The following is a 144,179-nucleotide window of genomic DNA, read 5'->3' as shown; positions in this document are numbered from 1 at the left end:
TAGGCAACCTTCCAGAAAAAGAATTCAGAATAATGATAGCGAAGATGATCCAGGGTCTCGGAAGAAGAATGGAGGCAAAGATCGAGAAGATGCAAGAAATGTTTAACAAAGACCTAGAAGAATTAAAGAACAAACAAACAGAGATGAACAATACAATAACCAAAATGAAAAATATACTAGAAGGAATCAATAGCAGAATAACTGAGGCAGAAGAACGGATAAGTGACCTGGAAGACAGACTGGTGGAATTCACTGCTGTGGAACAGAATAAAGAAAAAAAGAATGAAAAGAAATGAACACAGTCTAAGAGACCTCTGGGACAACATTAAACGCAACAACATTCGCATTATAGGGGTCCAGAAGGAGAAGAGAGAGAGAAAGGACCGGAGAAAATATCTGAAGAGATTAGAGTAAATAACTTCCCTAATATGGGAAAGGAAATAGCCACCCAAGTCCAGGAAGCACAGAGAGTCCCATACAGGATAAACCCAAGGAGAAATATGCCGAGACACATAGTAATCAAATTGGTAAAAATTAAAGAGAAAGAAAAATTATTGAAAGCAGCAAGGGAAAAATGACAAATAACATACAAGGGAACTCCTATAAGGTTAACTACTGATTTCTCAGCAGAAACTCTACGAGCCATAAGGGAGTGGCATGGCATATTTAAAGTGATGAAAGGGAAGAAACTACAACCAAGACTACTCCACCCAGCAAGGATCTCATTCAGATTCGATGGAGAAATCAAAAGCTTTACAGACAAGCAAAAGTTAAGAGAATTCAGAACCACCAAACCAGCTCTACAACAAATGCTAAAGGAGCTTCTCTAAGTGGGAAACACAAGAGAAGAAAAGGACCTATAAAAACAAACCCAAGGGCTTCCCTGGTGGCACAGTGGTTGAGAGTCTGCCTGCCGGTGCAGGGGACACGGGTTCGAGCCCTGGTCTGGGAGGATCCCACATGCCACGGAGCAACTGGGCCCGTGAGTCACAGCTGCTGAGCCTGCGCATCTGGAGCTTGTGCTCCGCAGCAAGAGAGGCCGCGATGGTGAGAGGCCCGCGCACCGTGATGAAGAGTGGCCCCTGCTCGCCGCAGCTGGAGAGGGCCCTCGCACAGAAACGAAGACCCAACGCAGCCATAAATAAATAAATAAAATAAAATAAAATTAAAAAAAAAAAAACAAACCCAAAACAATTAAGAAAATGGTAATAGGAACATACATATCGATAATTACCTTAAACGTGAATGGATTAAATATTCCAACCAAAAGACACAAGCTCACTGAATGGATACAAAAACAAGACCCATATATATGCTGTCTACAAGAGACCCACTTCAGCCCTAGGGACACATACAGACTGAAAGTGAAGGGATGGAAAAAGATATTCCATGCAAATGGAAATCAAAAGAAAGCTGGAGTAGCAATACTCATATGAGATAAAATAGACTTTAAAATAAAGAATGTTACAAGAGACAAGGAAGGACACTACATAATGATCAAGGGATCAATCCAAGAAAAAGATAAAACAATTATAAATATATATGCACCCAACATAGGAGCACCTCAATACATAAGGCAACTGCTAACAGCTATAAAAGAGGAAATCGAAAGTAAAACAATAATAGTGGGGGACTTTAACACCTCACTGACACCAATGGACAGATCATCCAAACAGAAAATTAATAAGGAAACACAAGCTTTAAATGACACAATAGACCAGATAGATTTAATTGATATTTATAGGACATTCCATCCAAAAACAGCAGATTACACTTTCTTCTCAAGTGCACACGGAACATTCTCCAGGATAGATCACATCTTGAGTCACAAATCAAGCCTCAGTAAATTTAAGAAAATTGAAATCATATCAAGCATCTTTTACGACCACAATGCTATGAGATTAGAAATCAATTACAGGGAAAAAAACGTAAAAAACATAAACACATGGAGGCTAAACAATATGTTACTAAATAACCAAGAGATCACTGAAGAAATCAAAGAGAAAATCAAAAAATACCTGGAAACAAATGACAATGAAAACATGACGATCCAAAACCTTTGGGATACAACAAAAGTAGTTCTAAGAGGGAAGTTTATAGCAATACAATCCTACCTCAAGAAAGAACAAACATCAAATAAACAATCTAACCTTACACCTAAAAGAACTAGAGAAAGAAGAATAAACAAAACCCAAAGTTAGTAGAAGGAAAGAAATCATAAAGATCAGAGCAGAAATAAATGAAATAGAAACAAAGAAAGCAATATCAAAGATCAATAAAACTAAAAGTTGGTTCTTTGAGAATAAACAAAATTGATAAACCATTAGCCAGACTCATCAAGAAAAAGAGGGAGAGGACTCAAATCATTAAAATTAGAAATGAAAAAGGAGAAGTTACAACAGACAGTGCAGAAATACAAAGCATCCTAAGAGACTACTACAAGCAACTCAATGCCAATAAAATGGACAACCTGGAAGAAATGGACAAACTCTTAGAAAGGTATAACCTTCCAAGACTGAACCAGGAAGAAATAGAAAATATGAACAGACCAATCACAAATAATGAAATTGAAACTGTGATTAAAAATCTTCCAACAAACAAAAGTCCAGGACCAGATGGCTTCACAGGTGAATTCTATCAAACATTTAGAGAAGCGCTAACACCCATCCTTCTCAAACTCTTCCAAAAATTTGCAGAGGAGGGAAGGAACACTCCCAGACTCATTCTATGATGTCACCATCACCCTGATACCAAAACCAGACAAAGATACCACAAAAAAAGAAAATTACAGACCAATATCACTGATGAATATAGATGCAAAAACCCTTAACAAAATACTAGCAAACAGGATCCAACAACACATTAAAAGGATCATACACATGATCAAGTGGGATTTATCCCAGGGATGCAAGGATTCTTCAATATACGCAAATCAATCAATGTGATACACCATATTAACCAATTGAGGAATAAAAACCATATTATCATCTCAATAGATGCAGAAAAAGCTCTTGACAAAATTCAACACCCATTTATGATAAAAACTCTCCAGAAAGGGGGCATAGGGGGAACCTACCTCAACATAATAAAGGCCATATATGACAAACCCACAGCAAACATCATTCTCAATGGTGAAAAACTGAAACCATTTCCTCTAAGATCAGGAACAAGACAAGGATGTCCACTCTCACCACTATTATTCAACATAGTTTTGGAAGTTCTAGCCATGGCAATCAGAGAAGAAAAAAAAATAAAAGGAATACAAATTGGAAAAGAAGAAGTAAAACTGTCACTGTTTGCAGATGACATGATACTATACATAAAGAATCCTAAAGGTGCCACCAGAAAACTACTAGAGCTAATAAATGAATTTGGTAATGTTGTAGGATACAAAATTAATGCACAGAAATCTCTTGCATTCCCATACACTAATGATGAAAAATCTGAAAGAGAAATTAAGGAAATACTCCCATATACCACTGCAAAAAAAAGAATCAAATACCTAGGAATAAACCTACCTAAGGAGACAAAAGACCTGTATGCAGAAAACTATAAGATAGTGATGAAAGAAATTAAAGATGATAAAAACAGATGGAGAGATATACCATGTTCTTAGATTGGAAGAATCAGTACTGTGAAAATGACTATACTACCCAAAGCAATCTACAGATTCAATGCAATCCCTATCAAATTACCAATGGCATTTTTTACAGAACTAGAACAAAAGAATCTTAAAATCTGTATGGAGACACAAAAGATTCCAAATAGCCAATGTTATTTTGAACAAAAAAAAAAGGAGCTGGAGGAACCAGACTCCCTGACTTTAGACTATACTACAAAGCTACAGTCATCAAGACAATATAGTACTGGCACAAAAACAGAAATATTGATCAACGGAACAGGATAGAAAGCCCAGAGATAAACCCACGCACCTATGCTCAACTAATCTATGACAAAGTAGGCAAGGATATACAATGGAGAAAAGACAGTCTCTTCAATAAGTGGTGCTGGGAAAACTGGACAGCTACATGTAAAAGAATGAAATTAGAACACTCCCTAACACCATACACAAAAATAAACTCAAAATGGATCCAAGACCTAAATGTAAGACCGGACACTATAAAACTCTTAGAGGAAAACATAGGAAGAACACTCTTTGACATAAATCACAGCAAGTTCGTTTTTGATCCACCTCCTAGAGTAATGGAAATAAAAACAAAAATAAATAAATGGGACCTAATGAAACTTAAAAGTTTTTGCACAGCAAAGGAAACTACAAACAAGATGAAAAGACAACCCTCAGAATGGGAGAAAATATTTGCAAACGAATCAACGGACAAAGGATTAATCTCCAAAATATATAAGCAGGTCATGCAGCTCAATATTAAAAAAACAAACAACCCAATCTAAAAATGGGCAGAAGACCTAAGCAGACATTTCTCCAAAGAAGATATACAGATGGCCAAGAAGCACATGAAAAGCTGCTCAACATCCCTAATTATTAGAGAAATTCAAATCAAAACAACAATGAGGTATCACCTCACACCAGTTAGAATGGGCATCATCAGAAAATCTACAAACAACAAATGCTGGAGAGGGTGTGGAGAAAAGGGAACCCTCTTGCACTGTCGGTGGGAATGTAAATTGATACAGCCACTGTGGAGAACAGTATGGAGGGTCCTTAAAAAACTAAAAATAGAATTACCATATGACCCAGCAATCCCACTACTGGGCATATACCCAGAGAAAACCATCATTCAAAAAGACACATGCACCCCAGTGTTCATTGCAGCACTATTTACAATATCCAGGACATGGAAGCAACCTAAATGCCCATCGACAGATGAATGGATAAAGAAGATGTGGTACATACATACAATGGAATATTATTCAACCATAAAAAGGAACGAAATTGGATCATTTGTAGAGACACGGATCGATCTAGAGACTGTCATACAGAGTGAAGCAAGTCAGAAAGAGAAAAACAAATATCGTATATTAACGCATATATGTGGAACCTAGAAAAGTGGTACAGATGAACCGGTTTGCAGGGCAGAAATTGAGACACAGATGTAGAGAACAAACGTATGGACACCAAGGGGGGAAAACCACAGTGGGGGTGGGGATGGTGGTGTGCTGAATTGGGCGATTGGGATTGACATGTATACACTGATGTGTATAAAATGGATAACTAATAAGAACCTGCTGTATACAAAAATAAATAAAATAAAATTCAAAATAAAATAAAATATCAGAAAAGACAAATTCCAGTTTGAGGTGAAGCTAATGAGAAGAGTTAAGAATGAGAGAGGACAAAACTTTGTACAGCCACATTTGGAGCTTGTACTGGAGGAAGGATGGGCTCTACTGTTTAGCATGTGTTTAACAATTAAGAGATAGTGGAATTCTTATTTTGCTGGTATATTCCTCTTAAAGATGGTTCTTTAAACTAAAAGTAATAAAACAAAGAATGTCTAAAGGTGAACGGAAGGCCCAAGTAGAACGAGGATCTCCAATTCCTAAGCCCAGATGAAGCAACACAAGATGTAGAAAGAGCTTGCCTTGCAGTTGTAATTATGGAGTCCTTATCAAATTCCAAAGGTTGATCCCACATGGTATCTTTAAACATAAAGTACATTGTCAGTGTAAACTTAGCTGCTCATTTTCTTGAGGTAAACAGACATCCCTGGATGAATTGGTTATGGAGTAGATTGATACCTATTCACTTTATATCCATATGACCCTACTGGTTGTTTAATGCTGTGTGTATTCTGACTGGGTGGTGTCCCCACTGACTGCCTAGTGCCCCTGCCTTAAGGGTTAATAAATTTTTTGAATATACCCTTGCTCATGGGTAAATATTAAATACATACTGTATAGATGAAAACTAAACCTAGTACTTAACTCTCTAGAAATAATTATGGCAACTGATTATAGGATAGACCACAGTTTGTCACATTATGGCTAGCTATCTGTGTCTGATAATATCTGAGCAGAAGGGATATAAGCATAACATAATTGATCTTACTGAGAAAGACCAATAAGGAATAAGACTTGGGAAACAGATCCTGGATCTTATACTTGGCTCTGTAGCATTGGATAGAAATGGGGAAAACCTCTTAGGTGGTTTGGAAGATTAAACATGAATGTGTATAAAAGTACTTAGAACAATGCTTAGCATATAGTACATAAACAAAAAGTTTTAACTATTATAAAAGCCTTGGAACTCAGAAATGAGACCCCCTTACCCACAATTACCAAATGGAGTTTAGAAGATGCCAAAGGCTTTTTGCCTTATAATCAAAAAGGATAAAAGTACTGGGAATAAAAAATACTCATATTTTTATTCTCTACAGGTCCCACAGGCAAATAAATGTATCTCAGAGGAAAAAAGTTAATAACTAGTAGCATCTTAGCTCTTAGGACTCTATTCCAATATACCCACCAGGAGATGATCTTCCCAGTAACTGACTAGGTATAGGGTGGTTTTTACAATGTGTTAGCATTTTACGAATTTGAAATTGACTCTAGGATTCTGCATGCTCTATATTTATTAAGATATTGTTTTCAAACAGGCTTTTGTAATATACCCTAGCTATGTTTGTAAGTGTTTGTCATACCCCAAGACCACCAGCATTAGGTATTTTAAATATTTTGCTAATAAAAAGGGGCATCTTAGTTTTGTGTTGATTTGCATTTATAATGCTTTAAACAAATGAGACATCTTTGCTAAATATTTTAGCTTGATGCCTGTGTTTCTTAGAAACATAGCTTGAGGGGATTTGGGCAACTATATCAAAAGTTATAGTAAAAATTGCTTACATAATTATAGGTAAATGATCATTAAATGTTTAGGGTTTTAAAAAATATAGCACAGCTTTAAAAAAGGTATAATAAATTCTTTAGAGATTAGATGATTAGATGAAATGATTCAAAGAATATATAAATTAAGAAAGTCTATTTTAAATATGGAAACGTCTTCTTAAAAATACTCAATGCGGGGACTTCCCTGGTGGTGCAGTGGTTAAGAATCCGCCTACCAATGCAGGGGACACAGGCTTGAGCCCTGGTCCGGGAAGAGCCTACATGTCATGGAGCAACTAAGCCCGTGGGCCACAACTACTGAGCCTATGCTCTAGAGCCCATGAGCCACAACTACTGAGCCCATGTGCCACAACTACCGAAGCCGGTGCGCCTAGAGCACACGTGCCACAACAAGCCAAGCCACCGCAATGAGAAGCCCGTACTCTGCAACGAAGAGTAGCCCCCGCTTGCCACAACTAGAGAAAGCCATGCTCAGCAACAAAGACCCAACGCAACAAAAATAATTAATTAATTAAATAATTAATTAATTAAAATAAAATACTCAATGCAGACCGAGGTAGGGATTGGGTGAATTGGGACATCATGATGAGGAAGGCCCAGTTTAACCATAATAGGTTTAAAAGAAAAAATACGGCTAAGGTAGTCCCAAAACAATGAATAAAATTTTAAACATATTACTGGGAATAGAATGTTTAATGAAGTACTTGTATAAGACAGGGATATTTTCCAAGAGAAGAAATACTTATTTCCCTAATTTGAAATGATGTCAAACTTTATCATCCAATAGATACAATATTACCTAAGTCAGTCTTAGTAACACTGAACTTGTATAATTGACAGGACATTCTAGTGATTTCAGCTAAGGCAGATAGAAGATGCATTAGAAAGAGAAGGCTTTTCTCTTTAGAAAGTGGTCTCCACATTGCCTCTAATCTACATTAAATTAGATAAAAAGGACCCCATTATTCAAAGAGGGTATGTAGGACAGAATCTGGGTGGCCATGGCAAAGACACATCTGAAACAGAAAGTATTACATTAATAAAGCTGGAAATGTACTTTTACATACGTCTGGTTTGTATTTAATATCTGGTAGGTTGGGGATTAGTGGTCTGAACTCTAAACGGCTGATAAGGAGTGAAGTACAATTTATAAACTACAAGGTTCCAAGATCAAGAGCAAAGGAAGAGCAACCCCCAAGCCACCCCATTACTCAGAATTTAAAAGTAAACCTCTGAAGGGACATTTAGCAGTCTTTACAGAGAAAAATTCTGAAATTGAAGAGATGATAAAAAGCTGCCCTTGCTAGCCACATCTTATTCCTCAACAGAAAGGGATGTAATAAAGGGCATTATCACAGAGACCTGCTAGAAATGAAATCCAGAGAAAAGCAAGCCTCCAAGGGTAAAGTCTATCACAAAAGAAAGAAATACACATATTTTAAAAAATCATGGCATAAAAGAGACCATAAAATGTTTACTGGGAACTTTGCTTTGGGCTAAATTTGAGGGATTTTGAATGCACTAACACAACAGCTGAATACCAATGAAAGGTGTACATATGTGAGAAAGAGAGTATGGTGTTAGGAGAACCTAAAGTTAAAGAAAACAAGCAGGATTTTTAGGATGACATATGTTTATAGCTCCAAGTAAGTGGAATGAACTTGGACCCTAGTTTTCTTTTCTAGGCAAATCAGGTTAGAGCCCTAGGGAGTGTATACCCAAGGGCCAGTCTCACCTGGGAGAAGTCTGAGAAAGACTGGAGTTTTTTCCTGAGTAGGCAATTTGGTCTTCCCAGGGCTTAAAATAAGTCAAGAAGTAACTGGGCACTTTGGTAGCCCCTGAGCTGCTGCTGGGGAAATCTTTGCATGTCTGGAGTTGGAAGTCAGTCACAGAGATTCATTCAAAGCCTCAAAGAGGATGCTGTAATGTAACAGTTTAGAACAGTTTCCCCTCCTAGGCAAGTGTCTGGGAATTTCTAGTTGATCGGCCAGTTTCAGGAGGTAAGATACCTATAATTTCCTTACTATACAATGTACACCTGGTTACTGACCACAGCCGGGAGGGGCCGCCCAGGATCCCCAGTTATTGATCAAAATATTCATACAGCTTTGGTCTTGTCTAAGTGTCTGGAGGAAAACTAAATCCAGGAATCGGTACCTTCCCCAGCACAGACCACTGATAGAGCATGCTGGGGGGGCCGCACACTGAAACTGAGCAGAGCCTTCCCCCAAGGACTCTTATTTAAGAACCACCAAACTTTTAGGAGACTCAGTATTATGATAGTATATCATAATATCCCACTAACGCTATGATTAGGAAATTACTTGTCATTTATATCTATATTCTGAAATAATAATAATCAATATTTATTGAACATGTTCTACGTACCAGGCATGTTGTTAAGCACTTTAATACATTTCATTTCTTCACAGCAAACCTCGCAGGTCCTGTCTACCTCATTTTACCAATTAGGAAACTAAGGCTCAGAGAAAAATACACAATTGCTTAATGGTGGAGCTGGTATTCACACCAAGGATTATTTGACCCCAGAGACTATGATCCTGACCACTACAACTTATTACATCTTTTAATTAAAACATGCTTATATGCTTATAAATGTGGGAGATGACACCAGTTTACTGTTTTAACAGAAATGATTTCCTCTAAGTTTTGGGGAAATGTGGAAACTCTAGTTTTCTTTGTCAGGTTACAAATAACGCAGAAAACTTAAATTATCTTTTAGTATTTTTTTCTATTGTCCCAAGTCCCAAATAACATAAACCTAATGAGAATTAAATCTTAATTTGTTGAATCCTTTCTTAGGCATTAAAAATGAGATTTACTTAATGACTCTCCCTTGAGACAGTGTAAATTTCTACCCGACTTCAGCTCCTTATTTTAGAATTCAAAAGTCACTTGATTCTGCTGGAAAACCACAGTCCTTTTTTTTCCCCCCACATGGGGAAAAATGTATTCTTGGGGCACCTAACAAGCCTCTGTAGTGTAACTAGATGAACAATTAGAAGTAAGAATACACCCTCAGACATAAATTTCCCAGAATACTTTTCAAAACAAACATTTCTCATTCTTCCTTCACAATCTTATCAGAACACTATGACTTCCATCCTTTGCATTTTATCATTTTTGGTGACTTATTTGAAATATTTCAGCATGATCCCTCAAGACAACCTTTTAGTAAGCATGTATTTTGCATGTATGGACTGTAGATATTTGCACTAAATCAATTTACATAACCAGTCACAATTTTTTTCCTAACAGAAAAATAAGGCATTAAGTAAAACCATATACTTTTTTATTCATTCATGCCCTATTTTAAGTTTTAGATATAAGCAGCTTAGAAAAGATTTCTTACCTTACTTAGAAATTTGTGCCTTCCAGCCAAACGCTAAGCAGTCCATAAGAATACAGGTTGAATTCAGGTGTCAGAGGTTGTGATGATGAATGCAATCTGAGTCAGAAAGTAAAGTCTAAGGCATATTTGATTACTTACCTCTAATAGATCACGGAAACTAATGATGTTACACAGGACTCCTGACCCCACCCAGGTCAGGGTCAGTACAGATGTTTAAGGTCCATAAATCAGAATGCCTAGTTACAGATAATATAATGGAGTAGCTAGTGCACTCCGGTTTCCATTCTCTGTGCGCCAGCCTTCATCATCAGCGTCATTCAGGCAGCTCCCTTGGGTGGGACTGCTCTCTGACCTCCAGGTCCAGAGCAAGCCTATCTAATTTGCTACAGAGTCATAAAGATAATTCTGCTGCTGATTGCAGTGGATGCTGACGGTTCCATGAAAAAGAGCCATAATCATACACAGAGTCATAGCTTATCTGCACCCACAATTCTCATTGCAATTCTGGTTGCTAGAATACCCAAGATTAACAAACTCAGCTTCAGAGGATAGCTTTCTTTGTAAAGACTTCCCTGGACTCCATGGGGGAGAGCTTAGCAGTGCCTCTGCTTTATTCTATCACATCACATCACATATCATTATTATAATTATTGGGTGTTTCCTTCTCCCTCTCTTTCACACACACACACACTCACATGTGTGGTAGACACTAGGGACCATGCTTTACTCACCCCTGTATCCCAACAACTAGCATTGTGCCTACTACATAGTAGCGCATAGTAGGTGGTCAGTATTTGCTTGTTACTTCATGAGGACATTGGACTCTTCAACAGGACTTCAACAGGACTCTTTTGTCTGGATCAAAAGGAATACAAACATATAACTGATTCACTCTGTTGTACAGCAGAAACTAACACAACATTGTAAAGCAATTATGCTCCAGGAAAAAAAAAAAAAGGGTCCTTGATCCTATGGCCCTGCCTATCTTTCTAGCCTTCGTGCATTACTGCCCATATCCGCTTTAGCCTCCTGCCAATGGAGACACTTGGAGGAGAAGGCAGGTACATTGAGGAGAACTCCTTCCCTCTCTTTCTTGCCCTCCTTCTTCTACTCAGTACTCATTAGTGGTGAGCCTTTTACTACCCCCCTGGAAGCTGAATTGGAGGTCACTGCTCCCCTCCCAGGATCCCCAAAGTCACCCATGCCACCTTTTATCACTATTTAATAAGATCCATTATAAAATAAGACCAAACTGGGACTGCCTTTAAAGATGCAGCCAATCCCAGCTTTCACCTCTGAATCCCCAGGGCCACATAGTTCCCAGTACATCACAGCCACTCTAATATTAGTTTAAGGAAATAGCTAAGATCCTAAAGCCCACACATGGGGAGAACAGACTTTCACAGGATCTCAAAATAGAAGAACTAGATATTCTTTGAACATTTTTGAAGTTTTAAGATGAAATACCATATAGATATTTATTATGCAGAGACCGTTCAAGCTGAAGTAAAAATAGAATTAAGGTTTTTAAGAATATCAGTAGATGAGAGATGAGGTTTGCTCTGAGGTCGATGTCACAGATAAAGTTACCTCAACATTTATACCATGACTGAAGACTAGATTAACAGCTTTAGGTTATGTACCTTTCCCTTGGGATGTATTTGTCACCACCTCTCCAGGACAGGGTACCTGAAAGGAAGTAGGACGAGCCATTAGGAACCTAGATTAGGGAAGCCCATAGGGCCTCTGCTTGAAGAGATTCAGCTGTTAGGCTTTGAGATCTGTTAGCCATTCAAGTATGCACCAGTTTAGGCTCTCCTCTGCCTACTTCCTCCATAGTGCCTTCCAGTTGCTGGGAGGAGAAACGGCACACGGGGCATGGTTAACACTGATTGTATCTATCGTGCACCTACACTAAGGCTCAGAAGAGAATTTAAAGTAACACTGGCATTTAACACTTATTACATTTGCAAAAGTTCTGAAGAAGTAAAAGTGTAACTGTCATGTAACTTGAGGATGGGAGAGTAGCTACTGGCTGAATCCTCAGAGATCAAATAGGACTGAAATTAATAATCCAGCTAGAGTCTTTTAATTGTCAAAGCACTGCAGAATAAAGTGAATTTGAGCTCTAAAGCTGAGGGGTAGACATACATGACTAAAATGTAGATGATCTTAAATTGGTCTGAGAGGCAGACTAAGCATTATGTATTAGGCATTTGCTAAATCAATTCAATCAATATTTATTTCTAACAAGAAACAATCTCCTAATACTAGCTAGTAGAAAATTTGATCTGTTAAATTCACACACTTATTTTCCTAGATACTAAATGTGATGTTTGTCATCATTTGTGCGTGTCTCCCTGTCCTGGTCCTTGGTTGCTACACAACTGTCACATCATATGCAGGGGCTTCTCGTGTCCTTCTAGATTCTTTCTGTGACCTCCCCTTTGTTCTCTGTTTTCCCTGTATTTTTACATGTCTCATGTCTAGAACAGCCTCAACTATTTTCAGTTTTATAGTGCATTATCATTTAAATTGCTTCCATGTGCTTTTACAAATCCTTAACCCTGGGAAAGGGGCAGGGTAGGTTACCCCCTGACTCTTTAAGGATGAGGAAACAGGTGTTAAGAGTGAACAAGTAATGCACCTAGTGAATAAATGTCAACGATGGGCATCACATTCCCCTCTCGCATCCCATCAGCCCACCTTTTGGCTCTGACCACTGTTGAATCAAACACTAGCTGTGCATAGGTGTTCTTGACGGTGCCTCATCTCAGCTATTCTGCGTGTCTGTCTTGCTTGTCCCAGGGATTCTCTGCTTCCTAGAGAGAATCCCAAAGGAGAAAAAATTAACACCCTCCAGTGTTAATTTTAGCCTGTAGGGGCCAAGTTGCTCCTTTCTTCAGTGTCTCTGGTTGACAATTCTGAAGGGTCATCTACATGGTTCCTTAAAACATCCCCACCAAGACTAAGCCCCAGTTGCCCACAGGAATAGCCAACTCAAGAACACACCCTTGGGTTAGCTCTCCCTCCTTCCTTCTTTCACTCTTCTCAGTGCCCCCCTGTTATTTGGGTCCCTTTCCCAAATCAACTACTTGCATGAAAGACTTATCTCAGGCTCTGCTTCTTGGAGGAACCCACGTTACAAGAGGCTATAAACACATTCTTTCAATTTCTGGTTCATTCTTCTTATCACCTATTAATCACCAGACTTAAAACTCAATACTCATTTTTTTTCCACTTACAATCACAAACAGCTATAAGATTTAATATATGAATATCAGGTATAACTTCTATAAGCTCTATAGAGCCTTGAACACATTAGGTGCTTAATAATGGAAAATTGTGGTTACTTTTAAGGTAGTGATTATTTAAGAAGAATGATGTATATGTAAATATGAAGAGAAATACATAAACTGCCCTTCTGCAGATGATTTAAAAGAGCTGGAAGTAGCTATCTGTACCCAATGACATTTCTAGGATCAGTTTATAGAGTTCCATGTCTATAAACCTTCCTGGCTGTTTTCTTTTCATTCTATGTTTTCTAATAAAAAGTAAAAATTTTAGGACTCCTGGTGGTGCAGTGGTTATGAATCCACATGCCAATGCAAGGGACACGGGTTCGAGCCCTGGTCCGGGAAGATCCCACATGCCGTCTAGAGCCTGCGTGCCACAACTACTGAAGCCCGTGTGCCTAGAGCTTGTGAGCCACAACAAGAGAAGCCACTGCAATGAGAAGCCCACGCACCGCAACGAACAGTAGCCCGCACTTGCTGTAGATAGAGAAAGTCCGCACACAGCAGTGAAAACCCAACGCATCCAAAAATAAATAAATAAATAAATAAATTTTAAAAAGTAAAATTTTTATTCTTATGGTTTCTTATTTTATATATATTGATGGCTTATTTAAACAGTCTCACAGAATGGAGAAAATACAATGATGTCCTTATAGCTTTGAGGTTTATAATAGCAATAATATCAACATTTACCCATTGTAATTATATATACATATATGTATTAATGGGGATTTGCTTTCATTAATTTTATAAAGATGGAACGTGGTCATTCATATTTGTTTGTTTCTGGTACAAAAAATTAATGAAATCTCTTGGATGAAGTACCGTATTGCTATCAGCTTTACATACCAGCATAGGATTAAGAAAAACCAACTGCCGAAATGTGAAACTATTTTTGATTTGGAAAGGACAAATCTAAGTATAAATAGTAATACAAAAGGAACAGTTCGATGCAGCTTATGCAGACTATCAGATCAGTTAGCCACAGTGCTTCTGATTTAAGAGCCAACAAAGCTCATTTTATAATATTTGACAGATACCAGAAATCAAGCAGCCTGTATGTAAACATTACTGTGATTGTTTGTCACTAAAGATTGAGATGCAGTGTGTTACATTATAAATTTGAAAAAAAGAAATGAAGACCCGCTTCTGGATCTTAGATATACTGGCTGAAACATTCATCAGTGTGGAAAAACTGACTGAATTTTTTCCAGGGTTTTCCTAAAGAACACATAGAGTCTCTATAGAGTGGCCAAGGAATCTATTTCTCTCAAAGCCTGAAATAGAGAAACCTATAAAAAGGTATCAGTTACTAGTCTATGAACACCAGAATTATCCATATGATTAATAATACTACAACTTTTTAAAAGCGTTTAAAGTGTAGTTTGTTTGAACATAAAAATAATAATAGGTCATGTCAGTGGAAAAAATAAAGTGAAATCTGTTTCCATGATTGCTTTTAACGTCTGAGAAAAAAAATGTATACCTGATTAAAAAAAATTCTTCTTGAAGTTCTATATAATTTACTCCTTAGTCAGAAAGTAAAATATTTGTTTCAATAAGCCCATCCTTGACTTCATATTCCACTAGAAAATAGGTTCTCATAGGTACATTACCATGGCTTTCCCTATTCTTCAATTTTATTATCAAAATTAGATTCATATTTACATGGCTATCTTGGTAAAAACAAAGCTTTGAAAGTACTCTGATCAATTTTGCTTAAAATCTTACATGTTGACTTGGCAACAATCACTAGCAGTATATAGAAAAGAGCCAGAAGTTCATAGGAGAACAATGACTGAGGAATAATAGATACTATAAACAGCCACTAACGGTGGTCACCTTTTAACAGTGCAGATGGCCAACAAGATTCAACAGGATCCACAGCAGAAAAATCTCTTTGAAGCCCATCGTAAGACTAAGGCATCAACTACTGGCAGACGGGATGGACTTTATTGGGTATGCATTATGAAGTCTTCACTCTGTAGGAAATTATATACTTGCTCTTGAAACGGGGCAATTATGCGAAATGTTAATGAATACTTTCAGACAAAAGAAGTGTCAAAATAGCAAAGTAGGATTGGATTTTATGAGGAGGTTAATTTCTAAAGTCAGCAGATAAAACGAAACACTCACAAAGTCAAAAATACCTCTGAAAATCCTTACAAAAACCCCTTAACTGCGAAAGAAACAGACAGAAGCATCCCGAGTTCAACAGAGAGATTTTGTCTTTTAGATTTTTATTTTTTAAGCATGGAAACAGACTACTATTTCTTTAGTTCAGATTACTATTTTCAATCGAGGACCCAATGTAGCTAACATGCATTTCAGGTCTATGTGGTACCAAAAATATCTGTAACAAGCGATATATTCCTAATCACTATGAAATAGTTGCACTTAAAACTATGCAGTATGACTTTTGGAAAGTCACAGAACACTGTGTGGTGTCAAATACCTTTAAGATTTGGTGATGTAGATTCATTTATATATGAAAGCAACAGAACTTGAGGTCACTCCCCACTCTCAGGTATGGGACTATGAAATAGAGTCCTTTCTATATGGAAGAAAGTAGTCAGTAAGTATTGATCCACAATAAAGAAAATCAGAAAACCCCAGGGCAAAATGCTACCTTTGACCTGTCACCACTAAGACTCTAGGTCAGCACCCACTTCAATCACCTAAGTCTGAATTCATAGTTTGGATTTTTGACTCAGCCTCAGAATTGATGGCCCTTTGACACAGGACTGTATCAAAAGTTTGTGTCAGTTTTTTAGTATAACTTTAGCAACAGAAAGACCTGAATTTGAACCTCAGAACCACTTTTGTTTTTTTGTTTTTCCCTTTTTGAGATAATTATAGATTAATGTAAAGTTGTAAGAAATAATACAAAGAGATCCTATGTACCCTTTACCCAGTTTCCCTGAAAGGTGGCGTCTTGCAAAACTGTAGTATAGTATCATAATTAATGTATTAGTTTGCTAGGGCTGCCATAACAAAGTACCACAGGTTGGGTGGCTTAAACCACATTAATTTATTTCTTCATAGTTCTGGAGTCTAGAAGTTTGAGAACAAGTTGTCAGCAGGATTGCTTCCTTCTGAGGCCTCTTGGCCTCAGAAGCTAAAGTTCAGGTGAGCTGAACACCTCAAGGTGATGTCAGGGTTGGTTTCTCAGCATGTAGATGGCCATCTCCTCCCTGTGTCCTTATGTCTTCCCTCTGTATATGTCTGTGTCCAGATTTCCGCTTCTTATAAGGAAAACAGTCATATTGGATTAGGGCCCACCCTAATGACCTCATTTTAACTTAAGTACCTCTTTAAAGACCCAATCTCCAAATATGATTACATTCTGAGGTACTGGGGATTAGGATTTCAATATATGAACTTTGCTGGGGGAGATAAAATTCAGTCTGTAACAACTAGGGTATTAATATTCATACAGTCAAGATACAGAACATGTCCATCACCACCTCATATTGAACTTTTAAGCCACATTTACCTCCCTCCTCTCACCCTGCTTAACCCCTGGCATTTATTAATCTGTTCTCCATCTCTTTAATTTTGTCATTTTGAGAATGTCTTATAAATGGTATCAGAGAGTATATTACCTTTTGGGATTGGCTTTTTAAACTCAGCATAATTCTCTGGAGATTCATCCAGGTTGTTGCGTGTATCAGTAATTCATCCTTTTTCATTACTAAGTAATATTCTATAGTGTGGGTACTCTAGTTTAACCACTCACTAGTTGAAGGACATCAGGGCTGACTTCAGTTTTTGGCTGTTATGAATAAATCTGCCATAAGTATCTATGAACAGGTTTCTGAGTGAACATAGTTGTTCATTTTGGGGGGATAAATACCCAGGAGTGCAATTGCTGGGATATTTTGTTTTTTAAGAAACTGCCTGTTTCCCAGAATAGCTGTACCATTTATATTCCCTCCAGCAGTATGAGTGATTCATTAGCAATATGAGTGATCCAATTTCTCTAAATCTTCACCAGCATTTGGTGTCACTATATTTTTAACCAGCATTTGGTGCTATCACTATTTAGCTATTCTGATAGGTAGGTAGTGACAGCTCATTGTGGTTTTAATTTGCATTTCCCTGACGTCTAACAATGTTGAATATCTTTTCATGTGCTTATTTATTTATATACTCAAGTGAAATGTTTGTTCATGTTTTTTCCCATTTTCTAATGATTTGTCCTTTTACTGTTAAGTTTTAAGCATACTTTATATATTCTAGATACTAGTCCATTGTCAGATACATGGTTTACAAATATTTTCTCTCTATCTGTAACTTGTCTTTTCATCCTCTTAACAGAGACTTTTTTTTTTTTTTTTGCAAGGGCTTTCTCTAGTTGTGGCAAGTGGGGGCCACTCTTCATCACGGTGCGCGGGCCTCTCACTATCGCGGCCTCTCTTGTTGCGGAGCACAGGCTCCAGACGCGCAGGCTCAGTAGTTGTGGCTCACGGGCCTAGTTGCTCCGCGGCATGTGGGATCTTCCCAGACCAGGGCTCGAACACGTGTCCCCTGCATTGGCAGGCAGATTCTCAACCACTGCGCCACCAGGGAAGCCCTTAACAGAGACTTTTGCAGAGCAAATGTTTTTAATTTATGAGACTCTAGATCTTACTTTTACATTGCATTTTAATTGGCTTTTTCTGCTACAGCTTCAGTGGGGAAAGGCAGGGATGCCACTTCATTACTACGGAGTGGAGATGGAAGTCCAGGCTCCCACACAGTCTCCATTGGCACTCTGGGCGGGGGTGGGCAAAGTTCTCCTTACTGCCTAGAAAGGATGAAAGTCCCAGCTTCCTATTCAGCCTTCTCTGCCACCATCCCTGAGAGAGGGCGGGGCACTTCCTTACAGCCTCCAGAAGGTGCAAGTCTTGGCTTTCCACCACCATTTTTCTGTGATGTTTGGTATGACTAGAGAGGTTACTGTCTAAAAGTTTTCTGTCTTGCTAGGTTTTCCCTTTCTGGTCTGTTTTGTAGAGAGATCAGGCTTTTATTTGGGCCCTTGTCTCTGTGCCTGTTGGCATTTCCGGTTGCCAGTCTCTTCAGCGCTAAGTCTAGGATACAAGAGGCTGAGAGAAAACTCAGGGAATTCTCCAAACTGTAGCTCCTTGGGTCCTGGGTTTCCTAGCCTGTTGTCCTTCCTCTTTCTACCTTTCAGAGCCTTATATTTATTCTGCATGCAGTGTTCAGTGTTTTTATTGTACTGATACTTAGCGGGAGAAAAAGAGACAAGTACTTCCACTTGGTCTTCCTGGAAGCAGAAGTCCTTTACTGTCTCTTTGGCTATTTGACCCTTACACTGCAGTTACCTCATCTGTGAGACCTGGGAAACATCCACCTCACAGGGTGGTACAGAAGATTAAACAAGAGCATTTGTAAGGTGCTTGACTCACTGTAGACACTGAAATATTGAATTGCTCCTCTTTGAAATGAAACTATGCTATCAGTCTGCTGATCTTTCAAGTGCATTTTACAAGACTTCCTCTGAATCTTCTAGTTCCAGAGAGACTCAGTATCTGCCAGACGCTTATATCCTCTCATTACCAATAAGACTATTCCTGACTTTCCCCCTAGGAGTTGGCAATTTTGCTCTGTACAGGAGTGTGATTTCCTTAACAAAGCCCCTTGTTCATAGAAGACACTCAAACGTCTACTCAAGTGAAAGCTCCTCCTGTATTATTGTGATTTTTAAGAGTGCCTTTGGGCCAGTTCTCTCGCAACAGGGCCTTTTCCCCAGTAACAGAATGGGGATGACACCGGATATCTACCTCATAGGAACAGAGTGGTTAGACAAGGCAACCCTCTCTTCTGCATGATATCCTCAACTTTTACAAAAAAAAAAAAGGCACACTACTGCAATAATGCAATAAAATCCTGCCATTATCACCAGTCTTGCCCTGTCTTTATTCCCAGTTGCCCCATTGTTCCACAGCAGGGTGAAGTAAAATTATAGTGAGGTCAGCAAAACAGAAGTGGAGACAGTTGCCAGCAGAGTCAAGGACTATCGTGTAAGGAAGTTACATACAGCCACCACAAGGGAAAACTCAGGCCTGTATTCTAGCAGTCACAAACCAGGCTTTCCTTCATTATAGAACAGCAATATAAGAACATAGCTAGTATAATATATAGATATAGAGTCTTATTTCTCCCATATTAAATTCTTGGATGATAGCTATGCATAATCAAATTTAAACTATAACATTCCAAAAGCATATAATTTATTGGGTGAAGAACACTAATTTTTAAATAATTTTAGAATTCTAAAACAATGGAGTACACAATGAGAGTTTCTTTAAGTTATTAAATAGTTATTTAGAGCTGGAGACAATAACCCTGAGGTTAATTGGTTCAGCTTCCAGGTTCTAACAAGTCAAAGTAATCTGAAGGTGAAGATTCTCTAATGTGTTTTGAGAAACCTCAGATACGTCGATTTGGTTGCCACCCCAGTGGTCTGTATAAAATATTTACATTTCCTTAAAAAACAGTAAATGAATCCATCTAACTTTTACATACCCATTTTTCAAAATTTTTCTGGAAGATGTAAACTTGCCAGGATTTCCTACCCCACTCTGGAAGAGTGTTGAAGGATAAAATTCCTTAAGAGGAGCCTATTTTATATGAAGATCAGATGTCTTCCTCTGTGGAAATGTATTTTCTCCCTGCATGTTATACAAGGAACTCCCATCCCCAGAAACATAGATTTACCATCTCCATATGAGTCAGATATGCCCTCATATTTTTTCTCTTATTCATCTGTAGAGGCCAAGTTTACCCAGACTTGGATTGTATTTCTTCAGTTACCAGTGGATGTGAAGAAGTTTCAAATCACATGGAACCTATTTACTTATCTATATGATTTTTAAAAAGGCTTGAGGACAGGTATCATATTTATTCACTTTGTCACCATAGCAACTAAGGTCCTCATTGCCTGGAAACTAATAAGCATTTATTAAACAAAGGGGTATGAAAGGAGAAGAAAAACAAAAGGAGTTAACTGAAGCATTTATTTTAAAAGTTACAGTGTGATGAGTGCTCAAGTTGAGTGTTCTAGGGGGAAAAGACACTTAAAGATTTTATAGGCTGTATTAAGGAAGGTCAAATTTCATTGTATAAGTTATTGAAAGGTATGAGAAAACTGAGGTTGTGTTAATCACAGGACAAAATGCAGTGACATCAAAATTGGGGCCATGGTTTAGCAGCCAATGATGGGACAATTTGGTTTAGTAAGAGGTGAAGAGGAACAGTTGAGGTTAAGGTCTTTCAGGGGTCAGTGAAAAATTTTTAGTCCTTCAGTGTCTTTCACAGGAAAAATAATATAAATGGGAACCTTGGGAATGCATATTTCTACGATCCAATGGATTGAATGCTGCCCTACCATAAGAGCATTCAAAATATCCTGTGGGGATGGAAAGGAGATGAAGAGAGAAGATCAGTAGAACGAAACATGAAGGCCCTAGAAGTAGCATAGATTATGGATAAACCAGAAAGGGATAAAAGTTTTGCTAGCATCAAGATTGTATTAGATAACAAAGGAAAGCAGCAAGTTGGCTTTAAAAAAGAAAACATTTTGGAGACAAATAGGTTTTTCTTCCTGGACTACAGTTAAACTTTTTCCCTTCTCATCAACAGGGAGCTTTTCTCCCAGGAGTATTTTTGGGTAAGTTAGATTTTTAATGAAAGTTGGTTTTATTTAAATTATCCGGTTACTAAAATATACAATCTTTCTTTTGAATAAGGAACATTTGGGGAAAAATTGGGATTAAATAAAATGCATAATAGATAAAGAGCTATCATTATTTATAGTTTGAGAAGTATGGTGGATTAAATATTTTAAACAACACTTCCCAACTGAATCTAAGAGAATAAATATAACTATTTTAAAAATCTTCTATAAAATGTCAATAGACAAGATTAAGGAATATGAAAAAAATCCCTCAAATTATTTAAAACCAGGAATGCTGGATAAATAGGCACCAAATCAGTTTCTTGACCTGTCAGTTTCTGCAGAACCCTAGAGATTCTCAAGCAGCTTCTTTGTGAGCTAATATGCGGAAAAACTAAATCCTATGGCCCATCTAGTTAGGGAATCTAATAGAATATCCCCACATAAAATTTTGATTCCTTCAGAATATAAGGGAAAAAAAGAACATTGCCCCAAAAAGATCACATCAAGAAAACATGCCTTTTCAAACTTGGTGCTAGGGGAAGGGAAAAGAAAATAAATGTTTCCCAGAGAACACATAAACATAAACTAGTCTCAAGTTTACTGCCTACATTCAAGTTACCTGTGGAAATCCCAAGCACAGAATTTAATTTGCAGTTGTCCTGGATTAGTTGAACCTCCAGGATACTAAGAAAAGAAAAAATCAATCCTCTTTAGGAACCTAACAATAACCCAGGACTCTAAGAATTACCACAGATAAAACTCCAAGAAAACTGAGCACCTCCATACACATACCAAAAGACAAATCACAAAATAATAATGACAACATATTATGAGTAAGAACTGGCAGAAATAGACCCATAAACATTTCAAGTATCAGAATTACCAATAAGAATAAAAAGTATATATGTTTAAAGAAATGAGATCTTTGAGACTGAGCTAGGAACAAGAGATTTTAAAGAACAAAAACGAAGAGATTTAAAACACAACCAAATAGAATATGTAGAAAAGAAGAATACAGTGCATAAAATATAAAATTCAGAGTATGAATTAAAAAGCTGACTAATTTTATATTTGCTCTGTGTACACTGGAGGTATAATTTGAAAAAGAAATCCAAAATGCATCTTAGAAGATTGATATATAAATATAAGAGAGATGGCAAGAAACATGGAGAATCAAATGAAAAGTCTAACCCATGTCTAATTGGAGTTCCAGAAGGACATGAGAGCCTGAGGAAGAGATGGTGGCTGATAATTTTTTATAATTATTAAAAAGCCAAGATTTCCTAGAAGTCTGAAGCAATAAAAAATAAAACCATACATTGACACATCATAAATATTAAAGAAAGATAGACTGTAAAAGCAGTCAGAGAGAAGTGAAAGATAGTCTATAAAATAAAGGCAATTAGAATGATGGTTGAACAATTAAAAGAGTATCATGGAAGGTAGAAGACAGAGAAATGATATATGTAAGATAAGATAACATCATTCTATACCTAAAGACATTCTGAAGAAAAAGACATTAAATTATTCTGGTTTTTTACAACCACAATAAATTCACTAAGTAAATTCTAATGAATGCGATTCAAAGAGAAGGGAAATGATCTCAGATAAAGGGTCTGAAATGTAAAAAGTAATGTCTAACCTCTAACCCATATCTAATCTGCCAGCATAGAAGTAAAAAAGCACATTGCTCAGATCTCCCTTTAAGGGAGGAAACTATAACAAGGAGTGCAAGCCACTGACAACCTCCAGCTGTAGCATCTTCAGAATCTATTGTTGTATTTGAGCCAAAGACAATCCTCCCCAAAGAGCTCCCAGCCAATGACTTAGAAAAACAGTGATACTGGAATGTGATCATTTCTGGCCAATGCAAGCATCTTGTGATATGCTGTCTTTACTCTAGAGCTCTTTGTCAGGCTCATCAAGTCAGAAAGAGAAAAACAAATATCATATTTTGATGCATACATGTGGAATCTAAAAAAATGGTATAGATGATCTTATTTGCAAAACAGAAATAGAGACAGACGTAGAGAACAAATGTATGGATACCAAGGGGGAAGCGGGGGGTGGGATGAATTGGGAGATGGGGATTGACATATATACACTATTGATACTATGCATAAAATAGATAACTAATGAGAACCTACTGTAAAGCACAGGGAACTCTACTCAGTGCTCTGCGGTGACCTAAATGGGAAGGAAACCCAAAGAAGAGGGGATATACATATACGTATAGCTGATTCACTTTGCTGTACAATAGAAACTAACACAACATTGTAAAGCAACTATACGCCAATAAAAATTTTTTTAAAAAAGACTCTCAAAGCTACATCTCAGTCTCATGCTCTTCCTAACTAATCTGTCCTTCCTTCACTGCCTTATTTCATAAATGTCAGACTTTCATCATAGTCAGAAGGTTTTCCCTATTCCTGCTTACTTTCCTCTTTATGTGTCCAGGCATTACCAGCAAAACAACAAACAAACAAATAAACAAACAAAAACTTATGCATTTCTCTGTCTTGGTGACTGCTTCCTAAAAGATACAACCTAACACAACTGGTATCTTGAGTGGTCCAAGAGAGTAGGTGGTAAATGGGGTCTGGGGGCTGATTCAGTCACTAGCTGGGTGGCAAGAAGGACTCCATCTTGAGTGGTATGTTAGGCAAGGCTACTCCCTGGCACAACATGGAGGCCCAATTGCCAAAAACTGTCACTGGTTAGGACAAGAAAAACATCCCAATGGAGGGATAATCTTGCCAGTGGGACTATTCAGGCATTTAAAAGATAATAAGAGTAACAATACATATAAGGAAAGTAGAATTGGCTGATTATTGCTAAATTGTTTTTTTTCAGATATACATATATACATACATATATATATATACACATACATATATATACACACATATATATATATATATTCTTTTTCAGATTCTTTTCCATGAAATGTTATTACAAGATGTTGAGTATAGTTCCCTGTGCTATACAGTAGGTCCTTGTTGTTAACCTATTTTATATATGGTAGTGTGTATATGTTAATCCCAAACTCCTAATTTATGTCTCCCCCCAACCCCTGCAACCATAAGTTTGTTTTCGATATCTGTGAGTCTATTTCTGTTTTGTAAATAAGTCCATTTGTATCATATTTCTAGATTCCACATGTGATATATGATATTTGTCTTTCTCTCTCTACTTACTTCACTTAATATGATAATCTCTAGGTGTATTCATGTTGCTGCAAATGGCATTATCTCATTCTTTTTATGGCTGAGTAATATTCCATTATATGCATATATATATATATATATATATATACCACATCTTTATCCATTCATCCGTCAATGGACATTCAGGTAGAACAAAATACTGCCATTTGCAGCAACATAGGTGCAACCTACCTATGAAATAAACCTATCTATGAAACAGAAACAGAATCATGGACATAGAGAACAGACTGGTGGTTGCCAAGGGGGAGGGAGTTGGGGGAGGGAGTTGGGGGAGGGATGTAGTGGGAGTTTAGAGTTAGCAGATGTAAGCTTTTATGTATAGAATGGATAAACAACAAGGTCATACTGTATAGCACAGAGAACTATATTCAATATCCTATGATAAACCATAATGGAAAAGAATATTTAAAAAAGAATGTATATATGTATAACTGAATCAATTTGCTGTACAGCAGAAATTAACATAACATAAATCAACTATACTTCAATAAAAATATTAAAACTAATAAATAAATAAATAGTGCTGCTATGAACATTGGGGTACATGTATCTTTTCGATTTAGAGTTCTCTCCAGATATATGCTCAGGTGTGGGATTGCTGGATCATATGGTAACTCTATTTTTAGTTTTTTAAGGAGCCTCCATACTGTTCTTCATAGTGGCTACACAAATTTACATTCTCACCAACAGTGTAGGAGGGTTCCTTTTTCTCCACACCCTCTGTAGTATTTGTTATTTGTAGGTTTTTTAATGATGGCCATTCTGACTAGTGTGAGGTGATACTTCATTGTAGTTTTGGTTTGTATTTCTCTAATAATTAGTGATGTTGAGCATCTTTACATGTGTCCTTTGGCCATCTATATATCTTCTTTGGAGAAATTTCTATTTAAGTCTTCTGCCCATGTTTTTATTGGGTTGTTTGTTTTTTTGATATTAAGCTGTATGAGCTATTTGTATATTTTGGAAATTAATCCCTGTTGGTAGCATCATTTGCAAATATTTTCTCCCAGTCTGTAAACTTTTTGTTTACGGACTGGGAGAAAACAAAACAAAACAAATCCATTTTGTTTATGGATTTCTTTGCTGTGCAAAAGCTAGGCCACAAAGAAAGCCTTGGTCAATTTAAGAAAACTGAAATCATATTAAGCATCTTTTCCAATCACAGCACTATGAGGCTAGAAATCAACTACAAGAAAAAAAATGCAAAAAACACAAACATCTGGAGGCTAAACTATATGCTACTAAACAACTAATGGATCACTGAAGAAATCAAAGAGGAAATCAAAAATATCTAGAGACAAATGAAAATGAAAACACAATGATCCAAAACCTATGGGATGCAGCAAAATCAGTTCTAAGAGAGAAGTTTATAGCAATACAAGTTTACCTCAGGAAACAAGAAAAATCTCAAATAAACAACCTAATCTTATGCCTAAAGCAACTAGAGAAAGAAGAACAAACAAAACCCATAGTAGAAGAAAAGAAATCATAAAGATCAGAGCAGAAATAAATGAAATAGAGACTAAACAAACAAATAAACAAAAAAAAACAGGAAATATCAATGAAACTAAAAGCTGGTTCTTTGAAAAGATAACCAAAATTGATAAACTTTTATCCAGACTCATCAAAAAAAAAAAGGAGAGCGCTAAGTTTTGTTGATGAACGACAGAGGGGAAACAAGACACTGTAGGGCAGCTAAAAAGATCAAAACTAAGTATGGGAACCAGAGGGGCCTGTTTAGTAACTTACAAAGAGGCTCTTATATTCTTCAGAAGGAGAACAGGTACAAATGAGGAACAAACTCCAAATCTGCTAGGTAAGGTTGGGAAAATTCAAAGACTAATGAAAGCTCATCCAAAACAGAGGCTACTATGCCAAAAACAAGGCCATGTTTGGGGAAACATGGCAGGAGGGTGTCTGGATGAGTGTCCCTGAGGACTGTGGCTCTGTGGATACCCTGAACCAGAGCCTAGAAAGGTGGCCCAACACTCCCTATTAAAGACTAATATTGACCTCATATAGGAAGACACTTTGAAGGGCTCTTCCTCATAAGGCATCACGTGTCCACCCTAAGAAATGCCCGCATTTTGTTTCCTAGCTTTAAGGCTGATAACTAGGGTTAAATCTCAGCATAAGCCAGCTGGGGTTTAGATCCTAAAGGAATTGCAAAACTTAGTCGGCCTGTACTTACAGGAACAAAATCCATTGTAAAGTATTTTGAGGGTGTTTGAGCAAGGGCACCAGACTGAATAATTGAGAGTTTATTGACTTGGGGGCATGTATGGTTATTATATGGCAAGGACCCTGGGGTTGGAGTGAACATGCTGCTAGAGTGGCTCTTAGAAACCCAGTGCTGGTCCACACCGTGCAGAGTAAAAATACCTGAGTTGCTGAGACAGACAGTAGAGAAGGGGTTCAGGAGAGTGGGCTTGCTGGAATGGATATATTATACGAGGCCAGAAAGAATACCAACCACAGGATTATGTTCCACACAAGGGCCTAGAAAATGTACCATTCAACAAGGTTGCTAGGAATGTGCTAGAGAGTATGATGCCAGCATCTCTAAAAGGGTCAGTGTTTGCTTTCTTCTTCAGGCCAGGGCTAAGAGTAGGAAAGGTGGTCTTAGGGTTGGCTTATTCATAGCAATGGGGTTAGTGGGAAATAATAGGGGAGAGGGGGTGGTGCTTAAATACCATAAGCCAGGGGCCCCAAATTACCTTAACAACCAGCAAGTTTAGAAGGGCAGCTAAAGGGCTTAGCTCACATGGAGTTGTAGTATTTCCAGAGACAAAACAGACCAGCAGTTAGTGAGGATGCTGCTAGTTCATACAAACAAAAGAAGGTAAGGTTGGAAGAGCAGGAAGCTGAATGTGGTCATCTCATTTAAAAGTCACACTATTTTGTGTAGTTCCTGGACTTGATCTGTTCTAAGACCTGGAACTCATTGACTAAAGAGGTGGCTGAGTCCTCATGATGAAGGACTTTTCAAATCCATAGCACAGGGAGATCAGCTTGATGTTTTCTGATGACCTAGAGGGGTGGGATAGGGAGGGTGGGAGGGAGATGCAAGAGGGAGGGGATATGGGGATATATGTATACATATAGCTGATTCACTTTGTTGTACAGCAGAAACTAACACAACATTGTAAAGCAATTATACTCCAATAAAGATATAAAAGAAAAGAAAAAAGAAAAACATGGTAGGTATGTACTGTAATGATTCCTGTAGTTCTTTTCTGATGAGAATTATGGCCATTTACTTGAAAACAGGGAAAAGGGGAATACCCAGACAATTCAAGGACTTTGGGACATAGGGTCTTCACTGACACTGATACCCACAGAACAGAATTAAGGCTCCCCTGTTAGAGGGGGGCATGCAGAGACCAGGTAATAAATGGATTCCACTGCCTTAGAGTACATCTATTTGGTTTGTAGAGCTACACATCAACAGTCTCCTAGCCTTCAAACATATAGTTAGGATTGACATATTTGTCAGTTGACATAACCCTCACAATGGGTCCTTGTCCTATTGGTAGGAGCTATCAGAATCAGGAGGGTCAAGTGGAAGTCTCTGAAATACTCTCACACCAGATACAAGAGTAAGGATAAAACAACATCACATTCCAAAAAAGATACAAGAGTGGTGGTCCCTATTATATTTCCATTTAATTTGTCACTCCGATCCTACAGAAATTGAGTGCACCTTGGAGAATGTCTATAGTCCACTGCAAGCTCACCAACTAGTAGCCCCTGTCACAGCCACTGTGCTGAATGTGGTATCATTGCTAGAGCAGATTAGTAAGGCCTCAGGTACATGGTATGCAACCAGAGGTTTAACAAATTTTTTTTCTGATCCAATCAGGAATGAGAATCAGAACACTTGCATTCATGTGAAACAGACAAAATTCCTTTACAATTTTGCCTAAAAGACAGTTTAAAATGTCCTTACTTAATAAGGCTCTCTGTCTTAATACAGTCCAAGAGACCTGGACTGTCAACTAGGATTCATCTCATCAGTTACAGCCACAAGATCAACTGCAATGGTAAAGTTATGGTTACTCCCTCCAAGTCCCCACTCGGGAGTAGAGGTCCATGGGAACCCCGGAGAAGCTGCTTCCTGAACTTGGGTTCACTGGATCTGCGTAGTGCAAGTATGGATTAGGACGACAATGTAATGTTCCATTAGGACCTCCTATAAAGAGAGAACCTGCCACAAGGAGTACAGCTAGCTGACAACTTCCAACGGCTGTGCTTCTGAGATCTGCCATAGCATTCAAATTGAGAACACAATCTCCCCAGGCAGGTTGTGCTCAGTCAGTCTGGTCTAAGGTCCTGGCCATTTTTCCTAACACGGGACTTCCTTAAAGGGCAATCTTTGCTCTAGAGGTCCCTATTGGGTTAACCAAATGACTTTCTCTGAGATGTATCTAGTGTGAGGTGTTTTGTTCTTAATTCTCCTTCTTTCTCTTCCTTCACAGGTATCACACCTGCATCACAGTCTAAAGACTGTACCTGATTACTCCTCTGTCCCTCTTACTTTTATACTTCACAAGCTCATTTCTTCCAATGAAGCTCTTGCACTTCTAACTTCTTCTTTTTTATTTATTTATTTTATTTTTATTTTTGTCTGTGTTTCGTCTTCGTTGTTGCACGTGGGCTTTCTCTAGTTGCGGCAAGTGGGGGCTACTCTTCACTGCAATGCACGGGCTTCTCATTGCGGTGGCTTCTGTTGTTGCGGAGCATGGGCTCTAGGTGCGCAGGCTTCAGTAGTTGTGGCACGTGGTCTCAGTAGTTGTGGTTTGTGGGCTCTAGAGCACAGGCTCAGTAGTTGTGGCACACAGGCTTAGTTGCTCCGTGGCATGTGGGATCTTCCCGGACCAGGGCTCGAATCCATGTCCCCTGCATTTGCAGGCCGATTCTTAACCACTGCACCACCAGGGAAGCCCCTAACTTCTTCTTGACATCTGTTCTCCCAGAAGTTCTGAACTAACACAGTCATCTATAAATCTGATGATATCACATGCAGCACAGTCCCTATTGCTAACTGAAAACATCTAGCATTTTCTGTTGATGCTGAACTAATTATGAAATATTGTTATTTTCTTCCCTTCATATTCTTATCTACTGATTAGCATTCTTAATCCAGCAACATGATTAACCTTACCTAATGAAAGACAACTTTGTGGTTATTTTTCTATACTTTGAAAAGTGTCTATCCTAGAACAGATCTTCTGGACATGCCCATACCAGATTCAGACTTTTTTGTTATTGATAGGTTTTATCTTAAAAGTGAAAGGTAATAATACCAGAATGGATATGCAATTACTACTCTAGACTCTCTTGTAGAACCCAATCCCTTAACAGAAGCCAAATCAGCTCAAATGCTTGAACTTGTGGTCATACAAAGGACATGTTAAATTGCCAGTAAATGATATACACACACACACACACACATACACATCACTGATTTGATTTTGGAATAGTTCATTAGTAGTTCAGTAGTTCATGAATTTGAAATGTTATAGAAACACAAAGATTCTCTACCCAAGAAAGTTGTTATCATCAAGATAGAGGCCTACAGTAAAAGAGATAGCCATAGCAGACCACCATTCTTAATAGATTGCATTGACTAAAGTTCTAATACAAATACACCCTCTTACAGAATAGAAAGGAAAAAAATTATGCAGAAGTTCAAGGAGTCCACAATAGAAGCATAATATTAGACCCCCAAATCAGGGCAAAAATGGAAATCATGAAGTTTTAAAATTCATGAAAGTAAGATCTATGAAATCGAGGAAGGATACCTGGTGTCACCAGATAACTTCCAAAGAACCTTGCTAAAATCCTCCATGATACAATTAATTATAATTGAGACAAATTGCTTCTGACATTAAATATTAATGGGAAACTTTTCTAGGATAAGAGAGGATATGCCCAGTTTATGCCTCAATCTGTAATTTACATAATGCTGAAAAAAACTGTAAAGTTAATACAGACGGAAACTATGAATGACAGGATTGGTTGAGCATCTCCAAATAAATTTTCTAAAATTGTTTACTCCATAGGTGAATATGTAGTAGTAATAGAACATTTATTTTCTGTATGGTTGAAGACACAGCAATTGCAGTGAGCAGAATTGAAAAAGAGAGACTGTAAGACTTCATGATTTCTACCTAGGTCAACCTAACATTTATCCCTATCCATTGATAGGGAAAGACATTTTGGTGGAGAGCAATTTTTCATGGTTTATGAAAGGCTTTGTCCTTAATTCAGAAACTTTACTGTCCTTATTAATCCCCAATTCGCTGTAAAAGTAGAAATATTCTTAACATAATTAGAAAGTTACAACTATTAGAGACCTTAAAATGACATTCAACTGTAAGTCAACTGCTGATTCAAGATCCTCAGAGGAAGCAGACAACTGAATGAAGTAGCTATTTCTGCCCCCAAATCATCTGAATAAGATATCCAGAACCATTAATTGCCATACTATCCACTGCCCAAGGATTGGGCAAACAAAGGATAACTGGATAGACTGAGGACTTACCAGGACAGAACTGTCCCCATTAGCACCTACTATAGACCTCTTAACAGAGTTCCTGCCTATCCCATGGACGGAGACCAGGCCAAGACAATAACCCGCCTCTGAGAAATGGCTGGCTCAAGTCTTTCTGAAGACTCCCAGGTCATTCCAGGAATATAGTCTTGCTGGACATTAGACCAAGAGATAAAACGCAATACAATTTTAAGTCTCCTTGTGTCCAATATTTAAGGTACTACAAAGTTAGTCTAGAACTGGGCAAGGGGACTTGGGCTGCCTTGGAATTAAAGACAGCAAAAGCCATCAAGAAGTTGATGCAAACACACATTCTCGACAGCCATACACCAGCCTTGGGGTTCCTTCCTGTTTTGGCCCTGGGGATTCCATGATGCCTGACCTGGTTTATACTACCATGTACCAGCCTGACTCAGACCCTATACAACTCTGCCCTGGCACATGCCTGCCAGGTACCATGCAAAACGCCTGCCATGTACCATGCAAAACCTCAGTAAGACCTTCAAAAGGAGAGATGTAAAGACCAAAGGCACATGCACTAGATTTTCTCAAGATCATAAGAGGTCTTTTCCCAGGATTATTGTGCAAGAGCTGTGGTTAAAAGAGTTTAACTGCTCCAAAGGTGGGCATGATACCTGCAATTCCTTAGGCCAAAACATACAGAGCATTAAAAGAGCTAAATAACCCTTTCTAGATATCAGCTCAAGATTTGAGGACTTTTTTGTTTGTCCTACAGATCTTCCCATCAGGAATCACAAAGAATGAGTGTAGGGGCCATTTTTAAATTTCTTTTTATAATTGAACTTTTGGTATGCTTTTAAAACCTAAATGTCTCCAATATTCAGTATTTTCCCATTTTTTTCTTATAGCCTAGATAGTGCCAAACTTTTTTCTAATCAAGTAAACTTTGATAGTATCTGTAAGTTTGGTGTTGTCAGAACTGGTTTGAAAAGTACCCAGTTTTCAAAGTCTACAAAATTTCTCAAATAAACTGTTTAAAAATTACATCTTACATCTTTTGCACATTCAAGACCTCCTTTAGTCTGTGAATACAGCTTTTGTACTCCTTTCCCTCTATGTCTATCCAAACCTCTGATAAGAGATAAAGTTATTTATCTTGGAATCCCCAATTATTTTTAACCACATTGTACAAATTCACTGGTGGTTGTTCAAACATCTTCGTAAACCAGGTATAGATTAGAAAGTCAAATTGTTAAGGACATAATTGAAAATCCATCTCTATAACCAATTTCATCTTAGCTCTGTAGCCCTACCTATGCTTAGCAGTAGAAAAGGTGGTCCAATTCAATAATTATTTCCAGCTAAGTTCAAAATCATTTAATTGCATTCCTATTTAAAGATCCTTCTTCAGGCTTCTTCCTCATCCTTGTTCAGAAATTATGTCCATGCAGCTGTGGGGAGAAAGGGCATATCCACATCTTTCTATGCATAACTGCTGGTGCCTAGGGATTTGGTGTTTTAGCACAGTCATTGACCAATAATGACTCCATTATATGACATGAGTTTTTCCTGCAGATGTCCCCTAACCTCCCTTGTAGCATCCCAGTATCCATGGTCCTACAGATATTTGGACAAATTCCTCTATACCAGGGACTGGCAAACGACAGCCCTTAGGCCAAATATAGTCTGCAGGCATGATTTTGTATGATCCAAGAACTAAGAATGGTTTTTACATTTTTAAAGAGTTATAGCAGAAGAAAGAGGAAGAGGAGAAGTAGAAGAAGGAAAAGGAGGTGGAGGTGGAAAAGGAGGAGGCATTAGGAGAGAAGGAGGGGAAAAAGAATATGTGACAGAGATCACATATGGCCTGCAAAGCCTAAAATACTTACTATCTGGCTCTTTAGAGAAAGTTTTCAACCCTTTCTCTACATACAGATTTCATGAGTTGGCCTACATTTCTCTTTGATGCAGTCACTTTCTTCCATCTGCCCATCTTCCAGAGTTGATACTCTGGTACCCAATAATCAGGTGTTAACCACCTGGGTTCATTGGGAGTTTGAGTCTTCTTGATGTCAAGCTCAGTGGTGTGATTAATTCAGGGTCATATTGACCCTCTCTAGCCTATCAAGACTTCTTTACCCTCTTCATCCACCTCTTATGCCCTGGCAGTTCTGCATGGGTCTGAGATCTGTTGCTCAACAAACTCTAAATATGAAGCTGGTGTCAGCTCTCTCAAGTCTTATGGAAGAGTCTGTTGCCCACCCCCCCAGAGTAGAGGAGCATCGTTCATTTCTCTATCTCCCCCACATCAGTACTTCAATACAGTAGTGTCTAAAATTACTCAGAAATCCCTTGAAAGGACAAACCCACAAAGCTGGAGACTGAGTATCCTCAACACAATTCCTCAAAAATTTCTGATTATGCAAGCATATTTTGACAAAAGACAGGTAATACAAAGTTACCCATTTATTCTTTGTACCTGTGTGAAAGAATCAGGCAAGAAGGCAAATCATATGAGAAATATCCTCAGGCTTGCTACAATTGTAACAAGGGGGAAAAGAGATATTCAATATATTAGTTTTAGATACTGATGATTTATATATTTATATTTATTTAGTGTTACTTGAACATTATATTTGGTAACTGACTTAGAAATACTAGAACTTAAGAGACAATGAACCAATTAATTGTCCCCTCCTTCTAATTCAGTAACAAGGGAAAGATAGTCCAGGAAGCAGCAGAACCTCACAGTTACCTGCTACATTAGTCACCCATCTTAGAAGAATACAAGTAAGTATTTAGAAAAGCAGGTATCACCTAACAAAAATATCAAATTTTTTGGCATTGGCCTAGGGGCTAGGTAGCAAGAAAATAAACTTTGGAGGCTGAAAGAATAACAATCCATGTTATACAGTGGTGAAACATTTGGTTAAGTTGTCACCTGTGACACTTGGAAAGTATGTAATGTATTTGCTTGATAAACTTGCATTTCTGAGGGAAAAGCTTGGAAGAGAGAATTTTAATTACCATTGGTTATATTTGTCAACAAACAAGAAATAGATTAACTCATTTAACTTGGGGAAAGAGTTGGCTGGTTTACAAGAAAGAATGAAAGGGAACAGAGAGGATCCAGGAAGTCTAGGACTTGCAGGGTTGGGAAAGGTAATACTTCTCAACCCCAACTGGTAAAAGATAAAAATGAGAAGACTTTTGATCCAAAAAAAAAGGCTTATTAAAATTTAGCCTCACAGCAAGAACCAAATCAAAGGCATGGCTAAAACTGAAAACTTCTGAATGGTTTCTGTTATCAGAAAGCATAGATCTAGTTAAGGTTATGGCATCTACTATGTCATTTAAAGAGGACAAAATGACTCAGTGAAAACAGACAAAGGCTATGATTCTCCCACCAAATCCTCATAGGTTCAAGCTGTGCACTTAATTGAACTTAGCCCAGTCTTGAAAATTATTGTGGACGTCTACTGGCACATGCTGATGAATGAAATCAAACAGATGAGAACCCAGTTAAATATGTAGTTTTAGTCCAAAGAAACCACAAGACTAGACCAAAATTTGATGATTATTTGAAACTTAAAATGATTCTTGGCCCTAAGGCACAAGCTGAGAAAGTTTCTTAATCTCTAAGGCAGATATATTCTCCAACCCTCTCCTGAACTATAACCACAGAAGATAATGGAGAACGGAGAAACTTCCCAAGGCCTAAGCCAAGGACCTTGGAAAACAGTGAACTTGGAAGTCCTTCCCACAAAGCAAAATTGAGTCCTAATTAGAAATATCTGGGACTTCCCTGGTGGTCCAGTGGTAAAGAATACGCCTTCTAAAGCAGGGGACATGGGTTCGATCCCTGGTCAGGGAACTAAGATCCCACATGAGGGGCAGCTAAGCCCGGGCGCCACAACTACTGAGCTCACGCGTCTCAACTAGAGAACCTGAATGCTGCAAACTACAGAGCCCATGAGCTCTGGAGCTCACGCGCCCTGGAGCCCACGCACCACAACTAAAGAAGAGAAAACCCACCACAACTAGGGAGAAGCCCATGCGCCGCCATGGAATATCCCGCATGCCTCAACGAAGATCCCGTGTGCCACAACTAAGACCCGACGCAGCCAAAATAAATAAATAATAAATCTTAAAAGAAAAAAAAAAAGAAATATCCTCCACCCACAGCATAAAGGATCCTGACAACACATTCCCGGGGTGATCTTAAAATTGCCATTGACTTCCCATTCTTTCCCAATCTGAACAGGATTATTTGTTTCAGTTATCATTCCTTTATTCCACCAACGTATACTGGGTGTGTGAGAAACTAATAACTTGTCATCTTAATTCACAGGTTTCCAGATAATGAAGGACCACACCTGGACCTGATGTAAAGAATTCTATTTATTACTTAGAGATGCTGGGCTTTGAGTCTGATGCACTGACTGGAAGTGACTTTTGGATTGTATCTCTCAAGAAAGGTGGAATGGGTTTTGGCAGCAGGAAAGAAAGTGGTAACCTGCATATCTGATGGCCAGAAAGGCAGATAATAGTGATTTTTGCTGACTATTTGCATCTTGCTTATTTCTCATAAAATGGCAGGATTGTACTTCCTGGACCTCTTGGAAATGGGTAAGGCCGCATGACCAACTCCTGGCCAAGCATTTATTTGCTGGTGCTAAATGCTTCAGAGTTCCCTCTTTCCCTCTGTCTTAGCAACCAGCAATGCTGAGGTGGTGGCTGATCTGACAGTCCCTGAGTTACTGTGAAAAGCGGAGCCCCTCTGCTGATCCACAGTTGACGTATTTATTTCTCTCTCAGGCATGCTGCCTGTTTAAACCATAAAGATATGGAAAATGTTTGATACTGAAACATGATCTAATCTATCTTGACTGGTAAAAGAACCAATCACCACAATTTTCTTCTCAGTACACTTTCACCAAAAAATATGAGATTATGGGTTCCTAATTTAAGTAAAGGAACTTAAATTTGTTTTTCCAAAGAAGTTTGCAGGATGTGAAATTGATAAGAAATTAATATCTAGAGTGTACAATAAAGAGACAGGAACACCAAAGAAAAAAAGTTGTGCAAAGTATATACCCACAAGCTATTTACAGAAAATTCAAACGCTAGCAACTGTATAACAAGGTGCTCAAACTCATTAGTAGTCAAAGAATGTAAATTAAGAAAAGATATTATTTACACCTATTAGCCTGGAAATAGAAAGTTGGAAAATTGTCAAGTATTGGCAAGAACGTGAGAATATGGGGATCCTCAAGAATGGATGATGGGAAAGTGACTAGTGAAGTCTTTCCAGAGGACAATTGGTTACAACATAGTCAAATTAAAAATCATTAAAACTAGTTCTGGGTGTAAAAGGTACGAAACAGTGTAAGATAGATTGAGATGAACGATTTCTATAAATTAATATATGTATGCAGAACAGTACACATTTTATAAGAACACATTCAAAAATATAGACAGTAAATCGATTAGAATGTTTACCAATGACAGCAGAGGGCTTTGGGAATAAAGAATGAGGATGAAGGGAAATAATAAAAGCTTTAATGATAATGAGGCACAACCTGATTACCACCACTATCCGCACTAGAGATCTCCCCCTAAATAAGTAACTTTGTTACTTACCTCATCCCAACCAAAAGTGTGTTATGTAAAAGGAGCAAATAATTTTTTCAGTAGTTGTCATATGGCCAGTGATTGTAAGCCATAGAAAGATACCCTTGAGTAAGTAAATGCCAATGACCATAGTTGAATCATTTTATAACCTTTAGACTAGTATACTGATACAATGTTTAACAATTAGTTCAGCAGCAGGTAGTAGGGGCTGGATTTGTAGGGTTTTCTGATTTTGAGATGTAAATATTGCCATCACAGTTGATTTCAAACTCTCAAGGATTTAATAAACAGATGGCAAAACTCCTGAAAATTTAACAATTGGTCCTCACAAGCTGGTAGGAGCATGTTCTAAGCACTACCTTTGAGACTCCAGAATTAAAGCACAAGACCCACTGATTTAAATGTAGATCTTGCCAAGAATGGCACATAAAATAAACACTTAGAGGTTTTCTGTCCATAAACTTGTAGAAAGCAACACATTTCACCCACATTCAATCTTTAATATGAGCTAATGGGAACTTCTTCCATTTTTCAATTTGAAGTGTTTAATTATTGTATAATCACAGGCCACAATATTTAATGGGGTCTAGCCACAGCTAGACCTGAATCAAAAAGCCTTAAGCTTGGGTGGTGTATTTTGTTCCTACCTACAGGGAACAAAGTACAACAGTGGTATGTTCTTACCACTTGGACAAAAGACCTTAGCTCAGGTTAGGGGTACAGAGTGTCTGGACCTACCATCTCACAAAGGCTTTCTATGCCTCCCAAAACATTGATCTGTCACCTACCAAGCCTGCTTTCCCATTCAACAGCATGAGTATGCCAATCTGTTCCATTTCCAACATCCAGTTTTCTTCTTGTTCCTCTTGTTTGGCAGACTCTGTTCTTCAACCAAGGTAGGAAAAGTTACACAGTTTCTTAGAATCCCAGTCTCCTCTACGATAACGTGAGAATTAATTGAGAACAGTGCAGCCTCCTCAGAGTTTTATGTAGATTAGATTTGAAGTGTCAGTACAGCTCTTGGCACATGGTACACACTGGCATGTCACTTTCCTTTTCGTCTTTCTTCCCATGCCCTCACCCAGTTTTGTGGACTAAAAAAACAACAAAAAATGAGCAACATTAGTTTCTGACCTAGCTTTCTTCTTCGCTAATACCCTGTTTCCTCCTCAAGGACATTTTTTGCACGCACCTTTGCGAAATCTGACATTTATCATTTGAACTCTGTTCTGAAATTCCCATTTCATCAAATACATGATGGCCTCTCCAGTCACCACGAAATTGTTACAGAATCTACTTATCCAGATTTCACTCTCTAGGCTCAAGCAGCTGAAACTTACAATATTCCTCATGAAAGGTTAGGAATCGTAGATTTAGTTGAGGTTCTCAACAAGGGAGGTACTGTAGGCTAGGGTACATCTTGGAAATGTGGGAGCATTTTTGCTTTTCTGACGACTGGGGACAGAGACACGGAGGCTCAGGCATTTAGTGGTTAGGGGCAAAGAATGTTAGATATTCTAAACAGAAAGGACAATCCCACACATGGAGTATCTTCCTGAACACAGTTTTAATATCCCAGAGTGCCAAACCCACTATAAGTAAAAACTAATGATACTTCAGTAGATGAGATACTAAAAAGATTTTTCATATATTTATGCAAAAAGTCAACATAATTTAAGAGAAGGATGTTATAGAGAGAAAAGCTTAAATAGGATAGAGACTATTTTAAAACTATTGAACAGTTTACTATCTCTCTACTTTCTATCTACTCAATGTTATACAGCATTTTAAAATGCATATTAGTTAAAAAGGGTTTCAGTGTAAAAATGTAATTATTGCAAAAATGACAAGGCAGATTGCAAATATATGATAGCTTTGGGACTCCTTTTGCAACTTCATGCCAAATATTATTAAACTAGCAGAACACTACATTTCATTATAAAAATAGTTTTTAAATTTCACATTCTTATCATCTTACATTTTTTTTTGTAGTACAGGGACAAACACTTATATTGGGAAACTAGCATTGGAATTATTTTGGGTTTGCCTGTTTTCAGCTCTTACTACAATATTGTCCCTTATGGCTCATCACATAATTTCTCTACAGCCTTTATTTTTTATTGGAGTAGAATTGCTTTACAATGTTGTGTTAGTTTCTGCTGTACAATGAAGTGAATCAGCTATGTGTATACCTATATCCCCTCCCTCTTGGACCTTCCTCCCACCTCCCCCCCCGTCTCACCCATCTAGGTCATCACAGAGCACCAAGCTGAGCTCCCTGTGCTATACAGCAGGTTCCCTAATCTAATATGATATCTAGTATCTAATATGATAGATACTAGCTATCTATTTTACACATGGTAGTGTATTTATATCAAACCTAATCTCCCAATTCGTCCCACCCTCTCCTTCCCTCCCTGTGTCCACATGTCCGTTCTCTATGTCTACATCTCTATTCTTGCCCTGCAAATAGGTTCATCTGTACCATTTTTCTAGATTCCACATATATGTGTTAATATACGATATTTGTTTTTCTCTTTCTGGTATACTTCGTTCCTTTTTATGGCTGAGTAATATTCCATAGTATATATGTACCACACCCTCTTTATCCATTCATCTGTCGTTGGACATTTATGTTGTTTCCATGTCCTGGCTATTGTAAATAGTGCTGCAATGAACATTGGTGTACATGTAGCCTCTTATTTATAGTTTCTTTCCAATCTATCCTATAGTCCCTATTGCTTATGGAAGAATATAGCCTCCCAGGCTGTTTTAGCTGAGACTGAACATATGTTCCAACATGTAATGGGATTTCAAAATGGCAGGAGACATGATACTTTGTCACTAACACTCTATGTCACAATATATGAAATTTTAAAACCATACTTGTAGTACTAAGTTCATTTGCAAGAATCATATCTCACCATTGCTTTCACTTTGTCTGTAATTTTTAAAAATTAAAAAAAAACAGTCTGTAATTTATCTTGGCATATTAGTCCTACTTCAACTGGGGTTGTTCCTCCTCATTACATATAAATAAGTTCTCTTTCAATTATGCACAAGAGTAATACTAGATTTTATTCTAGTGTCCACTCATACCAATGCTTCAATTTCCCTGTGTGTCTTGTATGGAGTGACTTCTGATCTTCTCACTTATTCAGGAAGAAAGTACTAATACCTGACTACTTCATTGTCTTTTAATATATTTATGACTGAACATTTACATGCTTGAATATCTAATTTTTAATTTTTAAAATTTCTCCTGTATTTAACAATCAATTATATTGATTTTTTAAAACTATGCAGTTAGGTTATATTACTGATTCATTTCATTTTGGCATAGAAAAGAAGGCATTACAAACATTTGTTGTAAGGGTGCACTGGGTCTGATAGGGCTGAGAATCATGGATTCCAGGGAATGTTTACAAACATGGGCTCTCCGGGGTCTTGAAGAAAATTCCTTAGCAGTGAGGCCAATCCTTATTCTGTGAGGAGGAGGCAAAGTCTATGGTTATCAGTGCCTTTGAAGAGTATCATTTCCTTTAATTAATTCTTCTGCATTCATTAAAAAAAATGAAATAATACCATTTGCAGCAACATGAATGGACCTGGAGATTATCATACTAAGTAAGGTAAATCAGACAGAGAAAGACAAATATCATATGATATCACTTATATGCAGAAGCTTTAAAAAATGATACAAACGAACTTATTTACAAAGCAGAAACAGACTCACAGATTTAGAAATGAATTTATGGTTACCGGGGGGAAGGGTGGGGGGGGAGGGATAGATTGGGAGTTTGGAATTGACATGTACACACTGCTATATTTAAAACAGATAACCCACAAGGACCTAATATATAGCACAGGGAACTCTGCTCAATACTCTGTAATAACCTAAATGGGAAAAGAATTTGAAAAAGAATAGATACATGTATACGTATAACTGAATCACTCTGCTGCACACCTGAAACTAACACAACATTGTTAATCAACTATACTCCAATTTAAAGAGAAAAAAAAAGACATAGAAAAGAAATTCTTCTGCATTGCAAAATAATCTGTTTCCAGTATATATTTAAGAATAAAAATGTAATTTATACTACCCATCTATTATAATGGATAATTTTTTTTTAAACTGAGAATCCTAATTTCTGGTGCGGATGCAGAGCAACAAGAACACTCATTCATTGCTGATGGGAATGCAAAAAGGTACAATCACTTTAGAAGACAGTTTAAAAGCTTATTACAAAGCTAAACATAGACTTACCATACAATCCAGCAAGTATACTTCTAGATATTTACTCAACTAATATGAAAATGTATGTTCACACAAAAATCTGCACATGAATGTTTATTGCAAATTTATTCACAATCACAGAAAACTAAAAACAACCAAGATATTCCTAAATAAGTGAATGGATAAACAAGCTGTGGTACAAATGGAATATTAGTCAGCTATAAAAAAAGAAGCAAGCTATCAACCCAGGAAAGAACATGGATTAATTTTAAATGCATAATACAAAGTGAGAGAAGCCAGTCTGAAAAGGCAGTATACTGTACAATTATGTGACATTCTGGAAAAGTATAACTGTAGAGACTGTAAAAAGATCAGTGTTTTCCAAGAAGGAGGGATAAGAGGGAGGTTGAATAGGTGAAGCACAGGGGATATTTTTAAGGCATACATTCTGTATGATAACATAATTGTGGATACATTAAATTATGCATTTGTCAAAACTCACAGAATTTCATAGCACAAAGAGTAAACCTTAATACATGCAAATTTAAAAAAATCATTCAGAAGGTCAGGGGATTCTAGGATGGAATGCAAACTGTGACAAAACAATCTAATTGTACTACAAATGTATGAAACAACTTTACTGAAAAGGTGGAAAGCGGGGGAAAGGTGTTGAGCAAAGTAACTCTGGAAATGAGTGGAGTCTCTGACACTAAAGCAAAAGAAACTGTACATAAGCACTGTACCCTCATTGATAAAGTTGTTCCCACTGGGGTACAGATTAACAATTCTGACACCACTATACATGTATATTGGAGCTGAGCAATAGATGGCAGATGACAGGAGTCAGTTTTCTCACTGTTGGGAATTTACAGATAAGCAAGGGAAGGAAGCTAGAATGATCCATATAGTAATAGATTAGAGTTTGAGACATCAATACAAAGTCAAGTTTAGCTTAATTATAGATATAGATGGTTACATATAAAAATATTTCTAGATATGTACATGCAAGTTTTAGTGTATGAGTTCGCATAACACATATTTCTTTGATCTGTAGGCTAGAATAGTTGATTCTAGGACTGAGGCAGAAAATCAGCCTAACTTAAGAATAAAAGGTAAAACTGTGAAACTTTTAGAAAGAAAAAAATAAGAGAAAATCTTTAGTAACCAGAGCTGGGCAAAAGTTCTGAGATTTGACACTAAAAGTATGATCCATAATCATACTTATAAACTTGACATCATCAAAAATTTAAACTTTTACTTTGTGAAAGACCCTGTTAGGAGAATGAAAAGGAAAACTATAGATTGAGAGAAAATATTTGTAAGCCACATATCTGGTAAAGAACTAGTATCTAAAGTATATGAAGCACTTCCAAAACTCAATAGTAAAAAAACAAAGAATCCAAAAGAAAATAGACAAAAGGCATGAGGAGACATTGTACCTAAGAAGATATTTAGATAGCAAATAAGCACATGAAAAGATGTTCAGCATCACTAGACATTAGGGAAATGCAAATTAAAACTACAGTGAGATAATCAGTACACATCTATCACAAAAAATTTTAATTAAAAAATTAAATAAAAATGATAAAAATTTTTAAATGATAATTAAAATGTTTTAAAAATAATGACAACCCCAAACACCAGTGAGGATGTGGAGAAACTGAATCACTCATACATTGCTGAGGGGAATGCAAAACGGCACAGCCAGTCCAGAAAACATCATGGCAATTTCTTTAAAAACTAAACATGCAACTACCATACAACTCAACAACTGCACCCCTGAGCATTTATCCCAGAGAAATGAAAACTTATGTTCACACAAAAACCTGTAATATTCATAGCAGTTTCATTTGTAATAGTCAAAAATCGGAAACAACACAGCTATCCTTCAATGGGCGAATGGTTAAACAAACTGTGGTACATCTATACCATAGAAAACTACTCAGCAAAAAAAAAAAAAAAAAAGTATCAACTATACATAGTTGTTGAACCAGACAACAATGAGGATGAATCTCCAGAGAATTATGCTGAGTTTAAAAAACCAGTTCCAAAAGGCTACATATTGTTTGATTCTATTTATGTAACATTCTTTAAATGACAACTTATGTAAACAAAGAACAGTTTTGCAGATGCTAGTGGTTAAGTGAGGTGCGAGGGAGGTGGATATGGCTACAAAAGTTCAACATGAGAGATCCCTGTGGTGATGTATCTTGACTATGTCAATGTCAATATCCTGATGCTATTGCACATAGTTTTGCAAGATGATACCATTGGAGTATACTAGGTAAAGGGGACAAAGGATCTCTCTGGATTATTTCTTATGACTGCATGTGAATCTACAATTATCTTAAAATTAAAAGTTTAATTCAATTAAAAAATCTAATTGAGAATCAGGGCAATGGAGAAGATTTACTGTATATCCAAATAATTCTGTTAGAGGCTGCTATAATATCCAAGTACTCTGGAAGGAGTATGGTAATGTTAATTTTGTAGTGGAAAGACTATGGGCTTTGTCATTAGAGACCTTGGATGAGATATAGCTTACCACATATCAGCTGTGTGACCTTGGACAGTCTGACCTTCAGTGTCCTAATCTATAAAACACTAGATTCCTTTTGAGGATTAAGCAAGGTAGTGTCTAAATTAGATACATAAAACACTGTATACTTAAAACCCTTGGCACTGTGTCTAACCACACAGTAAGTACTCAAACGTTAGCTATCATGAAGGAGAAAGAATCAGAACAATTGTTTAGCAAGCAACTGTTTCCCTGTCCCTGTATTAAACTTGACAAGGGATTATTAGATTATAAAACAACATATAAAAGAGACATAGAACCCCAACTAAGCAAACATATGTTAACAGAAGTGTATATGTGATTTTTTAAAAATTGTCTAATAAATTTTCCTTATTTTTAAAGAGGGTATGATTACAGAGACTGGAAAAATTAAAAAAGAAACACAGATAATGCAATCATCATTACGGAATAACATGACTAACCTTATTTTTATATGCATATATTTTTAGAACACTGATATTATGCTACTTATATACAATTTGCAAATCTACTTTTTGATTGCATGTGTATTTTTCCATGTCATCAAATATCTTAAAACATCTTTTTCAATGTTGCCTAAATTAGAGCCTATATATACAATGGAATATTAACTATGTACCAATGGGCATGTTAGTTGATTCCAATTTTTTTCTACTGTAAAAACTAGCAGAAAAATTCTAGTTACATAAAACTTTGTCTAAGTTGACTATGGATAAAGGAATGTTTCCTATAGAGGGGATATTAAGAAAAAGAATATACAGGTACCACCCCCCTTTTTGAAAGTTTGCTTTACACCACTTCATTTTTATAAATTACCTACATTAGTACCTGTTTTCGCTAATGGAAGGAAATCCAAAGAGGATTTTGTGTTTTACCAAAAAAAAAGGCGAAAAGCAAAAATTACATTCAGCATTTGCTTTGCAGTGGGCTGTTATAAAGGCAGTGTGTGACCTAAGCAGTGAGAGTGGCCCCGCCAAACTCCTTCCCCAGGAACTACACTCACCACCTCAGCATCAAGCTGCCATAGCTTTGAACTGTTTCTGTGAGCATCTGTGCTTTATCTTGATTTACTTTGTGCATCCGTTAGCAAAATGTGTCCTAAGATAATTGCTTCTTTGCTTTCCACCATTTCGGCTTACAAAAAGCTTAATAGGAATGCTCTACTTTAAGGTAGTGGGGGAAATTTGTACTCTAAAATTCTTGATTTGCGTGACAAATCCTTCTGAAAGGAATGAAGCAGGGTTTTTAAGAAGATGCTTTTTTGGAAGTATTTGTTCCACTTGAATTAGTTTCACTCTGATCAACGTATATTACGCTTTTTAAAGCAGAAGTAATAGAAACTTTGGAAGAAAGTGAAAACACCTCAGAATCTATTACAATCAAAGAAAAGAATGTAAAGTACATTGTGAAAAGTATGCCAGATATTGGGGAGGTTTATTTCAAAGCAGTTAGAGCATTCAAATGCCAGACAGTCTATTATTGTGAAAGACAGTTCAGGCCTGAAAAGGAGGCTCAAACTAAACTCTGGAATCATTTAGGAAGTGACAGAGGAAAGAAAAAAGGGAAACATATACATAAATTCAACAACCCAAATTATAGTTTCAGGGAACAGGCATATAATCAAAACACAAGAAAGGACTGCATCAGGAAGTTGAAATTAAGTTTTCAAAAGAAAAAGCAATAAAGACAGGATAGACCCCACCACTTGAAGAATAGGATTAAAAAATCATCCAGTGAAAAGAGGCAGAACTGCTTAATTTTGGTTGTGTTTCTTCTTTATAAAGGAGAAAAAATCTTTATTGTACGGTAGAACAATATTGATAGAAAGTTGAAGCCCAAGATGGATAGAGCAAAGTGATAACTGAGGGAGGAAACTTCACATCGCAAAATGTCACAGGGTAGTGTAGTTAATCCAACAAGCAGTATTTCATGAAAAGGAAGGGAGCTCTGCATTTTTATCCATAGCAACATGATGCAAGATAGAAGCAGTAACGTTACTTTCCCGAGAGGATGATATAGCTACTAGCTGCATTTCAGATTCAACTGTAGAGATTTTAAACATGTAGATGTACAGGCGCCTTTCAAATGCAGTAAATCAAAACATCCTTATTGGTTGGGGATGGGCATCTGCATAGCAGCAGCATAACTGCTGCTCAGTGAACTAGTTTTTAGCAGATTAGGGTCGCCAACCCTATATATTTAAGAAGACTCTCAACAAATGTTACTTTTATAATCTAAAATGTTAATCCTTAATTACCTTCACTTTATAGCCAGAAACTGCCAATGACAAACTGGTATTATAAAATACATGTCTTATTGATGTATATTGAAAGATTATCTTAAGACTCAGATAAATTCAATTAATTTCTCAGACTAAAAGAATCTCCTCTCTAGTTTTGTAGCCTTAATTAACATCAAACATAGGTGCCCTACTTCCCCTCTCTCCAAGACGCTTAGAATTGATCTCTAATCAGGATATAACTACCCAAACAGATCTTTCTGGATTCATGGTATTTTTCATTATTATTTTAAGCTTTCAACCCTGTAGTTTATGCTAAAACAAATTAAAAGAACTACCCCCCCCATTTCTACATACATATTCTCTCTTTGATCAGAAGCGAGACAGAGAGACCATGGAGAAAGCAGTCCACTTTTTTCTATGCTAGTCTGACTACAAAAACAAAGGGAATATAAGAAAGATAAAGGTGTAATCCTACCAATCTTCGAGAAAGACAGGCCCAAGTCCAAAAATTAGATTCAGTACAACTCAAGGTAAACCTATTGCTTTATCAAATCCATAATGAAAAGCATAGACTGGTAGGAAAACTGTTTTTCTAATTTCAATGGATGTTCGTTTTCTCTTTAAAATTGTGTAGATTTCTTAAGTTACCAGGCTATGCAAATTGTCACAGGCAAAATCAAATTTATAAATAAATGATATCTATTGCTACACAAGACTAAAATAAGAATTTTATATTTAGCGATAGGTCAAAGCTAAGTTTCCAATAAGGATTTCATTAGTGATAGAGCTTTGTATTGAGTTTTGCTAGTCCCTAAGCCAATTTATTTTAAATGGCAGATTTTCTTATCTTCCCAACTCATTTTAGTTTGGAAAAACTGCCTTCACTCTGATACCTCTGAGTTCTCCAAACAATATCACAAATTAGATAGCTCTTCATGTATAAATCACATAGAGATTAAAACAAACTCAGGGGTAATTTGACACTCAGCCATAATATGTATTTTGGTTGGTCTCATTTATTTCCCTCTTGCTTCTTCTGTTACTTTGCATTTTAACCACTGTGCAGAGACAGACTAAATACTTTAATCCATTTTATTATCTAACATTTATCATTTACTTTTTGATAATATTTTTAAAGGGAGATATAAGATATATGTCCTTCAGGACAAAGTCCTGTCATTCTTCCCAGTTTTCTTACTGTGGTAAACATTGCACTTGAATACACTGAGAAGGTCCTTAAGGAGTCATTAGTTACCTATTAAGGCCATTTAATTACCTTTGGATGAGAACTCTGTTCCCTAATTCCCAGTTTAGAAAGGCCATTTCAGGAAGCAAGTTAGGATTTTATTATTTTGGAATTAAATATCAGACTATAGTTGAAATGTTTATCAACCGCCTCAGAAAAAGGAAGAATCTTGAAATAGCTCCCTGTAGTTTGTTTATTTGGATAATTCCTGGTTTTCATCAACCTGGATTTAATTCAGATGAGAGAGAAAAGAAAACTCTTAACTCTGACTACTCTGAGATCATCATGTTGTAAGAAAGCCAAGCCACATGGAGAGGCCATGTGTAGGAACTCTTGTTGGATGTCCTAATCCTCACACCATCCCAGCCGAGGTGCCTGTCATGAGTGAATTAGCCTTCGGAGGAATCCAGTCCTCAACCATGGAGTCGCCCTAGCCTTCCAGTCTTCCTAGCTGAGGCCTCAAACATTACAGAGCAAAGACAAGACATGCTTGTTATGCTCTGTTTGAGTTCCTGGACCAATCTACTATCAAAAGAAAATTTAGAGAGCATTACTTGATATAAATATTTTATTGAGCAAGAGACAAACCTTTTGCAGCAGGGAGACTTCAAAACCAAAAGTAACACAAAGCTCAGGTCTCAGCAGTTACACCTCAATTTACAAAGAATGAATGAAAGAGTTCAGTTGACCCTTGAACCACCCTCGGATTAGGAACACCAACCTCCAGCACAGTTCAGCATCCTTGGATTCAACCAACTGCAGATCATGTAGTACTATAGGATTTACTATTGAAAAAATACGCATATAAGTGGACCCAAACAGTTCAAACCCATGTTATTCAAGGGTCAACTGTAGATTGTTTTCTATTGTGACTGGTTACTAGAAACTTACATTCCTTTTAGGGTAATAGCACTGTATAAGTTTACTAATTTGTAGCTTATTGGCTAGGAAGCTGTAAGGTCACACTGACATGAAGAAAGCTTAAGTTTTGTTTAAGGTCAGAGTCAGCATTTCAAGGAAATCAGCACAGCTTATTTTGGTTATGTGACTATGAGTGTTTGATCTAGGGGTATATTCAAACTATGGCCTCCATTTTGGTTTTTCTTTAACACTACAAATAGAATGGTGTCTTGAGCTGCAAAATTTTGGTGTATGTTGTTATGCAAAAATAGTAACTAGAACACTGATTAAGCTGTGGGGGTCATGAGAATGAGCAGAATTGACCAGAGGCTCCAACAGCTGTGCTCTGAAGAACCACTACATGTTTGGACAGAGGCAACACACCCAAGGGCTGCTTCCAGGCAATGACTGAGTTCTGTAGGAGACATGGGCCTCCTCAGATGGGTGATTTTGACTGGACTTCTTTGACGGCCTTGTTGAGCCTTCCTTAGACTGTAATGGCATGCTTCCACTCAACCTTCCTTCCATCTCTTCCTCATTCACATTCAGACTTGCCCACGGTGTGACTGGTCTTCCAGTCTTTTCCATCTCCCTCATCATTTTTTCTCAGACAGGCATTTTCTCTAATAAAACCCTTTTACATTTAACCCAGTCTTGGTGTATGATTTCAGAGGACCCAGACAAACACCAGTAGTACCAGAAGTGGTCCGAAAAAACACACAGTAAGATGGGGGTTTGGTACTGGCTTACCCACCACCAGGCAGACAGAGGACACCATCCTCCTTGGTAGGTGGATCATACACTTTCTGGCAAAAGATAGTGGCTAAATTGCTAGATTTCAGTGACCTCTCGTCAGCGCATTCTTGATGGCCTTGGTGAATGCTCTCTGGAAAATATTCCAGTGGAGGTGAATGCTGCAAGAGGTAGGGATGATACTGGCATTTGAAAAAAATTGGGGGGAACAATGCTTACAAAGATAGAGGGGTTGGCTGGTTACTGCTAAGTTGCATTGACACTCTACAGAAGGAAAATGAGAGATGAGGGCTGTAAATATCACTCAGAAACTAAATAGAAGAGCCAGAAAGCCTTGGTGGTAGCTTACTAAGAGGCCTGTCTCTTGCTAGGAGGGTAGACACAGTTGAGCAGCAGGCTGAAGACTTGATTATTAAAGTTCCAGAGCTCCAGAAACATCTTAATTCTCAGCCAAGGCAGGTCAGTTGTGTGAAGGTCAGGGCCCTGGTAGGGAAAACCCAGAACCCTGAAACTGGATAGGGACATCTGAGTGGATGTCCTGAGGATGTTGATTCTGCAACCTTCCAGACCCTCTGGGACTGCAGAGGTAGCATAACCCTCCCCAGTAAAAACAAGCCCAGCATGGCAAAAATTTCACCCTGACAAGGCAGTAGGTGATATACACACGAGATACCCCTACTATCTCTCCTGGCTGCCAGGCCAATAAACAGGGTTAAATCTCAGCTTAACCCAGCTGAAGATGGGCTGGGCCTTATAAGGAAGGAAAGAGACTATACACCTAAAGAATTATATGAATGACCTGGGATATACTAGCAGGAGCCAGGAAATTATTGCTGGAAGTGGATTTTGCAATGCTTGATCAATGGGGACAGAATGTACATCTGAATAAGCCAGAATTCATGGACTTAGAGACACTTTATCAAGACCCAGGATTTAACATCCTAGCAAGGACCCCAGAGAGTAGGTAAACTAGCAGCTGGGGTAGCTCCTAAAAGCCCGGCTAATTCTCAAAGAGGTTACCCTAACAGAAGGCAAGTGAAGGAATTAAGTAGCTGAGGAAAGAGGGCATGTGGTATGGATATGTAAGGCCAAAAGACCCACCAGAAGATTGAGTTCTGTAGGAGGGCGCAAAGAGTACACCATTTACCAACACCATCAGGAATGCACTGGTGAGAGGGGCACCAGCACCACTATGAAATTCTGTGATGGCTTTCCTCTGCAAGCCAGGGACGTTGATACTAGAGGCAGTTGCATAGCTAGGCTGGTTACCATCCATGGGATGAAGGGGCTTTAAGTAATAGAGGCCAGATGGCAGCACTTGTCTGTCAGGAGCCAGGAGGCTGTAATTACCATAATGACTGGCAAGGCCAGAGGGCAGCCAAGGCTGCTTGACCTGCAGGGAGTTGTAAAAATGGTTAACAGAGCATGGTGTCTCTAGAGGCAAAACATATGGGCAGCTAACAAGGGTGTTGCTTAATATTACAACCAAATAAAGAACAGAGGAGCAGGATGCTTGAAGTGACTGACCAACAAAGTCACAGTCGCTTACTCAGTTCCCAGACCAGATGTTCACATCTGTAACCCTCTGACTAAAGAAGGGGCTGGGGGGTCCAGGAGGAAGGACTCTGTTACACCATGGCAAGCATGTACCATGACAACAGAGTGACTGTACATGTGATTCAAGTTGATACAACTGGTGGGTAGAGTAATCTCCACATTGTCTCTGGCCTCTGGAGTGAGAGCTGTCATAGTGGGGACAGTCATATGGAAACCTCTGAAACTGCCTCCCAAAATAATAAAAAAAAACATTATCATATCCCATGGAAGAGTGTGGTAAAGATGAGTACCAGCATTAAATAAATATCGGAAGGATGCAGGAATGGTGGATTCTATCATATCTCAATTTAATTTGATAATCTGGCCCCTCCAAAAAGCCAGATAGCTCTTGGAGAATGACTGTAGACTGTCACAACGTCAACCAAGATGTAGCCTAGATTGTAGCTATCGTACCAGGCATGGTATGCTTGATAGAGCAAATTAATATGGCATCAGGTACACATACACAGCCATTAATCTAGTGAATGTATTCTAATCAATCCCAGTCAGGAAAGAGAACCAGAAAGTTTGCATTCACGTGGATGGACAACAATATTCGTTTAAAATTTTCCCTCAGGGCTATGTTAACTCTCCTGTCCTTTGTCATAGTCCAAAGAGATCTAGACCTTCAGGACATGCCACAGAACATCACACCTATCCATTATATCCATGATATAATACTGATTGAGCAGGAACAAGAGGTGGTTGGTAGGCTGGAGGCTGTGGTAAAATGCATGCACTCTAGAGGGTGAGAGTTCAAAGATTCAGGTGCCAGTCCCTTCAGTGAAGTTTTAAGAATCCAGTGATCACAGGTATGCTGGGACATGCTCCAAAGTAGAAGACAAATCACTGTATCTTGCATTCCCTACACAAAGAAGGAAGCAATACACGTGGAAGGTCTCTTCAGCTCCTGGAGGAAACCTAGGAATATTCACCCTGCCCATATGCAGGGTGATACAAAAGGCTGCCAGCTTTGACTGAGGTCCTTGGACTGCATGGCAGTGAGGAGTGAACACTTCCATACACAGTTTCTTCCCTTTATTCTTCACTTGGGTCTCTCTTGCGCCAAGATCTGACTGTTGACCCAGCCTTTGCCAGCTCCCTTCCCATTTTCCATCCCAGGTATATAGCTTAATAAATGAGATTGCATGTCTAATCACATTTTGGCCTCTGATTCTTGGAAGACTCAAACTAACACAAGTGCTTTAGAGAAAAGTCACCTAAAGAATAAGAAATCATTGCCATCTTTAAAAAGAGGCTCTAGAGGAAAGAAAAGGGAGGAACCAAATTTACTGAGTGAGGAGAGGATGGTCACATGGGGTAAGAAACAATGAGAGTATGTGTAGCCGTTCTCATCATTCCACCATCTCAGTCTCAACTGAAAAGAAACCAGAACCATCATCTGGTGTGAGGAAGAGTTAATCAGAGCATGACTTTGGTGGTGTTGACTACAAGGCCAGACAAAGGCAGAAGAGATATAGGATCCAATCGGCCATTGTTAAAACATCATTAAGATTGGTGGCTCAGTCAGACAAGAAGACTGTTAAATAGATATTTCAACCATGTGGCTAAGGATTAGTGAAGGAAGTTAGTTACTACCCTGTAGAGAGCTGCAATCTCAAATCAGAGGGAAGTAATTTAACTAACTTTAATTTAGTAATTTAAGGGTCGAACTGGAACCTATTTGAAATAAACCTAGTATGAAAACTATGGGCTTAATATTTTCCTTATTGTGGTGACTTTAAAAAGGCTCAAAATATGTCTCAGTTTAGGAAGAACCATCCTGGCCATATGCAGCCACTGGGTCTTGAGTTCTAGTCAGATCTCAAGTCTGTAGGGGATCAGACTATGACACACCAAAATATGCCACTTCAGCATAAGGATTATTTTGAGCTGAAGACAGTTGAGAAATAGCAGATGCCAAAAAAAAAAAATGCACTCTGCCCTCCCCCACATTTGCCTAAAACAAACTTAGACTCATAAATCACTGGAGACTCTTACCAGCCCAGAGACGGCGCTAAGAGGAATCTACATAACATGCTTTACAAAACAACCCTTATCTTCCATTGGTTCCCCCATATATTTACCTTGGAAGCTTAAAACCCTTGTCCTTTGTCTTGTCTCTTCTCTACACATTTACCGTTCTTTGTTAAAGTGCTACATAAGCCCAAGTTCTAACCACCCGTATGAGTTACTCACCACTGAGTTTCTCTCCTGCATGTGAGCTCACTGCACATGTTAATAAACTGTTTATTTTTCTCTCGTTAATCTGTCTTTTCAGTCTAATTCACAGGGCCTCAGCCAAAGAATCTAGAAGGGCAGAGGAAAAAGTTTTCAACTTTAGCTTATTGGACACTTTATCTTAGTCATGATTTATTAACCTGATAACTGCAACTCATTTGAGATAATAAAACAATTCCCTTAGTAGAGGCAGATACCCTAGGAAATTAGTAAAATTTATGTTTCAAGGAGCATTGTCTCTTGTATTACCCCTTCTAAGACCCTGAGGCTCATTTTGAATTCAAAATTTTATATTTCTTTATATTAGGAAGGATCCCCACCCCCGAATTGCATAAGCTTCAAGCCCCACAAAGCTGGGATATGCCCCTAGAGGCTTCTACAGCAGGCTAAAAAATGTGGACATTGTCCCAAATGGAGGATCATGTACGGATGTCAGGCAGGGCAGTGATGTGTCCATATTTGCATTTTAGAAAGATTACTCTGGGAACAATGTAGACAAAGTGTGAAAGAGGACCAGGTCTGCCGGGAAAAGAGAAGGAAGCTGTCATTGTATTTCAAGCAAGAATAAAGACCTTTTTCTTTTTATTTTGTGAAAGGACTTCTTGTTCCTTTTGAAAGAGCAAGATCCTCTGGGGCATTTCTAATTTTATATATAAAAGCTCTGGCTTCCCATTTCAGAAGTATTATTCTTCCTCCAGGAAGCTGAGGAGGTTCAAACCTTTTGCAGTACAACAATCTTTCCTTGCCTTCAGAAAGTAAAATACGGAGTTTCCATACTCAACAGTGTTAACTTACTAGCATAAGTAAGTAACATAACAGCAACAGTTTGTTTTAAAATTACCTGTCAGGGGGGCTTCCCTGGTGGCGCAGTGGTTGAGAATCCGCCTGCCAATGCAGGGGACACGGGTTCGAGCCCTGGTCTGGGAAGATCCCACACGCCGCGGAGCAACTGGGCCCGTGAGCCACAATCACTGAGCCTGCGCGTCTGGAGCCTGTGCTTCGCAACAAGAGAGGCCGCAACAGTGAGAGGCCTGCGCACCGCGATGGCCCCCGCTTGCCGCAGCTACAGAAAGCCCTCGCACAGAAACGAAGACCCAACACAGCCAAAAATAAATAAATAAATAAAAATTAAAAAAATAATAAAATAAAATTACCTGTCAGTTTAAAAATTGAAAATATAACAGATTTTTAGAGACCTTTTTAACCCAATAAGAGATTCAAATAGAGTATATGCTATATCCCTGGATGATAAACTTAATATTACTTAATATTAATATTAAAAAAAATATCCTAAGAGTACATATTTTAACATTAAATAAATTTTAGAGTTCATCTGGAAGAAGAATATATCATAGTCAAGAAGACTGAGAGAGGTCTGGGAGGATCCCACATGCCGTGGAGCGACTAGGCCAGTGAGCCACAATTGCTGGAGCCTGTGCTCTGCAACAAGAGAGACCGCGATAGTGAGAGGCCTGCGCACCGCGATGAAGAGTGGCCCCCACTTGCCGCAACTAGAGAAAGCCCTCGCACAGAAACGAAGACCCAACACAGCCATAAATAAATAAATAAATAAAAATTTAAAAAAAAAGAGCCTCCTGAATCATAAAGGAAAATTTCAGGTGAAACAAATTTATCATTATTAAAAAAAAAAAAAGAAGACTGAGAGAATTAGAGGTGGGTTGTTCTACCTGAGAGAAAATCTTATTTTAAAGCCACAAAAAAAAAAAACAGTTTTTCTTCACAGGCATGAGAATAAGCAAGGAGAAGTCTGTTCAAAGTTTGAAGTCTGAAAATGGACCAAGTATAAATCTTTCACATTAATAGGGTAAGAATGGGCTGGTAGATGGCTAGCCATTTTTTTCACAGCTCTCTGGGAAACCAGCAACTCCTGCTCCATGTGGGAGCTGTGGGGAAGGTCTCCCCTTCCTCCTGAGGGCTTAGACAATCACACAGTCTATGTACCATCACAATTGTCTACTCTTTCCCAGAAGCTTACTGTGACAAATCCATACTCTGCCTTGGGGTACTGCAGAGAAGGAAGAAAAGTTTTATACAGAGTTTATGAGTATTCCTCTGAACTCGGTATCTACAATTTTTCGAAATGTATACTGGGCATGCAGATCAAGCACAAAGACATACTGAAAATAAGTTGTTAGAAAGTCAAAAACATTTTTAGTTTATGCTCTTGATTCAGGGCTACATTGGGGTGAGTTCTTTGGAATGCACTTAAACACTTTCCAATTTGAATTCTTAGTGAATGGGACATAGGTGCATGTTCTTCTCCAGATTCTGGAAATACCTGACTCTAAATGGCAGACCCCTTGCTAAAGTTCCTAGGTAAAGAGAGTCAGCTCATACATCCCTGCACCCTTAAGCAAAAGGCTAAAGGGCATTGTCCCCCATACTAGACACAAAGGAGAGGACCTTTGTTCTGAAGTTTGGCTCTCCAGGCAAGAGATCTACCTGAATCATATGAATTCGCCTACCAATTTCCCCTAAAACTTCGCAGCCCTTCAGAGCATAGGAGAAAAATGGGACTCCAGAGAGAGAAAGTATCACAGGCCATGGGGGTACAGAGGAGGCACAACCAACTGTCCTGTGGAGGAGTACGAGAAAAGAAGAGCCTTCTTCCAAAATACACTCTACTCTTCTATATCCTAGATTGCACTTGCCAATTTACACATGTATGCCACGTTAGAGTATGAGCTATTTGAGCACAGAAAGCAGGCTCGTAAGTCTTTGTATCACCATGCCCAAGCATAGTGCCTAGCGCATTATATGTACTCAAATATTTGCTGTGAAAAAAAATTGAGAAAATACTCTGTGGCTGTCAAAAGCAAAATACTGATCTCTGGATCTATTAGTTTGGGCTTTCACCTTCACACCTTCAGAAAGAAAGAAAAAAATTCTCTCGTCAAAATCTCACTAGATGCAAAGGCAGAATGGATTACTTGTTCTATTCATGAAGCAAAATATGTAGGTATGGAGTAGGAAATCATCTCCACTAAATAGCTAGGAATAAAAATAAGGTGTTTGGATTTAATGTTTGATTACCATGTAATGGTTTGAGCAATGGGTTCCAAAACCTCAAGACAAGGTGCCAAAAACCATTTGAAAAACAGGCCATCAGAAAGCCTGGTGTACTGTGTATTGCAATGCAAAGTGTGGCATCTAGCAGATTTTGCTTTTATTAGGTTCTAGGGACCCCCATTAAGAAAGATTTTGTGACATTTATTATTTACTCTCCGCCTTGAATTTAATTTTTCCTTGAGGGAAAAAATGCTGTCCCGTAGATAAACTGAATCTTCTCAATCTAGACCTTAAAGAGTAAACCTATTTCTATTTAACCTTTAAAACTCTGAAAAATCCGATCAATCCTTCTTGTTAGTACCCAATATGTGTCAAATTAAGTGTTACTAACATATATGATGGAATAGAACTCTTTATCAAGAAACTAGAATGAGTGTTTCAATATTTGCAGTTACCTATTTTGCCATCTGACAGTATATACTACAGCTGATCAATCTTTAGCAGACTTTAAAAAAAAAAGCTTAAGACCATCTTCACTACTTCAGAACCACATAAGAAATTCAGAAGTGTTGCATTTTAATGTCAACTATTGTAGTAAAAGTTGCCAGTGCCTGCCCAGATCCCTTTCACCAGGCTGATATATGCATTCCCCAGTTGCTATGAATATTGCAGGCTCAGTGTTCACAGCTGCATCCTTTTCCAGAAAATTACCCTTGACAATAGAGGCCACCTCACCCAGAGGTGTCTGGGACAGCCCACAGCCAATGACCCAGGGAGACAAGGGTATAAAGACCAGCCATCTTGCCACACAGTGGGGCATCTTATGGTGCCATTCATGCCCCAGAGAACATATCATGGTGCCCATTACTACGTTCTGTTGAATCTCCTTCCGACTATGTATCATTTTCTCACCATTCTAATTGCTTCTCATCCCAGTTCAGGAGCATCTCTCACCTGACTATTTGAATTGCCTTCTGAATCAATGTCCATCTTCCCATAGTCCCCTCTCTACAATATTGCCAGAACACTCTAAGATGCAAATTTAATCATCTTCCACTTCCTCTCCCATGACACACGTGCCTCTACTTGAAATCCTTCAATAACCATCCCCATCACCTACACAGAGGCAGTAAATGGAACTCAGTTCACCCATGCACTTTGTTTCTCCTCCAAGAAAATGAGACCATGGAGCAAGGAAAAGCCTTGATATACATATAATACAATGCAACTTGATGGCATTTATCTACCTTGAGAGCCAAAGTTAGCTGAAACAGTTAACTATAATCTTGGAGGCGTTAGAAGACTTCGATTTAGTAGAGAAGAACTAAAAGACAAAGTAAATCCAGGGGAATGGGTTACAAAACCACTCACTTCCCTTTCTAAGTTAGGGAGTTTATTACAGCAAGTTAGGACTGAGTGTGTCCTAATGGTGTTTTGGGCAATAATCTCCTGGACCTCTGGCCCAGGAATCTCTTGGTACATTGGATGGGAAATTTCACAGGTTAAGGTTGGGATGATGATTAGTTCCTAAGTGGGTAAGTAATGATGAAAGTCAAACCTACAGTAGTATAATTATGTTAAAGAATAATGTGTGCCTATTTGATACTTAAGTATCTAACGTTTGAAAGTTTAGCCTGTTAGAGAAACAGACTGACTTGTGATTCCGATTTATAATACACAGTTGAGTAACTGATTTAAACTTTTGGTTTTACATTAAAATCTACCTTTACAACCAGTACTGGAATATTTCATAGAACTTATTTCCCTCCTCTCTCACTTTTTACTTTTAGAGTCAGGAGATTTTATAGTATCTGGAATAGTTTGTCAGATAATATTAAAACAATATAATAAGCTTATGAACAGTTTAAAACCTCTATAGGAATTTAAGTTGTAAATCTCCACATTAAACTCCACTGTAACAAATTTACTATATTTACAAATTGAATAAGATTTGAATGTCAAAATAAAAGAATAAGGCTTCTCATTTTGAACTTCAATGCATTAATAAATCAAATACATTTAACAACTAAAGTAGCCCCTGAAATAGTATTTTCTGGGTTAGAAAGGTCACCCTCAAAGTCATTAGGATCTCACAGTGACATACAAATCCAAGTTCAGATCCTTGCAAAATCATAAAACCTAGCAAAATTGAGCTGAATTCCTGCATGACAAAAATGTCCCCTCCTTGAGATGGTTCATGAGTTTTCTAGGTCACCACAGTCCCTCCCCATACCACATACACGCATCGCTCAGTCACTCATTTACCTTTACATTCCTGGTTTTTACATAGGCATTAGCTATTTCAACCCATGTCTCTAGAGCAGTGGTTCTCAACCAGAGGGGATATTGTCACCCAGGGGCCAGCTGGCAATGTCTAAAGACATTTTTGGCTGTTACAAGTATGGGTGGGTGCTACTGGCATCTAGTGCGTAGAGGCCAGGGATGCCGTTAAAATCCTACAATGCACAGCATAGCCCCCAACAACAAAGAATTATCCAGCCTAAAATGTCAATAGTGCTAAGGCCAAGAAATCCTGACCTAGAAGAATGCATCTAAAACCCTCCAACATGGCACAGAGGCCTTACAGTGATCTATCATCTTTGTGTATCCTGGAAACTAATCCATTGACATTAAATAGGTCACAAGTATCTCCTTTCTTCATGGTTTATAGAGTCCTCATTTGTATTTAATTTCTTAAATTTTGATGAGTTTCTCTTTTCTTTAAAATTTGTTCTTTATTTCCTTCAAGAAATCCTTCCTTACACTGAGATTAAAGATACTCTATTTTGCTTCCTTCTAACCATCCTACAAGTATTTCACATTTATGTATTCAATCCATATGGAATTTATGTGCTGGAATTCAGAGATGTAATTTTGTTTCCATATGGATAACCCATAGCATCAACAGCATTTATTGAAAGTTCATCTTTCTCCACTAGTTGGTAATACCAACTTTGTCATATACTGAGTTTCCATGTAAACTCTCACCTGTTTCCAGGCGATTTTCTATTTATTCCTGTGATGCCATTATTTTAAGTTATACTTTTATTAGGGAACTTACTATCTGATATGATTCCTTTCTCTCGCTTCTTTAGATTTACTCTTACATGAATTTCAATGTAGGCCCTCTTGGAATTTTACTTGAAATTGTACTGAGTTTATGGATTAGGTAAGGATAACTGACTTTTCTCATTGAGGAATATTGTATCCCTATTTGGATTTTCCATGACTTTAACAATTTCTCTGTAATCATAATGATAGACTTATTCCTGGGTGCTATATATGGTTTGTTTTTTAGGTTTTTGGTTTTTACATAATTTTTCTTTAGTTTGGATCTTATATATGGCAAACTTGCTGAACTGTCTTAACAGCTTGTCTGTAGATTCTCTTGGATTTTTCACTTAATCATATTACCTGGAACAGTTTTTTCTTCTGCAATACTTACTAATTTTTTGTCTCATTGTACTGGCTCTGATCTCTAGCACAGTTTTGAAGAGTGGATGTCTTCACTTTGTTCTTGACTTTAAAAGGCTTTGCCTCTAATGCTTCACATTTAAACATTTTTTTCTTTCTAGATTTGTGGCCAATACTTTCTATCAGGTTAAGGAAATTTTATTCAGTTAGTGGTTTTCTAAGTTTTTAACATCCCAAATGGGTGGTACTAGACCATTTATAACACAAAGCAGCTTTGTTCTTTAAGTCTGCTGAGTCTTCCTGGAGGACTTCTTATATTAGGAGATGCAGCTGGAAAGCCTTCCTCCATCTTTGAACCTGCCTCCTTTTCACCCCTAGCCTTGCTCAGCATCTTTCAGGGAAATCTATTTAGCTTAAATCACTTTTGATTGGGATGCTCTTTAGTTTTCAGAGATTAACCCATTCACAGAAATATCTTAAGGGCCTTAAAAACTACCTCCTATCATTTCACAGATAGCTTGCAAGAGATAAAAGAGTTAGAAGCCTGGCTATCAATTGTGGTCAACACATTTGATGTTGGGATCAATCTTTAAGGGATAAATCTTTAAGATTCTTGGAAGTATACACATGCCTCAACATTCCATTCTCTTCAAGCTCTTATTTAACTCCTTAGTCAACCAGTGAGCAAGTCCTGCCAAAATACTAACACAACTGTACCCCAAAACTCCTGGGTGGCTGAGGAAGCTGGAAGAGGATTTGAGTGTGTACTCTTACACACGTGAAGGAAACTACTTCCATCAGGCAAAAGACCTCTTGAAGTGTTAAACTGTTAGGGGTAAACAAAAATTCAGCAAAAATAATCCCTAGGTCTTATAAAAATAAAATGACATTTCAGTGTTCTTTCCCATCTTTTTTTTCTGTGAGAAAATATGCAGTGTTGAACAGTTGGTTTTTCCTTTGTTTCTTTCATTTTTTTCTGTGCCAGTTACTGGGGGACAGTTTATATTTTAATTTCATCTTTTCTTCTTCACACAATTAAAGGGGAAAATAATTATTCATACTGGTTTCAAGCCAGGCTGCGTCAGTATTGTACCTGGGAAGAAAATGGGTAGGTTCTGGGAAAGGTGTTTTCTCCCCCCAATCAAAATACATATGTTGTTGGAGGATTTCTCATCAGCCAAAAAACAATGTTTGACTATTTCATTCTGAGTGTTATATATAACTTTCTGAAAATGTCAGAATATCGTATGTAGGCAGCCTGCTTTCAAGTGAACATCTCCTTGGTTTATAATCAATTTACCTGTAAAGGCTGACACGAGTCATCTAAAAAGCCACAGGTTACTTGTTGATTAATCAAGGACCTCAAAGCATATAACTGAGCTTATACTTTTTTTTTTCCAATCCTAAAAAGCTATGCATCTATCTTGTTCTCTGAAAGTTATACAGACATACCACAGTACCCTTTACCCACAGGTATGGTGGTTGCTGTTGGTATGTATGGGGGAGAAACACTGTTCTAAGGAGGCAAAAAAACCCAACAATTCGGCAGTGGTGCAGAATCAAATCCAAATTTCCCACTTGTTTTCATTAAAAGCAGCTGTTAATGACCTGCAGTAGGCAAACGATGACATTTATCTAAAAAAATTTTCAGTGGTCTTCCCCTTTGGGTTATTTTCTACATAAATTAGTCATTTTACATATTCTTTTTCTTTGGTAAATAGAAAAAGGTATTTGCCTTTCTGGTTTTTCACTTTGATCCTTTACTGGTATCAAAAGCAAGTTAGGTCTAGACTGATATTAAAATGAGAAGTGTTCTTCTGCCCATTTTTCTAACAAAAAGATACTACAAATAAATTTTAAACTTCAGTTCTGTCAAAAAATGGGCCTCTTCTATGTTCTCTAGTAGCAGATACAGGAGATCAGAGATCAAAAATCACATAAATACAAACATACATTCAACCTCTTGCCATACGTTTTCTTCTCCCAGGAAACCTCCAGCATCCACCACTTACCTCATTTTTTTATGTAGCTGGTAGGAAATCTGCTTGAATCACAAACTCTTTTTGACAACTGTAAAGCTGTGGTCAATTATGCCCTTTCTTGTATTTTCCAGGTCAACAGCTGTGCAGTACAGTAGTTAACACTCTGTCTTTAGCCACATTTAAGAGTTATAGCGCAGGGAAATTCCTTTCAAGATTATCTTCTTTATTTTGTTGATTTTTAACAAGGAACCCCCAAACTTTATACTACGTGTAATGGGCTTGAAACAGATTAAGCAGCAGGATGTGAGTTTAGAGTTATTTCTGAGGTAGAACAAATCCTTCCTCATGCCTCCTTTCTGCTTATCCTCAGCCTTTCTTCTTCCCCACCCCCTCCCAACCAACAACTTTTCCCAGCCCTGGAGTAACAGCGGAGAATTATAATACTTCAAATCTTACAATATATTGTTAAACACAGCATTCCCGAATGAGAGAAAGATTGATGAAAATTCTCGTTGGAAAACTTCTGAGGTAAGGGGAAACCTATGACATCGACTATCTTTACAACTGTGAAAAACTTTCAGTTTTGAAAAGAAAAGTAAAAAAGATACCAGCAGGCTAGCGTAGCCTTCAGTACTGCACGTCTCCCTTTACTCTTTTTAACTGCTACCAGCTGACTCACACTCCGACTCAGGGGCCCTTGGCAACCAACGGCCCAAGCACCCTAAAGCCTTCTAAGCACCACCAAGAGAGCACAGCGGAAACGCCCGCGGACCCTCCTCGGTGTTTAAATTGCAGCGGGACGAGGCGCGGCCTAACGTGAGTAGGAGAACGCCACGCCCCCACGGGGCGGGGCTGTCTCCCAGCCACCGCCTCCCTAGAGGCGGGGAAGGGGCGGGGGGGGCACCGTGACGTCATCCAGGGAGCCCGCCCTGGTTGGAGGGAATTTAGAAGAGACTAGGTGGGAAGGAGGCGGAGTCTAGTTTCCCTGGTGATGGGTTGCCCGGCGGTCGCCTGGTAACCGGCCGCGGAGGTCCTGGCTGCGCTAGCGCAGGCCGCGGAGGTCTGTGGGCCGGAGCTGACGCTGGGCTCTTTCTGTCTGTTCCGCGATGGCAGCGGCAGTGGTCACGCCGTCGGGTTTGGAGGATGGGGTGTCTCGGTCCCGCGGCGACGGGGCAGGGGAGGTGGTCGTGGAACGGGGCCCCGGCGCGGCCTACCACATGTTCGTGGTGATGGAGGACCTGGTGGAGAAGCTGAAGTTGCTCCGCTATGAGGAGGATCTCCTCCGGAAAAACAACCTGAAGCCCCCGTCCAGGTGGGTGCCCTCGTCCCCCGAGCGCCTGGATACCGGCTGGGCTCTGGGGAGATGCCTTCCTCCGGCCTTCGGGGGAACGCCAAGCGCGAGTTAGCGAGCACTTGCCTCCGTCTTCCTACGCAGGAAAGGGCACTTCACCCCAAACTTGGCGACGGAGGGCCGGACTACTCACGGAGCTTAGACTTCGTATTTTTGTAGGGAGAGTAAAGTTTTGGAACTACAGATAGGATTGGAAGACAGCTTGCCTAGAGCACACACGCAGCTCCATAAAACACAATTTTTTTTTTCTGATTATAAACGTAATAAAACAACCTCATAGAAAACTCAGAAAACACAAGAAAATGTGTAAAAATAGTACTGCAATCACTCAATCTCATCCCGAAAGATGAATGCCATTAGCAATTTAGATCTATCTCTAGTTTTTGTTTTCCTCTTTGAGAGCCTGTCCCTACAACTTGTAACTGTGGGTACCTAGACCTTGCTGAGCACTTTATATGCAGTTAGTAAACTTGTTCACTAGTTGCTATGGTTTAAAAGACTTCTGCCTTTGCAGTAGCAGTATTCTCGGAAACTGAGAAGTGAAAAAGACAAATGAAATGACAATTATTGGAATTGTCTCTCTCTCATAGAACCCAAAGGCCTGCCCTGTTCTGGCGGGGAATAAGTCCATCATATCCTGAAGCCACTGGCATTAGTCACTGAGGATAGTGGACAGCCAGCACTTTCTCTTCCAGTCAGTGTAGCTTAGTGATAGCCTCATAAATAAGTTTTATAGCTTTCCTTCACATTAGTACTTACTTAATTTTTTGTGTTTATTTTAGATCAAGACTTTGTAGTACTTTCTCTTAAAGGCTACCGCTAGTCTCAAATAATTTCCCTTGACAGTTTGGATCTCATTTCTTGCTCTCTTCCAATAACTCACATTAGAAGATATGTAGGCTTCATGTAAACTGCCCATATTGCTAAGCCAGTCCATAATAGGAGAAAAGTTAGAGGAAGAATCATTGTTGCTTGATTCATGATAGAAATTGTAGGATTGGAAGTTATTACTTAAATGAATAGGATAATATAAACAACCAACAACTTCTATGTTAATAAAAATGTGTTTTTTTTCTCCAAGTATATTTTTCAAACTAAAAGAAAGGCCTTAAGGTTCTATTGATATAATCTCTATACTATTTCCTCAGGAGTTCAGCAGGGTACTTTGAGTCATGGATTTGCATGGAAATATCCTAGTTTAATGGTTCTCAAAGTGCAGTCAACAGACCAGCAGAATCAGTATCACCTGGGAACTTATTAGAAGTGCAGGCCCTTTCCCTGGTCTAGTGTATCAGAAATCCTAGGAGTGGGGCCCAGAAGTCTGTGTTTTAACAAGCCTTCCAGGTGATTCTGATGCCTGCTAAAGTTTGAGAACCACTGTCCTAGGTCTACAGTATTTATCAGTATCCATTCCTCTGTCTTGGAGTTGTTATCAGCTGATACGGAAAAGATGAGTCGTTAGTAGTGTGTGAACATATATTGATACCTACCTGGAAGGACTTCATGGCCTTTTTTTCTTCCCGGCTTTCTGTTATCTTTCAGAACATTTACACTTACCCTGCAGGAAAAAGTTTTGGAAACAGGAAGGAGTAGACTGCTGATTCTTATGAAAAATAGTTATAATATCTGTAAATCCAAATGTAAACACAATAGTGATAGCTACACATAAAAGCAAAATAAGATCTTTGATCAAACTGACAAATGCTGTTGCTAGCAGGTTTTATTCCTGATATGTTTAGGCACAAATCATGTTGACCCTCATAGGGCTATTTTTAGTAGGCTAGGGGATTTAACCTAAAGCCAACAAATGTTTGTTAGACTGGGGATGTGATACAAACGCAGTGGTTCTTACTCCTGGCTGCACCTTAGAACCACCTAGGAAACTTTTGAAACATGCCCATACTGGGGCTTCACTCCCAGAAGTTCTGATTTAATCTGAGAGGGAAGAAGCAATGTGTAGTAAGGTAGCAATAGTTTGACAAGCTCCTCAAGTGATTCAATATGCAGCCAAGATGAGAACAACTGTTTAACCTAGAGGATAGGTTAGAAACAGTAAGCAAAGATAACAGTGACATTGTAAAAAATGTAAAAATGCATAGTGAATAATCATTAAGGTCTTTTTTTAAACTCTGAGCATCTCTTAATTCCAAATGACCATTTTCTGGAAGTACTCTCTTATTAATTATTCCTGACACATAAATGATTTTGGCCAAAGTTCTACATGCTCGGTTTTTTAACATGACCTGCACTTTCTGGATGTAAAGTCTTTGATCTAATATTTTGTGTCCAGTAGTAATTGCCCTTATCCTGTTGATTAAAAACTTTAATGTGAGTGTTGTGGATTACTAGAAACTTCAAAGAGTGAATTATCAATGTGTTTTGTTGTTAAAGCCATTTGGAAAAAAAATCCTTTGGCAATTTTGGATTTAGCTCCTTTAGCTACTATGGACTTGTTTGAAATATTTCATATTCTACCCTCCCCCCTTCTTTTGAAACAGACACTATTTTGCACTGCCTACCAATCCTGGGGAACAGTTCTACATGTTTTGCACTCTTGCTGCTTGGTTGATTAATAAAGCAGGACACCCCTTTGAGCAGCCTCAAGAATATGATGACCCTAATGCAACAATCTCTAACATATTATCTGAACTTCGATCATTCGTAAGTGTAAACAACTCTCTTCTTTCTGCATGTTCTCAAGTTAGGACATTTTTAATATTGGTAATACAGCCACATAAATGCTAGCCTTTTAGAAGAATTCTCTTTGAACAACTATATATACACACATGCATATATATGTGTATATATGTATATATATAATTATATCTAGATTTATTTTTCAGGTAAAATCGTCTCAGAATGGTTGATATTATAACATTAATGCCACTTCTAAACATGTTTAGTGTACACACATTATAGCCCAAAGTAATAATATTTTTCTTAATCTTGATATGTCTCTGAGATAAATTTATGGATACTTAGTTCTCCTTCTAAAAAATGACTAAAAACTAGGAAGCTGAAACACTGTATTTTGAAAGGGAACTTTGATTTAATAGACCATGATAGCAGTTGTACTTTTCTGACTTTTCCTGGGGACAAGCAGTAAGAATTTTTGGCACACCTGTTATTGATTTTTGACAAGTGAATCACTTCATCGTTCGCATGGTTGTTTAATGATATGATACCAACCTAGTGGTTATACTGAATTTTCACCCTAACAAGATCAATGATTTATTCTGCTGTCATGAGGTTATTGCCTTTTAATTTGATACTTTTGACAGTAAAACATCTTCATTTTCCTTTAGTATTTCTGTACCAATGGATTAAAAAAAAAGACTAAAAAGATGGATTTTTAAGAAGCAATGTAATTAGTTATTTTAAATCATATTTGAAGAATAGAGAAGTGATACATTTATTCAGCAGTACTTTGCTTAAAATATTTTGACATTTGCAATATAAATAACAAGTTATACCCAGTTTATCTTTTGTATTTCAGGGGAGAACTGCAGATTTTCCTCCTTCAAAATTAAAATCGGGTTATGGAGCGCATGTATGCTATGTTCTTGACTGTTTAGCTGAAGAAGCATTAAAATATATTGGTTTCACTTGGAAAAGGTAAAAATTACCCAACCTGGCAACAGTAATTTTATGTGTGTAGCTTTTTCTTCTAAGGGTTCAGAGCTATTTAATTGAACTGATAGGAAGTATTTCTTCTTGACTGTTCTAAACTGAAAATGCCACACTTAATTAGAAAAGTTAGTATAGACAAAATTGGAATATCTGGTATCTTCAAAACCAGTTCTGATATTGTGCCCCTTCCCGGTTCAGATATGTAATTATTAAAGATTTAACTGTAACTGTATATCCTGGTCAATTTAGGAAATTTTTTAAAAGTTTCTTTGCATATATTTATTTATACAACCAAAGATAGTATATATATGGGGGTAAATGATAGCTACAGATTTAAGGAAAAAAATGGAAATTAATATAGTATTTTAAGTGGGATTTTCTCCTTTGTTTATAGTGACTGGGCAAGAATAATACTGAAGAAGCCACCTGACACTCTGTTAGACATTGTTCATTGCTTCTTTCTCTGACCTGTGATTTGTTTATATTTCTATTGTTGTATCTATACCATGGTATTAAAGTCATTTGTTTACAGGTCTGACTTTCTTGCTAGAAATTATGAAATCTTTGTATGTACTCTGTGGCAGTTAACATAGCATTTTATGTATCATAGATACTCAATAAATGTTGACCACATGGATAAGGGAATAAAATATTAAGAAACTGTCAATTTATATAGGTTATAATTAGAAAATATATAAATTTGGTCCTTTGGAGATTGGGATTATTGATAGGTTAGAGACTGTGGAAGGCATTATTCAGGTAAAAACATGAGCAAGCAGTGATTTTGGATTAGAACTAACTTCTTGGAAAGGTGTATATATTGTTTGTATATTTTAATGTATATTCAGTTACATTCTCTCAGGAAAGTTATCTACTCTCTATTAATGAATATTTTTAAAAACTTACTTGACTTAGGTTATCATCAGGTTGAACCATATGAAATTACCGATATTCATCTATTTTTGAACTAAAAAAAGTGGTAATTTCATATGCTCCAACCCCAACAGTACTACTTAGTGCAGTGTGAAGAATGAGTACATAATCTACATTACTTCTTCATTAGATTCCATGAAAAGTTATGAGATATCCTGCATTTGGCATTTTAAAAAAATTATTAAGTCTATTGCCTAATGAATTCTAAATTCACCAGAAATTATTGGTATCTTAACCACTATTTAATTTGGTACTTCCTTTGTTTCTTAGCATATCTTATTCTTGACCACACATTGTGATTTGGATAATTTATAGGGACCGTATATACATGGGGGGGAAGCAGGGGGAAACATTGAAAACAGGGATTAGAGAATATATGTGATATGTAAGTGATGTAGAAGTTATGTGTTTATAGATGCTTATTTTATATATCTAAATATGCTAAAACAAACCCTAGAAAACGTAGAAATCCTAGGAAAACATTGCCTTTAAGATATTATCTAGTTCTAATTAGTTAAAAAAAAAAAAAAAAAAAGAAATTATTCTTTAAGAAGATTGATTTGGTTTGTAGTACTTTACTTCCTTCGTATTAAATGTCGATTTTTGTATTTTGTTAACCTATCTGAGGTATGGATTTTTAAAATAACTTTCCAGAAATAAATGCAAATACTTTTTTTGTAAAGATTTATTTATTTTTTTTATTTCATTTATTTTTGCTTCATTGGGTCTTAGTTGCGGCACACGGGATCTTCATTGAGGCATGCAGGATCTTTCTTTGTGGCACGCGGGCTTCTCTCTAGTTGTGGTGTGCGGGTTTTTTCTCTTCACTAGTTGTGGCACACAGGTTCCAGGGTGCGTGGGCTCTGTAGTTGTGGCACACAGGGTCCAGAGCGCGTGAGCTCTGTAGTTTGTGGCCCACGGGCTCTAGTTGAGGCACGTGAGCTCAGCAGTTGTGGCACACGGGCTTAGTTGCCCTGCGGCATTTGGGATCTTAGTTCCCTGACCAGGGATCGAACCCTCATCCCCTGCATTGGAAGGCGGATTCTTTACCACTGGGCCACCAGGGAAGTCCCCAAATACTTTTTTGAGTATTTTCAGTATGGGAAATGTGTGTCATTAATCTTGATGGAGAAATGAGTGTTCAATACTTAGTGTTAGGACCACTGATTAGATTTTGGAAATAAGAACAAAGCTAAAGTCCTTCTTATTACCTCTATGAAAATAAATTTCAGGACTTTCCTGGTGGCGAAGTGGTTAAGAATCTGCCTGCCAGTGCAGGGGACACAGGTTTGAGCCCTGGTCGGGGAAGATCCCACATGCCATGGAACAACTAAGCCCATGTGCCACAACTACTGAGCCTGCACTCTGCAGCCCGCAAGCCACAACTACTGAAGCCCACACGCCTAGAGCCTGTGCTCTGAAACAAGAGAAGCCACTGCAATGAGAAGTCTGCGCACTGCAACAAAGAGTAGCCCCCGCTCACCACAACTAGAGAAAGTCCGCGCGCAACTGCGCGCAACAATGAAGACCCAATGCAGCCAAAAATAAATAAATAAATACATTTAAAAAATTTTAAAAATAAATTTCAGATTGATCAAAGATGTAAATGTGAAAAATGAAACTATAGGAGTGCTGAAAGACCAAAGGGGTGTGGGACGTGTCATGTGATGCAAAAGCCTTATGTATATGATGTTAAAGCTAGGACCCATGCAAGAAAATGTTGCTAAGTCTATGTAATAAGAATTGTTAACAGTCCTGAATAGCTAAAAGTATAAGAAATAAATAGGAAAAATATTCTTAACACAGTTAGGCAAAGCATTAATTTTCTTAATATACATACATAAGGACAGAGGGCATAAATATGCATTTCACTGAAAAACACACATAACCAATTGAAACATGAAGAGGTATTCAACCGCTCTCATGTGAAAGAAATGCAGTTAAAACAAGAGTGAGGTTTTTTCACTTAGATGATTGGCAAAGATTAAAGTTTATTTACCATATTGGCAGATGTTTACCATATTGGCGAGTGTATGGAAACAGAGTCCCTGTTGTTGGGAGTGTAAATTAGGGTAACGTTTTGGAAGCTGGTTTTAGCAATACCGAGCAAAACAATAAAATGTACAAAGTTGTCGACCCAGCCCTTATACTTGTACAAATTTATTTTAAATGATATACATAAACGATAAATGTATAAGGATGATCTTTTCAATATTGTCTAGTAAAGAAACTAGAAACAACGTCAATTTTCAGCCAGAGATTGCTAGTCATATGACTTATGGTTCAGTGGAATACAGTGCAGGTGTGTTGGGGGCAGCGGGGGGAAGTTGTACACTTGACCTTTGAACGATGCAGAGCTTAAGGCTGTGGAAAATCCGTGTATAACTTGTAGTAGGCCTTCCTTATAAGCCGTCGCTCCAAATCCATAGTTCTGCATCTGCAGATTCAATCTACCAGAAAACGTGGAGCAGTGTAGTATTTACTATTGAAAAAAATCTCTGTGTAAATAGACCCACGCAATTCAAACCCATGTTGTTCAAGAGTCAACTGTATATGTACTTAAGTGTGGTATATTAGTAAGTAAAGAAAGTAGGTTGGCTAACAGTATGCGTGGTATCATCCCATTTATGTACTTGATTCTTCAAATTTGGAGGTAAACATTTTTGCTTCTTTATGTAGAAGGTTTCAGGAAGGATACGTGAAACATTTAACAGTGATTCTGGAAAAGGGGGCAGGTGAAAAAGGACCAGAACTGGTGTAGCGGGGGGATCCTTAATATTCACATTATGCCTTTTTGCTCTGCTGAAATGTTTTGTTTTTTACTCTCATCTCATGTTAAGCTTTATTATTTTAGACCAACATACCCAGTGGAAGAATTAGAAGAAGAAACTGTTGCAGAAGATGATGCAGAATTAACATTAAATAAAGTGGATGAAGAATTTGTGGTATGTGTGTTGCTGAACTTTTTGTTCATTTTCACCGTTGGATTCATTTCCCTTAATTCTCCTAGACTTCCATTTTCTGGAATATATTTTATTTCATTGTTTCTAGAGAAGAAAAGCTTTTGAATAGAGTGCCAAGTATCAGTTGTTTCGACCTTTAGTTAAGTTAATGCTCATGTTCTGTAATGATTGAGGTCTGAATTTTAGCAGAGGTTCTTCAAATGTAGACAGGAAGTAGTAGACCACTAGTTATATGGGTTAACATTTTATTAGCAACCATTCATGATCTTAAATAGGCCATAAATAATAAAGAATTTAGAAGAGAGCAACAGAATTTAGGATTAATACATTCCACTTCATAAGAACACCATTCATTTCTCAGGAACTCCTTTATGCTTCTAAAATTAGGATGATTACCACCCTGCAGGAACTTAAAAAATACTTATACATACCAACATTATTTAAATTGTTTGGCAGCCTCTGGGCCTATCCGCATTCTTAACATTCTATCCATAGTGTGAAATTAAATGTCCACGTCTCTACAACAGACTAGACTAGGAAAATGGTGGAGAAAAAGAGCTTTTCCTCAGAACCAGATATGGATTGACCCTGATGTTTTAGGAAGTGTACATATGATTTGAAATTAAAATGGCAGGGAAAAAAACTTTGTACTGTATTTTACTGTCATAAACCAATTAAATTTTTCAGGTGATTTTTTTGAATCCACAGAAAGTATATTCTGTATTTCAGCTTAAAGTAATTTATTAAGGTACTATATGCTGCAAAGATATTAATCACTGCATTATTTTATAGTGAATGATGAAAATAACCATTAAATAAATTAGACTATATCAGATAGTAGAATATCATATAGCCATTAAAAATTGTTTACAAAGAAATGTTAGTAACATGAGGATGACAACTTATACTATATGCATAAACTCAACTATATAAAATATGCAGAAAAAGAAAAATAATATTAATATATTAACATTAGTTATATATGGGTAGAGGGATTATGGATGATTATTTTCTCTTCTATGCATCTTTATATCTTCAAAATTTTTAACATGTGTTTTATTAGCAGTAGAAATATTTTAAACCATATGTATTAGAAAGATGACTGCTATTTATAGAAGGAAAAAGACCACTATAAAACTAATCAATTTAAAAGATATCTTCCTTAATGTGATAAATTTTTAAAGTCATTCATGTGTTTATTGAGCATCTGTTATGTAGCAGGCACTGGGCAAGAACCTGATGGTGCTGGATGTACAAAAACTCTGAGGCAGGAAGGAGCTTAGCATGACCAAGGAACTGAGAGAAAACCACAGTGGCCGGATCTCCTAAGTGAGGGGGGAGAGTGGCTTAAGATTAACTGGGAAGATAGACCAGGTCCAGATCATTTTGGGCATTTTAAGTTTAGACTTCATACTTTGTGTAATAGATCTTTCCATTCAGGCTCAGAAAATTTTAAGTCCTCACATAGTCCCAGTTGTTCGTCTCACTTATTTTACTCGGTTTTCTTCCTCATCTTGTCTTCTTGGTTACTGTTTATTAGTTATTAGTTAATAGCTTATCTACAGATACCTGGTCCTAGTGCATCAATATTTAGCTTCAAAGACCTATAACTCAAAACTGCTAGTCAGGGGGAAAAAGGGAAGAAAACCTACTAATCAGAAGGAAAACTCTATGAGGGCAGAAACCAATTTTGCACATTTTTTGTATCTCCAGTTTATTATGCAGTGCCTGGTGCATAGTAGGTGTTCATTAAATATTTGACCAAAAATCACCTGTCAGCATATTGCTTGTAACTTTTAGAAATTATAGCTTTTCTTTTTTTTTCTGAGAACGATTTAAAGTTCAAAGCAGCATTATTGTTTGTGTAAATTAGAGAAACAAACTAGAAAGCAGCCTCTTCACACATTTCTTGCCAACTGTGACGTAGAGACCTTCTACTGTCATAAGATCAAGCTGAAGGCCTTCCTCAGAGGGTTGCCTCTGAGGCTGTCATGTCTCTTGAATTTTTTTCTTTCCTTTCTTCCTTATTGTCATTATATTATCCTAAGGAACCCTCTCTTACCTCTCCCATTCCTCTTGCTAAGGAGAGCTGGATCAGTGCCAAAAAGCCTTTGGCTGGTGGGATATTACTTCATTTTTTTGCCAGTTTGTGGGGTAGCTCAAGGATGGTAAAGATCATTTCTGACAGAGTAAAGTTAGTCTATAGTCAACAAGAAACTTGAAACCTTCAGTTTTAGACTGGCCAAATAAAGATAGGACACATTGGAAAGAAAGAAAGAGAGAGAGAGAGGGAAGGAGGGAGAGAGAGAGGCAGAGAAGAAGGGAGGGAGGATTGGGATCACGACCCAGAATATTTTTTTTTTTTTTAAGCATCTTTATTGAAGTATAATTGCTTTACAATGGTGTGTTAGTTTCTGCTTTATAACAAAGTGAATCAATTATACATATACATATGTTCCCATATCTCTTCCCTCTTGCATCTCCCTCCCTCCCACCCTCCCCATCCCACCCCTCTAGGTGCTCACAAAGCACCGAGCTGATCTCCCTGTGCTATGCGGCTGCTTCCCACTAGCTATCTATTGTACATCTGGTAGTGTATATATGTCCATGACACTCTCTCACCCTGTCACATCTCACCCTTCCTCCTCCCCATATCCTCAAGTCCATTCTCTAGTAGGTCTGTGTCTTTATTCCCGTCTTGCCACTAGGTTCTTCATGGCCTTTTTTTTTTTTTTCCTTAGATTCCACATACATGCATTAGCATACTGTATTTGTTTTTCTCTTTCTGACTTACTTCACTCTGTATGACAGTCTCTAGATCCATCCACGTCTCAACAAATGACTCAATTTCGTTCCTTTTTATGGCTGAGTAATATTCCATTGTATATATGTACCACAACTTCTTTATCCATTCGTCTGTTGATGGGCATTTAGGTTGCTTCCATGACCTGGCTATTGTAAATAGTGCTGCAATGAACATTCGGGTGCATGTGTCTTTTTGAATTACGGTTTTCTCTGGGTATATGCCCAGTAGTGGGATTGCTGGGTCATATGGTAATTCTATTTTTAGTTTTTTAAGGAACCTCCATATTGTTCTCCATAGTGGCTGTATCAATTTACATTCCCACCAACAGTGCAAGAGGGTTCCCTTTTCTCCACACCCTCTCCAGCCTTTGTTGTTTGTAGATTTTCTGATGATGCCCATTCTAACTGGTGTGAGGTGATACCTCATTGTAGTTTTGATTTGCATTTCTCTAATAATTAGTGATGTTGAGCATCTTTTCATGTGCTTCGTGGCCATCTGTATGTCTTCTTTGGAGAAATGTCTATTTAGGTCTTCTGCCCATTTTTGGATTGGGGTGTTTGTTTCTTTAATATTGAGCTGAATGAGCTGTTTATATATTTTGGAGATTAATCCTTTGTCCGTTGATTCGTTTGCAAATATTTTCTCCCATTCTGAGGGTTGTCTTTTCGTCTTGTTTATGGTTTCCTTTGCTGTGCAAAAGCTTTGAAGTTTCATTAGGTCCCATTTGTTTATTTTTGTTTTTATTTCCATTACTCTAGGAGGTGGATCAAAAAAGATCTTGCTGTGATTTATGTCAAAGAGTGTTCTTCCTATGTTTTCCTCTAAGAGTTTTATAGTGTCCAGTCTGACATTTAGGTCTCTAATCCATTTTGAGTTTATTTTTGTGTATGGTGTTAGGGAGTATTCTAATTTCATTCTTTTACATGTAGCTGTCCAGTTTTCCCAGCACCACTTATTGAAGAGACTGTCTTTTCTCCATCGTATATCTTTGCCTCCTTTGTCATAGATTAGTTGACCATAGGTGCATGAGTTTATCTCTGGGCTTTCTATCTTGTTCCATTGATCTATGTTTCTGTTTTTGTGCCAGTACCATATTGTCTTGATTACTGTAGCTTTGTAGTATAGTCTGAAGTCAGGGAGTCTGATTCCTCCAGCTCCGTTTTTTTCCCTCAAGACTGCTTTGGCTATTCGGGGTCTTTTGTGTCTCCATACAAATTTTAAGATGATTTGTTCTAGCTCCGTAAAAAATGCCATTGGTAATTTGATAGGGATTGCATTGAATCTGTAGATTGCTTTGGGTAGTATAGTCATTTTCACAATGTTGATTCTTCCAATCCAAGAACATGGTATATCTCTCCATCTGTTGGTATCATCTTTAATTTCTTTCATCAGTGTCTTATAGTTTTCTGCATACAGGTCTTTTGTCTCCCTAGGTAGGTTTATTCCTAGGTATTTTATTCTTTTTGTTGCAATGGTAAATGGGAGTGTTTCCATAATTTCTCTTTCAGATTTTTCATCATTAGTGTATAGGAATGCAAGAGATTTCTGTGCATTAATTTTGTATCCTGCAACTTTACCATATTCATTAATTAGCTCTAGCAGTTTTCTGGTGGCAGTTTTAGGATTCTCTATGTATAGTATCATGTCATCTGCAAACAGTGACAGTTTTACTTCTTCTTTTCCAATTTGTATTTCTTTTATTTCTTTTTCTTCTCTGATTGCCGTGGCTAGGACTTCCAGAACTATGTTGAATAATAGTGGTGAGAGTGGACATCCTTGTCTCGTTCCTGATCTTAGAGGAAATGCTTTCAGTTTTTCACCGTTGAGAATGATGTTTGCTGTGGGTTTGTCATATATGGCCTTTATTATGTTGAGATAGGTTCCCTCTATGCCCACTTTCTGGAGAGTTTTTATCATAAATGGGTGTTGAATTTTGTCAAAAGCTTTTTCTGCATCTATTGAGATGATCATATGGTTTTTATTCTTCAATTTGTTAATATGGTGTATCACATTGATTGATTTGCGTATATTGAAGAATCCTTGCATCCCTGGGATAAATCCCACTTGATCGTGGTGTATGATCCTTTTAATGTGTTGTTGGATTCTGTTTGCTAGTATTTTGTTGAGGATTTTTGCATCTATATTCATCAGTGATATTGGTCTGTAATTTTCTTTCTTGTAGTGTCTTTGTCTGGTTTTGGTATCAGGGTGATGGTGGCCTCATAGAATGAGTTTGGGAGTGTTCCTTCCTCTGCAATTTTTTGGAAGAGTTTGAGAAGGATAGGTGTTAGCTCTTCTCTAAATGTTTGATAGAATTCACCTGTGAAGCCATCTGGTCCTGGACTTTTGTTTGTTGGAAGATTTTTAATCACAGTTTCAATTTCATTACTTGTGATTGGTCTGTTCGTATTTTCTGCTTCTTCCTGGTTCAGTCTTGGAAGGTTATACCTTTCTAAGAATTTGTCCATTTCTTCCAGGTTGTCCATTTTATTGGCATAAAGTTGCTTGTAGTAGTCTCTTAGGATGCTTTGTATTTCTGCGGTGTCTGTTGTAACTTCTCCTTTTTCATTTCTGATTTTATTGATTTGAGTCCTCTCCCTCTTTTTCTTGATGAGTCTGGCTAATGGCTTATCAATTTTGTTTATCTTCTCAAAGAACCAGCTTTTAGTTTTATTGATCTTTGCTATTGTTTTCTTTGTTTCTATTTCATTTATTTCTGCTCTGATCTTTATGATTTCTTTCCTTCTGCTAACTTTGGGTTTTGTTTGTTCTTCTTTCTCTAGTTTCTTTAGGTGTAATGTTAGATTGTTTACTTGAGATTTTTCTTGTTTCTTTAGGTAGGCTTGTATAGCTATAAACTTCCCTCTTAGAACTGCTTTTGCAGCATCCCATAGGTTTTGGGTTGTCGTGTTTTCATTGTCATTTGTCTCTAGGTATTTTTTGATTTCCTCTTTGATTTCTTCAGTAATCTCTTGGTTATTTAGTAACGTATTGTTTAGCCTCCATGTGTTTGTGTTTTTTATGCTTTTTCCCCTGTAATTCATTTCTAATCTCATAGCGTTGTGGTCAGAAAAGATGCTTGATATGATTTCAATTTTCTTAAATTTACTGAGGCTTGATTTGTGACCCAAGATGTGATCTATCCTGGAGAATGTTCCGTGCGCACTTGAGAAGAACGTGTAATCTGCTGTTTTTGGATGGAATGTCCTATAAATATCAATTAAATCTATCTGGTCTATTGTGTCATTTAAAGCTTCTGTTTCCTTATTTATTTTCATTTTGGATGATCTGTCCATTGGTGTAAGTGAGGTGTTAAAGTCCCCCACTATTATTGTGTTACTATCAATTTCCTCTTTTATAGCTGTTAGCAATTGCCTTATGTACTGAGGTGCTCCTATGTTGGGTGCATATATATTTATAATTGTTATATCTTCTTCTTGGATTGATCCCTTAATCATTATGTAGTGTCCTTCCTTGTCTCTTGTAACATTCTTTATTTTAAAGTCTATTTTATCTGATATGAGTATAGCTACTCCAGCTTTCTTTTGATTTCCATTTGCATGGAATATCTTTTTCCATCCCCTCACTTTCAGTCTGTATGTGTCCCTAGGTCTAAAGTGGATCTCTTGTAGACAGCATATATATGGGTCTTGTTTTTGTATCCATTCAGCAAGCCTGTGTCTTTTGGCTGGAGCATTTAATCCATTCACGTTTAAGGTAATTATCGATATGTATGTTCCTATGACCATTTTCTTAATTGTTTTGGGTTTGTTTTTGTAGGTCCTTTTCTTCTCTTGTGTTTCCCACTTAGAGAAGTTCCTTTAACATTTGTTGTAGAGCTGGTTTGGTGGTGCTGAATTGTCTTAGCTTTTGCTTGTCTGTAAAGCTTTTGATTTCTCCATCAAATCTAAATGAGATCCTTGCCGGGTAGAGTAATCTTGGTTGTAGGTTCTTCCCTTTCATCACTTGAAGTATATCATGCCACTCCCTTCTGGCTTGTAGAGTTTCTGCTGAGAAATCAGCTGTTAACCTTATGGGAGTTCCCTTGTATGTTATTTGTCGTTTTTCCCTTGCTGCTTTCAATAATTTTTCTTTGTCTTTAATTTTTGCCACTTTGATTACTATGTGTCTCGGCGTGCTTCTCCTTGGGTTTATCCTGTATGGGACTCTCTGCGCTTCCTGGACTTGGGTGGCTATTTCCTTTCCCATGTTAGGGAAGTTTTCGGCTATAATCTCTTCAAATATTTTCTCTGGTCCTTTCTCTCTCTCTTCTCCTTCTGGGACCCCTATAATGCGAATGTTGTTGCGTTTAATGTTGTCCCAGAGGTCTCTTAGGCTGCCTTCATTTCTTTTCATTCTTTTTTCTTTAGTCTGTTCCGCAGCAGTGAATTCCACCATTCTGCCTTCCAGGTCACTTATCCGTTCTTCTGCCTCAGTTATTCTACTATTGATTCCTTCTAGTGTAGTTTTCATTTCAGTTATTGTATTGGTCATCTCTGTTTGTTTGTTCTTTAATTCTTCTAGGTCTTTGTTAATCATTTCTTGCATCTTCTCAATCTTTGCCTCCATTCTTATTCCAAGGTCCTGGATCATCTTCACTATCATTATTCTGAATTCTTTTTCTGGAAGGTTGCCTATCTCCACTTCATTTAGTTGTTTTTCTGGGGTTTTTTCTTGTTCCTTCATCTGGTATATAGCCCTCTGCCTTTTCATCTTGTCTATCTTTCTGTAAATGTGGTTTCTGTTCCACAGGCTGCAGGACTGTAGTTTTTCTTGCTTCTGCTGTCTGCCCTCTGGTGGTTGAGGCTATCTAAGAGGCTTGATGGGAGGCTCTGGAGGTGGGTAGAGCTGACTGTTGCTGTGGCGGTCGGAGCTCTGTAAAACTTTAATCCACTTGACTGTTGCTGGGTGGGGCTGGGTTCCCTCCCTGTTGGTTGTTTTGCCTGAGGCAACCCAACACTGGAGCCTACCTGGGCTCTTTGGTGGGGCTAATGGCAGACTCTGGGAGGGCTCACGCCAAGGAGTACTTCCCAGAACCTCCGCTGCCAGTGTCCTTGTCCCCACGGTGAAACAGAGCCAGCCCCCGCCTCTGCAGGATACCCCCCAACACCAGCAGTTATGTCTGGTTCAGTCTCCCCCAGGGTCACTGCTCCTTCCCCTGGGTCCCGATGCACACACTATTTTGTGTACGCCCTCCAAGAGTGGGGTCTCTGTTTCCCCCAGTCCTGTCGAAGTCCTGCAATCAATTCCCACTAGGCTTCAAAGTCTGATTCTCTATGAATTCCTCCTCCCGTTGCCGGACCCCCAGGTTGGGAAGCCTGACGTGGGGCTCAGAACGTTCACTCCAGTGGGTGGACTTCTGTGGTATAAGTGCTCGCCAGTCTGTGAGTCACCCACCCAGCAGTTATGGGATTTGATTTTACTCTGATTGCGCCCCTCCTACCATCTCACTGTGGCTTCTCCTCTGTCCTTGGACGTGGGGTATCCTCCTTGGTGAAGTCCAGTGTCTTCCTGTCGATGATTGTCCAGCAGCCAGTTGTGATTCTGGTGCTCTCGCAAGAGGGAGTGAGAGCACGTCCTTCTACTCCGCCATCTCCTGTTTCTTGAGGTAGGCTTGTATTGCTGTAAACTTCCCTCTTAGCACTGCTTTAGCTGCGTCCCATAGGTTTTGGGTTGTCGTGTCTCCATTGTCATTTGTTTCTAGGTATTTTTTGATTTCCCCTTTGATTTCTTCAGTGATCACTTCGTTATTAAGTAGTGTATTGTGTAGCCTCCATGTGTTTGTATTTTTTACAGATCTTTTCCTGTAATTGATATCTAGTCTCATAGCGTTGTGGTCGGAAAAGATACTTGATACGATTTCAATTTTCCTAAATTTACCAAGGCTTGATTTGTGACCCAAGATATGATCTATCCTGGAGAATGTTCCATGAGCACTTGAGAAGAATGTGTATTCTGTTGTTTTTGGGTGGAATGTCCTATAAATATCAATTAAGTCCATCTTGTTTAATGTATCATTTAAAGCTTGTGTTTCCTTATTTATTTTCATTTTGGATGATCTGTCCATTGGTGAAAGTGGGGTGTTAAAGTCCCCTACTATGATTGTGTTGCTGTCAACTTCCCCTTTTATGGCTGTTAGTATTTGCCTTATGTATTGAGGTGCTCCTATGTTGGGTGCATAAATATTTACAATTGTTATACCTTCCTCTTGGATCGATCCCTTGATCATTATATAGTGTCCTTCTTTGTCTCTTGTAATAGTCTTTATTTTAAAGTCTATTTTGTCTGATATGATAATTGCTACTCCAGCTTTCTTTGGATTTCCATTTGCATGGAATATCTTTTTCCATCCCCTCACTTTCAGTCTGGATGTGTCCCTAGGTCTGAAGTGGGTCTCTTGTAGACAGCGTATATATGGGTCTTGTTTTTGTATCCATTCAGCCAGTCTGTGTCTTTTGGTGGGAGCATTTAATCCATTTACATTTAAGGTAATTATCGATATGTATGTTCCTATTCCCATTTTCTTAAATGTTTTGGGTTTGTTATTGTAGGTGTTTTCCTTCTCTTGTGTTTCTTGCCTAGAGAAGTTCCTTTAGCATTTGTTGTAAAGCTGGTTTGGTGGTGCTGAACTCTCTCAGCTTTTGCTTGTCTGTAAAGGTTTTAATTTCTCCATCAAATCTGAATGAGATCCTTGCTGGGTAGGTTAATCTTGGTTGTAGGTTTTTCTCCTTCATCACTTTAAGTATATCCTGCCACTCCCTTCTGGCTTGCAGAGTTTCTGCTGAAAGATCAGCTGTTAACCTGATGGGGATTCCCTTGTGTGTTATTTGTTGTTTTTCCCTTGCTGCTTTTAATATGTTTTCTTTATATTTAATTTTTGACAGTTTGATTAATATGTGTCTTGGCGTGTTTCTCCTTGGATTTATCCTGTATGGGACTCTCTGTGCTTCCAGGACTTGATCAACTATTTCCTTTCCCATATTAGGGAAGTTTTCAACTATAATCTCTTCAAATATTTTCTCAGTCCCTTTCTTTTTCTCTTCTTCTTCTGGGACCCCTATAATTCGAATGTTGGTGTGTTTAATGTTGTCCCAGAGGTCTCTGAGACTGTCCTCAGTTCTTTTCATTCTTTTTTCTTTATCCTGTTCTGCAGTAGTTATTTCCACCATTTTATCTTCCAGGTCACTTATCCGTTCTTCTGCCTCAATTATTCTGCTATTGATCCCATCTAGAGTATTTTTAATTTCATTTATTGTGTTTTTCATCGTTGCTTGGTTCCTCTTTAGTTCTTCTACGTCCTTGTTAAATGTTTCTTGCATTTTGTCTATTCTATTTCCAAGATTTTGGATCATCCTTACTATCATTATTCTGTATTCTTTTTCAGGTAGACTACCTATTTCCTCTTCATTTGTTAGGTCTGGTGTGTTTTGACCCTGCTCCTTCATCTGCTGTGTGTTTTTCTGTCATCTCATTTTGCTTATCTTACTGTGTTTGGGGTCTCCTTTTAACAGGCTGCAGGTTCGTAGTTCCCGTTGTTTTTGGTATCTGTCTCCAGTGGCTAAGGTTGGTTCAGTGGGTTGTGTAGGCTTCCTGGTGGAGGGAACTAGTGCCTGTGTTCTGGTGGATGAGGCTGGATCTTGTCTTTCTGGTGGGCACGTCCACATCTGGTGGTGTATTTTGGGGTGTCTGTGGCCTTATTATTTTAGGCAGCCTCTCTGCTAATGGATGGGGCTGTGTTCCTGTTTTGCTAGTTGTTTGGCATAGGGTGTCCAGCACTGTAGCTTGCTGGTCGTTGAGTGAAGCTGGGTCTTGATGTTGAGATGGAGATCTCTGAGAGATTTTCGCCGTTTGGTATTACGTGGAGCTGGGAGGTCTCTTGTGGACTAGTGTCCTGAAGTTGGCTCTCCCACCTCAGAGGCACAGCCCTGATGCCTGGCTGGAGCACCAAGAGCCTTTCATCCACACGGCTTTTGGGAGGTCTGACGTTTTCTGCCAGCGTTCAGTGGGTGTTCTGTAGGAGCAGTTCCACGTGTAGATGTATTTCTAATGTATCTGTGGGGAGGAAGGTGATCTCCGTGTCTTACTCTTCCGCCATCTTCTTCTCCCCCCCCGACCCAGAATATTTTCAAAGAATATTCTCACAGAATGTTCTCACGGTATATAATCATATCCTTAGTAATTGGCAATAAAAGAATTAAGAGGATACATATTAGGCAAAGAATGACAGGAAATTGTTGAGTGCCTTCTAAATTACTGAGATTAAAATCCTCTTAATTTATTTTAAAACTATTTTTGAGTCTGTTTATATTCAAATTCCTTTAGAATGCTTTCTTAATAATATTTAGTAACTTAAATCCTTTTTCTAGTACCTACGGTTAAAGCTTTTTGCCTATGAGTGTTCAAGCCACCACAATTCAACAAGTATTTATTGATCACCTATGTAAATAGTACCGATTAGGTTATTATAAAAACATTATAAACTTGTCTCTTCTCCCATGGGCACTGAGTCACTGGCATTTCAATCATTTGCTCTGGTTAAGTAGACCATCATTAGTGCAAACACAGGATAGACTGAGCTGTTTCTCAAAGGTGTGCCTCTGCATGTATGCTTAAGATTTAACATGTAAACAGATCAGTTTTGTCTACACCTCTATGCCCCACTGCCCCCATCCCCAAAAACATGAACGTTAGTTGAGTGTATGGAATCTGAATTTATATTGTTTCATGTTTTACTAAAATCTTTCCAGTTCCCCAAAGATTAGCAGAGTTCTCCTATCTTGTTTTAGTGGCCCTACTCCCAGAGTTTCTACTTTCTGAGTAGCTCTGGGATGGAGCCTTACATTTTCACAAGCTCCCAGGTATGCTGATGCTGATGCTGATGCTGCTGGTCTCAGAACCACATTTTGAGAACCACTGTCTTACATACTTCTTTTAATTTCTTTTATTAATTTTTACTGGAGTATAGTTGCTTTACAATGTTGTGTTAGTTTCTTGCTGTACAGCAAAGTGAATCATTCATACATATACATATATCCACTCTTCTTTAGATTTCCTTCCCATTTAGGTCACCACAGAGCACTGAGTAGAGTTCCCTGTGCTATACAGTAGGTTCTCATTAGTTAACCATTTTATACATAGCAGTGTATATATGTCAGTCCCAATCTCCCAGTTCATCCCACCCCTCCTAACCCCCTTGGTAACCATACGTTTGTGACTCTATTTCTGCTTTGCAAATAAGTTCATCTCTACCATTTTTCTAGATTCCACATATAAGTGATATTATATGATATTTGTTTTTCTCTTTCTGACTCACTTCACTCTGTCTGACACTCTCTAGGTCCATCCATGCCTCTACAAATGACCCAATTTCGTTCCTTTTTATGGCTGAGTAATGTTCCATTGTATATATGTACCACATCTTCTTTATCCATTCCTCTGATGACTGACATTTTGGTTGCTTCCATGTCTTGGCTATTGTAAATAATGCTGCAATGAACATTGGGGTGTGTGCACCCTTTCGAATTAGGGTTTTCTCCAGATATATGCCTAGGAGTGGGATTGCTGTGTCATACGGAAGCTCTAGTTTTAGCTTTTTAAGGAACCACCATACTGTTCTCCATAGTGGCTGTACCAATTTACATTCCAACCAACAGTGTAGGAGGGTTCCCTTCTCTCCACACTCTCTCCAGCATTTATTGTTTGTAGATTTTTTGATGATGTCCATTCTGACCGGTGTGAGGTGATACCTCACTGTAGTTTTGATTTGCACTTCTCTAATAATTAGTGATGTTGAGCAGCTTTTCATGTGTTTGTTGGCCATCTGTATGTCTTCTTTGGAGAAACGTCTGTTTAGGTCTTCTGCCCATTTTTTGATTGGGTTGTTTGTTCTTTTGATATTGAGCTGCATGAGCTGTTTGTATATTTTGGAGATTAATCCCCTGTCAGTTGCTTCATTTGCAAATATTTTCTCCTATTCTGAGGGTTGTCTTTTCGTTTTGTTTATGGTTTCCTTTGCTGTGCAAAAGCTTTTGAGTTTCAGTAGGTCCCATTTGTTTATTTTTGTTTTTATTTTCTTACTCTAGGAGTTAGGTCAAAAAAGATCTTGCTGTGATTTATGTCAAAGAGTGTTCTGCCTATATTTTCCTCTAAGTGTTTTACAGTATCTAGCCTTACATTTAGGTCTCTAATCCATTTTGAGTTTAGTTTTGTGTATGGTATTAAAGAGTGTTCTAATTTCATTCTTTTACTTGTAGCTGTCCAGTTTTCCCAGCACCATTTATTGAAGAGACTGTCTTTTCTCCATTGTATATTCTTGCCTCCTTTGCTGTAGATTAGGTGGTCATAGGTGTGTGGGTTTATCTCTAGACTTTCTATCCTGTTCCATTGATCTATATTCCTGTTTTTTGTGCCAGTACCATACTGTCTTGATTACTGTAGCTTTGTAGTATTGTCTGAAGTCATGGAGCCTGATTCCTCCAGCTCTGTTTTTCTTCCTAAGATTGCTTTTGCTCTTCAGGGTCTTTTGTGTTTCCATACAAAGTGTAAAATTTTTTTGTTCTAGTTCTGTGAAAAATGCCCTTGATAATTTGAAAGGGATTGTGTTGAATCTGTAGATTGCTTTGGGTAGTATAGTCATTTTCACAATACTGATTCTTCCAATCCAAGAACATGGTATATCTCTCCATCTGTTTGTATCATCTTTGATTTCTTTCACCGGTGTTTTATAGTTTTCTGAGTACAGGTCTTTTGCCTCCTTAGGTAGGTTTATTCCTAGGTATTTTATTCTTTTTGATGCAATGGTAAATGGGATTGTTTCCTTAATCTCTCTTTCTGATCTTTCATCATTGGTGTATAGGAATGCAAGAGATTTCTGTGTATTAATTTTGTATCCTGCAGCTTTACCCAATTCATTGATGAGCTCTAGTAGTTTCCTGGTAACATCTTTAGGATTTTCTATGTATAGTGTCATGTCATCTGCAAACAGTGACAGTTTTACTTCTTCTTTTCCAATTTGGATTTCTTTTATTTCTTTTTCTTCTCTGATTGCCATGGCTAGGACTTCCAAAACTATGTTGAATAATAGTGGTGAGAGTGGACATCCTTGTCTTGTTCCTGATCTTAGAGGAAATGCTTTCAGCTTTTCACCATTGAGTATGATGTTCGCTGTGGGTTTGTTGTATATGGCTTTTATTATGTTGAGGTAGGTTCCCTTTAAGCCCACTTTGTGGAGAGTTTTTATCATAAATGGGGTTGAACTTTGTCAAAAGCTTTTTCTGCATCTATTGAGCTGATCATATGGTTTTTATTCTTCAATTTCTTAATATGATGTATCACATTGATTGATTTGCATATGTTGAAGAATCCTTGCATCTCTGGGATAAATCCCACTTGATCAGGATGTATGATCCTTTTAATGTGTTGTTGGATTCGGTTTGCTAGTGTTTTGTTGGGGATTTTTGTGTCTATGTTCATCAGTGATATTGGCCTGTAGTTTTCTCTTTTTGTGGTATCTTTGTCTGGTTTTGGTATTAGGGTGATGGTGACCTTGTCGAATGAGCTTGGGAGTGTTCTTCCCTCTGTAATTTTTTGGAAGAGTTTCAGAAAGATAGGTGTTAACTCTTCTGTAAATGTTTGATAGAATTTGCCTGTGAAGCCATCTGGTCCTGGACTTTTGTTTGTTGGAAGATTTTTAATCACAGTTTCAATTTCAGTACTTGTGATTGGTCTGTTCATATTTTTTCCTGGTTCAGTCTTGGAAGGTTGTAGCTTTCTAAGAATTTGTCTGTTTCTTCTGGGTTGTCCATTTTATTGGCGTATAGTTGCTTGTAGTAGTCTCTTATGATTCTTTGTATTTCTGTTGTTACTTCTCCTTTTTCATTTCTGATTTTGTGGATTTGAATCCTCTCCCTCTTTTTCTTGATGAGTCTGGCTAAAGGTTTATCAATTTTGTTTATCTTCTCAAAGAAGCAGCTTTTAGTTTCATTGATCTTTGCTATTGTTTTCTTTGTCTCTATTTCATTTATTTCTGCTCTGATCTTTGTGATTTCTTTCCTTCTACTAACTTTGGGTTTTGTTTTGTCTTCTTTCTCTAGTTGCTTTAGGTGTAAGGATAGGTTATTTGAGATTCTTCTTGTTTCTTGAGGTAGAATTGTGTTGCTATAAACTTCCCTCTTAGAATTGCTTTGGCTGCATCCCATAAGTTTTGGATTGTCATGTTTTCATTGTCATTTGTCTCTAGGTATTTTTTTTTTTAAACATCTTTATTGAAGTATAATTGCTTTACAATGGTGTGTTAGCTTCTGCTTTATAACAAAGTGAATCAGTTATACATATACATATGTTCCCATATCTCTTCCCTCTTGCATCTCCCTCCCTCCCACCCTCCCTATCCCACCCCTCTAGGTGGTCACAAAGCACCGAGCTGATCTCCCTGTGCTATGCGGCTGCTTCCCACTAGCTATCTATTTTACATTTGGTAGTGTATATATGTCCATGACACTCTCTCACCCTGTCACATCTCACCCCTCCCCCTCCCCATATCCTCAAGTCCATTCTCTGGTAGGTCTGTGTCTTTATTCCCATCTTGCCACTAGGTTCTTCATGACTTTTTTTTTTTTTTCCCTTAGATTCCATATATATGTGTCAGCATACTGTATTTCTTTTTCTCTTTCTGACTTACTTCACTCTGTATGACAGACTCTAACTCCATCCACCTCATTACAAACACCTCCATTTCATTTCTTTTTATGGCTGAGTAATATTCCATTGTATATATGTGCCACATCTTCTTTATCCATTCATCCGATGATGGACACCTAGGTTGCTTCCATGTCCTGGCTATTGTAAACAGAGCTGCAATGAATATTTTGGTACATGACTCTTTCTGAATTATGGTTTTCTCAGGGTATATGCCCAGTAGTGGGATTGCTGGGTCGTATGGTAGTTCTATTTTTAGTTTTTTAAGGAACCTCCATACTGTTCTCCATAGTGGCTGTATCAATTTACATTCCCACCAACAGTGCAAGAGTGTTCCCTTTTCTCCACACCCTCTCCAGCATTTATTGTTTCTAGATTTTTTGATGATGGCCATTCTGACCAGTGTGAGTTGATACCTCATTGTAGTTTTGATTTGCATTTCTCTAATGATTAATGATGTTGAGCATTCTTTCATGTGTCTGTTGGCAATCTGTATATCTTCTTTGGAGAAATGTCTATTTAGGTCTTCTGCCCATTTTTGGATTGGGTTGTTTGTTTTTTTGTTATTGAGCTGCATGAGCTGCTTGTAAATCTTGGAGATTAATCCTTTGTCAGTTGCTTCATTTGCAAATATTTTCTCCCATTCTGAGGGTTGTCTTTTGGTCTTGTTTATGGTTTCCTTTGCTGTGCAAAAGCTTTTAAGTTTCATTAGGTCCCATTTGTTTATTTGTGTTTTTATTTCCATTTCTCTAGGACCTGGGTCAAAAAGGATCTTGCTGTGATTTATGTCATAGAGTGTTCTGCCTATGTTTTCCTCTAAGAGTTTGATAGTGTCTGGCCTTACACTTAGGTCTTTAATCCATTTTGAGTTTATTTTTGTGTATGGTGTCAGGGAGTGTTCTAATTTCATACTTTTACATGTACCTGTCCAATTTTCCCAGCACCACTTATTGAAGAGGCTGTCTTTTCTCCACTGTATATGCTTGCCTCCTATATCAAAGATAAGGTGACCATATGTGCGTGGGCTTATCTCTGGGCTTTCTATCCTGTTCCATTGATCTATATTTCTGTTTTTGTGCCAGTACCAAACTGTCTTGATTACTGTAGCTTTGTAATATAGTCTGAAGTCAGGGAGCCTGATTCCTCCAGCTCCATTTTTCGTTCTCAAGATTGCTTTGGCTATTCGGGGTCTTTTGTGTTTCCATACAAATTGTGAAATTTTTTGTTCTAGTTCTGTGAAAAATGCCAGTGGTAGTTTGATAGGGATTGCATTGAATCTGTAGATTGCTTTGGGTAGCAGAGTCATTTTCACAATGTTGATTCTTCCAATCCAAGAACATGGTATATCTCTCCATCTATTTGTATCATCTTTAATTTCTTTCATCAGTGTCCTATAATTTTCTGCATACAGGTCTTTTGTCTCCTTAGGTAGGTTTATTCCTAGATATTTTATTCTTTTTGTTGCAATGGTAAACGGGAGTGTTTTCTTAATTTCACTTTCAGATTTTTCATCATTAGTATACAGGAATGCAAGAGATTTCTGTGCATTAATTTTGTATCCTGCTACTTTACCAAATTCATTGATTAGCTCTAGTAGTTTTCTGGTAGCATCTTTTGGATTCTCTATGTATAGTATCATGTCATCTGCAAACAGTGACAGCTTTACTTCTTCTTTTCCAATTTGTATTCCTTTTATTTCTTTTTCTTCTTTGATTGCTGTGGCTAACACTTCCAAAACTATGTTGAATAAGAGTGGTGATAGTGGGCAACCTTGTCTTGTTCCTGATCTTAGGGGAAATGGTTTCAGTTTTTCACCATTGAGGACAATGTTGGCTGTGGGTTTGTCATATATGGCCTTTATTATGTTGAGGAAAGTTCCCTCTGTGCCTACTTTCTGCAGGACTTTTATCATAAATGGGTGTTGAATTTTGTCGAAAGCTTTCTCTGCATCTATTGAGATATTCATATGGTTTTTCTCCTTCAATTTGTTAATATGATGTATCACGTTGATTGATTTGCGTATATTGAAGAATCCTTGCATTCCTGGAATAAACCCCACTTGATCATGGTGTATAATCCTTTTAATGTGCTGTTGGATTCTGTTTGCTAGTATTTTGTTGAGGATTTTTGCATCTATGTTCATCAGTGATATTGGCCTGTAGTTTTCTTTCTTTGTGACATCTTTGTCTGGTTTTGGTATCAGGGTGATGGTGGCCTCGTAGAATGAGTTGGGGAGTGTTCCTCCCTCTGCAATATTTTGGAAGAGTTTGAGAAGGATAGGTGTTAGCTCTTCTCTAAATGTTTGATAGAATTCGCCTGTGAAGCCATCTGGTCCTGGGCTTTTGTGTGTTGGAAGATTTTTAATCACAGTTTCAATTTCAGTGCTTGTGATTGGTCTGTTCATATTTTCTATTTCTTCCTGGTTCAGTCTTGGCAGGTTGTGCATTTCTAAGAATCTGTCCATTTCTTCCAGGTTGTCCATTTTATTGGCATAGAGTTGCTTGTAGTAATCTCTCATGATCCTTTGTATTTCTGCAGTGTCAGTGGTTACTTCTCCTTTTTCATTTCTAATTCTATCAATTTGAGTCTTCTCCCTTTTTCTCTTGATGAGTCTGGCTAATGGTTTATCAATTTTGTTTATCTTCTCAAAGAACCAGCTTTTAGTTTCATTGATTTTTGCTATTGTTTCCTTCATTTCTTTTTCATTTATTTCTGATCTGATCTTTATGATTTCTTTCCTTCTGCTAGCTTTGGGGTTTTTTTGTTCTTCTTTCTCTAATTGCTTTAGGTGCAAGGTTAGGTTGTTTATTCGAGATGTTTCCTGTTTCTTGATGTAGGCTTGTATTGCTATAAACTTCCCTCTTAGAACTGCTTTTGCTGCATCCCATAGGTTTTGGATCATCTTGTCTCCATTGTCATTTGTTTCTAGCTATTTTTTGATTTCCTCTTTGATTTCTTCAGTGATCACTTCGTTATTAAGTAGTGTATTGTTTAGCCTCCATGTGTTTGTATTTTTTACAGATCCTTTCCTGTAATTGATATCTAGTCTCATAGCGTTGTGGTCGGAAAAGATACTTGATACAATTTCAATTTTCTTAAATTTATAAAGGCTAGATTTGTGACCCAAGATATGATCTATCCTGGAGAATGTTCCATGAGCACTTGAGAAAAATGTGTATTCTGTTGTTTTTGGGTGGAATGTCCTATAAATATCAATTAAGTCCATCTTGTTTAATGTATCATTTAAAGCTTGTGTTTCCTTATTTATTTTCATTTTGGATGATCTGTCCATTGGTGAAAGTGGGGTGTTAAAGTCCCCTACTATGATTGTGTTACTGTCGATTTCCCCTTTTATGGCTGTTAGTATTTGCCTTATGTATTGAGGTGCTCCTATGTTGGGTGCATAAATATTTACAATTGTTATACCTTCCTCTTGGATCGATCCCTTGATCATTATATAGTGTCCTTCTTTGTCTCTTGTAATAGTCTTTATTTTAAAGTCTATTTTGTCTGATATGATAATTGCTACTCCAGCTTTCTTTGGATTTCCATTTGCATGGAATATCTTTTTCCATCCCCTCACTTTCAGTCTGTATGTGTCTCTAGGTCTGAAGTGGGTCTCTTGTAGACAGCATATATATGGGTCTTGTTTTTGTATCCATTCAGCCAGTCTGTGTCTTTTGGTGGGAGCATTTAATCCATTTACATTTAAGGTAATTATCAATACGTATGTTCCTATTCCCATTTTCTTAAATGTTTTGGGTTTGTTATTGTAGGTGTTTTCCTTCTCTTGTGTTTCTTGCCTAGAGAAGTTCCTTTAGCATTTGTTGTAAAGCTGGTTTGGTGGTGCTGAACTCTCTCAGCTTTTGCTTGTCTGTAAAGGTTTTAATTTCTCCATCAAATCTGAATGAGATCCTTGCTGGGTAGAGTAATCTTGGTTGTAGGTTTTTCTCCTTCATCACTTTAAGTATATCCTGCCACTCCCTTCTGGCTTGCAGAGTTTCTGCTGAAAGATCAGCTGTTAACCTTATGGGGATGCCCTTGTGTGTTATTTGTTGTTTTTCCCTTGCTGCTTTTAATATGTTTTCTTTATATTTAATTTTTGATAGTTTGATTAATATGTGTCTTGGTGTGTTTCTCCTTGGATTTATCCTGTATGGGACTCTCTGTGCTTCCAGGACTTGATTAACTATTTCCTTTCCCATATTAGGGAAGTTTTCAACTATAATCTCTTCAAATATTTTCTCAGTCCCTTTCTTTTTCTCTTCTTCTTCTGGGACCCCTATAATTCGAATGTTGGTGCGTTTAATGTTGTCCCAGAGGTCTCTGAGACTGTCCTCAGTTCTTTTCATTCTTTTTTCTTTATTCTGCTCTGCAGTAGTTATTTCCACCATTTTATCTTCCAGGTCACTTATCTGTTCTTCTGCCTCAGTTATTCTGCTATTGATCCCATCTAGAGTATTTTTAATTTCATTTACTGTGCTTTTCATCGTTGCTTGGTTCCTCTTTAGTTCTTCTACGTCCTTGCTAAATGTTTCTTGCATTTTGTCTATTCTATTTCCAAGATTTTGGATCATCCTTACTATCATTATTCTGAGACGTACCGGAAAATGGTTAGTCTTGGTATAAAGCCCTTTACACTTTCTTCTTTCTCCCTGAACCAGCACAAATAAAATAATGTGTACTGCTCAGAGAGGTGGTTTGATCATTTTGATCACTCCATTTCTAAAAGACAGTATTTCATATGGATTTTAACAAAAGGATGTATCTACAAAATATGTTACTTCACTACGTCTACTTTTAACATACTTTGTGCACTTCTAAACATCTAGAAAGACTAGATGTTTCAAATAAGGACTTAAGTTTGTCCACTATATACACAGTAGTGTTGAATAAACTACACACATGTAACAATGGTTAGATCTGAAAGTGTCTTCTACATAGGAACATTCTAATCTAGAACACTTCATTTCTCCCAGTACCTCCTTTCGGCCATCCATCCAACATTGGGCAAGTACAGGCACAGGTGTCACTTAGATGATTTACAATTTCACTTCCAAAGGTCCTTTTCAGAAGACGGCCTTTCAATGAATTTTAACACAAAGTGTACAAAATGTGTTAGTTTACTAACCCTACTTTTGTCATACATTGGCAACCTCTTTAATATCTAGAGACTAGATATTATAAAATTGGGACCCATTGGTCCAGTATATACAAAATATATACAGTAAAGTTAAACAAAATGCATGTAACATATAGAGCAATGGATAAGTTGCAATGTTCTAGTAACTGCTAGCAAAACATCTTTTGCAATCTTCCCTCCCACCTCCCTAAACCCAATGAACAAGCACAGAGTATACTGTTCAGAGAGGAGGTTTAACAATTCCATTTCCAAAGACAGTATTTCCCATCAGTTTCTAAAAGCTATTTACAAGAAGCATTATTCTACTAAAACTACTTTTAAATACATCAAGCACTTCTAAACATCTAGAAAGAATAGATATTTCATATAAGAACTTACTTGTCCACTATGTACACAGCACTGTTAAATAAAATTGCACAGATGTAACAACGGTTATAATCTGAGGTATCTTCTAAATATGACCATTTTGGCCTGAACCATTTCCTCCCTCACTTCCTTCTCTCCGCCGCCAATCCAGTGGACAAGTACATGCATGTGTAATGCTTAGAGGTGGTTGAACAAATTCATATCCAAAAGTCATTTACAGAAGACAAGCTTTCCTATGAATTTCAATAAAGTGGACAAAATGTGCTAATTTAACTACCTACTTTGTCATACACTGGCAACCCCTTTAACATCTAGAGACTAGATGTTGCAAAATTAGGACTCAATTTGTCCATTATATACACTATATACACAGCAAAACAAAATGAACATATTCTAGGTATTTTTTGATTTCCTTATTGATTTCTTCAGTGATCCATTGATTATTTAGTAACATATTTTTTAGCCTCCATGTGTTTGTGTTTTATACAGTTTTTTTTCCTGTAATTGATTTCTAATCTCATAGTGTTGTGGTCAGAAAAGAAGCTTGATACTTCTAAGTGCTTAAAGATAAGGGTTATCTTTGAAATCTGCCACTGCAGCTTTTGTACAACTCTACATGTGAAAGGTCCACCAAACAACACCCACTTATTTTTTTTGTTTTTCTGTACAAGACTTCAGGGCCAAGTTCCATTTGCTTCATTACCATGTCTTTAAGCTTTGGATATTCTTGTTAAATTTGTTTCACCCACTATGTCACTTGTCACCACAAAGACATTTGAAGAGAAAGGGGAACTAACGTTTTGTTGTATATGCTTAGAGAACCTACTCAGACTCTGTATTTACTGTATATTGGAGAGGGGATTGATTCTCAAAGGGTCACTGCTGACCCCATTCCCCATATCAGTTGGGCTAGGAATCAGGACCAGCTTGGAATCTACCTGAAATTTTCTTTTAGATTGTTAATATCTAAGATACAAGTTTAGTATCTTACATGTGTATATTTTACATCCTTATATTTTACATCCTTACATCCTTATATTTATATCCTTAATCATATTTAATATCTTTAAACTTGAGCATATAAAAGATGAGATGTCAAAAATTTACATTAATGTGATTGGTCCCTGGAGTAGGTGAGAGTATTCTATGTCTGTCAGCCTCTTACTTTTGTCCATTTTAGTCATGTTACTCAAAATTTCCATTAACTCCTTCCAGTGTCTCTTTATTTCAGATATGCCACTTGGGACTGTTTCTTGTTATGTTTTTATGTTCATTTATCCCCAGTTTCACAGCAGTGGCATCGTTCTCTCTTTTTTTCTTTTCTTCAGTGACTCTAAAAGAGGTCCTATTTTTAAATGGCATCATCAAAACCTCAAAAAACAGATAACATTATGCCCTACTTTATGCACACTACTAGGCTTTTAGATACCCTTTCCTGCATTAGTCTTTCTATAGAGCTTAGCATATTAAGTATGTGAAATCTGAAAATACCTTTTTTAATTACAACTTTTATAATTATTAACTTTTAAACTCTTTTATTTTTCTAAGGAAGAGGAGACAGACAATGAAGAAAACTTTATTGATCTCAGCGTTTTGAAGGCCCAGACCTATCGCTTGGTAAGTTACATGGGTTACACACAGGACCAACAAGCAGTCAGTACACATATTCTGCTGGAAATTGAAACAAGTAGAAATCATTCTTGGCCATTGTGTCAATGTGTGTGTCATTTGAAAAGTAGCTCTTGAACTGTTTTTCTATATATACAATATTATAATTATAGGAAATATAAAAATCAGAGGGGCAAGTGGGAAAGCCTTCTGTCCATACCATGGAATATCAACTCAGTGCTTCTCATGTAAACTGGAAATAATTGATTTGCCTTTTGTTATTTTTTTATTATGGAAAAACATATATAATTCAAGTTATTTTCCATTATAATGGGCAGTATTGAATGGTCTTGATTATAGGAAATACTCAAATGGTAATTCTTTGAAATAAAATGGTTTATATTAAGACTGGTATATGGATAGGTAGTCAGATGTTGCTTCAAGTCAGTTTTTGCTCTGTTTTAATTAGGAAATAAACCCAGTCTATAAAAGAGAACCCACTCAATGAGATATTTCAAAAGTACATTTGGGATTTTTCTATTTTCCTATATGTATGTTATATTTCAATAAAGTGATACCTATTGCATGCTCAAAAAAGTATGTATGAAACACAATCTTATTTGTTCTTTATTTAATTATTCTTATCTCAGTTCTACCAACAAGTTTGGATCTAGGGTTCATGTCATGAAGACTTCCTTGGCCACCTCACCCCACGCTGATCTCTTCACTTATTATTCACTGCCTTAGTATTGTTAGTCAGCATTAGTAACTATTATTAATGATATGTGTGCATTTTCTGCCCAACTTGAGGTGTAATATAACATAACATTGTGGCTAACTTGACTGAGTGTGTGAATTGACTTTGAGACTTTCAGTACTTAACTAGCTGTCTGACCTTTGGCAAGTTTCCAACCTTCTTGTGCCTTATCTTCCTCATCTGTAAAATGAGGATAAAAATATTACCTTTTATGTAGAGTTTTTAAAGATTAAAAGAGTTACTACATCTAAAGCATTTATAACGATGTCTGGCACATAGAAAGTACTTAAAAGGTGTTGGCAAAAACCAAAACCACACCTTCCCCCCACATTCCTTCTCTCAAATCTGACTTGTACAAGCTCCTTGCTAACAGGGATAACTATCATTTTTTATATTCTCCATAGTATAACACAGAAGATTCTGAATAAATGCTTCTTAAATGAAAGAATGTATTTTTTGTTGCTCAATTGAAAATTATTTCAGAATAATGTGTTAACATTTAAATCCAAACAGATAAACTCCAGTTGTAACAATCCATTTGCACATCACTTTGTAGTTTTCAAAGTACTTTAAAACACGTTTTTTAGTGACCTTGTAAGGCATTTGAGAAGATGTTATCTGCATTTTACAGATACAAAAACTGATATTTATCACCTTGGGACAGTTTGATCTTTTAAAAAGCTAATAAATTACAGTGGCTTAATTTGAACTCAGTTTCTCCAAACTCCCAATTCTATTGCTTTTTCTCCTTTACCTTATAACAAGAGTTCAACGGGGTAGATTCCTATCTTAAGCAAGGACACTATGGTGCTTGGTGTTCCTGTATGTGTTGAAGATGTGATGACAGAGTTCTAAAGTATGAAGAAAAAAACAAAAGTAGAGATGCATACACAGTTATTATTAGAAAGAAGCTGATATTTGTACTCTTCATTCTTATATTGATGGTATAAATAGAGGCCGGTAAAGGCCACTTGTGATTCCCTCTGGACTAAGTAGTTTGAGTATTGGGAAGGAGCAAAGTGATTTAACTTGCCTTTACCACTACTCTAAGTCCCTGTTGGTTCTGATTTCAATTTTTCACTTCAATTAAGCTGTGTAAGGATGGGTTTTCCCTCTACCTGTGACTTTATAATTATCTAGGTATTAGATCCTTTGGACAATGATTATATAACATATACCTTTTTGAACTAAGACTATGTGTGGTTGCATTTTCACAAGAGGAAGAAGTCTGAACACCAGGTGTTTGTGGATGGTCAGCCATGAAGTACTAATGAGGCAGAAAACCCTTTTATATTTTAAAAAATCTGGCAAGTTTATGATGTTGCCCACTAAAGCCATCTGCCTGAGACAGCTGTATCTGACTATAGCTTGCGATGGCTCAGGCTGCTCTTTCCCCAAGACAGAATTGCGCTATAGGTTAGTGACACAGATTTAAGATTTTGTGTTTCATGCAGCATGTGGGCTCCCAATGCAGAAGAAATATTATTTTACTAAAGTTGATGTGATGAATTCTGCACTAGAGCAAGAATGATGGATACTATCTAGGAAATTGATGTACTAAATGTATTCGTGACTGTGCCAGCCCAGCAATGTGCGGATTACAACAGTCCCCCTCTACCTGTGGTTTTGAAACAATAGATGCTTCTCCAGTCATTCTCTAATCCTCCCCCTGCTTTATTGTTCTTCACAGACTTTGGCATTGTATTCATCTGATTTGTTTATTGTCTATCTCAACCAGTAGGATGCAAACTCATCTAGAGCAGAAGCTTTTTTAACTGCTTTTGCACCTGTGCCTGGTGTGTAGAAAGTGCTCAATACTGAATAATGTTGAATGAATACACACGTGAATGAATGCTATTTTATATTTATAGTTTTATGAGAAAGTATAGTTTAATCTTCATAGAGAAAAGAACTTCTCAGCAATAATTGGGTCCTCTTCTATGTACTGTGTAGGATAATGCAGGGAGAAATCTACTTATATTCCTTTCTTTCATTAAATAAAGCAAAGTCTAGGCCCTGAAAAGTGTGCCCTTAAGTATCATGGTGACTCAAGAAGCTGGGTGTACACGAACATTTTCCTGAGATTTGTGGTAAATGGAGCACGAGAAAAGGTAGATGAAAGAGACGTATGTTGCAGATTGTGTTCTGTGGAGGTGGACACTGAGACAGAGTTTGGGATGCAAGATGTTCATGGTGAAAGGCTGGGGTAAGAAGTGTTGCCTGCTGGGCCGGTCGCTGGAGGCGGGCTGCCCTGGGCAGGACGCGGCCCCAGGTAAGGTGGCTCTGCAGGTGGGACAGAGCCCGAGGGAGCTGACAGCCGGAAGCCGGCTGAGGGCCACCTTGCCCGCAACTGAGCGCAAGTCCTTCCTTGAAGGGAGACCCTAGAGGTCTAGCTTCCTGACTCCCACTGCATAATTGAAGCCTGTGACCGCTAATTTGAAGAATTTGTAAAGAGATTCTGTGTGCCCGTTGACTAAACTTTAAGATGTCTGCCTAATCAGACCAGAACGCTGCACCAGTATTTCATGAGCACTGAAACCGGTGTTCTAAGAAAATGGCGCTTCCTATCAATCACGAACGCTTATAGTGATGGCACTGGTTTGTTTGGAAGCAGGTGTTTTTCAGAATAGTTATTTACTTTGAGGTTTAAAAAATATATTTTAAAGCCATTTTTACTGTGATTTCTTCCTCCACTTCTGTTACCCCATTGTGGTTTTACCAATAATACAGGCATACCTCATCTTGTGGCGCTTCACTTTATTGCGCTTTGCAGATACTGCATTTTTTACAAATTGAAGGTTTGTGGCAACCCTGCATCAAGCAAGTCTACTGGTGCCATTTTTCCAACAGTATTTGCTCACTGTGTCTCTGTGTCACATTTTGATAATTCTTGAAATGTTTCAAATTGTTTTCAAATGTTTCAAAATGTTTCAAAATGTTTTTCATTATCGTTATATTTGTTACAGCAATTTGTGATCAGTGATCTTTAATGTTACTACTACAGCTTGCTAAGGGCTCAGATGATGGTTAGCATTTTTAGTGATAAAATACTTTTAATTAAAGCACATACATGATGTTTTTAGACATAATGCTATTGCACACTTAATAGACTACAGTGTATTGTAAATATATCTTTTATATGCACTGGGAAACCAAAAAATTTGCGTGACTTGCTTCTTTATTGTGGTATTTACTTTATTGAGGTGGTCTGGAACCAAACCTGCAATATCTCTGAGGTATGCCTGTACTTTGCAAGATAATAACTCCTGCAATTAGTGAGGGATTGCTTTATTTTTCCAGAGTTTGATTTGCAGGTTAGTTATTTAAATTTTGAATTTTTTCTTAGAAAGAAAAAAGTATGGATGGATATTAGTTTTTGAGGCTAGCCCACAAAGTTCTACACTCTCTCTGTCCCTCTGATTTCTGAATGTTCTTGAAATCTGAAATTGAGCGAAAGCGTCCCTGAGAGTGGCCGTGGTGGGAGGGACACTGGTGTGGAATTAAAGCCCTGACAGTTGGGCAGAGCCTGTGCGGGTTAGGGGTGCGGTATAATGTTCAGAGGTGTGAGGGGTGGGAGCAGGGAAGGAAGGCTCTGGTGGCAAGGTGTTTGGCAGGTGTTCTGGGTCATTCCTGTTTCAAACTTGAGTATGCTGATTGGAAAGTGCCTTATGTTCATGGTAACTATGCTGTAATTATGAGTGGTCTTTGTAGCTCCCCTCCATTCTGAAGCTCAATAGAATCACAGCAGTAGTGTTCTGGCAGCATGATGCAGATGTGTCATTCTTCTCCCCCAGTGGAAAAAAAAAAAAGATGGGAGGGAAGCTGTGTGCTCTCTGAATTCTATTTTTAAATGCCCATCACTTCATTTCAAAACATTTTTTTCAAACATGCCATAGACACCATTCTTCCTTGAGATGCTAAATTTGAGGTTTTAGAAACCAGATCCTGAGTTATACAGCATAAAACCAACTATCTCAAAAGGTTTAAACACAATTGGTTTCTAATTACTTAGCAAAAAATTCATTGTACCAAGAATGAGAGAATTTTTAGCTTAAAAAGCAAAAGCTGTAAGGAAGTAAAAATCTGGGCTTAGAATAAAAATCATCATTTCAGTTTTAGTTTAGGATGTCATTGTGGCAAGGCTGCAATATTGTGATCAAAAGGGGGAGAAGATGGATCTACTGCGATTAATATCTTAAATACTTTACATTTTCCTCATTTTACATATGATTTACACTTTACTCTTCAACAAAATGTCCTTTCTTAATACAGGAAAAAAATACCATTCTACAACATAATGTGCCCCATAGGATGCCCCTGGTTCTGATTCCTGCTCGAGGAAAATGTTTTTTCTTCTCTTTTCCTGAAACATTTGGGTGTGAGTTCTCCTGTCTGGGCTCTGACTGTGGGAAGTCTATCGTTGGTGTTTCACAGAAGAAACAATTAAAACGCCACATGTTCGAGTGTGATGGAACACATTGCTGAGTAAATGCTTTTATTTCTCTGGTAGCTAGCCCGTACCACCCCATCAGTTTCACATCTGGAGGTGAATAGGAAATGTAGGTTAGAGAAGAAAGCTGTACTCCTCACTGCTCAGAGGAGGCTCAAACAGCAGTTCTTGCTGAGTGTAAAAGAGAGTTTTACTTGATCTTTAGTGTAGCTTTTGAACGCACACTTGAAATAGGAAAGATCCTTATTTCCATTCGTGGTTTTATTGTGAGCCTAGAAAGAAGTAGGAAGCAAGGCCTTTTCAAGGTCCCTTCTAGCTCTGAGTCCATACCTTCAAGGTCAATGCTACAGTGGAAAAGCAGCCTTAGATAAAATCCTGACCACATGTCACTAGCCATGTGGCCATACCGATTTATCCTCTCAGTAACTCAGTTTTCTTATCTGTAAGATGGGGACACAATTCAACCAAGGGTTATTTTAAGATTAATAGAACTTGGGCACCACACCTAGCATGGTGCTGGCCTAGAGTATACATTTGATGCATTTCTTATTTTGTATAATTTTTTACCTCTCCTAGAGACTGGAATTAGTTACAAACATTCTTAGGTGCTGTAGGAGAATAGAAAAAGCCCCAGTCTCTCAATACAAATAAATTTCTAGATCACCATGAGTACTTTTGAATAAGAAACTTACATAGCATATAAGTTATCAAGAAGGTTGCATTTTGATGTAAATTAGGAAGCTCTGGTGATAGCATGGCTTTATTTTCATAATCTGTCACATGAATTATTATTGAAGGCCCATTGGACTCAATCTGCTGTCACGTAGGGTCTCCCCTACAGAAATGACTAAGGGGAATTAAATGAAAAGTAATACAATGATTTTTTTTCCAGGAATCATTTGAAAGCCGTCTTTTTATAAACGGGTAGGTTGTATTTCCTAAATCAACACTAACAGCCTATATTTATTATGTAATTCAGTATATTAGATGCATACCCAGAATGTGTGCTTTTTTTCAGTCCTCCTCTGCAAACGTACAATCTTTAAATACACCCACCCCCAACCATCCCCCCCTAACAGTGTTAGTGCTTTGAATATCTGACTAATGATTCACTTTCATCCAGGACATCTAGTTAGTTACTAAGACCTGTGGATGCGGCCTTTGAAATCTCTCTCATGTTCATCTCCCCACCTCCCTTTTCCAAAACATTTTTCGTCTTGCTCCTCAATCTTACTTACCAAAGCATGACTTGAGTCAGATCATTCTGAATTCAGTAACTTTTGATGGCTTTTCGTTGCCTTCAGGTCAGTTTATACAGATTATAAAGCAATACATTTCTGGTCTGGCTTTCAAAACCCTTAGCGATTTGACAGCTGTCCACATAGCCAACTTTATTTTCTTTCACTGGAATAACTTTTCCAGGTAAGTTAAAGAGGACCTCTCATAGGTTTTGAAACACCTCAGGAGTATATCTGCTCTCATCCTATCCTCTTTTCCTTTGTCTCGTACCCAAAATGCCTTCCCATCATCTCCCTACCTGACTCTTCAATGTTCAAGGTTCAGCTCAAATTCTGCCTTCTTAGTGATACCTTCCCTTCTCACCCAGCCCCATTTAATCCTATGATCCACAAATCTACAACCCATAAATCTTCATAAAACACAACTAGCCTGTTCTTTTATGAGGATTTTTTATCATTTTATTCACTGTCCCTGGAGTAGCACAGTACCTGGTATATAGTAGGTACTAAATAAAGTTTGGTGGACTAAGTTATTTTACCTTGTCTGTAACTTTACTTTGCCTCCCCTCTGGCTTAAAGGACAAAATTCACATTCCTCAGCCTGTCCTCTAAGGTCTTTCACAATATATTCAATTTTTTTTGCTCCCCAGGATTCACCTTTTTAAGCCCCTCGTCTCTCTTCTCGTATGATCTTCACAAGCCATGTTCATTCAGTATTTCATATTTTGGCTTATGATGCTTTCCTGCCTATATAAACACTTGGCTTGCCTTTTCTGCCTGTTTACATCCCAAACTTCCTTGTAAAGTTAAACTTAAATCTCACCATCACCATTAAAATGCACTTCTCTCTCTTATTCAAACTCCTAAAGCATTTACCACCTGTACCAGCTAGTTTTTGGAAGTTAATCAAACTTATATTTTTACTTGTTTTTATTGAAAAAACTTTATTGTTTTTAAAAAGGAAGTATATTCCTTGGTTTGTTTTTTTTTTTAAATGAAAGCGCAAAAGAGTACAAAGAAAAAATTAAAAATTTCTTCAAATCTCAGCACCCAGATATAAACATTATATCCCTTTACGCATAATTGCCCTGAGGTCATGTAAGATGCTAACATTTAATGAATCTGGATGAAGGGTATATGGGAATTCTTTGAGCTACTTGTGTAATTTTTTGTAAGTCTGAAAAAAATTATACTGACACAAAAATAGATTAATGAAGTAGTGCAGAGTTCATAAAATAATCCACATATACAGTTATATTAGTATATGAAGCAATGCAAATCAATCAGGAAAACTAACTATTCAATTAAATGGTGCTGGGATAACAGGCTACCCATTTGGAGAAAAAAGATGGACTCCTCCCTCATATCTTACACCCAAATAAACCTCACATGGATCAACACATTAAAAAATGATGAGGCACAAGAATATGAGTGGCAAGTGTAATATTCATGGGTTGAAATAGGCATAATAAAGCATGGCAAGAAAACTAAAAACCATAAAGGAAAAATACTAATAAATCTGAATGCATAAAAATTAAAACCTTATATATGGAGGGGTGGGGAACACCATAAAGTTAAAAAACAAGTAATAAACTGGGCGGATATAGTTGTAACCTATATGACAAAGGATTGATAGGCATACAGTAAGGTGTTTCGGAGCTTGTGCTCTAGGGTAACATTGCCTGGGCCCTGCCACTTACTAATGATGTGACATTGGGAAAATTACCTAACTGCTCTCTACCTCATTTTTCTCATTCGAAAAAAATAGGAATAAGGCTCCTTTGATTCATGGTGTTATTACTGGGCACTTAACCCATATGTAAAAGCATCTAGTACCAAGCTTGGCATATAATAATGATAATTATAGCTGCTAACATATATTGAGGGCTTACTATGTACCAGGTATTGTGAAAGCCTTTCAAATACATCATTTAATTTAATCCCCATATCAACCCTTCCAATGAGGAGAGGGTACTATTATTATTCCCATTTTACAGATGGGAACCCTGAGGTTTAATGACAGCTACTAAGTGATGAAGGGGGGATTTGACCGGAGACGGCATTCCTGACTCGTCCACTTAACATTTACATCATGCTGTGGTGATTCTCAAGACAACTTAGTTCCCTTTTCCCTGAGTCCTGGGAATATTTACTCTTGACAGTTAATTGGACTTTCATGTTCCTCTCAGTAGGTATATGAATCGAGTTCTTCAAATGTATTTGAGCACTGGTATATCCATGTGGTTACAATCTCAAAAGAAACCTTATAGAAATTCGTTCCATTAAAAAGTTAGACTTATTTTGCACACTCTACAACAGCAGTCCCCAGCCTTTTTGGCACCAGGGACCGGTTTCATGGAAGACAATTTTTCCACGGACCGGGGGCGGGGGTGGGATGGCTTCGGGATGATTCAAGTGCGTTACATTTATCGTGCACTTTATCTCTATTATTATCACATTGTAATATGTAATGAAATAATTATATAGCTCACCATAATGCAGAATCAGGGGGAGCCCTGAGCTTGTTTTCCTGCAACTGGATGGTCCCATCTGGGGGTGATGGGAGACAGTGACACCCGAAGTGTGTTGCTTATGGCCATTTTACTCCATGATCTCATTTTGGTTGCTGTCACTGCAGAAAACCCTGCCTCACAAAGATAGGATGTTGGAAATGGAAGCAGGCTTTTCAGTGCTTTTGTGGCAATCTCAGGATACTCTGCCTTGACTTTAATCTAGAACATATGGAGATTTGAAGTTGTCTCAAACATACTTTTAAGGCCACCATCATTTGCGATCTCAAGCAGTTGATCCTCTTCTAGCACGAACAAAGTCAGTTGCCACTCACTGGTAGGGTTTTGATATGAGTTTGCAAGCAATTGATTTATTATGGTCTCTGTGCAGTCAAACCTCTCTGCTAATGATAATCTGTATTTGCAGCCGCTCCCCAGCGCTAGCATCACTGCCTCAGCTCCACCTCAGATCATCAGCCCTTAGATTCTCATAAGGAGTGCGCAACCTATATCCCTCACGTGCGCAGTTCACACAGTAGGGTTCACGCTCCTATGAGAATCTAATGCTGCTGCTGATCTGACAGGAGGCGGAGCTCAGGTGGTAATGCGAGCAATGGGGAGTGGCTGTAAATACAGATGAAGCTTCACTCACTCACCGGACACTCACCTCCTGCTGTGCTGCCTGGTTCCTAACAGGCCACAAATACAGGTGCACGGCCCGGGGGTTGGGGACCCCTTCTCTTGGTATTGACCAAGTATAGTATTTGAGCACTGGTATATCTATGTGGTTGCCATCTCAAAGGAAAGAAGCCTTTTAGAAATTCATGCCATAAAAAGTTAGACTTATTTTGCATACTCTGCAACACCAAGTATAATGTCTACATTAGTTCCTCCAGACATACTTCCAGGGGTACTTTCTTTTGGTTTTATTTTGAGAAAATAAGTCAGAGATGGTTTTATCTTAGCACTTAGTGTACCAATGTAGCTAAAGTAGTTAAAGTAGTAGCAAAGGTAGTTTGATGTATTAAATAGAAATAATATTGGAGGTTAAATTCTCATTCAAAAATAATTTCTTATTTCTTATTGGAAAATTAAATTTATTTTGTGTTAATTTGGGGAGCTTTCTTTTTACCTTTTTTGATTGGTTGGAGCATAATTTATTCAAATCTTGGTTCACATTATAACTTAGAATAAAATTTCTTTTGATAGTCTTAAAATTGAACTTAAGAAAACCTTTTATGAACTTCATATATTTAAAGACAGAGGCTACCATCTATCTATTTCTTTTGAATATTTTTTAAATAATTTGGTTATTCAGAACAAATCTGGAGATACTTTTTTTATGGTATTAAACATTTTTTTTCTTCATAGTAATATAGTGTTAAATTATGTAAAACCTAATTTGGAAAGAAAATAATGAATCAAAATCACAATTTGTGCTTCTTTAATCATGAAGAAGAATTGGCTTGTAGGGACATGAAAGGTTTTAACTCTGCCTTCAGTATAATGTGTTAAAATTATTGGATTTTGATGGAACACTCTTCATTGAAATAACTTATCCCTCTATCTAGCTTTATTGATAGATTGTAAGGAAACAGGGACACTAGATATCCTTAGGAGAAACCCTGTTTAATTCATAGTAAGACCATATATACTATATTAGCCTTTTGGCCACCTATCCTATCTTGAAAAAACAGCAGATGAGGAAAAATGCAAAAAAGCCCTCTGAGCAACCAAAATAAGTATAAACACTTCCATTTTAAAAGATTCTGTGAAGAGTCCTAACCTCACTGCCCCCTGTCCCTGAGTGCTCACTTTTTTCCCCTGTATTCTGACTTTGCCTAAATTCTAACAAGCTTGGTTATTAGGTTTCTAAACCCACAGCAGCCTAGGAGGAGGAAGGGGTGCTACAGGCAAGCAGGGAGACAGCCGCAGGTGATCACTGGCATCTTGATAACAGGAAGCTACAGGAACAGTTTACAGGCAGAATGTGAGCAACTTTAGTTGTCTGGGATCATTTAGTGTGGGGTCAGTCATATCCAGATTTCTCCGCCCTGAGGGCATCATTGTATTACGGAATAGTACATACAATACGAGACATCAGAAAGATTAAATTATAGGCAGTAAGGGACTTCCCTGGTGGTTCAGTGGTTAAGACTCCATGCTCCCAATGCAGGGGGCCCAGGTTTGATCCCCGGTCAGGGAACTAGATCCCGCATGCCGCAACTAAGGGCCCGCACACAGCAACGAAGATCCTGCGCGCCGCAACTAAGACCCGCCGCAGCCAAATAAACAAATAAATATTTTTTAAAAATTACAGCCAGTAAATGTCAGCATTTACCAGTATCCAGAATCCAGTCTGACAGTGGTGTCTGATCTTCCTAAGAGGTAGGGATTTTGGCTTGGTAATTGTAGACGTAAGCACCTCCACTTATTCTCGTTTCATTACTAGTTCGGTGTTGGGATCTTCTAACTCTCCCTTCATCTCCCGTTTTCACCTGGAAGTCTGTGAATCCAGCTTCTGTCCAGGCCCTTACGATCTAGGTCCTCCCAGCAGGCTCCCATCTGAACTTGTGATCTCTCTGTAATGTCTGACATGGGGACTCCATTCCCAAGGAAATGTCTTCTCATTTCCTTGCCTGAGCAAGGTGCCTGAGCCTTGAGCTTCACTCTTGGGTCTGCCCATGCAACCATATATGTTCCCTTTACCAGACACGGTCTCAGTCAGTGATAAAGGGATGTTTTGTAGGGTTGCCATAATTAGTCAAGTTTTAGAAATACTGCCTTACGCTATTCCCAGCTTTCTTCTTTATTCCCAATGGGGGGATATCTTAACCAGAGCCAACTGCCCAATCTGGCTTGGACCCTTGGGATCAAAAAGATCCTGTAGTACTAGGCTTTTGTTGTTATGGACCTAGCAGAGTTGAAATGAGTGGAGTTAACTCTTGCTGATATCAGGAAGTCATAGTCAACATTTCTCTGGCCAGTAACCTGATTAGTCCCTGAGTTTAATGATAAACTCTTACCGGGTTTTCCAGTAATGAGTGTGCAGTACCCATTAGGAATAGTCTCTCCCCAAAGAGAAAGTTTTAAGTTCTTTGTTTTAAGATGGCAACTCAACAGGTATACCAAAAACATGACCAGTGCTTCCACTGTATATCACCTGTAACAGTTTTCTGTATTAATACTTAATAGGTCCGTCTCTCTCTGTTAATACATTACTCCCCGTACTGGTAGCCGTGGCCTACCTGGAGTCCCCAGAGTTAAGTAAGAGGTTTTGTACTTTGAAAATGTATCAGGTTTTGTAGTCATACTTAGCCTAGTTGACCAGAACAGCTTTGCAGCACTATGCACGCTATCCAATGCAAAGGGCTTTATATATCCTCACATGATCTCCCTTACCGATATGCAGGGCCTTCTCTTATTACACCCCTATCATCATAAGACCAACTACATCCAACTATGTATATTTATGTGTGTTTGTGTGTGTGTGTATAAATACACACACACACAGAGAACACAGTATTTCTTCAGATGCTTAACCATCCCATTAATATTACCTGGGAAGAAGGGGAGACTACTTTCTGGAACAGGATTCTGAGCAGGCTAGTAACATTGCATGGTTTTTTTTTGTTTGTTTTTGGGTTTTTTTGTATTTCAGGTTCATTTTATTATTTTTTTAAATTTATTTTATTTATTTTTGGCTGCATTGGGTCTTCGTTGCTGCACGTGGGCTTTCTCTAGTTGCAGCGAGGAGGGGCTACTCTTCGTTGCGGTACGCGGGCTTCTCATTGCGGCGTCTTCTCTTGTTGCGGAGCATGGGCTCTAGGCGTGTGGGCTTCAGTAGTTGTGGCACGCGGGCTCAGTAGTTGTGGCTCGCAGGCTGTAGAGCGCAGGCTCAGTAGTTGTGCCACACGGGCTTAGTTGCTCTAGGGCATGTGGGATCTTCCCGGACCAGGGCTCCAACCCGTGTCCCCTGCATTGGCAGGCGGATTCTTAACCACTGCACCACCAGGGAAGTCCCTCAGGTTCATTTTAGAAACAAACTTCTCAGGATTAAGGTGATGGTGACATGGTTCAGATCAAATGTCTTGGTGGCAAGCTGGGGAAAATCATAGGAGAAGATCCCAGGCGTGTTGTCTGTCAGCTTGGCAATGATGTTTGAGCATTGACCAATGTGCTTGGGTGCAGGTTGTGAGGAAATAATGATATCGTCATCCTGTCCTTTATCTGGTCCACAAGTTGAGAGCAAAGAGCTCCATACAGAGCTCTTGATATAAGGCTGTGCAAGGCAGGTGGCCCTCACATCAAGTGTCTTGAGTGGTGGATGACCTGTGAAAACAAGTTCCTTGACAAATTTTTTAGTGACCGTGTGGGCAGTAATTAGCTTGGAAGGATGCTGTGGGAGAAGACACCACAAATATAAAGTATATTTGAATTGCCTCTCAATCAAAAGAAAAAATAGAAGTGACCAAATAAAAATATTTGGAGCCTATGAAATTAAATTTCACTGACGAAGAAATAAAAATGATCATTTTACATATGAAGAGGCACCCAACCTCAATGATGGCCTGGGGAAAATAAATTACAATGCCAGTATAATAGTTTTTATTTCCATTATATTGAAAACTTAAAGTGCCTTTGTAGCATCTCTTGTCATCATCAGTGGAAACAAGCCCTTTGCTGTACTCTTACAGGGAGTATACATGACTAACATCCCTTTTGAGGCAGTTTGTCTCCCCTTTTGCTTCTTCAGGATCTGGGCTTTAGGGGTTCTGTGGGGCTGATGTTTGTGTGATGACTTTGATATTTCCTGTGTTCTTGGGCCTCTGGTCAGTCTCCTTTGGGCACTGATAATTTGATTTCCTGGCCCGCGGTCCCCAGGAAGGTCACGGCTTCGGCCGGAGGGGCCCCTCCAGAGCTGGCGGCGCTGCGGCCGTGGGCGGGGTCGGGGTTGGGGGTCGCTCCACCCTCCCACTGGGCTCTGGGGCGGCTCAGCGGCAGTGGAGGGAAGAGACCCTGAGCCAGGAGTTCCAGCTCCGCATAATCGCGGGCTCCATTCTGGGCGGCGGGGGGGTTGGGGGGTTGGGGGGTTGGGGGGTGGGGCTCCTCTGCCCTTAGTCATTCCGGGAGGGAGGTAGGGAGGCAGGGGCACCCGGGGAGGGAGCAGCCCGGAGCGCCAACCTTGCACCTTCGATCCTTGTACTGACCCTGGATGGTTTGCCTCAAGGTTACGTTAGGGGATGCCTTAGACTGTTCTCTTCAACTCTCCCTTTGGCAGTCTTAGGGTCAGTTCTCATCAGTTTATTTTTCTTAGGACCAATTATTACCCCCATTAACTAGCCTCAGACTCTTCCTAATAGGCTGTAAACTCTTTGCAGGCAAGGATTAAATCCTTTTATCTCTCCATACCAAGCACAGTGCCTGGATTCTTACCTTGAATGTTGTAGGAGCTTAACAAATGGCTTATTGGTAAATTAATTAATTATAAATGAGACTTCGGGATAACCTGTGTCTTATTGAGCTTCTAATTGTTTCTTCAGCAGCATTAACTGGAAAGTGCAATTTCCCAGGAGCCATGCTTTATCTTAGTTAATGTTGTTTCAGAGAGGGACTTTGTCATGATGATGTAAAATTTTGATTAAATGGAAACAGCAGTTTATTTCTCTTTAACTAATAGCTCCACATAAAATACCATTTGTTATTAGAGAAACAATCGGAAAGGAAAGGTTTTCTCAAAGTATGGTAACCAAGGCGTGGTTAAAATGATTTATACTTCATATGTAGGGCTTGCTCAGTTAATGTATCCACTTATTAGGCATTAGGAAATTCTGAGTGAGGAACAAGGTTATGAAATAGATGTGCAAAGATGGAAGTAGGAAGAGACTGTATAGTTTGAATAAGTTAATGCTGCTCTACCAAGCCTAATGTTCTCTTTTTTTGCCCTTTCTTCATTTAGTAACTAGGCCATTTCCCCCAGTATATTAACTATAGCCTAGGAATGAGTGAAAATTTTTGAGCTGCTACATTAAATCATTTCAGGACATTGGGAGTAGGAATTGGCAAATTACTGCCAGAGGGAACCAAATAATAAGCTAAGAAGGGTAAATGCAACTTACTGAAGGGCCCAATATAAAACCAAATAGTATGATAGCTTATGCACGGGGCTGTCTTCATGTGGTGTTTGATCTCCATGTACTCTACTAACTCTTAGATTCTGAGTCCGATTCAAACAGAGCCAATGCTAACCCATTTGCCTTTGTGAAAATTAGAACGATGTGCCCTTCCTTGAGTAAAAATTTTAAGTATGTTATGCCCAGCTTGAACAATCCGATGTTCAGGCCTGAAGAAGGTGGGAATGTGGATGGGTACCCTCTCTGGCTTTGTTTGGTGATTCTGGACTCCACCCTCCTGTAAGGAAGGGAAGAAGGAGGAATGGGATGGAGGGGATGATGGGGTTGGGGAAGAGTGGCTCAAGGATTTAATCAGTAGCACCAGTTTCAATTCACCCAAACAGTGGTTCTGTAAGTCAAACTTATTTTTAAATCAGTGACCAGAACACCTACGTTCTATTAAGAATCATACAGAACTGCTGCTTAAGAGGACGTGCCCCTTTTCGACTCAGTCTGGCTCTGTGGGATTGGGATGTGGGGCTCATAACCCTGGAAGGAGCAAGCTTGTGTATATATCATACACACGCTCCAAATGTCAGGGCTCACATCCCACTGGTAGTGTGTACATCCTCCCACCCCCACTGTCATCCTCATAAGTCTACCCGGTTTTTTATAGAAAATGAGCCGGTCAGAATTGGGCCTCCTAGAGCCAGGGATGGGTACTGGGATGTGCCAGTGAGTGTGCAAGTATATGAATATTAATGAATGTCAGTGTGGAGTTTCATGACTGAGAATTTTCCCTGTGGCTTTAGGTTTCCACTGGGAGACCCAGTATCTCTTCTCATGCCATCACATACATTCTTATGTAACTTCACACATGTCTGCTTTGTGAATACTGCCACCCGTCCCCAGCTATGATGCTATTGTGCTACCTTGGATTCAGTTTATATAGGTCTATAGCATTATATTAGGTACTCAAAATAATACAATGTTTCTATATTTAAATGAGTACTTTAATGTTTAAAATAGAATCTTGGACATTTTTCACTTGGAGTTTCCACATTTTACTTTTCTTAAATTAATGCTTGTATCTTTTATACTAACTGAATAAATTCAGACCACATATTGTGAAATGTAAAAGCATATATTAGTTACCCATTCTCTAATTGCGTGGTTAGAACTGTATAACCCCCTGAATTTCTGAACAAAAAGCAATATATGCTCCTTTTAAGGCTCTGAGTCTGTTTAGAACTTGCTAATATGAGCTGGGAGGTAGGAGAGAGAGAAAGGCTTTCTCACATCAGCAGTGCCCTAGAGACTCAGTCAGGAGTCAGTTCAAAGCCGCTAAAGACCTCAAGCTCCCCCCAAAATTAAGTCCCAATATAAGGTAATTCTTGTGCTTAGTGTTATACTGGACAAGAAATATCTTTTAGTGACATAAATTCACACTGAGAATGTAATTTCACCATGAGGTTGTTTATATATCTTTTATTTTTAAATGTTGTATTATGGGAAATTGCAAACATATACAGAATTAGAATGAGATAATGAACCCTTATGCAACAGTACCTGGTTTAACAGTTAACGTTTGGTTGATCGTGTTTCCTCTAAAGCCCCTCCCTCCTTTTCTCTTTGCCCCATAGTATTTTAAAGTAAATTTCAGACATTATGTAAATTCACCTGTAAATATTTCAACATTTATCTCTGATTTATAAGGCCTTTTTTTTTTTAACATATCCACCATGCCATTGTCATACCTATAAAATTAATAATAATTCCTTAATATCATCTAATACTCTTCGACATTCAAATTTCCCTGATTGTCTCAAAAACATCTTTTTATAGATTGTTTAAGTTAGAATCCATGTAAGGTTTATACATTGTATTTGGCTGTTTGTATCTCTCAGGTTTCTTTTTTTCTATATTAATAAATTTTTATATTTTTCTTACTTTTTAAATAATTTTTCAAGGGAGCATAAAAGGAGAAATACTACCAAAATTAATGCATTAAACTTTATCTTTAAATCATTAATTTTTACATTCTTTATGTTTTCAGAATCATACATACTTAATGCCGAAATGTGGAGGGCTGAGAAAATGGAAAAAAAAATTTTTCCTTTTCTGATTCAAAAACAGGCCTGAATTGAGCTTATTACTCAACAGCAGAAAACAAATGCAGAAAGTCGACCCCTACACTATTTGAGTTCAAATAGGTCTGCATTAAATCACATTTTTAAGCTATATTATGGTTTGACCTAACCAAATATCACCTTATAAATACAAAATTTGTAAACAATGTGCCCTTTACTTCTGGGATCTTATCTTTTTTGTCTTTCAGATTTTGGGTTTGTATTTCAGTACAGTGAATTCAAACTAAGACAATGTTTTCTTACCAAACATGTGAGTGTTTGTATCTTTTGTACCATTACCAATTAACATACCTAAATGGCTTATTCATTTGACAGTATTCCCATTGAGTTCACTCTGATATCTCAAAAAAATTATTCTTTGTAAAAATAGTTAAATCACATATTTGCTTCTTTTATAAATACTAACTTTTCTATTCTACCAGGTTGGTGCATTATTTTCTTTCAACATGGATAGGAGGACAGAAAAAAATTTCTTCTGCCGCTGTAATTTTAATACTACCATGCTTGATATAAATTGTGCAGTGCTGCTAAAATGCCTCAAAATTTTACCATTTCTTTTTATAAACTCTCAATCCTGTGATATCTTTCCTTTCTTAGGATATGAACGAGTCTGCCAAACAAGAAGATATTTTGGAATCCACAACAGATGCTGCAGAATGGAGTCTAGAAGTGGAACGTGTACTACCACAACTGAAAGTCACGATCAGGACTGACAATAAGGTATAGAAGAGAGAACACATTTTGTTCAGATACATTTTTATAAGGCCATTTCAGGGTCAAGGGAACTCCCAGTTACAAAAATGATTTAAGAAGGGATTCAGTTTCCAATGTTTTATTGTAATAGAGATTTAATAAATTGTTGTTGAATGAGTAAATAATGTAATATGGCCCACAAAGCAAGGAGTGTATCTTTAAAATGATTTGGAACACATCATATTTCCCTGGGATTAAGGCGTATTTTCTCAATACATTTTGATATATTTTCTTGGCAATCATATTTTGTTTAGGTGAATAGTGAATGAAATTGGAATTCTATGACTGTATACTAACTGAGTAGAGTTAAAAAATGGTTTAGAACTCTGCTGGTTGGCAAAACAGAAGACGTCCTGGAAGCTACCTTACATAATCTACTCAGTACACATGATTAAAAGTTAAATATTAAGAAAATAATCAAGAAATCATATGCAATAAAGATTTGGGGATTAGGCCAGATGAACTGGCCCATTTAATCAAGTTTCTGCTTCCTTTTTACCTACAATTTATGAGTAAGAACTTCAGAACAAGCTAATAGGTGACTAGACAGTACTACTCTCATTAGTATTATAATAATCTCTATAAAAGGGGCTAGAGAGACATCTAGGTAAAAAAATTAAAGGATTTTTATCCTTGGAGGCTAGAGACAAGCCCCAGCATTATGGAACAAGGTTCTAGGGAAACTTGTCACTCTACAAATGTGGTTGTATGTCTGCTCCCCCAAAGTAGCAGCCATACAAAGATTGCTGTTTTCAGTGCCTTGGAAGCTAATTCATACTTCGATTGCCTGGATTTGGGCATGTAGAACTGTATCCTAGAGAAGGTAAGAAGTAGCCTAGACTCCTAGGGCAGTCCTAAAATAAGATAAGGACAACAGAGGTCTTCTTGGACCGTGAACAGCTGTGGAACAAGCTTTATCTAGAGTAAGTGGGCAAATCCTACAGCCTGTTTACCATATATTTACCCAATCATTATGGAGGACAGCTATTGTTTGAGTACATTGGGGGTAAATTCTCTGTTTATGTATCTCTTATATGTAAATACATATTAATAAGAATTTCTTTCCTGATTTGATCTCTGCTGGAAGTCATAATTTTCAAAAATGTAATTTTTTTGTGAAAATGTAATTTCTGATTCTTTAGTTTTGTCAGAACAAATTTTCTTCATACAATTAAACATCACTATTATTGTGACTGTAGTTAGAACAACATGTTAAAATAATTGTGTAGTTGGGAACTCTCAAGTACATCTTAGTCCCATGAGGAAGCAAGTTTAATTTGTTTACTTTCAAGGTAAGTAAACTCTTGAAATCAAACATCTCACTTAAAATCTAATAGGATCACACGAGTGTGTTTTTTTTAAGAACTGTCATTGATCTCCACATAATAGAAGTAACTGAATAAAGAAAGAGAGAATATAAATGTAACTGCTAACCTGTACAGTTTTATAAACCAATACTGCAGTAGTCAAAATCCTGGATTCGTAAAGAATCAATGTTCTCCTGATTTGGGGAAGAATTAACTAATTCGGAGTTGGACTCTTAGTCTCATGCCATTCATTACCAGCCTTGATCTTATGAGGATATACTGTGTCATTAATTATACAGTCCGTGTTACAGGCAACATTCGAAAATGTCAGATAAAGTTTTGGGGGGGGGGGTTGGTATTTTTTCGAATATGTGTATGTCATTTTGAGTTTAGATTTTTGTGGTAAAAATACTGACATAAAGTCCTATTTGATTGCTTTTTCAGAATTCTTCTCTAGATAATTTGGTCCTTGTGTCCAGTGTTTCGTAAACCCTTCTTTCTCCTAAGTATTTCAGCTGTAGCAAATGGGAATTACAGCTTTAGGGTCAATTCTTTATTCAGCTTACTTAAGAAAAATAAAATTATACGTTGATTTGAGAAAATAAGGGGCTAATGAATAGAGAAATGTTTTTCATGTCTCAGAAATAAAGTAATCTGGTTATATATGTGGTTTCTCACGGACTCATTATCCTCCTTAATCAGGAAGGGTTGGCACCAGAATCATGGTAGATCCCATTCTTCCTCAACTCCTAACTCTAGCAAAACCAAACCCTCTCTTTTACTTTTGGACAAAACAATAACCTCTCACTCACCACAGGCCATTTAGGACCTTTCAAGATTTCAACTTCATGTTTGAGGGGGAAGAAAAGGAATTAATTATTTTCAGATCAATGTGTTTTACTGATAACTGTTACATTAATTTTTAAGTAGCATAGAGATGTAGGAGATAAGTAATATAGGGTCAGCATTATTTAAAACCATTATAAATTTCTTTAAAATTACCTTGTGTTAGAAGTAAAAAAAAGTCCCATATTTATTTGGCACCGGATCAAATGTTTTGCTTTTTTTTCCTCACAGGTTCATTTTAGTCCTTGTATGCTTCCCAGCAGTGTATTATAAAAAAAAGTAAATCTTCTTTTCCGTTCTTTTTGCATATATTATAGTCTGTATGCTTGATGAGATCCTGTCATACACCAGTATTTTATTTTGTATATTCTTCATAATGTAATCAGGTTTTTATTGCTAGGCTAGCTTATCCTTGTTTCTGGCACTACTTGTTACTATTACCAGTTCTCAAAGAATGCAAATAAATTTTAATATTAGCTTAAACAAATTACAATTGGGAAAATAAGTATGTTGCCAAAACTACAAATAATACATTCCACAACTGAAGATAAAGGATTTTTGTCATATGCTGGCTTGAATGGACTATATTAGCAGTTCCCTTTTTAGAGCTGGGTATAGAGAATGCTCCTGGTGATTACTTCTAGAGTAGCTATATACCCATCTCAGATCTGCCTCAATTTGGAATAATGTATCTGAAGACACAGTCAGAAGTTGCGCCAAGAGAGTCGATAAATTCAGCCAAATCCTGGGTCATTAACCAGGTCATTAGCCAACCCTAGTTAATGCCTCAGTTCTGACCAAGTGAGTAAGGCTCAGGCATCAATTCCTTAGAAGGGCAGTCTGAGGACACCTAAACTAGAGTGGACGTCGGTGCCACCTAATAAAATCGTCTACGAGTATAATACATCCTGGACTTTTTGTTCTTTCCTTTCTTTTCTTTACTCTTTATTTCTCTAACTCTTTCCTTTTCTGCTGTGTTTTTATCCTTTCTTTTTATTGTTCTTTATTAGACCCCATAGTAGTGCCCACAAGTGTTATATAACTACTCTGGTGGAATTTAAAACTAAGAGCAAACATCTGTGATTATACTCACTAGACTTAAATCTGTGACTGGTCAAGAATTATCCTAATCTCTGAGTCTTTTTAAAACACAATTTTGTTGTTAATTATAAAAATAATACAGAAGTAATATTTCAAGGGGAGAGGAGGCAGGCAGTGTACTGTGAATTAGAAGCTAGGGATCACACATTTAGTCCCACCATCAAATCCTGATTTATTGACCCAAAGTTTCAGAAACTTAGTAGAACTTTGGTAGCTATAAAGACCCAGAGAAGATGGAGCCTATCTCACACACCTTCCCTTGACACCCAAAATTCATATTTCTACCACTTACTAGCTGTGTGATCTAGGGCAAGCTACTATAGCTCTCTGTTCCTCCTTTCCTCATCTGTAAAATGGGACTAATTATATTCCTTACCTCATGGAGTTGTTGTAAAGCAACAAGAACAGTGTCTGACACATAGGTACTGCCTAATAAATGTTAATTATTGTTATGTTACAATATTGTTTTGTAATATTATTGTATTCTATGATAGCCCTCTTATGTTTGTGTCTGTATCAGTATTCAGGAAGAATTTACAAAATTTCTGCCCTAATGCTTCCATCATTTAAGGGAATATTGATAACAATCAGCCTTATATTTTTACCTAGGGTGTACTTGGATTCATATAAGTATCACTTTGGTAAATCTTTCTAATTTTTTCCTTAGTAAAGGTATATATGATATGATGAAAATAATAATAATAAATGATATTTACTAAGTGTTTGCATTGTGCCAAGTGCTGTTCTTAGCACTTTACATACGTTGACTCATTTAATCCTTTCCACTGCCCTATGATATGCAGGTACCTTTTACTACAGATTAGGAAACTGAAACACAGAGAAGTTATTTGCCTCTGCCTAGTAAGTGACAGATATGATATTTGAACCTCCAACCCAGGCTCTTACCTATTCAGTTAGTGACAATATAGCATACTGGTGAAAAGCACAAATTCTAAACTCAGGACACTTGAGTACTCATCTTGTGTCTAACACTTATTAGCGGTTGGAGCCTGTGGGTAGGTTACTCAACCACTCTGTGCCTCAGTTTCCTCATCTGTAAAATGGAATTCATTATAAAGCCTACCTCAACAAAGTTATTAAAAGTATTAAATGAATTAACATATCTAAAGCACTTAGAATGGTGCCAGAAGAATCACTTAATATATGTTGACCACTATTTCTGTGTGCTGTTATGTATGGTGTTGAGATTTTACCTCTTTTTTAACATATCATTTCATCATGAGCATTTCCACATATCCTTAAAAATTATAAACCATAACTTTAGATGGCTGTCTGTAGTGCTAGAAGGTTACCGTCAATCTCCAGCTGAGTGCGTGGTAGGGAGATGGCTTGGCCAAGCTAGGCAGGCTGGGGTCAAACCAGGAGCTCTAGGATCTGGGTGGAGAAATGACAGGGCATTGTCCTGCAAGAGGTGATGCTTAGGGCATGGGCAAGCCTAAGGACCAGAAGATCTGAGAACACAGACCAATAGCAAGAAATGGATCGGCCAGTGGGTCATTTTAGAGAACAAGTGGTTGTTGAATGTGGAAATCCAGCTGAAAGAGAAAACATGGAGAGCAAGAAGCAGAAATGAAGATTAAATAGAAAATGAAATTTAGAAATCTTGTATACTTACTCATTGCTGCAAGAATGTACAGTCAGACCAGCCTGTAGGTTGTAGCTGCTGTTACCTGTTTTTAACCGTGTGAGGGGCTCTTCCTCAGGGTACTTTATGATAATTATTGAAGGATAATATTTCCTACTTGATTGAGATATTTTAAATTCCATAATAGTAATTTTTTAAACTTTTAAGTGAATCAGTTGACAGTTGCTGAGTTGAATAATAAAATGGTTGAAGCTGAGCTGCGAAAGAATTCTGCATGTCCTCTGTTTCTAGGGGAATAGAAAATGTGAATGCATATTCATATAGATTTCACTCTCTGTATTTCTGATTAATTTTGATTGCTAAATAAATACTTAATGCCGTTTCTTATTCTATCTTTTTTAGTTTCTGTTTTACTATTAAAAACAGCAAGATTTTATTTGGCTTTGTGGAAATAAACAGAGGCCGCCTAAATGAGAACAGGCAGAGGCTATTCAGAGCTTACCATAGCAAGGGAGTCAGCCCTCACCACTTGCGTCGGCAGAGAACTTAAGGCACGCAGGAGAATTTGAAAGACTTGTAGTGGAAAAAAGGGAAGGCTTCAAGTATGTTCAGATGTGACTGGAAATTTGGAGGTGGGCTAACTAGAAGCAGGGCCTCTCATGTGATTGGTTAGGGGAGGAAATTTGGCTTTGTCTAATTGGTCCTACATTGGAAATGCGGGGCGGGGCGGGAGAGTGCGGTTTGAGCAAAAATTGGGGAAGCTGACAGTTACTAAGTCCTGACCATTTCGGTCAGTTGCTACAGAGGTTATATTTGGCTTTCTGGACTAGTTGCCACAGATTGTGGGTCAGAATTCTAAATATTTTGGGTAATGATCTAGCTGTTATCTGTTGTCCATTTGTATGTTCAGCTTCTCAACTTCATTCACTGAACTGAGGGAAAGTGTCTTCTTAAAATGATCAGTCTTATTAATCTTTATCAGGAGAATGATTTTTTTCAAGTCAAGGGTTTTTACAAAGAAACTAAGTAATCATTAATAATATTTATTTCTGTTCCCCAGAAATAAAGAAGAGCAGCAAGCGTGAAATCAGTTTTCAACTAAACCTTACATAGGCCCTTTTTTTTCAGTTATGCAGTATTTATTCCGAAAAGATTGTATATTGTAATGATTTAATATTAGGTATTTAATGCAATGAACAAATGTTCTATCGTGCTTTAACGCCCTGTGGATATTGTAATTAGAATTTTGATTAATGACTTAAATAGACTTTTTTCCAAATTATAATTGAATGTTTCCTGCTTTGTTGTTTTAAAAGATAGTTGGCTAGGTACCCCCTTCATTCCACCAAAATGTATTTAGTAATTATGTAAATCTTCAGGTTCATTACAAGGAATTTAGATAAAGAGATTATTTTTTATTTAAGGCTTAGGAAGTACTACAGCATGTGTTTCTAGTTATTTCAAGCCTTTGCTTTACTGAACTGCTTTTTTACATCTTTACCTGTTCTTCAGTGTCCAATTTTCTGAAGGTTGCAGTTGTAAAAAGAACCTTAAACTTAAAATTTCAACTCTAAGCAATTGGATTTCGTTTTAATGTAAATAAATCGTACAGGTGTTGCCTTGGGTAATTCACAGCAGGAAACCTTTTGGAAAGAGTCTTTCTGCTAAGGAGGGAATCATGACAATAGTCTTGAGCTCTTGGGCTCTCTAGTCACTGTGAGAGCCAAAACCTAAGAGGGAATAGAGAGGCCTTCATTAATCAGCAGGTGGAATTCCATTTAAATGAACCTGGGAGGACCACAGAATTGCCATATTAGATCTAAGTCTCTTGAAATTGGAAGCCAAATCGTGCAGAAATGGACAATGGTAGGCTTCCTCTTTTCACTCTTGTAGACAAATCTATATCTGGAAGCAATGGAGGGTATTTTTTTTCATTCCGAAGCAGTGGAAGGTCAACTTGCTTTGACCTTCTGCCATCACTGTGTTTGGATGCAGTGTAATAAAATTTAGCTTTCTAAATATTTCTGACCTGTAGGGATTTATAAATTTTTATAGTTTTGGAGTAAAGAGCATTTCTCAAGACTTGTACTTTGGTTGCTGGATAGGCTATATTGATAGGTTTCTTGCAGTCATGAGCAAAAAAGTATAATATATTCTGTGGGCTAGGATACAGGAATACATTTTACATATATGTTCCTCATAAAATGGGATTCTGCCTGTTATTTAAATAACGGAGAAACCACATTTATAATTCTTACAGATGTGCTGGTAGACAGACCTTTTGTTGAAACATAGTCACACAATTTTTAAAAAATAAGGAACCAAATTTTTAAAAATCGGCTTTTGCAATTACCAGTAACACATGTAGATACAGGTGGCAATAAGCTGGTCTTCATGAGACTCCATGCAGGAGTAATAGCTCCAATTACTGTCACAAATGTTTGTAATTGTATCCATTGCTGCCAGACAGTAAATGCTTTTTAATATAGTAAGGCCGTAAATGTACATGCTGCTGTTGTTTAAACAAAATACAATTTTCAGCAAATTTATCCTTGAAACACCTGCTGTAATCAAAAAGAGGTGAATGCTATCAAAATAAACTGCCTAAATTAACTAGACACACATACATTTTTAGAGCAGCCGGTGTGATTACTCAACTGCCACGTCGTCTCAGAGAATGAGGGGAAGTATTCACTGATGGACTTTTACAGGCAAGCTTTCTTTAAGGGAGACTACACAAAACAGAATACCGTTTTGGATTTTTGTATTATTTTTAAAATATGGTGTTATTTGGTGGACTTTAAGTTGTATTCTCAAGTTCAACATTTTTTTTTTTTTTCCTTTGTAGCATGCGGGTCATGGACAGGGTTGTGGGAAAGAACACTATGCTTAAATTATACATTTGAAAATACTGCATAGGGGTGTAGAAAAACCCAGCCATCCTTAAGCAACTGGAAACGATTTTTAGCTGCTTCTGTCCCAGTCTTGTTGAACATTCAGGATATTCTGTGTTTAAAGTTAGTTGATGATGCCGTCCTTCCTATTTACCCTGAGCATGATAAATGTTTCAACTGGATCTGGAAAGGTTTCATTTATCACAAGTCGAAATAGGAGAACAAGTGTTTTTGCTTTACAGATTACCATCATCTCTAACTAAAGAGCATCAACAGTGGTAGATTTTTAAGGAAATAACCAATAAAGACTGCATGTTATGTAAATGCTAAGGAGGAAAGTTACTAATGCCTCACGGTAGGTATATCTCAAATAGACATTTGTGATTGAGAGCATTGAGTTAATACACATTGATTATAATTGAAATTTCTAGCCTAAATATATCATTATTACAAAGTATAATTTCATGTTTCCTTTTACTTAATATAAAATATGAATTGAAGCAGAAACCATTTATCGTACGGACCTCCCTATAAAATGCACTTTTTAATTGCCTTGACTCATTTTTCCAATCAACAGTATTAGAGCAGTTCTCACTATCAGAGTGTTTTATTACAAATTTCTTAATATTTGGACAAATTGTTACCCCCATAGTCTTTATCCCATTATATGTGATTGTTTCTTTAGGCCAAGGTAGTGATTTAATGTTTCTTAGTTCTTCAGATATGGAGATGACTCCATTTTTTCAGTTTTTGTTTTTTGAGTATCAGTATGAGATCAAAGTTTTGATTAGTAGATTATCAAAGTTGAGAGGGACTGGCGAGGTCATCTCTTCCGGCTATCCACCATGGTTCCTCAGCATCCTGTGAAACAATGACATTGTGAGTCAGCCTAAGAGTGTTCCTGCATTCTCAGAAGGTCCCCAGTCTCTGCCTTGCCAGATCTCTTCTCAAGGCTTGTAATGCCTTCTAAATTCTGGAAAACCTCACTTAGAAGATTTGTGTGGCCATAGAAAAGGGGTGTGGATAGAATAAGCATGAATAATAAGTCTGAGTCAACATGTGAAAATGCTTAGTAACAGATGGTAGTCAGTAAAGATAATCTCTGAACACACATTAGAAATGTAATCATTTTACTAACAAGTTAGTATTTTATGGAGAGATTATGGATCTCCAGTTTCAGTTCAATTACAGGCAGGTGTGAGAAGCCCAGTGATTGTTATGATAGCCTTTGCTTACCCTCTATGCACACGTATTATTTTTCTCTACAAGAGCAATATCTAGAAAGCAAGAACTTTCCCGAGGAAACATATATTTCCAGCCTGATTCCCACACCCCCTGCAACAAATACACACATACAGCATACAGCACACGTACATAGTGAACTCTTCCTAAGTCGTATGTCTAGTTCTTTGAACACTTATGAAGAAAAATCATGCTCTCACACCACAAAGGTGTATACCACAGAAGACTTTAAGCTGCTGACAATTAAAGAAAAATGTCACATTTAAAAATTCAGGAAAGCCGCACTCTGCAACTATCCTGCAACCTGATGGGCATTTTTCATTAAGAAAGTAATCTCATGAAAAAGTTACTTAATTTAATGGACAGTCTCTCTCTCTCTCTCTTTCTCTCTCACACGTACACACACACAAATACACACATAAATGTGAGCAGTGATGAAGCTGAAAATTAATCTAACAATTAGAACTGGAAGAAGAGATGGCAAAACTACTTGTGCAAAGTGGCAAAAGGAGAGAATACAAATAATGTTCCGTCATTAGAGAAGGGAGTGTTCTGGGTGGAGGAGGGAAATACGCTGCTCATATCCTTGCAAAGAGCATGATAAATTATTGACCTGTCCCCAAAATATTTGCTACAGTGAACTTAGACATATGCAACTCCTTCTATCAAGCTGTCTTCTCTGCCTCTTTCATTTAACCTGATTTCCTGCCATCAGATTTCCAGAGAGTTTTATCATTGACTGTGGATGGAGTATAAATGTGTCACAGGAACATCAGTATTCCACAGTGAAATCTTGAGACTGATCACTTTGGGACTGCAGCTCACCCTTGGCCCTACCTCTCTACCACTGCAGCTACAGTTATCATTTTAATAACTAAGTCTGTCTCCCTGTGGTTAAAACAGAGATGAATTGTCCAGATCCCCTTCCAAACAAGGACTTGCCGCCCAGCCACAGAGAGTGCGGTCAGCAGACAACCTCCAGCTGTCTGCTCCTTCAGTGCAGAGCTGCCTAACTCAAGGTTGTGCCCTTCCAGGGGAGCCCACATCTGGCTTATGTGAGTTGTTTATAGTTTGTGACATAAATAATGCTGATTTGAAAATTCTTGAAGTGTCTTTTGGGAAACATAAGTACCCCTTTCTCCTGCAGTTTCTGCTGAGAGTGAAATTGCTAGGTCATAGTGTCTGCATATTTGAAAGTGGTTATACAAATTTATACTCCTAGCAGTGTCTGAAAGTTCCAGTTGCTCCCCGTCTTCATCAACATTTAGTATTGTTTCAGTCTTTTTTATTTTAGTCATCCTGGTAGGTTTGTTGTGATGTCTCACTGTCATTTTAATATGCATTTTCCTGATGACTGATGAAGTTGTGCCCCTTTCCATATGTTTATTTGGCAATTGGATATTCTCTTTTGTCTTTTGTTATTGGGTTATCTGCTTTTTCTTTTGATTTATAGAAGTTCTTTATATACTCTGGATATGAGTCCCTTGTCAGATATATGTATTACAAATATCTACTCTTTAGCTTCCTTTTCACTCTTATTGGTGTATTATGATAAAGGCGGCTTAATTTTAATATACTCAAAATGACCTCTTTTGCGGGGAGTGGAGTATGGCTAATATTTATGTTTTAATCTTTGTTTAAAGAATCTTTGTTTACTCTTTGTTTAAATCTATGTTTAAGAATCTTTGCTTCCCCCGGTGTTATGAACATATTCTCCTGTTTTCCTTTTGATGCTGTATTGTTTCACCTTTTGCAGTGAGATCTACAGTCCATCTAGCATTTATTCTTGTGTACAGTGTGAGGGTGTGAGGTAGAACTCAAGATTTATTTGGTTTTCATATGTATATGCAGTTGACCCAGTTTATTGAAAAGATTATCCTTTTACCAGTGCTCTGCTTTGTCATAAAAAGAGAACATGTTTGTGAGGGTCTGTATCTGGACATTCTGTTCTATTACATTGGTCTATTTGTTTCAGTGGTATCTTTTAGATTTTATTTTCTGTTTATTTGTTGCTGTTATATAAAAATACATTTCTCTGTGTGTGTATATTTGTACACATCTCCAGCAAACTTGCTAAATTCACTTATTCTAACCGTAAGCCTGTAGGTTCTTTTGCATTTTCTGTGTATACAATTATATCATCTGCAAATAACATCAATCTCATTTCTTTCTTTACAAGCTTATCCCTTTTATTTCCTTTATCTTGCTTGCAATACCTAGTCTATGTTGGATATAAGTGGCATTAGCAGGGGGAAAGCTTTCAATATTTCAACTTTACCATTAAGGATGATGTTAGCTTTATGACTTTCACAAATATCATAAGGTAGATTAAGGAACTTTCCTTTGGTTACTAGTTTGCTGAGTTATTATTATGAATGGATGTTAAATTTTTTCAAGTGATTGTTTTTTTTTCCTGCATCTATTGAGATGACCATTTGACTTATCTCCTCTTTTTTTCTCTCTTGTTACAGTGGATTATAATGGTTGATTTTTTTTTACTCTCTCCATTTTATTGCTAAACAATCAATGTATTTGTTAACAAGCAGTTGACTTTTATGCAATAACATGTATTGTTTGTATGTCAGGCCATAAATGTTATCATTTACAATATAGCAAGGGAAAACCAAAACACAAATAAATGAATTTTTGTTAGAACAAAATATATTAAATATATTCAATAAAAAAGCAAAGTGTTTCTTCCACAAAAAGAACTTTTACTCCCAAATGAGAAAGAAAATTGCAGCATGAAAAAAGCTGAGGAGGGAGAAGGAGGTAGGCTTAAAGCAGACACAGTTTGTCACTGGCTGTGAAAGTTTATGGTGCTGGTTTTTGTATGAACATATGTCTTCAGTTGTCTTTGTGTACTTGGCAGCAATTCCAACAAGTGGAAATGCTGGATTGTATGGTAAGTTTATTAACTTTCTGAGGAAATACCAAGTGTTTTCCACAGGGGCTATACCATTTTACATTCCTACAAGCAGAGGATTTAGGATTCTAATTTCTCCACATCTTTGTTAAAACTTGTTAATTTCCTTTTCCTTTTCAAAAAAAATCACCTTCCTAGTGGATATAAAGTGGTATTTCATTGTGGTTTTAAAACTCTTCCCTGATGACTAATGATGTTGAGTATCTTTTCAAGTACTTGTTAACTATTTGTGTATCTTCCTTGGAAAAAATGTCTGTTTAAGTCTTTTGCTCATTTTTAAATTGGGTTGTCTTTCATCTTGCATTATAATAATTGTTTATATATAATGGGTACTATCCCATTATCAATTATATGATTTGTAAATATTGCTTCCCCTTCTGTGGGTTACCTTTTCACTTTTTTGATGGTTACCTTTTCACTTTTTTGATGGTTCCCTTTGAGCCAAAGTTTTTAATTTCAGTGAAGTTCAACTTATCTGTGTTTTCTTTTGTTGCTTGTGCTTTTGATGTCATAATTAAGAAGTCCTTGTCTAATCCAAAGCCATGAAGACTTACACCCATTTTTCCTCCCAAGAGTTTTCTAGTTTCAGCTCTTATATTTAGGTCTTTGATTCATTTTGCGTTAATTTTTATATTTTGTGTGACGTACAGGTCCAAATTCATTGTTCTGAATATGGATATCCAGTTACCTCATGACTATTTGTTGGAAAGACTATTCTTTTCCCATTGAATGGTCTTGGCCCCCTCGTTGAAAATCAGTTGACCACAGATACGTGGGTTTATAACAGTATTACTCATAATAGCCAAAAGGTGGAAACAACACCAATGTCCATCAATTAATGAATGAATAAAGTAAAGATTGTATATCCATACAATGCGATATTATACAGACATGGAATAATATTCAGCTTTAAAAATAAAGGAAATCCTGACTTTTGTGACAACATGGATGAAGCTAGAAGACATTATGCTAAGTGAAATAAACCAGATGCAGAAAGACAAACATTGTATGATCTCTGTTATAAGAGGAATCTAAAATAGTCAAATTCATAGAAGCATGTAGCAGAATGGTGGTTGCCAGGGGCTGGGGATAAGGGGAAATGGAGAGAGATGATCAAAGGATACAAAGTTTCCATTATGCAAGATGAATACATTCTGGAGATCTAATGTCTAGCAGTAAGAATATGGCTTACAATACTGTATATAATGGTTGATTTTTGAGTATTAAACTAACCTTGCCTTTTGGAATAAATGCAACTTAATCATGTTATATTATCTTTTTGTGTATTACTGGATTCTATTTCCTGGTATTTTGTTGAGGATTTTTATATCTATGTTTACAAAAGATATTAATCTTTAATTTTCTTGTTTTTTAAGTGACTTTGTCAGGTTTTAGTGTAATGCTATGCAGTTCTTATAAAACAAGTTGGCAATTGCTCTCCCTTTTTTTCCTGTTCTCTGGTAGAATTCATATAAGGTTGCTGTTATTTCTTTCTTAAATGTTTGAGAAAATTCACTGATAAAGCCAGGTAGGTGTGGCTATCTCTTTGTGAGAAAGTTTTAAATTATATATGTTTATCCTAAAATGTTTTAAATATATTTTTTCATTATACAGTTGATATATAAATACATTCTTATAAAAATTCAAATATTAAAGATAAAACTAAAGTCTCCTTTAACTAAACTAAAGTCTCCTTTAATTTAATGGGGCGATGGCCCCATTAAAATTTCTAGTTATGCTTTACTGCATTTCATCAGGGGAATGACATGATATGATATAGTGGTCTTTGCAGGTTTAGGCTCTACCACTGTGTGAGCTTGGGAAGCCTACTTTAAAGTAGCTGCATCTCAATACCCTCGTAAAGTTTTTCAGAGAATTGTATGTGATGATGTACAAACAGTGCTGAGCATAGTGCCTGACACTTATGAAGCATCCCTGAATGTTAACATTGAAGTTGTTGTTATTAGACTTAGAAAGATCTCAAAATGGATGTGAGGTACATAGGATTTCCTCCCCAGAGTGATCTTGAAAATCCCTAGAGAAAGTGAATTCAGAGCTGAAACAAAGGCCTAGTAAGAAAAAATGGGTTAGGCACCTTTAACAGAGGGAGCCCATAAAGGCCCTTGTAAATATTTTTATATTCATTACAATAAAACTGCAAAAGCAGAACAATGAATTAAGATTTCATCACTAATTATTCATAACAGAATTGAGGGAGAAACAGTAAGAATAGAGGAGAAAAGTGGGATATATGGCAGAAGTTGCATTTTGTGATGGACAGCAATTCAAGGCACGTCAGAGCCTTGGGGCCCTGCGCCTGCCCTTGGGGGAGAGGCAGGGCTCCTGCTGCCAGAGCCAGCTGTGCTCTGGCATGGACTTTTCCTGAGCCCAGGAGAAAACCATCCCAGTACACATGAAAGTGCCTTCCTCAGCTTTTCTGTATCAAGAGTCCTTTGGCACTGTGCCTCTCCGCACGTAAAGAAGCTCAAACTTGGGTGAAAAAAAACTGAGAGTTTGACATTTCACAAGTTGTAAATTAGTGTAACTTATACACAGATAGAAGTTCCATTTGCCATGCTTAGCTCATGTTTCAGTCTGTCTTTCCCCTGCAGTTTCAGAGAGGCACTTTAAGCACTGAGCTGGAGATTCAGGCAAAGAAACAAAATGTCTCTGTGTCCGCAAAGGAAATTGTTCAGGTGCTGTTGTGTTGAAGGAAAACCCAGAGATCCATATAGTCTTCCAGTCACCTTAACTTCTGCAACAAGATCTCATACGTTGTGATTTTACGGTATACTGTGAATCACCATCTGCAGAGATGTCATCACAATTCTCCAGTTTCTGAAAAAAGGGAGATATATAATTTGGTGCTAAAGAATTTGGAGCCAGGAGGGGAGTTATAGTTCAACAATACCTTTGCCATCTACCTCACAGGTGACAGAGAGAATTACACTTGAGATTTTGTATGAAAGGATTTTTAAAAATAGAAAGTCTAAAGAAATGATATTCTGTTTAATTATTAGTCTTCTCATTTCCATAGAGAGGAAATGTGCTAGATTAGGTGAAAAGCTCAACTTCAACAGAGATCAGAAATGATGCTTAATAGACATACGTAGAGCACTTTGGAGTGGGTGACTAGTAACCTCCAGTGGCCCATGTGGTCTCACTTGATAGGTAACAAAAAGAATTCTTGGTTTACTTTAGATACTCTTTGGTAGTTCATTTTATCATAAAGAAAAGCAGCATATAATATGTGGAAAAAGCACTGGTATGGAGTGCTTTCCACTTTCCAGACATAAAACTTTGGAAAGGTCATTTAACCTATCTGATTCTTTTTGTCCCTATAAATTATGTATATATAGTCAGTTTCTTGGTATCACAAACCACCCCCAAATCACAGTGGTTTACAATAATAATAGCATACATTTATTCTCACTCAAGATACACATCTGCTGAAGTGTGGCACAGCTGTGGCTCTATTCCAGCTATGCTCCATGTTTCATATTCTCAGACCTAAAGGATAAACCCCTCTGTGGGGCATGCCTATTATCATGGCTGAAAGAAAGGGCGAGAGAGCTGGTGGATGCCTCTGACAGCTTCTGCACAGTCCTGGCATAGGCCGTGTCCATCATCATTCTACTGGCCAAAGAGAAGCACATGGCCAAGGCCAGCATCACTGGAGCAGTGAGGTGCAGTCCTCCCACAACCAGCCAGCAAGTCACATAACCCTCTTACAGGGAAGGATAGTGGTGAAAAAGAAGGGATGAGAATATCTACTTAGTGCTCCAAACCTTTGTGAGTCTCAAGTAAGGAAAGATGTTTAAAAGTGCATTGTAATCCAATGGATTCTCTCTTGTTTAAGAATAGCTATTATTGTTTAACAGTTCCTTTTACTGTTACTTATTTGGAGGATCAAATCCTTACATATAATTAAAACCTATATTCTCCATTCTTACCACAAACGTTTGTAAAGTTTTTAACCATCTCAGTTGCAGTTTTTTAAAAGCTGTATATTCATGTCTTTAAACTGTTACAAGTACAGTCATTTATATTCTCTATTATAACTATATTAAACCCCTTTTGGAAACGTCTTGGGCACCCAGAAAGTTTTTGACATTTTTTTCCCCTGATGATTAAAAGTGACAAAATTCTCTTATAGGAAATTTGGAAAATGTTGTTAGGATGAGGAAGAAATTAAAAACACCAGTATTCAAATCCCTGTGTTAATACACACATACAGATATACACAAATATTAATTTTTACTAAATTGGACAGCTAATGAATATACTCTTTGGCAGTGTTTTTCCACATTACTGTATGTTGTTAACATGCATTTTTTCTGACTATGAAATATTTCTGAGAACATGAATTTAACATTTCAATATACAATATTAATGTATTTAATATGCAATCATATAGAATTATAAAATCCAGTAATAAAGCGATCACTTATGAAACCACTACCCAACTTGAGAACTAGACCATTACAACATCCTGGAAGTTATCTATGTGCTGCTCTGCGGCTGCCCCTTCCCACCTATAGGTAACAACTGTCCCCTGGTTTGTGTACTGTCATTAGCTGCTGCTGCCTCTTCTTCTTCGTGTTTTTGTGTGTGTGTGTGTGTGTTTTCACATATGTGTGTATCTCCAAATAGTGTGTATCCTTGAGTTTTGCTTTGACCTTTATAAAAATGGTATCATACCGCATTATTATTATTATTATTTTTTTTAATGTCTGAAACATTTATATTAACATATTTCCATACAAATACCCCAATGAAAGTTTAGTATTAGTTGTTTTGTTTGTTTGTTTATACTGCAGGTTCTTATTAGTCATCAATTTTATACACATCAGTGTATACATGTCAATCCCAATCGCCCAATTCAGCACACCACCATCCCCACCCCACCGCAGTTTTCCCCCCTTGGTGTCCATATGTCTGTTCTCTACATCTGTGTCTCAACTTCTGCCCTGCAAACCGGCTCATCTGTACCATTTTTCTAGGTTCCACATACATGCGTTAATATACGATATTTGTTTTTCTCTTTCTGACTTACTTCACTCTGTATGACAGTCTCTAGATGCATCCACGTCTCAACAAATGACTCAATTTCGTTCCTTTTTATGGCTGAGTAATATTCCATTGTATATATGTACCACAACTTCTTTATCCATTCGTCTGTTGATGGGCATTTAGGTTGCTTCCATGACCTGGCTATTGTAAATAGTGCTGCAATTAACATTTGGGTGCATGTGTCTTTTTGAATTACGGTTTTCTCTGGGTATATGCCCAGTAGTGGGATTGCTGGGTCATATGGTAATTCTATTTTTAGTTTTTTAAGGAACCTCCATATTGTTCTCCATAGTGGCTGTATCAATTTACATTCCCACCAACAGTGCAAGAGGGTTCCCTTTTCTCCACACCCTCTCCAGCATTTGTTGTTTGTAGATTTTCTGATAATGCCCATTCTAACTGGTGTGAGGTGATACCTCATTGTAGTTTTGATTTGCATTTCTCTAATAATTAGTGATGTTGAGCATCTTTTCATGTGCTTCGTGGCCATCTGTATGTCTTCTTTGGAGAAATGTCTATTTAGGTCTTCTGCCCATTTTTGGATTGGGGTGTTTGTTTCTTTAATATTGAGCTGAATGAGCTGTTTATATATTTTGGAGATTAATCCTTTGTCCGTTGATTCGTTTGCAAATATTTTCTCCCATTCTGAGGGTTGTTTTTTCGTCTTGTTTATGGTTTCCTTTGCTGTGCAAAAGCTTTGAAGTTTCATTAGGTCCCATTTGTTTATTTTTGTTTTTATTTCCATTACTCTAGGAGGTGGGTCAAAAAAGATCTTGCTGTGATTTATGTCAAAGAGTGTTCTTCCTATGTTTTCCCCTAAGAGTTTTATAGTGTCTAGTCTTACATTTAGGTCTCTAATCCATTTTGAGTTTATTTTTGTGTATGGTGTTAGGGAGTATTCTAATTTCATTCTTTTACATGTAGCTGTCCAGTTTTCCCAGCACCACTTATTGAACAGACTGTCTTTTCTCCATTGTATATCTTTGCCTCCTTTGTCATAGATTAGTTGACCATAGGTGCGTGGGTTTATCTCTGGGCTTTCTATCTTGTTCCATTGATCTATATTTCTGTTTTTGTGCCAGTACCATATTGTCTTGATTACTGTAGCTTTGTAATATAGTCTGAAGTCAGGGAGTCTGATTCCTCCAGCTCCGTTTTTTTCCCTCAAGACTGCTTTGGCTATTCGGGGTCTTTTGTGTCTCCATACAAATTTTAAGATGATTTGTTCTAGCTCCGTAAAAAATGCCATTGGTAATTTGATAGGGATTGCATTGAATCTGTAGATTGCTTTGGGTAGTATAGTCATTTTCACAATGTTGATTCTTCCAATCCAAGAACATGGTATATCTCTCCATCTGTTGGTATCATCTTTAATTTCTTTCATCAGTGTCTTATAGTTTTCTGCATACAGGTCTTTTGTCTCCCTAGGTAGGTTTATTCCTAGGTATTTTATTCTTTTTGTTGCAATGGTAAATGGGAGTGTTTCCATAATTTCTCTTTCAGATTTTTCATCATTAGTGTATAGGAATGCAAGAGATTTCTGTGCATTAATTTTGTATCCTGCAACTTTACCATATTCATTAATTAGCTCTAGCAGTTTTCTGGTGGCAGTTTTAGGATTCTCTATGTATAGTATCATGTCATCTGCAAACAGTGACAGTTTTACTTCTTCTTTTCCAATTTGTATTCCTTTTATTTCTTTTTCTTCTCTGATTGCCGTGGCTAGGACTTCCAAAACTATGTTGAATAATAGTGGTGACAGTGGACATCCTTGTCTTGTTCCTGATCTTAGAGGAAACGCTTTCAGTTTTTCACCGTTGAGAATGATGTTTGCTGTGGGTTTGTCATATATGGCCTTTATTATGTTGAGGTAGGTTCCCTCTGTGCCCACTTTCTGGAGAGTTTTTATCATAAATGGGTGTTGAATTTTGTCAAAAGCTTTTTCTGCATCTATTGAGATGATCATATGGTTTTTATTCTTCAATTTGTTAATATGGTGTATCACATTGATTGATTTGCGTATATTGAAGAATCCTTGCATCCCTGGGATAAATCCCACTTGATCGTGTTGTATGATCCTTTTAATGTGTTGTTGGATTCTGTTTGCTAGTATTTTGTTGAGGATTTTTGCATCTATATTCATCAGTGATATTGGTCTGTAATTTTCTTTCTTGTAGTGTCTTTGTCTGGTTTTGGTATCAGGGTGATGGTGGCCTCATAGAATGAGTTTGGGAGTGTTCCTTCCTCTGCAATTTTTTGGAAGAGTTTGAGAAGGATAGGTGTTAGCTCTTCTCTAAATGTTTGATAGAATTCACCTGTGAAGCCATCTGGTCCTGGACTTTTGTTTGTTGGAAGATTTTTAATCACAGTTTCAATTTCATTACTTGTGATTGGTCTGTTCATATTTTCTGCTTCTTCCTGGTTCAGTCTTGGAAGGTTATACCTTTCTAAGAATTTGTCCATTTCTTCCAGGTTGTCCATTTTATTGGCATAAAGTTGCTTGTAGTAGTCTCTTAGGATGCTTTGTATTTCTGCGGTGTCTGTTGTAACTTCTCCTTTTTCATTTCTGATTTTATTGATTTGAGTCCTCTCCCTCTTTTTCTTGATGAGTCTGGCTAATGGCTTATCAATTTTGTTTATCTTCTCAAAGAACCAGCTTTTAGTTTTATTGATCTTTGCTATTGTTTTCTTTGTTTCTATTTCATTTATTTCCGCTCTGATCTTTATGATTTCTTTCCTTCTGCTAACTTTGGGTTTTGTTTGTTCTTCTTTCTCTAGTTTCTTTAGGTGTAAGGTTAGATTGTTTACTTGAGATTTTTCTTGTTTCTTTAGGTAGGCTTGTATAGCTATAAACTTCCCTCTTAGAACTGCTTTTGCTGCATCCCATAGGTTTTGGGTTGTCGTGTTTTCATTGTCATTTGTCTCTAGGTATTTTTTGATTTCCTCTTTGATTTCTTCAGTGATCTCTTGGTTATTTAGTAACGTATTGTTTAGCCTCCATGTGTTTGTGTTTTTTACGTTTTTCCCCCTGTAATTCATTTCTAATCTCATAGCGTTGTGGTCAGAAAAGATGCTTGATATGATTTCAATTTTCTTAAATTTACTGAGGCTTGATTTGTGACCCAAGATGTGATCTATCCTGGAGAATGTTCCGTGCGCACTTGAGAAGAACGTGTAATCTGCTGTTTTTGGATGGAATGTCCTATAAATATCAATTAAATCTATCTGGTCTATTGTGTCATTTAAAGCTTGTGTTTCCTTATTAATTTTCTGTCTGGATGATCTGTCCATTGATGTAAGTGAGGTGTTAAAGTCCCCCACTATTATTGTGTTAGTGTCGATTTCCTCTTTTATAGCTGTTAGCAGTTGCCTTATGTAATGAGGTGCTCCTATGTTGGGTGCATATATATTTATAATTGTTATATCTTCTTCTTGGATTGATCCCTTGATCATTATGTAGTGTCCTTCCTTGTCTCTTGTAACATTCTTTATTTTAAAGTCTATTTTATCTGATATGAGTATAGCTACTCCAGCTTTCTTTTGATTTCCATTTGCATGGAATATCTTTTTCCATCCCCTCACTTTCAGTCTGTATGTGTCCCTAGGTCTAAAGTGGGTCTCTTGTAGACAACATATATATGGGTCTTGTTTTTGTATCCATTCAGCAAGCCTGTGTCTTTTGGCTGGAGCATTTAATCCATTCACATTTAAGGTAATTATCGATATGTATGTTCCTATGACCATTTTCTTAATTGTTTTGGGTTTGTTTTTGTAGTTCCTTTTCTTCTCTTGTGTTTCCCACTTAGAGAAGTTCCTTTAACATTTGTTGTAGAGCTGGTTTGGTGGTGCTGAATTGTCTTAGCTTTTGCTTGTCTGTAAAGCTTTTGATTTCTCCATCAAATCTAAATGAGATCCTTGCCGGGTAGAGTAATCTTGGTTGTAGGTTCTTCCCTTTCATCACTTGAAGTATATCATGCCACTCCCTTCTGGCTTGTAGAGTTTCTGCTGAGAAATCAGCTGTTAACCTTATGGGAGTTCCCTTGTATGTTATTTGTCATTTTTCCCTTGCTGCTTTCAATAATTTTTCTTTGTCTTTAATTTTTGCCACTTTGATTACTATGTGTCTTGGCGTGCTTCTCCTTGGGTTTATCCTATATGGGACTCGCTGCGCTTCCTGGACTTGGGTGGCTATTTCCTTTCCCATGTTAGGGAAGTTTTCGGCTATAATCTCTTCAAATATTTTCTCTGGTCCTTTCTCTCTCTCTTCTCCTTCTGGGACCCCTATAATGCGAATGTTGTTGCGTTTAATGTTGTCCCAGAGGTCTCTTAGGCTGCCTTCATTTCTTTTCATTCTTTTTTCTTTAGTCTGTTCCGCAGCAGTGAATTCCACCATTCTGTCTTCCAGGTCACTTATCCGTTCTTCTGCCTCAGTTATTCTACTATTGATTCCTTCTAGTGTAGTTTTCATTTCAGTTATTGTATTGGTCATCTCTGTTTGTTTGTTCTTTAATTCTTCTAGGTCTTTGTTAATCATTTCTTGCATCTTCTCAATCTTTGCCTCCATTCTTATTCCAAGGTCCTGGATCATCTTCACTATCATTATTCTGAATTCTTTTTCTGGAAGGTTGCCTATCTCCACTTCATTTAGTTGTTTTTCTGGGGTTTTTTCTTGTTCCTTCATCTGGTATATAGCCCTCTGCCTTTTCATCTTGTCTATCTTTCTGTAAATGTGGTTTCTGTTCCACAGGCTGCAGGACTGTAGTTTTTCTTGCTTCTGCTGTCTGCCCTCTGGTGGTTGAGGCTATCTAAGAGGCTTGATGGGAGGCTCTGGAGGTGGGTAGAGCTGACTGTTGCTGTGGCGGTCGGAGCTCCGTAAAACTTTAATCCACTTGACTGTTGATGGGTGGGGCTGGGTTCCCTCAGTGTTGGTTGTTTTGCCTGAGGCAACCCAACGCTGGAGCCTACCCGGGCTCTTTGGTGGGGCTAATGGCAGACTGTGGGAGGGCTCACACCAAGGAGTACTTCCCAGAACCTCCGCTGCCAGTGTCCTTGTCCCCACGGTGAAACAGAGCCAGCCCCCGCCTCTGCAGGAGCCCCCCCAACACCAGCAGTTATGTCTGGTTCAGTCTCCCCCAGGGTCACTGCTCCTTCCCCTGGGTCCCGATGCACAAACTATTTTGTGTACGCCCTCCAAGAGTGGGGTCTCTGTTTCCCCCAGTCCTGTCGAAGTCCTGCAATCAATTCCCACTAGGCTTCAAAGTCTGATTCTCTATGAATTCCTCCTCCCGTTGCCGGACCCCCAGGTTGGGAAGCCTGACGTGGGGTTCAGAACGTTCACTCCAGTGGGTGGACTTCTGTGGTATAAGTGCTCGCCAGTCTGTGAGTCACCCACCCAGCAGTTATGGGATTTGATTTTACTCTGATTGCGCCCCTTCTACCGTCTCACTGTGGCGTCTCCTCTGTCCTTGGACGTGGGGTATCCTCCTTGGTGAAGTCCAGTGTCTTCCTGTCGATGATTGTCCAGCAGCCAGTTGTGATTCTGGTGCTCTCGCAAGAGGGAGTGAGAGCATGTCCTTCTACTCCGCCATCTTGGTTAATCCCCTTATACCGCATTATTTTTAGGGATGAAATGAACATTACAAAATTAGTTGAAATTGTCCTCTACTGTTAGATATTTAGAGAGTCTTCTGCTGTTTTACACAGAACTTATACATTGATCTTTGTGTGTATCCCCAATTATTTCCTTGGAAATAATTTCTAGAGGTGAAATTGCTGGGTTAAAGGGTAAGAACACTTTTAAGGCTTATATAAAAATAGCTGTACATCAGGAAATGTGTCCACTTAGAAGATTTTAATAAAACAAACATTCAGATTTGCCTGATGGATAATTATAAATCATTACTAGCTTTCCACTTTAAAAGGCAATAAGAATACACAGTGTTCCAGTGGCTTATCAAATTAAAAAGTCCAAAACCAAATTCCTCAATAATTCGGACTCCCTGAAATCTACTCTGTTCTTGTCACACTGTGATATTACTATCCTCTCAGTTCCTCAGACTAGAAACCTTACAAACATCTTCTCTCTACTGGCCCACCTCCACTTCAGCCACCCCTCACTTCCCCTTAGTCAGTAATCAAGTGCTGCTAGTCTGTGTCTGCAATGTCCCTCGAATCCATCCCTTCCCTTCCATTCTTACAAGCACTGCTCTAATTAACCCCTGCTAATCTGTCAGGTGGACCAGGACACAACCTCCTAACTGGTCTGCTACCTGTCTTCAGTCTCTTGCCTTTCTAATCAGTCCTTCACTCTGTTACTTTCTCAAAACACAGACTTGTTTTTAAAACTGAAACCAAAAGTCGTTGATAGCTCTCCATTATCTACAAGATAAAATCCACACTCCTTAGTTAAAGCCCTTGATCTAATTCAACCTACCTCTCCAGCTTTGTTTCCTTGTGATTCACCCTCCACACCCCACCCCAAGAACTTTTTGTGTTATATTCTAGCCAGCCTGGGCTGCCTGTTCCCTGTATACTTTCCTGTTTTTCTTTGTTCTTGTTACTCCCTCAGCCTAAAATACCCTTACTCTCCCCCTCCTTTCCAGTGTTTTGAAATGCTACTCATGCTTCAAGGTGCCACTGAAATGCCAGCTCCTCCGTGGAGCTTAACATCAATGTAAGTTATCATAGTTATACTTCTTAGATGAGTCAGGCATGTTTTCTTCTCTCAAAATACTTTGAATATCAAAACATGAAAAAAATACATTTTTTTACATTTGCTGGATAGAAAATAATGCTGGGTAGAAAAAGCAGAACACAAACTATTTTTAACACATCAATTACAATAAATTTTAAAACTATATATATAATGTATGTATAGATATATATACATGTATGTTTATACATTTATATATGTATATATACACACATATACGTATATATCTATTGACGGAGACAGAGACTGATAGGAATACTTGAGTTTGGTGTTTATTAAGCTTCTAAAATTCTTTTTGGAATCAGGCAGGATGAGTACTTCTTTAAAAAATTAATATAATGATACTTGTTAGGTTTATTATCTTTCACAAAGATGCTTGCTTGGGCTTAAGCAGGTTTCCATTTTGAAGCTTAACCATATTAGGTCTAGTTGCAGGAGGCCAGCCAGTTGCTTCTCCTTCCTGTTGCAGTATTGACTGGCTGAGCTGGAGGGCCTGTTTCCTGGCTGCATCTGTCTAGCCGTGGTCACAGGCGGTGAGCAGTGCCCTCAACTGTAAAATGAAGGCCTTGCTCTAGACGACTGTTAGACGGATGAGTAGATGATCTTCAAGGTCCTTTCCACGCTGTGTGTTCTGGGATACTTTCCGCTCATGAGACAGAAAAATGCTTAAGGACAAAGGAAAGTGCTGTTTGTTCTCTGCTCTAGCACTTTCACTGGTGTCAAGCGGCCAATTCCTCCTTTTATTAACTCTGAACTGCCAAGAGGTACTGCATGGGAATTAGTGCATCTGGCTTCTGATCCAGGTGTACCACCACCTCTGTGGCCTTGGGTGTGCCCCTTTCTGTCGCTGGGCCTCTGTTTGCCTATATCTGCAATGATGAAGGTCAGGCTAGATATTCTTTGAGGTTCTTTGCAGCTGTAATGTAATTTTATAATTGGTATGCGTGAAGTACCCAAGAATTTTTTTACCCTATGGTCACTGGCCCACGTTTCAAAGTTAAGAAGTCAGTAGAATGGGATTATTCACAAAATAGTTTTTCCTTCACAAAATAGTGCAGATAGCAAAGTGGAGCGTCAGGGCATGCAAGCAGATATGTGTGATTGAAGGATATCCTGGCTCCATCACTTACTCCAACTCACCTTAATATTTGTTCTCTTCTGATGAGTATTTCTCAAGTCTTAAAACTGTTACCTTTAGTAATATAAACCAAAACATTTTGAGGAGCTCTTGTAGGAAATTAAAATGTTGGATTAGAGAGTTCACATATGCGCACAAATTCAGAGCGGTCTAGCAGTAGTACAGTACATCTCAAATATATGAACTCTACCTACCATTACAGACTTCCTTTCTTAAGAAGGAGATTCCAAAGTCTGAAGAAGCGTCCCACTTCAATTTCAAGGGGCAAGCTAATATTTGATACATGTCACTTGATTCCAGAGTTGCTTCTGGCAAACATAATTGTTACCGTTTAAACAGGTATTTCTTTTCTAGCAATTAGAATTTTTTTCATTTTGATGGGTAGTCATAACTATTAACCACCAGCAGTGCAGGGATAATTTACATTCAAATTGTGAGACATCACTCTGTGAACACATAAAATAATTTAGATTTATTTAGAACCTTTTATCCTAAAGTGCTCTACACACATTTCTTTACAATCTGATTGCAAGCTATATATAGGACTCTCCCACCTGAAATAGGGCAGCAACCAAAGTAATTAAAATAAAGGATACAACTTCAAAAAAGTAGTGGAAAGAAGGAAATGTAATATTTTTTACTTGTTCCTATACGCTCTTATGCCTGTAGGATTGGAGAATCCATGTTGACCAAATGCACCAACACAAAAGTGGAATTGAATCTGCTCTAAAGGAGACCAAGGTATGTGAATTACTTCAGATGAGTACAGGAGTACATTTACTCATCTGTGTAATACCTATTAAGGGAGAACATGAAAGGAAAAAAGACCCAATCCCTGCCCTTGAGGAGTTTCCTGATTGAATGTACCATCTTATGTTTCAACAGCCCTAACACTTAAACCAACTAAAGAAAGGTAACTATATAAAAGCAATATGATATATACCTAGTATATTACATACTCTAGATATCTAGGTAGGCATATTAGAATCATTTCATCATTCTTTCCTCTCTGAATCTCAGGGGATAACAGCACCAGGCCAGCAACGCCTAGAACCTACAGCTTCCCAGGCTTGCTGCCCTGCCAGAAATAGGGACTTTTGGAGAATACCACAAAGAAGCAAAGCTGGAGTAAGAAGTTTTGGGTCCCAGACTAGAGCTATAAGTTTAATGATCTGCTTCCAACTGGAATATTCCAGTCATCTTTGAATTGTGCTATAAGAAAATCGTGTTATTCCCTTACCTACTTTGATTGTGAACTTTATATAAAGCACATTCCACTCACATATATTTTAGATTTGCGTAAGGACAAATAAATTGACTAACACTACCAGGTGCTTTTTTATTTTAACATTCTGCAAAGTGTGACTAAAATAATTTTCATTACAGACTTTTTTGTTGCTGAAAATTTCAAACTATCTTCTTTTTCATTGGTGGTTGAGAATTTGTGAGATGAATTGAGGGAGATTTAACCCATTTAAAACTACTTTTGAAAAATATATTTGTGAATTCTCTGTCTACTAAAATTTCATAAAATTTCTAGGGATTTTTGGACAAACTTCATAATGAAATTAGCAGGACTCTGGAGAAGATTGGCAGCCGAGAAAAGTACATCAACAATCAGCTTCAGCACTTGATTCAGGAATATCGTGCAGCTCAAGCCCAGCTGAGTGAGGTAACTGAGGAATGATATCCAGGGTTCATTCCAATTAATGACCCTGATCCCTAAACTTGACACAGCACTTTTTTTTTTTTTAAGTTTTTGGCCTCACCCCACTGCATGTGGGATCTGATTTCCCCAACCAGGGATTGAACCCGCGCCTCCTGCACTGGCAGACAGAATCTTAATCACTGGACCGCCAGGGAAGTCCCAACACAGGACCTGCCATTTGAGAATCATGAAATACTTTTCACAAACAGCAGCACATTGATTCTCTGCCCACTTTAGGGAGCAAATGCAACTTGTCATCTCCATTTTACATGTGATAGAAATTATCTCCTAGAAGTCTTTAAATGTATTTCTTCATTTGATTTAAGTAAAAGAAGTCATATTGCTGAGAAACATGGCTTAGAACAGGAACAGAGTGTCAGGACACCTGGTTTTGTTTCTAAGTCTGCTGTTAATTTACTGTCTGAGTAGGAGGAAGTGGAATAGTGTGCATTTACATGTGTCAGGGGGAAAAGACATCCTTGCCATTGTGGCTTACAACCACATAATAAGTAATATGAAAGCAAGACACGTTCGAAGACAAGCAGTTTAATTAATTAAATGAGCAAATTTTTTAATCTTTTCGAAGTTTCAGAAATTCAACCAAAATAAAATAAAACCTTCAGCCTTTGAAAGCAGCAGTGCTTTGTTCCAACAGTAGGGATCTAAAGGCTTTCCTTTGTGATTTATGCCCCCTCTTTCCTGATGTTGAGGAAGACTACTAATGTCTTCCTCAACAACTGCAAATGTCAGTTGAAGGCATATTTTTTTCTTTCAGCAGACAAGGTTAGAAGGAGAAAAAAATGGAAATAAACTTGAGATACTTCCATACTTTCAGAAGTTCTCAAAGACCAAGCAGAAAGTAACCTTCACTGTTTTATTATTTGTTTAATTAGTTATTCACACATATACACGTCTATTTGCAAATGTTTTTACTTTTAAAATGCTATAAAAAGTCTCTGATTAAAGCCACCCTGTATCTCTCGAACATTGATATTAAATAATTGATTAAGTTCGTTCCCAAGAACATATTCCATATTGTCATACTGCTTGTTAATCCTTATTAATTACGGATTCTGATGCTCTATTATGATTGATTTTTTAGAACATGTTTTCTCTGCATAGCACGCAGATTAGATCGACCATGAGCCATTGTCTAAACTGTTTAGGAACGCCTGAGGACAGTTTTTATTGTGAACCGTGCCCCTGTGAGTTACACAATTATTATATGAAGGTTAAGGTAGTTCATCGTTGTATAGGGCTTTTGTTAAATACATGGTGCCTATGAGGGACATAAAATAGCTACCGTTAAAATGTCACTTTTCACAATAGTATTCACAGACAAGGAGGGGCGTTGTCATAAAATGATATGCAGAAATTACAAACACAAAGAGGTCATATTTAAGTCATCTGCTTCTGTTTTGAACTTGCCATTAAACAACATGTTTTCTCCCTCAGGCAAGGGAGCGTTACCAGCAGGGAAACGGCGGAGTAACTGAAAGGACCAGACTCCTGTCTGAGGTACATACTGTGTGCTCCTGCCAGATTCTCACCTGTCAGCGGGGTACCGTGGTTCAGAGCCATGGATGGTTTAATCTGCTATGGCCGAGGGTTGTTTACTCTAGTGATTGCCTCCTGTGGCTCTTAAATCCTTTCCTTTAGGAGAAAATCCCTAAATTGTCTTATCAGTGAATCAATTACCTATTTATATACTACTTGTTTCCACAAAATGCCTGAAGTTGTTTTACTAAATGTAACATAACACATGCTGATAATATTAGCACATTTATAATCTTCCTTAATCTTTTTTAAAACATAATAATTGCAGTTAATATATAGAAGAGTAGGTAAAGCATTGACTTAAATGTCTTATAATAAATTTTAATGTTAGTCTTTAAGATATAAGATTTGTTTTTAGTGATCGTTGTTGGTAACTTGTGTGTGATCCTGCGTATTTCTCTGTCCACAAATTGGGAGTGGCTTGTAACCCTTTCCCTTCTAAAAACTTATGGAATATTTACATATAGTGTATTTATTTTCATCATCTTGCAGGAGATGTAAGACCTAACATATAACATACTACATGAATTATATTATATTAGTAATACATATATATTATATATTAGGTCTTACCTATGTATATTTATATATGTATATTAATAATATATACTCCCATTTTTCACTGACGAGCTGAGAGGAAAAAAAACCTTACAACAAGGTCAGTAGCCAATATGGGACTAAAGTCCAAGATTATCTTTGGATACAATCAAGTACAATATCAAGTGCAATCAAGTGCATCTTTGGATACAATCAAGTACAATTCTGTATAATAGAATTAAGCTTCTTTTATGGAGATTATTTGAGGAGTAAATAGTTATTTTAAAATACTAAAAATATAACTTTAGAAATATTTAGACTCTAACCCTGTGGTGCTTCTAGGTGGATAAACATTATACAGAAGTAAAGTGCTCACTTATGTTAGGTAAATTAACACTTGAAGGGAGTCCAGGGAACCATTTAGTTCTTTTGGAGTATGTAGTTATCCCCAGTTGTAACATTTCAGGTGCCTGAAAAAAGTTAATTTGCTTTTACTTGGATGAGCACTTTATTCCCAAGGAAGTTTTTACTCACCAGCATGATAAAAATAAAGCCCACTAAGTCACAATAATTATGGTTTCGTTCTAGATCATATCAAAATTTTTCAATTTTTTAAAGATGATATTTTCTACCTATATTTATGCTAGTTTGGAATTTATAGAGGCTATAGTAGTATAATTTTGAGTATGATATAGAGTACAGATTAGAGCCAATATCACAGCACAGTGTGCCTCTTGGAGTTCATGGTTTGGATAAAGCAGTTAGAATATTTTTATATATAGCCATATGGTGTAAATGTTATTTTTAGTGTCCTATAGAGGGAAAGGTGGCATATTCTCTTATAAAACTGTAATATTAAGAAAGATACGTAGTAAACTTCGAGAAATTTAAAATCTTTTTAGGATGTTTGTGCTGTTTTAATGAATAACTGATCATTAGAGACTGGCATGGTAGATGCTAAGAGATAACTGCAAAGCTTGAGTGCCTGATGCCTAAAAAAACAACTTAGATCGTTTTTATTCTATCATGTTACAACCTGAGACAGTCAATAAAAAAATAATTTGGTGAAGTTTAACAATAGGAGCACTCTCAGAAGATAAAAAGCTTTGCATATCTGCACACTTTATTATTCAAATTATGTCCAGAACACTGCTAATATCTTTGTATCCCTTTATGTATGTATTATATCTGAATTAATTTTTTAATACATCATACAAAAATTTTGAAAGTTTATTAAAATCCAGTGCTCATGAAAACTTTTGTTTTCAATGAAAGGTTACAGAAGAGCTAGAAAAGGTAAAACAAGAAATGGAAGAAAAAGGCAGCAGTATGACTGATGGTGGTAAGTACACACTCATTTTAAGAAGAAAATGAGTAAAAGAAGAATATATCTTTAAGAAATCTATTTTTTAAAGAGGTATTAATAAATAGGAAGTCTGCTTTTTAAAATGAATTTGTTTGAAGGGGAGGTACATGGTGCAAAAATGAGGTCTGATAATCAGTATACTGTTTTCCTTATAAATGAGCTGAGAAGAGTCATAATGTTTTTACTATCATTTAGGATTTTTTTAAAAATTCAAACTGTATTAATTCAGAAATAGAGTAGGAGATAGTTAAATATGCACTTTGTTATGCCAGTTTAAAAAAATAATATTTTGTTCCGTTTTCATCAAATGAGCTTCATTATTCCATTTTATGTACAAAAAAAGCACTAAGTGTATGCCCAAACAGCACAAAGGTGGTGATGTGATGACCTTTTTTCCCCCTCTTTCCTGGTAGACCTGACTGGGCAAGGGTCAAATAGAGAAGAATTAATAATCCTGCAGTAATCGTCCTCTGTTGTGAGCTAGTTACTTTGACATGGCCTAGTGGTGATTGCCTAAGGCCCTTCGTTGCTCTAGAAAGATTTTCTAGAGTTCCAATGGAATATACTGAGTGATCTTTCAGAAGGTGATGTATAGGGGGTTTGCAGTATGTTTGAATGAGCCATTAGCTATGTCTTAAAGGTAGTTCTTCCTTCTCTTTTTCTTCCATTGTATCCCCTTTTCCTTTAGATAAATATACTAGCCCCTTAAAAAATATTGAAGACATTCTTAAACACACCTTTAGCAACTCTTCCTCTAGACAAGAAAGGAGGCTCAGCCTCAGTACATCAAATGCTGCATCATTTCCCAGCCTAGAAATCTCAGGTGTTTAAAATGCCACAGCAAAACTGTGTGAATGTCAGTAAATTGTTGGCTGTGTTTCTAACCCCATTTTTGGCTTAAGACAAAGTGAGGAAAATGTCATACCATTCTGTAATACACTGATACTCCAAATGAACATTTTTATTCCATGTTATTTTCATTCTGCAGCTCCTTTGGTGAAGATTAAACAGAGCTTAACGAAGCTGAAGCAAGAAACTATTCAGATGGACATTAGAATCGGTGTTGTGGAACACACATTACTCCAGTCAAAATTGAAGGAGAAGTCCAACATGACCAGGGACATGCATGCCACAATCATTCCAGAATCTGCAATAGGCTCTTATTAAAACATATCATTTTTCATGCTTCTGATTAGTTGGTTTTTTTAATATCAAATCATATTTCATGTTGCATAGACTTCAAAACACAGTTACTCCTTTTAAAGCATGTTGAACGGGTATTTTTTACATATATACACACATATTGTATGTGTGTATACGTACAATGATGATTATGGATGGTCAAAGCCTTTCAATTGAATATAATAAAGTAATGAAAAATTCTCACTGTCAAAGAAGCTTTCACTAATCATTACCTATGTTAAAGCCCCCACCTGGTGGCTCACTGTCCTTATGGTTCCGTGCATTTGAGGAAGAGGTACATGATGCAGAATGTGTAGGACCCATGCTTTCTGCAGGTGCTGCCGCTGCTGTCAGCACATGGACCTTTGACATAAGCCTGGCCCCTTCCACTGGATCCACACACAGTGATCACAAGTACTTCTGCACCCAGAGGCAGCCACTGATGGCTGGGGATTCTTTCCAAGAACCCAAACTACCCTTGCCTCAGCTTTCTGGTTACCTAAAATTACATTTTTTAAAAAGAAAGCCTCAGAAAAATCTTCAGTATCTTTATTAACATTTGAAGTTTATTATTTATCACGAGCATTTCATGACTAAACTGATTTTATATCTTCTATGACCTAAGGCCACCTAATAAAAAATAAACATTTCAGTCGTGTTTGGCTTTGCTCCTATAGTGATGAAAATGTATATACATTTCTCAGTTCTACTTTTTTCTGTGGTATCAGCTATACTAAGGAATCATGCTGTAGCAGAAGGAGAGACAGCAAGTCATGTCAAGATCAGCCTCCTGATACCGGTGATCTTTACTTACACGTCTTACTGAGCAACTTTCTAGTCTGGGATTTCTAAATTGGTGAAATAAGCAATATTAGAGTGACCAAACTTGGAACTGGGGGAAACTGGTGAGATGCACTCAAACCACAAGATAGTCCACATTTATTTTTTGAAAAGAAGGTGGAAAATAAATTTATCTAGTGATAAATTTTGATAAGAATACATATATATACAACAAAAATAATAAAATCCCTTTCTCATTTTTATCTTAATATTTTATCCCCACCCCAATTTCTTTTTTTAGCCATTACTTTCTAGATATATACCCTCACACACACAAATCTTTTTCTTTCCTTCATACTCTCTCTAGTTCAAGATTGAGTTTAGATAGAAGAAAATCAGTATGTGTAAACTATTACACAAGAGGGTGGCAATCGATACAATGGCAAAGTCAGTTTATTGAATTTGGGATAACAGGCAGTTTGAAAAAGTCCAAAATTTTTCCCTTCCTGTATGGTCAGAGGAAGGGGCAGAATAGAAAGTGTGAAACCTAACCTTTGGACCCACAAACTAACAGTGATTCCCCTGAAACTTATTTGCAGAGGTATTGTCATGGCTGAGTACTTTTGTGATGAATTCAATCAATGCAGAGAACCCTTCTAGATAAATCAGAGCTCTCCACAAAATGTACTTTTGCTTGGAAGCAAAGTGCACTCTTTGCTGCATGCAAATTCAGTAATCTAAGAACTCTTCCAATAACTACTGTAAGCAACCTATTTTTACTTCCTTTGAAATAACCCAGTTTACTCAGGTTGGGTTGGGGGGCCCTCCTCTCTGTTTCCATAGAGCACTGTGAATAACTCTAATACAGAACTTATTGTACTATATTGCGATTATTTTTTCCTCAACTGTCTCTAGTAGATTGAGCTGCTTGAGGACAAGGAGAAAGTCTTTTTCATTTCCATATTCCTAGCCAAGGCCTAGCACATAGGGTGTGACTTAGTAAGTGAATGGGTAGATGACTGGAATTATGCAGTTCCAGAATATCTTGTAGCTGCTATTCTACAGCAGGTGAATTTAATGTCTTCAAGTCTATGAGATTTGACACAGTCTCAAGATAGTAATTATAAATGATGGGTCCAGGATTGGAATTGGCAGCATCAGTATGAACTCATGGGTTTTTCATACATATAGATGAATAGAAAATATAAATATTTATAGATACAGATATGCATATACACATATACATGTATTTACTAGTTCTGTCCCCTAAGAGGGTCTAGGAGCAGTGACAGCCCAATAACAATGAGAATACCTAACACTCAGATCCTGGTTTCTAAATTTTCTACTTAAAGAAAAAAACCCGACAAACACACCCAGACTTCTTAGAAAAACAACCGATTCCTGGGCTGGGGCAGGGAAAGCACAAGATAAGCCTGGAATACCCTGCTCTGCCAGATAGTAAGGACGTGCTCAGAGAATGATGGGGATATGACTAAAGGACACAGATTGAGGGGTATCCCACCAGCCAATCCGGGATAATTGAGTGTCAAAACAAATAATTATAGTAATAAATTATAACCCACAGAATGAAACAAGAAACCACAAGTCCATACAGATAGAGATAAATGAATCAACAGCAGAAGAGAAGGGTCTTCCTTACAATAGAATGACAGTTAAAGTAAAAGGAATACTGCGTTTAGAAATCACCATCTGGCAACTACCAGGCAGGAATATCTCAGAGACACTGCAGGTTCAATTCCAGGCTACCACAATAAAGTGAATATCACAATAAAGTAAGTAACATGGATTTTTCAGTTTCCCATGCATATAAAAGTTATGTTTACAATATACTGTAGTCTATTAACTGTGCAATAACATTGTCTTTAAAAAACAATGTACATATTTTAATTACAAAATACTTTATTGCTAAAAAATGCTAACCATCATCTGAGGTTTAGTGAGTCATAGTCATAGTAGCAT

The 144,179-nt window shown here is 37.6% G+C and overlaps 1 protein-coding gene across 1 annotated transcript; it reads left to right on the top strand.

Moving 5' to 3' along the window:
• The first annotated feature begins 61,743 nt into the window (after nt 1–61,743).
• On the top strand, nt 61,744–141,619 carry IFT57 (intraflagellar transport 57). The gene is made up of 11 exons (XM_061193049.1): nt 61,744–62,069; nt 64,607–64,769; nt 65,605–65,723; nt 69,526–69,616; nt 92,194–92,262; nt 110,069–110,191; nt 135,739–135,810; nt 136,610–136,741; nt 138,233–138,295; nt 140,147–140,213; nt 141,226–141,619. The coding sequence occupies exons 1-11, from the start codon at nt 61,864–61,866 to the stop codon at nt 141,402–141,404; spliced, it is 1,284 nt and encodes a 427-aa protein (XP_061049032.1). The 5' UTR covers nt 61,744–61,863; the 3' UTR covers nt 141,405–141,619.
• Nucleotides 141,620–144,179: the final 2,560 nt, after the last annotated feature.

This window comes from Eubalaena glacialis, chromosome 6 (assembly GCF_028564815.1).
Source record: "Eubalaena glacialis isolate mEubGla1 chromosome 6, mEubGla1.1.hap2.+ XY, whole genome shotgun sequence".
In the NCBI taxonomy this organism is placed as follows: Eukaryota; Metazoa; Chordata; class Mammalia; order Artiodactyla; family Balaenidae; genus Eubalaena; species Eubalaena glacialis.
The sequence above is the reverse complement of the archived record's forward strand: the minus strand, read 5'-3'. Positions and strand labels throughout refer to the sequence as shown.

Bases quoted from the DNA above. Each gene is read 5' to 3' on its own strand.
- IFT57 (XM_061193049.1), top strand. From the start codon at position 61,864: ATGGCAGCGGCAGTGGTCACGCCGTCGGGTTTGGAGGATGGGGTGTCT. The intron at 135,811-136,609 runs GTATGTGAATTA...TAAAATTTCTAG, and splicing joins CTGCTCTAAAGGAGACCAAG to GGATTTTTGGACAAACTTCA. The intron at 136,742-138,232 runs GTAACTGAGGAA...TTTCTCCCTCAG, and splicing joins CTCAAGCCCAGCTGAGTGAG to GCAAGGGAGCGTTACCAGCA.